General features: G+C 40.8%; 8 protein-coding genes across 12 annotated transcripts; 5 read left to right on the plus strand and 3 right to left on the minus strand.

Moving 5' to 3' along the window:
* The first annotated feature begins 2,489 nt into the window (after positions 1 to 2,489).
* On the plus strand, positions 2,490 to 10,929 carry ivd (isovaleryl-CoA dehydrogenase). Its single transcript, XM_075448262.1, has 12 exons — positions 2,490 to 2,776; positions 3,703 to 3,792; positions 3,992 to 4,043; positions 4,155 to 4,324; positions 4,434 to 4,527; positions 7,143 to 7,273; positions 7,441 to 7,537; positions 7,639 to 7,732; positions 8,290 to 8,371; positions 8,500 to 8,604; positions 8,841 to 8,913; positions 9,983 to 10,929. Exons 1-12 carry the CDS (start codon positions 2,645 to 2,647, stop codon positions 10,114 to 10,116), a joined length of 1,254 nt encoding a protein of 417 aa, XP_075304377.1. The 5' UTR covers positions 2,490 to 2,644; the 3' UTR covers positions 10,117 to 10,929.
* A 4,663-nt stretch (positions 10,930 to 15,592) lies between these two features.
* bahd1 (bromo adjacent homology domain containing 1) lies at positions 15,593 to 50,318 on the plus strand. Of its 2 annotated transcripts, none has more exons than XM_075447551.1 (7): positions 15,593 to 15,968; positions 37,077 to 38,822; positions 43,585 to 43,982; positions 44,270 to 44,429; positions 44,533 to 44,612; positions 45,247 to 45,338; positions 45,625 to 50,318. In XM_075447551.1, the coding sequence occupies exons 2-7, from the start codon at positions 37,205 to 37,207 to the stop codon at positions 45,815 to 45,817; spliced, it is 2,541 nt and encodes an 846-aa protein (XP_075303666.1). In that variant the 5' UTR covers positions 15,593 to 15,968; positions 37,077 to 37,204; the 3' UTR covers positions 45,818 to 50,318. The 2 variants fall into 2 exon arrangements, with proteins under 2 accessions (XP_075303666.1, XP_075303667.1); XM_075447552.1 differs by lacking the exon at positions 15,593 to 15,968 and adding an exon at positions 31,839 to 32,016.
* A 7,056-nt stretch (positions 50,319 to 57,374) lies between these two features.
* prlh2r (prolactin releasing hormone 2 receptor) lies at positions 57,375 to 62,308 on the minus strand. Its single transcript, XM_075448127.1, has 3 exons — positions 62,226 to 62,308; positions 58,872 to 59,767; positions 57,375 to 58,283 (listed from the first exon to the last, which is right to left on the minus strand). The coding sequence occupies exons 2-3, from the start codon at positions 59,763 to 59,765 to the stop codon at positions 57,960 to 57,962; spliced, it is 1,218 nt and encodes a 405-aa protein (XP_075304242.1). The 5' UTR covers positions 59,766 to 59,767; positions 62,226 to 62,308; the 3' UTR covers positions 57,375 to 57,959.
* A 5,916-nt stretch (positions 62,309 to 68,224) lies between these two features.
* On the minus strand, positions 68,225 to 71,630 carry ccdc32 (coiled-coil domain containing 32). 2 transcript variants are annotated; one of them, XM_075448105.1, is made up of 4 exons: positions 71,514 to 71,630; positions 70,408 to 70,669; positions 69,094 to 69,247; positions 68,225 to 68,963 (listed from the first exon to the last, which is right to left on the minus strand). In XM_075448105.1, the coding sequence occupies exons 1-4, from the start codon at positions 71,529 to 71,531 to the stop codon at positions 68,768 to 68,770; spliced, it is 630 nt and encodes a 209-aa protein (XP_075304220.1). In that variant the 5' UTR covers positions 71,532 to 71,630; the 3' UTR covers positions 68,225 to 68,767. The 2 variants fall into 2 exon arrangements, with proteins under 2 accessions (XP_075304220.1, XP_075304221.1); XM_075448106.1 differs by lacking the exon at positions 71,514 to 71,630 and adding an exon at positions 70,918 to 71,043.
* pcmtl (l-isoaspartyl protein carboxyl methyltransferase, like) lies at positions 71,123 to 74,386 on the plus strand. 3 transcript variants are annotated; one of them, XM_075448104.1, is made up of 9 exons: positions 71,123 to 71,223; positions 71,542 to 71,680; positions 71,940 to 72,044; positions 72,583 to 72,614; positions 72,731 to 72,835; positions 72,967 to 73,087; positions 73,187 to 73,272; positions 73,498 to 73,667; positions 73,751 to 74,386. In XM_075448104.1, exons 2-9 carry the CDS (start codon positions 71,563 to 71,565, stop codon positions 73,761 to 73,763), a joined length of 750 nt encoding a protein of 249 aa, XP_075304219.1. In that variant the 5' UTR covers positions 71,123 to 71,223; positions 71,542 to 71,562; the 3' UTR covers positions 73,764 to 74,386. The 3 variants fall into 3 exon arrangements, with proteins under 3 accessions (XP_075304219.1, XP_075304217.1, XP_075304218.1); XM_075448102.1 differs by having other exon boundaries at positions 73,787 to 74,386; XM_075448103.1 differs by lacking the exon at positions 71,123 to 71,223 and having other exon boundaries at positions 71,372 to 71,680; positions 73,787 to 74,386.
* Positions 74,387 to 74,711: 325 nt separating this feature from the next.
* rpusd2 (RNA pseudouridine synthase domain containing 2) lies at positions 74,712 to 78,237 on the plus strand. The gene is made up of 3 exons (XM_075448007.1): positions 74,712 to 75,342; positions 75,809 to 76,105; positions 76,210 to 78,237. The coding sequence occupies exons 1-3, from the start codon at positions 74,716 to 74,718 to the stop codon at positions 77,011 to 77,013; spliced, it is 1,728 nt and encodes a 575-aa protein (XP_075304122.1). The 5' UTR covers positions 74,712 to 74,715; the 3' UTR covers positions 77,014 to 78,237.
* On the minus strand, positions 77,317 to 98,067 carry disp2 (dispatched RND transporter family member 2). The gene is made up of 10 exons (XM_075448006.1): positions 97,825 to 98,067; positions 94,492 to 94,630; positions 94,035 to 94,312; positions 92,848 to 92,877; positions 92,619 to 92,742; positions 91,731 to 91,846; positions 90,924 to 91,033; positions 90,423 to 90,520; positions 90,007 to 90,165; positions 77,317 to 83,091 (listed from the first exon to the last, which is right to left on the minus strand). The coding sequence occupies exons 1-10, from the start codon at positions 97,917 to 97,919 to the stop codon at positions 79,768 to 79,770; spliced, it is 4,473 nt and encodes a 1,490-aa protein (XP_075304121.1). The 5' UTR covers positions 97,920 to 98,067; the 3' UTR covers positions 77,317 to 79,767.
* A 3,815-nt stretch (positions 98,068 to 101,882) lies between these two features.
* Positions 101,883 to 111,032, plus strand: pkdccb (protein kinase domain containing, cytoplasmic b). The gene is made up of 7 exons (XM_075448142.1): positions 101,883 to 102,558; positions 103,278 to 103,409; positions 104,991 to 105,262; positions 105,593 to 105,672; positions 105,961 to 106,068; positions 108,926 to 109,102; positions 109,456 to 111,032. The coding sequence occupies exons 1-7, from the start codon at positions 101,956 to 101,958 to the stop codon at positions 109,560 to 109,562; spliced, it is 1,479 nt and encodes a 492-aa protein (XP_075304257.1). The 5' UTR covers positions 101,883 to 101,955; the 3' UTR covers positions 109,563 to 111,032.
* Positions 111,033 to 112,214: the final 1,182 nt, after the last annotated feature.

The following is a 112,214-nucleotide window of genomic DNA, read 5'->3' on the forward strand; positions in this document are numbered from 1 at the left end:
TCCTGTCAGCGTTAAGAAATTCTGTTTCATCAATTTAATACGTCTGGTTTGGGTCAACACGATGTGTTAGAGTGGTTCACTATTGGGTCTCAATTTAATTGAAAGGGTTGAACAGATTTTGCATTAGATGTTGAATGAACCAGGAAATTTTTTACGGGATTTACTCCCATCAATCTTGTTGTTTCAGTTAGATCTGTTTTCATTCCTTCTACAGGACTGACACAAGTTACACAGACGAAATACGCGTTGGTACAACAGGATTCAGAATAACAGGACATAGAAGAAAGCAATGTAATAGCTTGCTTTGGCATTTACTACATGCAGTTTCCTTCTTTTCCAGACCCAACTTGACCTCAACCAATCCTGTTAACTGTAATTACCTTTATTACGTTACAAATTAAGGAAAAAAAAAATTGCCTCGTGGTTTTTTCTCCTTTGGAGCCATAGCTTGGTTTAATGTTTGCTGCTTAGAGGAGCCAACAGACGCTGATTTTGGGGGCAAAATTTACTAATGTCATGGCAAACAGCCCCTGACTTTTCATAGTGTCTAATGGAAATGGAAATGTATCCAGAGATAATTCAGTTAAATAAATGGGGACCTTCTTGTACCATATGTTAGCTCCTATCTCAACCCCACAATTTGACAAGGCCACAAGGGGGCCAAGGACAATTGAATCCCTTAGGCTTTTTACACCGTGTGTATATCCACTTACGATACATGCACAAGCCGCACAGCTTGTCATGTGAGAGGAAACCCACACAAAAACTTGGAGTAGCCCAAAAACTTCTTAATTCAGCCTTGCCAATTTCTGCTTGCAGCTACCGGGACTGTTGGATGTAGTTTACATGGTAAGTTTAAGCAATAGAGACCATTTACTTCATTCATTCCGACATTTTTACCTCATTTCAGCAATTAAAAGTAAGAGGTAAACAACATTACACTTGTAGAAAATACAGAGGTGTTGCTCATATGCGGATCCATAACATTGTGTTATTAGCTCAATTATTCAGACAGTACACAATCGAAAGCAAACAAGAATCTGTGAGGATGGGAACTGCTTCATAGCAAGACTGCTTGTCAAAAACTCCCACAGACACCTTCAAGATATACAAAATGAAGTTTCGAGAGATCACAATTATATAAAAACCACCTTGTAACTATTGCAGCCACAAGACCACAAGATATTAATGTTCAGCTGGTAGACAACACGAGATGTTAAATTGGATTCATAAGCTATCTTCTACAATAGCTACTGTGTTTGAACTGAAAATTACAAAAACCCATTAGACGTTTCCATCTGTCTGCGAGAAAAGCTGATACCCAGATTGCAGACACGTTTGGGCCAAATCTGGGCCACTTTTGGCACTTATGGCCCACATTTGGACCAACACTTCTTCTTCTTCTTCTTCTTGCTGTCTGGGGACCATATTCAGTGATAAGTTAAGAAACCAAGATTTATGCGTAGACTGCAAAATGCTTGGAATATTGTTCATTGTAATCAGCACAAAATGTGGTTGGTGGAAAAAAGAAGGCTGACAAGTCTGATCAGGTGAAATATCCATCTGTATCATAACAGCTGTATTTGGACGCAGTGAAATGTTCGTCATTACACAAGATCTTCGCATTCTTGTTGCGGCTCATTCTACCTTGCTGGCAACTTTGAATTATTCACTGTATTATAGTGTGTTTCCCTCCGTGGTTTTCTCTGGTAATTTCCTGTCAAAAAAGGGAGCTCAGAGCGTCTCAGACATTATTGCAGTTGATGTGCGGTGCCCCCCAGACTCTGGTCCCTGGTGCTCTTCCATCTACAGGGGCTCACTGCAATATGGCATCAACAGGAAATCCTCTATGGTTTCCATTCTTCACACATTCAGGTCCACAAAAAAATTGTTTAACTCACTGGATAAAAGACATTTGATTATTTTGGTCTTCATCTGAACCCTGTGTTTGTAGTAGTTTCAAGTCCCCTCTTTGTCTCTGAGGTGAAGGGCTGACGGTGGTGTGCATTGTTTGACCTATAAACATCTCTGTATGGATGAAAATCCAGATAAACGTATTTAAGGATGAATAGAAAAACATAGCTGAAAGGAGATTTCTATGCAAAACAAACAAAAAAAGAGGATTTGATGTCACCCCCTTGACAGGTAATATGTCAAGTAATTTATCAGGTATAATAATGAGTTGTAGTAATGTTTTGTTGCAGGGCAAATAAAGCAAAAATATTTACACCACTGAGTGGAGGATCAGAGCTCCAGAATCTGCTTATGCTGATTTAAATCAAAAGTTTGAGAGGAATCTTTTTCAGGTACTTAAGTGCTCAAGTAATTTTTTTTATTTTATTAAAAAAAAATGTTTTAATCTACCCTTTTCATACATTCAAATGTTACAGTTTTGGTCATTTATAGCCCTGTCCACTAGACCGCGCCAGTGCCAATACATTTGATTACGTCGCGGTAATAAAATAGAAGAAGAAGAAGAAGAAGAAGAAGGCGGAACGTCTACGTGAATTACGTGAATTACGTGATACTGCAAAATAGTACCAGAGTGAGCCTTCTTACTTTCCCTGTAGTAAAGGGCAGCCAGCGACCATCCAAACTTTAGGTGTATCTCTAACACTTTATCGAAAGTCCTGTAAGCAGCACAATGTTTGCCGTCAGAAACGCTCTGCGCCTCGGCTCCAGGCTGTCCATCCCCGCCGTGGCGAGGAGAGGATGCGCCGGATCTGCCATCCCGGTGGACGACGTGGTGAACGGACTCACAGAAGACCAGATACAGGTTAGCTATGGCTAGCTAACCAGTGCTATCAAAACAAAGTTCGCTCCTGTGTACAGATAAGCAGTTGGCAGTAATACAGCCCAAAAGTCACATGGAAACAAAGCTCGAATGTGCAGCAACATTTAGTGACTTTTACAGTAACAAAACATTGTTATTAAAGGACGTAGTCCGCGTGATGTGATGACATAACATTAGCTAACAGAAGCAGACAGACAGTCCTTGATCTTAGCAGACATTTAGCTTGTTGGTCATCTGAAGAACAGAGGTCTCACTAAGACGAGCTACCAAACTATGTTAAACGCATTTTCTGAACGCTTGTTTTCCTGAGTTTGTTATTTTTCTCCTGGTTTGATTTAAACCAGTTCAGTGGTTTGTCCTGATACATGGAAGGTTACAACCAGCTCATGGTCGTGGGAAAGTTTTATAGAGTTAAAGACTCTTCAATGAATGTTTTCCAATCTACATTTATACAGTTAAACGTGTCTGTGCGCAGATACAGTCAGTGGTACTTTGGCACAAAGTGAAGGAGACGGAGAACTGTCAGGGAAGAGAGGAGGGGGTGGAGTTCAAACAAAGCATCTGATTGGGTGAAAGGGTCTGTCCCATAACACTGCCCTTTAATGTAGTTAGATATACCTGTAATGTCAGTTATGATACCTGTGAGTTGTTGTAAAATATAAGATCGTCACATACAGTGATATGACAAATGAATGGAAGAAGTTAAACCTTTGACTTCTACAGAAATTGGTGGGTTTGTCTTATTAACATAAGACATTTGTGTCCGAGTAACAGAGTGCTTTCACTTTAACAGATTTATGAAAGAGGTTAAAGAACAACATCAGAGGACATCCTAATCAACTTGCAATTTTCTGCCTTTTTATAATCATTGATGACATTAATGTGCTTGTTTCCTGTCCTGTTCACAGCTAAGGCAAACAGTGCGTAGATTCTGTGAAGAAAAGCTTGCACCTTACGCCAACGAGATTGACAAGATGAATGACTTTCCAGGAATGCGGGTGAGATGAAAAGCTACTCTGTTAGTGTTCCCTAAAGTCCCCGATTAAGAGATGTTATTCAGAAAAATGCGGCCCATTTATTGAGCATGGTTCATTCCACACCCCTGCTGTGTTTGTGGACCATTTCTACTTCAAATTTATCACGAAATAGGGGTAATATTTCTGTTCTGGTAACTTTTTTGGATTGTTCCTTCACCAGGATTATTGGAAAGAAATGGGGGAGATGGGACTGCTTGGCATCACTGCTCCAGGTATGATTGCAGTTTTGTTTTTTTTTTTACGTGCAGATGGCGGTTCGTACAATTGCAGATTAGTTGGTATGCTGTGCAAATGTATGAATTATTGCTCTATAATCCTCTCAGTGGAAGATGGGGGCACGGGATTGGGCTACTTGGATCATGTCATTGTGATGGAGGAAATGTCACGCGTGTCAGCAGCCATTGCTCTCAGCTACGGTGCCCACTCAAATCTTTGTGTCAACCAGTTGGTGCGTCACGGCAATCCCAAACAGAAGGAGAAGTACATGCCAAAGGTCAGTGCCCAGCATTTCCCCCGCTGCATGTGATTTGAAGATGCTTAGAACTAAGCAGAGAGTCGATTTGATTTAGAATTTCGCTCATCTCTGACTTTTCTCTTGCCAGTTAATGACAGGGGAGCATATCGGAGCTTTGGCCATGAGTGAACCCAATGCTGGCTCGGATGTCGTGTCCATGAAATTGAAGGCGACGAAGAAAGGTAGCACACTAAGACAGTGAACAACTCTCCTGCTGTAGTGATACAAGCTTGTGATTTGAATAAATAAATAGCTGTTTTCAAAGGTTTGGGCAACCCTGGGGTCTGACTTATGTCTACACGGATGACAGATCTCAGATAGAATAATACATAAATGAATAGATAGATAAATAGAACTGTTCTGTAATTGCACCTTACAAAGCCTGCATTTCTGAGCCCGATTTTGGTAGCTAATGCAGCTTGCACTGTTGCTCGCTAACATGCTTTTTAACTCGGTCATGAGTTGCATGCACGTCATATTAAAAGGCTTTTATTTAGCTTGTCTTTTGAAGCCGTTCAAGAAAGACATTTCGTGGACATGGATTTCTTTTTTTTGTTTGTTTCCTGCCCCTCACAGATCGACAAATACATGCTGCGTTTAGGTGTCAGTGGAAAACTGGGGCATCTGTGCTTTACAGATACGCTCCACTGAACATCCCCTTCACTACTCACTTGACCAAGTAACAAATCACATACGTTTCTTGTAACGCTCGACAGGCTTTCAGTCTCTCGGGATCTCTTAACGTAAACTGATGCATTGGTTTGGCCGATTAATCTTTGTCGACAGGACCTTTCTACAAACTACTGGCAGAGTTTGCCTTCAGTCCTTTTTTTTAATCTATTTTTTCATTCAATTTGTTAACATTCACCAGTTTCTGCATTTGCAACACATTCCGAAAAAAAAAAGTCTGACTAATCGGGATTTAATGTAAAAGTAGTGTCCATGAAAGGCTGAGTCTTTGGTAGTTGGAGTTAAATTCACAAATGTCACTGCAAAGAAAAAAAAAAGAAGAAGCCTTATGTTCAACTCCGAGGCATCTGGGATGAAAAAGGAGTATTGAGGTCTGACCCAATCGGCACTAAAGCTCTCAAGGACACCGTGTGATGCAGTCCATGCTACATTTATATCCGCAAGCAGTCCAAAAGCCAGTCTCCGTGATGGTATGGGGTTGTACCAGTGCGTCATTACATTACAAATCGTTACAAAGGGAAGTTTGCAGAAGGCTGAGCTTATGCTGACATAGAATGTGTGGAGAATTAAAAAAATACAACGATAATACCCTGTTCTGTTGCACACATTACGATGTATTTGCTGGAAGAATGGGACGAAATAACACTGACATGCTTCATCACTTGTTAGCCTCAATACCAGAACGTCTTTAAAGTGTTATGGGAAGGAAATTCAATACTGCAAAGTGGTAAAAGCTTCTTTTGGAATGTGTTGCAGGCCTGAAATGCAAAGAAATGATATATATAAACATATTAAATGAGGCTGATGATACAAAACATGAAATATCACGAGCTAGAAAATAAAAGTTATGGGAAATATTGGAATTACTCTTTGTTTTTTCCCTCCATTTCATTCATGACTTTTTCTGTTTTCTCAGAGCACATCAGATGTTATTAGCAGCTTTTAGTGCAGGTATTTGGCCGAAGGATTCGCAATAATATGTCCGCTGAAGAGGATGCGCCGACTTATTTTTCACCAATATTAACACAACTAATTCTGTCGAGTCAAACTTGCAACAAAGCCAAATGTTCATATTTCAATGAATCCCCACGAGGCCGAGGAACTGTATCATGTGTCTATTTAAGTTAACACTGCGGGTCATGTCACTGATAAGCTTTACTGCCTGATAAGACAAGTACTTAGGCTCTTAAAAAGCCGCCTGGTACATTCCTCCAGCAGGGAAAAAAAAAACGTTTTCATGTCGTGTAAAGTGTTTTTGAAATGTCTTCTTTTATGTTTGAAGCTTTCTTTAGATGTAGTGCCTGAGTGAAGCAAATAATAAATTAATATATGTGCCTTCTAAAGTTGTATATAGAGATTTTGGAGCGTTTGTCAAGTGCATGCACAGCACGTTGCTGTATAGATAAGTACCGTCTCGTACTATGTCTGATTCTGATGAATTCATCTCTTCAGATGAAAGTGTGGGGGGGGCGTAAAAAAGCATAATGCACCTAAACTACTCAAATCCTTTGAAATCAATGTGAGCAAATATATTCAAACATGAATGCGAATTCCTTGGAGACAAAAAGATTTGAAGAGAGAGCTCACACAAACTATATCAGTAGCTAGAAGAAGCCAAAGGTTTGATCGGTGCTCTTTGTGTTTGTCAAATAAGTGACGGCAGAAAATGTGAAGTCACTAGCAGAAAGTTAAAAGAAATGGAAACGTGGCTGTGGTGTGCTTCCACAGATAAAACACCGACTGACTGAGACGTCATTGCTCGGTGGTTCCACCTCTTTACCGTTCTTGCTTTGTAAACAGCGCTCTTGTTGATTGTAGCAGAGTGATGATGGACTGGTGCTGTGCGCTTTAATCTGTGCGGGTTCAGGCACGGAGCCTGAGCTGTTTGACAGCGGGGAAGGTTTGTCATCCAGTTGTGATGGTCTAAACATTTTAATAGGTAGTTCTTACACAACTGCAATCACACCTCTCTTCTGAGCTACGAACAACTTTAAATGCACGCTCGTGTGTAATTATGCCATCGGAGGTCTTTCTTTGGATCCAACTCTGTTTTAATCTCTCAATTTTCATTACATTTCCTTTGTGTGTTTTCCTTCTTTCTTTCCAGGTGACTACTATGTTCTGAATGGCAACAAGTTCTGGATCACTAATGGGCCAGATGCAGATGTCCTTATTGTGTATGCCAAGACGGACCCTCAGGCACATCAGAAAGGCATCACAGCGTTCATTGTTGAAAAGGTAAATCCAGCTGACAGAAGAAGGGCTCTTTTGATCTACATCTTATTATGTGCATGCGAAGGGTTTACATATTGAGCTCTGTTCTGCGATCAGCATTGCGTTCTGTTACCTTTAGCACTTTGGGCATTGTTGGTATATTCCTGTGCTTGTTTGTATGCCTCCTTTAGGGCATGCCGGGCTTCTCTACCGCACAGAAGCTCGACAAACTCGGCATGAGGGGGTCCAACACCTGCGAGCTGATCTTTGAGGACTGCAAAATTCCAGGCACGAGTTGAAAGTGCATCCATTTTTAAATGTGCAATGAGGTGTAAACTGACTGCTTTATGAAGATGTTTTTTTCATTTATTTTTGCCTGTCTGTTCCAGAGAAGAACATACTGGGTCCATTGAACAAAGGCGTTTATGTGATGATGAGTGGTTTGGATCTGGAGAGGCTGGTGCTTGCATCTGGACCTATTGGGTAAGATTTTTAAAACTGTTTTAAAAAAAAAAAAACAACAGGAAAAATAGCTGGAACACAAGTATTATAGAATAAATATTGTACATAGAGTGGAGGTGTTACCATAGACGGTACATAAAAGATGGACATTGTTATCACTGTGAGCTGTTGTTTTGAAGCCTGAAGTTCAGCATTTGGCCGGGCTGGATGTTAGCAGCCTCCACGGGATCACTCACCTGTCACTCAAATGTGTGGAAGCGAATGAATAAAAATACGATTAAAAGATAAAATGAACTGTAGGAATGAGGAGCAGGCATTTAGTTTCACTACAGCTGGTGCCTCCTCACCGTTCTGCCGGATATTTTACCAATTGTCATTCGTCCTCAACATTTGTACCCCCCTGTGCTGACCTCAGAATTGGGTTTTCATGCTCATCCTGAGAACGAAGAACTGACAGCTGCCGGTGGCTTTACCATTGTATTCAACCTTTTACTGAAACATTTATGATGCTACAGTTTGGTCAGACTCGACTTGAATTGTTCTCCATTCTTTAAAGTGATGATGGATGTCATTTTCAGTATCATGCAGGGAGTCTTGGATGCTGCTATTCCCTACCTTCATATCAGAGAAGCCTTTGGACAGAAGATTGGACACTTTCAGGTTTAGCTGTCATCTTTTCCTTTTTATTAGAATTTGAAATCGCATTATTGGTACTGATTTATTCTTCAGGGTTGAAGCTGACAGATGCAGACTATAAAAGCCATTAACTGACCTGATCTGTTCCACAGCTGATGCAAGGCAAGATGGCCGACATGTACACCAGGCTGAGCTCCTGTCGGCAGTATGTGTACAATGTTGCTAGAGCCTGTGACAAAGGACACTTCAGTGCAATGGTGAGATGGTTTGATGTTTACTAAAATGAAATGTTTATAATGTTGTCAAACTCCTAAATTCAAGGCTCGGAACTTTTAAAAGGCATCTTACAGGCTCGGCAAATGCTCCAAATCGATTTCACAGTTTTGTGGTTTATAGTTTGATCTTTAAACTTTGGCAGATGCCCGTTTAGTATTATTTTGGAGCTCCGCATTCAGTTAATCCTCGGTGACTGTGATGGATTTTGTCGTTACAGGATTGTGCCGGAGTTATCCTGTATTGTGCTGAAAATGCCACTCAGGTTGCTTTGGATGGAATTCAGTGTTTGGGTAAGGGCCAAGAAAACTAAGGGAAACTTGAATGTGTGACAGTAATGGCTGACTAGATATTTTATGAGTAAAGAAAATGTATAGAAGAGGCTTTAATCCTCTTTCAGATGTCAAAAACAATCTTGTCCATTGAAACAACGTGGACTGAGGCATAAATTGGGTCTGAGGTTTATATCCATTAGCTTATTAAACTGTTAAATGTGAGAAGACTCAGCTAAGATAACACCAACACTCAGATACTAGATGGAGTCACGCTGGTGTGAAGTTTTTGAATCAGTCCTGCAATAGGGATTTAATCAATGCGAATGATTATTTTGGCACTCACACATAATCAGATATCTTGCAACCTTAAAGGGATAGTTCGCCTCTTTTGACATGAAGCTGTATGACATCCCATATTAGCAATATCATTTATTCAATTTGACTTACCCCCTGCTGCATCCTGTGAGTCGAGTTCCTCGTTTTGGTGTTGATGAAGGTAGTCCAGCTAGTTGGCTGGGGCTTAAAAAATAAAGCGTTTTGCTTCTCAAAACAATATACATTCAAAAGAGTAATACATTTGCATCATAAAATTGTTCATCCAGAAAAAGTCAGACCTCACAATCGCTTGGCGCTATTTTCTCTCCCTTCATATCAATGCGTGCAGCCACCTGCCGATAGCCGCGCCTGTTACGGTGTTTACTGCTCGGTCTGCACTTCGGTCTGCATGGTCTACACAGCCCGTAGTGATACGAAAGTAGAGAGAAAATAGCGCCAAGCGATTGTGAGGTCTGACTTTTTCTGGATGAACGATTTTGTGATGCAAATGTATTACTCTTTTGAACGCATATTGTTTTGAGAAGCAAAACGCTTTATTTTTGTGGCCCCAGCCAACTAGCCAGAATACCTTCGTCAACACCAAAACGAGGCCGGAACTCGGCTCACAGGACGCAGCAGGGGGTAAGAAAATGTTCATAAATGATATTGCTAATATGGGATCTCATACAGCTTCATGTCAAAAGAGGCGAACTATCCCTTTAACTGTCCACTGTAACATAACCGATACGTAACCTGTGCTGCTTATCCACAGGCGGGAACGGCTACATCAACGACTACCCGTTGGGGCGATTCCTACGAGATGCAAAGCTGTATGAAATCGGCGCTGGCACGAGTGAAGTCCGAAGGATCATCATTGGACGAGCGTTCAACTCCATGTATAAATAGACACCCGAAGGAAATGGCAAAGACAGACTGAGTGGTTTGTTGTGGATGAACTGTTACTAACGCCCAGGACCTTAACTGTATGAGCTGTTGCTGCCATTAAGATGGGTTTTCACATCACATGATTCACTGGCATCGTGTTCATATGCGCTACACTGAAAATGAAATAACTCAAGAGTTGACAGTAAAAACATGGCTGGCAACAGATAAAATGAATTGAATATCGATCTATGTTAAGTGGCCTTGATCATTAGTTTTTTCTTTTTTGCTTGGCTTGCTGTAGCCTCGTGTACAGTTACTGAATAACCACTGATGCCATTAATGGAGTACATTAAAATTGAACCTTATCAGTGGGAAGGATTCTGGACATTAACTTAAACACTCCTTAGCTCCAAAAACAGGTGCTGCTTAGACCAAGTGATTATCGAAAGAAAAGGTACAAATGTAGCACATTTATTGTTCCCGCCATAATCATTACGGTCAACACAAAAAGATCTGATGATTTTATTCGCATCTTCTCCTGTAAATTAATATTTTGTGTGTAAGGTAACTGTAGTTCAAAGTCTCATAAACTCCTTTTTCGTGATTTTGAATTAAAACCGAAATGATCCATAATGATTAGCAGTTGAAGTCTTTGTATTCTGTCCTGGGGTTAGAATCATTTTGTGTACTTTTGGGATCAAAACCTTGCCTGATAAAAGTCGGTCCATCTGTAGGAAACCTCTGTGTTCTGCTCACGATTTTATGTAGATGTACAGTATGGAAATGTGTAAAATATATTTGTTTTGTTTGCAATAAATAAAAGTAAAAACTATTTATTTTTTCCTTTTTTCTTCTTCTATATTTCAAATGTTCGATCGGCTGAACGGTTTAGGCTAAGCGCCACTTTAGAAAGCTCTTGAAATTCTTCATAACATAAAACACTTTCTGCGCCACCGAGAATAATCTGAAGTTGAGTTTTTGATACTTAAGATTCCTTTTATTATTTATAATAAAAGGAATATGTGGGGTTGCCAGATCTGTACAATGGAAAAGAAATAAAGAGAACTTTATTTTGGCCATGTTTCTACCAAACACCCCTTCAATTTAATCCATTAGATAAGCGTTACGGTGCAAACACCCTGGACTACAAAGTTCATTCCAGGATGACAAATTCAATACCTCAAAGGTAAACGACCACAGAAAACAAGCTTACGGTGACTTGAAGTAGCTGTAAAGCCCCTTTGGGAACTGAGGGTAGTGAATCTTTGGATCGTCACTGAAAAGCAGCTGCTCTGGTGCTGCTCTTCTATACACAGAGACAAAAGTGATCATTCTGTGCATGGTGAGTGACGAGCAAAGAAAGATGCAGGTCATTCACTCACAGTGGAAAAAACACCCTTATATTAGAAATATGAAATGTCCATGGTTGGATATTTGCAGCAAACTTCCCAAAAAATCAAAAGCACAACTCATGCCCATTAACTATATTTACAGTTGTCTTGAAATAATTTATCAGCAATGTGTTGTTGTTTTTTTAATGTTTTTGATGTTTACTTAAACCTATTGAAGTTCCAGCTATATGCTGAATCCAGGCTCTCAGCTTTGATTTTAGCATATTTACATCTCAATGGTTGAGAGAGTTTAACAACTCCATCTATTTGATATTTCGGGTTTTCTTCCTCTGTTTTGGACCAAAACCCATCAACTCCAGTTATGAATCCGCCCTTTAAGCCCACATTCATTATAAAACTAGAACAATGTTTCGGTTGAAAGCCAGAATAACTCAAATTCGGGCCAGTATCCAATTATTTTTGGACCAAAACACTGTAATATCATAATTTTCACATGTCGAGATGAAGTTTGAATACAACTTATTTTTACAGTCCATCATATTTAGAGTTCAAGAACTGCAACTATGACTATAACAGATGTAGCTGTAGTTATTTTGGCTTCTGAAATGTTGTGATATATAAAACATTACAGCCAACAACTCACTTCCTCTTAAATCTTTCATCTTTCTCAAAGTTGAATGACCTCTTTATTGGTCATTCCTGCAGCTTTCTCGTCTCTCTCTGTGACCTGCCGCTGACACTTCTCTGTCCATCAGCTGTGAAGACGGCCGCACCTTCAATCCATCTACTGCCATTTCACCTCTGTTGCACGCTCAGGCTGACTGATTTTCTTTGCGGGATGTCTTAACCCCCCCCCCCCCCCCTCGATGGAGATGAAAGAGTAATATTACACATCTGATAATGTATGAGGCTGACTGCACTTATCCCCAAATACATGAAAGAAAAAAAGTAATAGAAAAGATTTGTCAACAATACATACATGCTTCTATGGTCCCTCTGTGTCCACTGAACATAGAGCTCCTTGTTTCCAGAAAAAGCAGTGGGGGGGGGGCAGCAGTTCAGACAATGATGGACCTATCACAGTGCATCTGAATAATAAATGGGAGCTGTGTTTCAGGGTGGATTTTCCCCATAGAGGATATAAATCAGGTTCAGACAGTATTATTGCTAAAACACTGAACTTACCAGACTGGAATGAGATCATGTAAGTAAGAAAATGAGTTAGACTATATGCTCTAACAATCCTGCTCTGATATTAATTTGTTATACGTATAGGACCTGAAAAGCGATGGGACATATTCATTCAAAGGTTATTCTTTGTTACAAATTGAGGAACAAAATTATGTTAAAAAATTCCGTGAGATTACAAAGGAAAATAAAAATGAAACTCAGAATCAGGTTCCCAAAAGCAGCCGCTTTGCTACTTAACTAGTCTACCCACAAATTAAAATGTGTGCTCAAACCAACGTCCTAGAGAGTGAGCAATGCGGTGAATGAGAACTCGAACAAAAGGCAAAGTCCGTAATCATCACTTATGGCTAGCGAACAGTGCAGACTCATTCTTCTAAAGAAGAACAAGACAGGAAGTTCAGAGTTGAGAGTCACTGTTAGTGAGAGGACCTGTAGTTAATCAAGTTTCATCAAGACAACTTTTTTAACTTTTCAGAGACATACTGCACGGCTGCCCTGACAAATTTACATGTGACTAAACCAAATGCAACAAAAACATCAACCAGCTGTATCAGCACGTCCGTATTCTTGTGTATATCTTTCGTGGGCGACTTTTATTTTCTTATTCTGGGATTTTCTGTTTAGCAGTTGTACAGGTGAGGTGGAGATACTGCATTCAGGTTGGAGGTTGTTGCAGAAACCACAACCTCTTACCATTAATGGCAGAAGGTACAGGCTCGGAGCTGAACCATTTAAAGTGTTAAAAGTGAAAGAATAAGTTGATCACTTAAAGCAATTAATTGGACAGGATATTTACTGATACATTGTATAAGAATATGATTTTTTTTCTCTAATTGTAGACTGACTTACAGTAAGGGTGAAGATATTGAGTTTGGTTTAGAGTTTGCTACGGACCTGTGCCTCAAAGCAATGAGTTTATCCAACCCTATTATATTTGTATCCCCTAGGAAAACACAGTGTATACAATATCTTCTAGTTTATGGCTTCTCTGATATGTTTGTAGGCTATAGAAAAAAATAGAGAGAAAGCCCTTTACGACCACTTTTCAGCACATACAAGAAAAAAACATGGCAGCCACGTGAAAAAGAGGTATTTTCTCCAATTCTAAAGTTTGACATATCAGGACAAAATATCATCTGTTCCTTACCAGGTCTTTAAATTATGTATAGAACAACAACAAATGACACATTACCCCGTTCTCTTGAATATCAAACAAAAAACGGAGCTTAAAGTGCATGAGCAGCATGTAAATAATTACTGCCTGCACTGGAATTAAGGAGGTTAAGTGACAGCCAGGAGCTGCTAATCAAATACACTTGATTTGTGAAGTGTGAGCACCTCTATAAAAGCAGAGATTTAGGCAGTGTGCTGGCCTGGAGCATTCAGGTGTGTGTTAACGCTATGCCAATGAATGCAATGAGACAACGATTCCAAACACAGCAGCAGATCCACAACTGAATGAAACTGAAAGAGTCGAGATGTTGCGATGATCCAGTCAAAGTCAAGACCTCAACCTGCTCTTAATGCTATGTTGGGATCTTTAGACAGCTGGGCGTTAACGACACCCCAATGAACTGAAACCGCATTGCAAAGCAGAATGGAACAAAATTCCTCCGCAGACTGACGACATCATACAGAAAACAATAACTTCAAGTTACTGCTGCTGAAGATGGCTCCACAAGCTACTGAATCATGGGGTGTTCTTAGTTTTTTTCACATTTTGGCTTAGTTTTTAAAAAACTGATAATGAACTGTGTAACTGTTTGACCTAACTTTGAGACCTGGTAAGGATCAGATCTATTCCTTTTATTATTTTCTGATAACCAAAACTTTCGAAAAGAAAGCGGGGAAAACATTAGATTGAGTTTCAGCCAAAAGATCTTCTTCAGTTAAATATGTTTATGATATGCTTTTAAAGGAGGTGGTGGTGCAACCAGAGGGTGATATGAGGAGGTGTGAGAAGGATGCCATCACCCCCGCTAGCAGAGGACCTCTCTTTTCAACCTGCCTTGTCCTGTCACCGTGTGTTGTTTTGTGTTGTGGGAACATGTCGGTGTTCCCACCGGGGTAACTCTGCCTCATTAGAAAACAAACACATCACACACACTGTGTCATAGCAGCACAGCTCATCATAAAACAGAAAGGACTCCTCCTATCACAGACAAGCAAACTGAATGCATTCAGTAAAGGCCTTCCAATTTGAAATGTGCAAGTCTGACCTTTGTGCACCAGCATTATCAACACATATTTATTAGATTAAATGCATTCTTCTTTTACAACTACAAAGAGGGAAAATGAAAGTTTCCTCGGAGGAGAAACATGGCTCATTTTTTCTGGATTATAACCACTTTTTTGGAGGCATTATCCCATTTTTCCTTTAATCATAAGTCACCTGTTGGCTTCACTAACACATAATGATGCTTTTTAAAAATAAGTTGTCTTATCAATGAACTTTTCCAGCGTGCAAACAACTCAACAATCTGTCACTTCTTCACTTGTTTGAGGAAAGACACTTTAAATCACGTCACGTGTTTCTATTTTTTTTTTTTTTTAATTTTGGAGATTAAACTTCATCGTTCATCGTCACAGCTTTAACCTAAAAGCAAATTTTGCAGGAATTGAATCTTTATTCGACGTTATCCAGGACAGACTCAGAGGTTCGACTGGATGAAGTGACATTAGAGAACAGACAACAGCTTTCTGCACCACGCAGTCACATGACAGAAGAGCCAGAGGTGAACACAGATCCTTCCTTCAGTCCTCAGCGGCTCAGCTCTTCCTGACAGGTTTAATACGAAGGGGCTTTAAAAACATTAACTCGGTGAAAGCCATCTGTCAGACACAGAGGGGCCGCTGATGGGGCCGCTGACATGTGGACGACGCGTCCGTGGCCCTTTAAGAAACTCCATGTTTTCTCTACATGATGCGTCAACATAAAAAAAAAAAGCGGATGATGCTGTTATGTAAAAACATGCCGAAGTGAGCCGTAGTTTGCAGGAGCTCTGCTGAGTGTTTTGGTTCGTTCTTATTTAAAAAAAAAAGGAAAAAAGCCCTGTTGGCGTTTTAAGTTGGGTCGTGTGGAGGTTTTATTTATTCTTTATTTTTTACGCGCAGCGCGTGGAGCAGCGCAGTTTGGAGTGGAAAGAGAGAAAAAAGAAAAAGAAAAACAGGCTTCAGCTGATCAACACAACATGAGTCGCCTCGGTTTTCCTCGTACACCTGACGCATCTCTCTCTCGCCCTCTGGAACTGATCTTCCTTTTCTAAGGAAAAGGAAACAGATTAAAAAAAAATCATCTCCGCTGGGTTCAATCTTCAAGCCTGCGAAGCGGTAAGATAAAATTCTTTTAAAAAAAAAACGCTTTTCTCCTCTTATCACCACTCAGGCTAAACTGAAAGTGTCGAGCAGGACGGGATCGAGCGATGAGGCTGCTCAGGCTGGAATAATGTGTCGGCTTACGGGCGGGCACGCAGCTCCTCGCGCTTTCTGCTGATCTGGAACCCTCGAGGGCAACTTTTGGCGAGCTCCGCGGCGTCCGCTGCCACCCGTGGGCAGGTGGAAGGGTCGTGTTTTGTCGTGTTTTGTCGGTGGAGTGGAGGCACGGAGCCTCAGCTGAGACTCCGGCTCGTGGTATCAGAAAATGTCACACGAGCAGCTTCATCTTGAAGCTACGAAGCTTCGACTGCCGCGGAGTTCGGCTGTGTAGGTTTCCTCTTAGGTCAAAGCTTTGAGGAGATTAAAGAGGAATAATATTGTTTTTTTGTTAACAAGGCGTGCTTTTGTTTGGTTTGGATGTGGCGCTGACGCAGTTCAACCGTCTGAGAATGTATGCAAAAAAAAAAAAAAAAAATCCAACCCATTTCTGCTCCTCTGATGTAAATACTTGTTGATATTCTGCGCCAGTAAAGTTAATATCTGTTGGAGTTCCAGATAGTTTGAATGGAGATTTGGTTAAGTACCCCTTTTGGGTTGTAAAATCCTCATAGAAATCCATAAACTAACAGATTGTGCAGTAATAACTAACTCGGAACTCGCTTCGGGACGATTTGTTTTCACAATTCCTACTTTTGATAAAGTTAAGCTGTTTTTTGCAGGGGACACTTGCAAATAACTCATCAGACACTCCTTTAGGCATGATACAAGGGGACATTTTGACTTTAATCGGTGGGTGAAACCTGCTTTTGGAAAAAGTATTCTCTCCTGCTGTTTGTCACAGGCTGACAGGCCATCATGGTTATAATGCCTCACATACAAGTTGCCCAGTGAGTTCTTCTAAATAATGTTGTTTGTGAACAGAATACTCTTGACAATGGAGCTCTAGTTAGTTCCCCGCTGTGGGTCTTGACACGGCTGTTATAGCAGCATGCTGAGCTTTAAAAAAAAAAAAAGCACCGGCCACACATGAGCTATAAAGCTGGTTATCAATCCTGGACATAATCCCATTATTTCTGATGAACTGTTCTGCCTCGTGGCCACACAGAGAGCTGGAGGAACACGAGGCCCTCCCAGCTGTCCCAGAGGGGACAATACTTCAGATGCAGGCCACATGTGGTCAGAGGACAGGACAACAAGACCCGAACAGAATTGAACATAATAGGCGTTGAGCACTGTGGCTTATTGACGTCCTCTTTCTTATTAAATCCATTAAGCTATTTTTCACAAGAGGAATAGGTGTTCTAAATGTGAAAACGACTTGCCACCCACAGCTACGCTGGAAATACTGGCAGGCCCTTTTCCCCCGAACCATCCCACCCTGTGGGGGGCTGCTGTGTGGTCGTAATCACACAGAGGGATGTTAAATATGATCCAACAGGAATTCGCAGCACATCAGGCTTGATTTCTGAATGCTGTTCAGTTTGTTTTGTGTGTTTTTTTCCCCCCAGAATAATCGCTTTTTAACACATTGTCATTGTTTGTTGATACACGACTTCCTCAGTTCCGCAGCGGTGCGTGCATTTAGTCGCTGCTGTTTGACTATTTCCACTTCACAGAGTCCCAGAAGACCAGACTGCATGTTTTACATTTGGAAAAATAAGTCCTAAGAAGATGTAAAACTGCACAAAGTTTCAAAGTTTATAGACTAATCTGATTACATCACAGTAAGGATATTTCTGTCATTGGGAAATATCTTTTCATCCAGCTCCCTGCTGAGGACTACAGACTAGATAATCCAGGTCAGGCTGATTAAAAAAGAAAACGTTACTGCTGCACGCTGAAATCACTTCCTTGTGTTCACCTCACTGTTTAAACCAAAACGTACACCTTTTGATTCGCCGTTTTAAAACCAGACGAAAAGAATTGTACACGATCAACTGCAGTTGGTCAACAAGCGCCCTGGAGCTTCAACACTAAACCCTGAAAAGGTTTGGATTCTTGGGGCAGATGCTCTCTGCACCCTGCAGGGAATCCTTTCTTGTGATATTTGCATATATATGCAAACCAAAGGCAGACGGTACAGTAAGATTATTCTCACACACGGATGAACTGGTTGGGTTTGCCACGAGGAGCTGATGATTAACGGTTATTTGATGAGAAAAAGGGAGGGCAGACGTGTGCGGTGCATGCAGCCCTGTAAGTGTGTGGATTGCTGTTTTAAAGGAAATGAAACAGACCCATAGTTGCTCAAATAAGTGCAGTCAAAGTTGATGGAATCCGATCGTTTACGGTCAGTTCTGCTGTGTGCAGCTCTGCTGTGAAGGTGGAGTAATGAGGTTTTGCGAACAGTATGAGGATCAAATGGAAATTCAAAGTTTAGTTCAAAGCTCTTTTTTACTTTGGTTAGATATATGTGAAATCCACTCGCAGATATAAAGAGTGAACAGCATTGATTTATGAAAATTCAAAATTTCCATTGCTTGTTGTTCACTGGTGGTCCTGCTTTCTAAGTGATTGACCACTATTTCAGTCATTTGGGTTTGGTCTCCAAACTGGAGGGAGTGTTGGAAAGTGCAGAACTCCACCAAAGCCATTATCCCAGGCTCGCCTAAATAATTCTGTCCGGTTGTACGAGCGTCTCTCTGGTCTGAGAGAGCAGGATAAGGTGTGCTGCACTGTAGCCAGTAGTCCTCTAAAACAGAGGTCTTCAACAGCGGAGGTACTGCAGGGGGGTCGCGAAATCTTTGGTTGATTAGACGATTTTTAACATTTAAAAAAATAAAAATAAAAAAAAATAAAAAATTTTTTTTTTTTTTTTTCTAACAGTTTTTTCTCACAAATTGTGTGCAAACGTTTGCCATCCACAGATGGTTTGAGGATTCATTGTCCCATCTACATGCATGTTTAAAGTTAAAATCTGTGGATTATTTGAATAGCTTAGTGTTGTATGCAAGATGTTTGTTTATAAATGGCAGTGGCACGGCCACCCTGTGCCTTGCACATGTTTAAAATAAAAACATGAATATATTAACCTGTGTATTATTTGAATAGCTTAGTATTGAATGTACAATAACAGAGTAGCTATGTTTATACACAGCACTAGGCCCCGTTAAATATAAAACACAATTGTATGCCATATAAATAGTAGGGGGGTCCCTGCTCCAACTCTCCATCAGTTTGGGGGTCCCTGGCCTGAAAAACGTTGAAGACCCCTGCTCTAAAAGCCATTAGCCAGCCTGTCTCGCTCTGTCTCCGTTTCCCTGACTCACCCTGGCGTGGTGTCAAGACACAGCTGTGAAAATTACAGGTCTGTTTCATGGAAACGGAGAAGAGGAGGCAGGGCTGTTGTGGAAGGAAAGAGAAGGAGACCCGCAGACTGGCGTCAGCTGTCCACCGGTCCACAGCTGCAGTGTATGTGGAGCTTTCAGGGCCAGGGTCCTGCTCACTTCACACACACTGGGATTGTTCTCATGGGGTGGGGGTGTGTGTGTCTGCATCTGTGTGTGTTTTATGGGTCTTTTTGGCAGAGGCCAAACAGAACAGAAGCTCTCAGTGAGACTAACAAACGTCAGGCTCCTTCAGTGAAAAGCACATGGCACCAAGCGTCCTTCAGTTTGGCAGAGGCTAAAAGCATGACTGAAGCAGTGGCAGGTGGGCAGGCACGAGGCCACAACCCCCCCCCCCCCCCCCCCCACTCCTTCTTCCGCTGGGCTCAAAATCCAGCGACAGGCCTCCCCTATCAGAGTCATTGTTCATGACGATGACAAGAATCTCTTAGAGTCTCCACTCACTGTGATGCGGTGTCTTAATCCATCACTCTCTTGTCTTTTGCCCCCCTTGTCACTGTCTCTCACAGAAAGTCCATGTCTAACTTCTGTGTATCTACAAGGAGCTGTCAGGCAAAGAAAAACAGGAGGCTGAACATGGAAAAAGAAAAAAAAAGAAAAAAAAGAAGCCCCATCTGATTTTTAATGAGTTTGACTTTTCCCCCGCTCGGTGAGATGTGAGGTGTGAGATTCCTTCCCCTCTCCTCTCCGGTGCTTCCCTTTAGATTTTTCTGAATTCAGTCTTCATCGCGCTCTCTATCTGGTCCTCTTTTTCTTTTTTTCCTCTCCTCCCTCCTTTCTAGTCAGGCTGCCTGGCATCTTACCAGGTCTCTTTGAAGAGGAACAGTAGAAGTAGATAATTACACTTCCTGTCCTGGATCTGCTCTGTAGTGCTGAACTGTCATCCGTACATCTGTAGACTGCATGCTGAGGCTGGCAAACAGCTCACTGCCTGCTTTGCTGTGTTGCAGACTCGAGGCTTTAGGCTTGATGTTAGCTTCCCTGTTTTCCTGAGAACTTGGGTTTTGAAGTTGAGTTTTGATTCTACACGTGTGCAGTTAAGCGTCTTTAATAGAGTCGGTTTACAAAAACCTGGGATCATAATTAGAAAATTCCCTTTTACTTCCTTTTGAGCTGTCACTGTTTCAGACTCACTATGTGGTCTGTCTCCCCCCTCGTTTATTCCTTGTATTTTTCATTCAAGATTCAAAAGTCTTTCTTTTTGCTACCTGGCGTGGCCAAATACAGCCTCGGATTTTCTTTATTTCGTTTTTTTTCAAACTCCACATAAATCGGCATCTTTTGTGAAAGAGTTATTATCACACACACACGCAAACTGGCCACTTGTCCCCACCAGCCATGCATGACACAAACATTTCTCTCTCGCACACTACACGGAAGGCCGTCGGTGAGCAGGCAAACAGTGAGGCTGTTTACACCTGATATTAACATGCGTCCTGGGTGATGTGGTCATACAGCTGCGGGGGAGTCTTTATTCTGCAGAGCTGTGCTTTTGTGAGCTCTGAAAAGCTATTGATCTGGTGTATGTTTTACGTTTGAACATGTGCACAGTAAACAGTGTTATTGTTTAGGTCGCTGAATTTAATATGTGATTTTTACGTGAATATTACTCTGCCCAGTGTGCCCAAAATTGATGTTGAATCACACAAGACGTACATTAGAAACCAGGAGTAAGCAGCCTGATGAAATGATGATGAAGTGGTTAGAGGGGATAAGACTGCCTGAGTGACTTCACTATGTGACTCATCATACTGGAATCCTATTTTGCTTCCTTTTCTGCTGTATTCTAAAAGCAATCTGTCTTCATGTTAACACTGCTACATTGCTACGTTCCCATGAAATCACTCTTATATACTATGCAAAAGTCATTTTCTAGATTATTCTTAATGGTATTTCCTGGGAAATGACCAAAAATGATTGTGACTTATCCTGAATTCGAGGACTTGTACTGCTTTTGTATCCAGTAGGAAGCGAGTTTCCACGGCCTCTGTTTGTTCAAAGATGCGCCTAGATGCAATATGCTGATCTTTTCAAAAGATTTTTAAATCGTACATTTTCTTACTTTATTTTCTCCAATATAAAGTGTGTAAATGTGGTTTATTTCGGCCTATAGGTTAGAACTGGTTAGAAACACTTCTTTGGTCCTTTGGTGTCTTCACCAACTTCTTTATAAATGAAGACCAGCTGAGGTGCTGTTGCATCGTTTAATTATTAGGGGCTTTAATATCTGACTTTTGAATCATAACATTAACTCTTTTAAAGATGTTTTTATGCATCATTTGAAGAGTTTCACACCATTTTGTTTCCGTTTCAAACAACAGCAGTTATTGTCTTTAGCTCCTCTGGAAGATCACTCATCCCTCACCTGTAAGTGATGATCATTAGTGACAACCCCTTTTTCCAAAGCTTATGAAGTACCAGGTGGGGGATATAAACTTGAAGAACACCAGCAATGACAGACTTTGTGTGTGTATTTGTGTGTGTATTAAGTTAATTTTGCGAATTGATATGAATAAACAGGGCAATAATGTTATTTAATGCTCAGAAGTTACAGCACAACCATTCGTTTGAATTAGTATTTTTGGCTCTTTGACAAAAGTACAACAAGCCTATTATCGTCTTTTAAACTGCTGTTTGACGGTAGAAAAATGTGTTTCTCTTTTAATGTGTGGAATGAAATAGTTAACCCTTTCGTCAAAAAAGTGTAGTTTTTATTTTTAACCCATTCGGACCCGTGGCTTCGTTTACAAACAGCCTTCTGGAATCGGAGGGGTTTCCTGGAAGACTGAAAAATGTTCCCTAAAACTTTTGTCATCCGTGGAGAAAACTAGAAAATGAGTTGAAAGTAATTTTTTAATTTAATACTTGAGCTTTTATTGTACATTACTGACTTTGCTGTACTTTTTTTGTTTTTTTAAATGGTAACCGTGTGTCTTTAAAGGTGTTTATACAACATGTTCTGGGGCTTCGGGTTATAATGGATTAAGAGGAAATGAAAGCTTAACTGTAAGTTTAAAAAAGAAAAGAAAAGAAAAAGTACTTACTTTTGAGAGCAGAAATAGTTGTGGTGGCTAAATGCTAAAATGTAGGTTAAGAGTTCTTCAGTAATATCAGTTACTCAGTAACATTCAGCCTTGACACATTCGCTGGCAGAAGTTGCCTTCATGAACTGCTGGAATTCAGTTAGTTAGGGGCTAAATGCACGTATAAACAGTTGTGCTCATAACATGCTTTAAAATGATATTGTATTGAAGTTAAAAGAAAAATTCTTAAGTCTTTCTGTGTATTGAAAAGGTCCACAGAGATCCTTTTGTTTCTAATCAAACGTTTTCCTTACGCTGAGGCTGCGGAAGTCTGAAGATGTTTGTTCTGCGGTTAAAGTCTGAGCTCTGACTTTTCAGGCGGGGTCAAGCAGAGAGGGAGATCAATAAAGTATTACAATGTTATTTCACTCTCCCTGATGCCATCCCTCTTCCTTCACGATGAAAAATTCATCACTGTCAGTAAACATCTCCTGAGATAACAGCTTCTGGGGCAGGACTTTGTTAAAATACGGATGTAAGACCAAATACAGAGGAGTTTGGAGATAGCTGAGGTGGAAATGATGCGAAACACAGTGCAAAGGATCAAATCTTGAGAGGAACCATTCGTGTTTTGTTTTTTTTCAAAAGGCTACACATGATATTTTTAAACTGACAGAACATACTCTTCTGCTACTCACTCACTTCTCTGTTGCATCATGTATTGGCTGTCAAAGGGAGAAAAACTATGAAACCCCACAGAGTGGCCACAGCTCTGAAATTTTCAGGGACATTTTGTGGTGGGTCTGCATGGGAAAATGCAAATTCCCACATCAGACTGGAGTTTGGGTGAACTATTTTATGCAGCCAGCTCTCTGTTGTGATGCCCACAAAGTGTCAGGATGAGCCCACTTGTAAACCGAGCAGGTTTGAGGAATTCATTGTGAGAGAGTGTTCAGGCTGTTGTTGCTTTACGCCTTTTTCCTCTTTGCTTATTTATTGGCTCTTAATTATTTTGTCCAAATACATGAAGTGTTGATATATATGAAAAATGATAATCAATACTTGTAAGTTGTCTGCAATAATATATGTATGCAGTAAACGCAACGCTGTGATTTCAGAGGCATATTTTTGCATTGTGTTTTTGCCTCACACCAGATATTTACCAGGATCTCACAGAGACAATATCCTGCTGTGTTATACCCGTTGCCTTCTAAAATGTCTGGAACACCTTCTCTGGACATTGTTCAGAGTTTATCTGTGAAAAGGATTTATTGTCCGCACTTTTTCATCAAGCAGCAAAGTTGTAGTTAGTCCACTTGTGAACAGCTGGCAAATATCTCTCTCTGGACCAAATGAAAAAAAGAAAGAAAAAAGGGTAATTTTACCAAAAATGAAGCTCCAAATTAATTATGTTGTGCATTATATGACATATTAGTCATTATCAGTGTTGGGAGTAACGGCGTTTAAGTATAACGGCGTTACTAACGGCGTTATTTTTCCAGTAACGGAGTATTCTAATTAATTACTTTTCCCATCGTTACAACGCCGTTATCGTTACTGAGAATATAAAGTGGCGCGTTACTACAATTTGGTTGTAGGTTTTACGCTACACATCAGCTGCATGCTGCCAGGAGAGAGCAGGGGTGGGGATGATGACCATCGGCGTCGCGAGACCCTTTTCACGGGGGCACGTGCCCCCCTGTAGATCTGAGGTGCCCCGGTATCAGTGACGTGCACAGGAGAAAAAAATAATATAGGCAAATATGATTTCATATTTCAACATGATTTTCTGTATAATTCGTCATTTTGATTGAAGTTTCCAAAAATAAAGTCTTCAGAGTCAATCATTCAGATTCACCAGACACCTGGAGATTTAGGCAAAAGGGAGGGGCGCGGGCTTTGCGGGGGGCAAGCAGCACGCTTCACTAGAAAAAAAAAAAAAACAAGCGCGCACGCGACCGGGCGGCAGAGACACTGTGGGAGTAGAGCGACTGCCCTGACTGCCTGGAAAGGTGAGCTTGAAATGTGTACACAGTGCCTAGGCTACAATACATGATCACAATCAACTTCTCTCGAATCCAGTGTCGAGTTTAGGACGTTTAGTGACCATAAATAATCTGACAGCCAGCTACTGTTTAGGTAGCAAAAAAAACACCGACAGCCAGCTAGCTTGCAGTCAACGTTTTACATGGCTCAGGTTGTTTTGTGGTAGGCTACCAAACTAAGTTACAGGCAGCTGATGACATTTCGTTTTATCAAGCAAGATGAATGATGGAAATAAAGCACAATTCGAATTATTCACCTGCATGTTGTGTTAAAATGCAGACAATTCGAAATGCCCACGGAAAAGAGGGAGAGACAACTTAAGGAGGCAGCTAATTTAGCTGCCTCCTTAAGTTGTAGTCCACTGTTGCTCCACAGCAACAGTGGAGAGGTCCTTCTCAAAGCTCAAGATTGTGAAAACCAGGCTTAGAAACCAGTGTGGGCAAGAAAGGCTGTCCGACCTCCTCCAAAGAAATAACTGCAAAAAATTTTTGCATGCTCGCATCATATTTCTGTGCCCCTGTATAGTATTGGGTCAGCTGACGCCCCTGATGATGACACCGTTGCAAATGCGATGATGATTGGCTGTGTGGGCGGATGCCCTGCTCACGCCGTCTCACTGCACGCCCTGACGACTACTACTAAACACACACAAGACAGCGACAATGGCGACGAGCCAGGGAAGTTCAAAGGTAGCGTTCTCTAACTGGAAGTACCGGCACTACTTCTCACTCGTGGAGATTAAAGGCAAGGATGTGTATGTAACATGCACGCTATGCCCAGGGAAAAAAAACTTTATCCACGTCTGCCTCAAGTAACTCAAATCTAATGAAGCACCTTCCATCAACCCATGCGAATATGAAGCACTTGTTGCTTCTGCAGCTGCTAACCCAACCCCAAGCCCAAATGCAGCTAGCATGAGCCCCAGCGAAGGAGACGGAGCCACTCGAAAACAAACATCACTCGATTTTTCGGGTCAGAATTTATTTATTGATTTATTTCTATGCATCATATGGCAGGCTGCAATCTATTGAGTTCAAATAAATACCGAATGTTCTAAATTACTGTATGTAGTGTTTTTATATCTTCTATGGAGTATAGGTAAATATTCACTGAGTCTGGTCCATTTTTTTTTCCTTTAGCACAAGTTTCTTGTGTTTACCTTGAATGAATTCAATCAGTTAATATAAACATATTTTATGTTAAAGATGTTAAAGAACGTAACAGCGGTATAGAACATAAAAAATAACGCCACAGTTACTTTGCTGAGTAACTAATTACTTTTACAATGTGGTAACTGAGTTACTAACTCAATTACTTTTTGGGAGCAGTAACTAGTAACTGTAACTAATTACTTTTTAAAAGTAACTTGACCAACACTGGTCATTATAGAACTTTATAGTGAATTTACAAGAATGAAAAAGATTAAATTGTTTGAGATTAAAGTCACAAATTTACAAAGAAAAATCATCTGAAAAAAGACCTTTTATTTTCCCATGGAGAGGTTGGTTACGCTCCCTCACACTGCAGACGCTCTCAGTGAACGGAGCACCGCACAACACATTAATGAAGAGATTAAACAGTATGAACCTTTGCACTGTGTCCTCCTGTACTACAAAGCTTATTTGAACTCAACTGAGATGTAACCACTGATGTCTCCTTGTGTCTGTCCACTGTCACATTTTCTCAGTCAATCACTCGGTCCAAATCTGTTGTCTCCATCTGAATAGGCTCAGTTCAGGCTACCTCCTCTTCAGTGTCTGGATCCTCACAGAATGAGAACACTGTTGCTGTGGGTCAGGGTGTAAATCACAAGTGTTTCCTATGTGCTGAATCTCCCAGGAATGTGTGCTTTGATTAGGTGAAGGCGAAGGTGTGATGAGGCTGATCCTGACCTGCTCAGTGAAGTCAGTTAGTTCTGTGACGGTTTTTAATGTATTTTTCTCTCACATTAATGAGCCCAGTTCCACATGTTTTCCTTCAGCTATTGACATATTGTGTCTGCTGGGCCTGTGAATAAACTCTTCCCTTAAACGTTAGCCCATAACAACTTTGGAGGGTAATGTCGGTTTTGTGCTTACATAATCATAGCTGGCAGCGGTAACCCTCTCTCCACATACCGATTTGAGGAAGATTGTAGTATCATCGCGTTCTCTTTTTAAAAAAATTCATTTTCAGAATGAATTTCTACCTCATGCCTGAATTAATGCCGAGCCAGTATTAGTGCAACCCAAACGTTGCAGGAAAACATTTGGTTGTGCAGTTAGGCATTGTGCACGTCTGTGCAGTGTGTTTATTGCCGTGCAGGTCAGCTCTCAGCAGTCTGTGCTCCCCCACTTTCCCCCGGTGCTCACGCCTCATTAACTCAACACACTCAGCTCCTTTGCAGCTGTTAATTACACATCGTAAAGCTGATATTGATGAGGACAATCAGCATTTATCCCAATTAAGCTCAATTCTGACTGCACGCTAACAGCTTCCCACTCGGTGTGTTCTTTTCACTTTTTAATAGTTGACCCGCTCTTTGGCGCAGGTATTGACGCGTTCCTGTAACTTGAACACCTACCGAGTGAGTCCAGCGCCTGAACAGTCATCTTTAGTGGTGTGCATTGAGTTTGTATCATAAAAAGCGATTATTTGGGTTTGGCGAAGAAGTAATGAGGTAATGAGGTCATGATAGATGAGCATTGATCATAATTAGATTGAATGCATCATTAAGAGCAGAGGATACAGCAAACGAGCTTAATCAGGAGGGTTACGTCCCTCTATTTTCTGCTGTCACTGAAATGAGAAAAAATGACTGGAATACTCCCACAGGGGTTCATTTGATTGAAAAAAAATTCTCATTAGTGAGTTGACAGTGATCTTAATACTTAATGACATATGTTGCCGTTACACTGTGGTGATTATATCATCGTGTTTTAAATGGAGATGCTCCGGTCGATCGTCTGGTGACCGGCATTGTTTTATCTGCCTCAATCGGTGCCTGTAATGTGCGATTGTTTGTTGGTCAGATTTCCACCCATGAGCTGCGGAATGGGACATAAAAGCTTCCAATTAATAATGTGTTCAAGGCCAGAATAGGCCATGGAGGAACAAGCAGGAAAAACATTTGTAACAACAAACAGAAGACTCTAAACTCTGAGAACATCGTCAACTTGCTGATTATGTGTCCATTTTGAAGAATCTAGCAAAGGAAAAGCGGCTCCACTGAGCAGTTTATTTATTATTTGGAGAGCTCTGTCCCATTTCCTTTTGTCTTTAGATGCGTAGCCTTTACAATATACTCAAGATTGAAAAGTGAATGTCTTCCAAATTCAGACCAGACGCTTTTTTGTCATTGAATCGTTGTATCGTTCACATCGCACAGCGTGCTGGTCTCCAGATCAGCAGTTTTTAAGTCTGTGTGTGTTCACACTGCACGGCTGATCTGTGAAAGCAGGTCACACACTACAAGATTTTTAACCTCCAAACTTTGTGAATCAAGCAGTTAGAGCTGTCTTTAACGTTACACTGTGAGACAAGCAGCTCCTGTTGATTCAATCTTTTTTTTCTCACCTGGCTGTTAAAAGAGAACTGGCAGTTCCTTGGCTTCTGTTCCTCTTGCACAGAGGCAGGGAGAGACCATCCTTTTTTTCAACAATGAGATCACAAATTAATGTTGTTATCTGGAGATAACCAGGCTTGTTTTATTGAGATAATGAGGTTAATACAGTTTGTTTTCCCATTGCTGCAGACAGCGGGAACATCTGAGGGGCATCTCCTGGCTGAAGCATAGTGAGGTTGGTTAAACGCTTATCTGCGCCTGCAGATGCCACCGTATGTGCTCAGATGCAGACATTTACTAAACTCAGTGCTGCAAACAGACTTACACTCTCTGCTCCTACACTCTCAAGTGTGTTAGGGTCGAAATACCAAAGAGGCATGGGTGTTCTTGCCAGAATCCAACCAAATTCTGCTCAATTTTCAGTCCAAACAGATCACACGTTTGCTTGTTGTATTCCCGTCCTTGGTTTCCATCTCTCTTCTCTCCTCAGCCCGTCTCTTGCGCGCTCTCGTTGGCTGTAGTTCCAGTTGCCATTTTATCGAAGATGTTGTGAAATGGTGCATATTAAACCTTACCACGATCTATTTCTGAAACTAACCCAAGTAGTTGCGAAGCCTAAACCAGATCAAACAGTGGAACAACAAGTGAAAGCAAAAATAAAAGCCATCTTGAGTTGGTGTCAAACTCTGGTACCCTGTTTGTACGTCTGTTTTTTTTTTTTGTTCAATACTCAGCCGTTGCTTTGTCTCACGAGTTCAAAACGAAACACTCCAGAAAGGAGTTTCCTGTCATCATCTGTTGCTGCAGCCGTTGTTACTGTCTGCATCTCACAACCATTGAATATAAGTCCACAGTTATTTCCACAGTTGGTTGACATTTTCCATTTTTTGATCCAGTCATGGTGAGGAGTTGTTTAAATAACCAAAGCCTCAACCCTGGTGTTCAGCTCTCTGAAAATGTTCCGTTATTCAGAAAATGCAAAATATATTCGTCCAGACAACAACACACCAGGAAATTTAGTGTACAGAATATTTGAACTCTCCCTGTTTATCTAGGTTTGAATAGTCTACAGTGGGGTTGTTTTTAATCTAAACATGGACTGATGTCTAGATCTTTGAAAGACCGTAAAATGGCCATATTTTGTACTTGTCAATACAGCAGAGATTTTCTTTTCCTCCCCTGTGTTCTAAATACTTCATGGGCTCTACTTGTTTAATGAAATCCAGATTGGAGCACTGTAAATACTTCTTGGATAGACTTAATCTCAAGCAGCCTTTTCATGAAGGGCTGGTTTCAGCTTCTTCTCAGAGTTTGCCAGTTTCAGGTTGTTAATAGATGTATGCTTCTCAAATCATGTGGGGAGAAAACAATGTCAAGGCGAGGGCACAGTGGAAAAAAATGAATATTGATAAATAATTCAATGGTCCCCACAACCCCACTTCTCTCCATTTACAGTCCTCTGTACCAGGAAATTGTTCCTTGGCAACTGGTAAAACATGTCCATCCATGGTTTGTATTGGCAGACTTTGGGAGAACATATTAATGTTCATGTTTCAGTATACGTCTGTGGAAATCTAATGTGCTTTATACATGAAGAACTAAATATATTTGTATCCTTTGTGGTTTTTCTATAATTGTTGCCAAATCAAAAGCTGAAATGTGGATATTTTGGGTCTTTGCCTCGCTGTTTGCGAGATTACATAAAAGTTATCTGTCTGAATTTCATTTAGCTTGTTGGAAATGTGTATCATTGGTTAAAGAGGAGCCCTGGATCTGGATCTCTGTCATTTGAACTGGGAATTTTCAGCACAGTAGTTTCTATATTTTGCCTCCAAGGAGGCAGAGTTTCTTGTAATCTTTTAGAGTGGTCTTGAGCAGTAGTTTTCCAGGCTTTCTGAAAGTCTTTCAAAGTTTTAATTTGAACTTTGGCTGCTTTTTCACTTGTTTTCAGTACAGTCTTTGCATCTGATCATTTTCAGAGGAATGTGTTTGTTAAGCCATTTAACAATGAGGCGTGAATTTATTTGAGCACAAAAAGAAGCACCTAACTCAAGGGATGAGCCAGTAACAGAAAACTTTCAACTGTATCTTTTGGCACTTTGGTATCAGAAGCCTGTCACTATAAAATACATCACCTGTTCCAGAAGGCAGACATTAAATGTCTTACAGGCATGAAATAGTATTTCTGCACTAACAAGGTGATTACCAAAGAGCTATTAGCTGAAAACTTGGCATACCTCAGCATGGCATCCAGTGTATCTTTTAAAAATCTATTGAAATAAGTGGAGGACAAATGAAGAAGTGCAGGCCTGAGGAACTATCTACAGTGGATGAACAGTATTTGAAAGAGTTCTTTAAAAATGGAAAAGGCCAATCAAAGACCTGACACGGGACCTGAGAGCTGTATCTGGACCTTCAGTTGATTCATCTACTGTGGCCAAAGCCTCATCAGAAAGGGTCTCCATGGAAGGGTGGCTGTCAATAAGCCGTTCTTAAGGGAGGGAAACAGGGAGAAAAGGCTGAGCTGTGCCAAATGACACAAGAAGTGGACTGAAAATCAGTGGCAGCAGGTCTTATGGAGGGATGAATCCAAATGTGAAAATTCTGGTTCAGATTTTCGTCAATATATATGGAGGACGTCAGGAGAGTGGTTCAACAGTGAGTGTGCACCCATCTGTAAATCCCATGAAAATGCAGAAAAATCTCGTTGGATTTCCATCCACCATGCAGTACCATCTGGAAAGCATCTGATTGGCAACTGGCTTCATTTTTCAGTATGACAGTAATCCCAAACAGACGGCCAATGCAGTAAAAGTGAAACTGGATAGAAAAGCAGGATGGAACGGTAGCGGCCATGTACCGGCCTCCCCAGAGCCCGGACCTCAACGATCAAATTGATGGAGACAAGGCAGCCAACATCCAAAGAAGAGCTTTGAAAAGTCCTTCAAGAAGTCTGGAGAACTATTCCTGAAGACCACTTAAAGAAATAACATGAAAACCTTTCTCTGAGGGTTCAGGCTGTGTTGTCAGCTCAACATTTATCGATTCATTTTGTTCATGAATCTTTATTTTTGTCATCAGAAGATGCTAGAATTCAGTTAGAGCTCTGCCATCATTCCCTGCTGCTTTGGATCTTGTAGTGTTGCGTTATTCTTGTTTTCAGAATATCATTTCAACACCAGCTTGTTAAGGAGTCGCTGTTATTTCAGAATAACCTTGTGTGGGACCTGTGTGGTTCTTGCATAATTGTCTTTAAGGAGAAGGTCTTGATGCTTTTCCTTCTCTGTAGATGGATGAGGATGGATGGACTTTGGATGAGTTTAGAAAAAAAAAATTATGATCACATGATTGTATTTGACGTTGCGTTTTTAATTCTGAAATATTTCCACCTTGTCCTCTGAAACGTTCATTTCTAAGCAGACATGGATGAGTGGTCACAACTGGCCTGGGATCTATTTTTTCTAGAGTTTGTAGGGTTTTTTTTCTCTCTTTTGCTTGCTGTTCTTCTCTTTTGGTCTTTCACCAATCAGACAAAAAAAAAAAGGACTTATCCCTCATCCTCTCTCAGGTGATCGCGTGCTGGGGGAAGTTAGGGGACCACCGGCTCAAAAATAGAGCTAGTTTCCAGTAGTGAAATTACAAAAGAGGTGGCAGAAAACACGAGTGCGCGTCTCGCACGCGTTAAAGGCGGATGGAAATGGACTGCGAAGCGTGAAAATATCTGATGACACGGTTTAGTCCCTGTAGGAATGTTACAGTGACCGTGATTTTTTTTAATTTTTTTATTTTTTTTCGGAGGGATGTCCCGGTGCAACGGCGAATGTGAACGCAGGCAGCGCATGAATATTATCTCCAGCATGCCACTTCGGAAGTAGGTCACCGCTCACCGATTTGTTCACCATGTCTCCAGCTACTGTGGGCTGTTTGGTCCGCGGATCTCTCCCCTGCTCCACAGCCGCATCGAGTGCAAACTGACCGTCAGAAACAGGAGGGATCTGGAGGTTTTTTGTATTTTTTTTGTAATTCCCAGCGGGACGCACAAGGTAATGGTGAATCACGGCTGTAATCCAGTCACAGTTGGGGATGATGGGGTCGGTTGGTCGCCTGCTTCAAACAACTCGGCTGAAATTCGAGCTCCTGGTCGTTATTTACATCAACCATCAGCTGTTTTTGAAAGCCCTGCCGATCGAGGGGGTTCGCGTGCGTTGTACTCAGAGCTTTTTGCCTTTTTATCTTACTTCTGATATAACAGCTTTCACTCTTGCCTCGGCATGCTGTCAGATTAACACTGTCCACCACCACGGCCAACTACAAGCTCCAGTAGGCGAGTCTCTTCTCGTTCATTATTATTATTATTTCTCTTCTTCTCACACACAGTCGTATTCCAGTGCACGCACATCGCTGCCCTTAAAACGCATTTTCTGCTCCTGATCCATGTGTGGATGTGGGTGTGTTTGGAACTGTGCTCGCCTCCGTGTTGGGAGAAGCGAGGTGTTGTTGGTGGAGGGTGGCTGGTGTCGGCGGCGGAGGAGGATTGTTGAACTGCCGATTATCTCCGGCAAAGTGGACCCGGTGGCGGGCACAGTGTGAGATTCCTGCGGGAGAGCTCCAGCCTCGGGGCTTATTTTGCTGTCATGATGACAGCTCTACACCCTGTCCTTCCCCTGAATGAGTGCTTCCTCCTCCTCCTCCTCTTCCTCTTCCTCCTCTTCTATCCGACCCCTCACACGGGTGAAACTACAGCCGGCTCCTGCGCCATCAGCAGGAGTGCAAACCCGTGCCACAAACGTGTCAGCGAGTAGATTTTTGATGTGTCGGTTTTGCTCTAGTTACTTGCAGTTGCGTAATATTCAAAGAGTGCGTTTTTCCCATTTAAATGGCGACATCAGTCCTTCTCAGATTCAGGCCAAACCCTCTTAAAAAAAAAAAAAGGGGGGGGGGGGTTGCAGGGATAATTAGACTGAAGTTTACTCTTGAAACTCAAGTGTTTCAGAAATGCTTTGCTTTTTTTTATCCCACTCGTTTGGCAGCTCATTATGGTGCGAATGAGTGTTTTAGAGGAGAAAAAAGCAGGGGGGGGGGGTCTTCAGATCTTCTTCCAGAATATTTAGTGTTGTTCAGAAGTTAAAAAGCTGCCACGAGTAAATGCTGCTTCTGCCTTTCGGGATCAGCACTATAATAATTATTTTCTGTAGTTGACTTTTTTTGTAACTTCGCTGAAAATTTGCTCTGCAGGATTTTTGCCTCTGCGCAACCCTCTTTCCAAAATGATGGAAAATGGCTGGCACTTTAATAGCACCCACAGAACACTTTTATGATGTGTTACTCATTCACCAATTCACACACCCTTAGACACGCACAAGAGCTCGCTCTTCCTCCATCAGAAACAATTGTGGGTCCTGTGTCTTGCCCAAGGTCGCCTCAGTGTGTGATGGGTGGACACATGAAGATATAACGCAGAACATTCTACCCCTACTCTGTGTTTAATGGCAAACTGCAGTGACATTAGTGTCCAGTGTTGAAAGTGTAGAATTAGCTGTTATGTATACATAGGTCGTTGCCCAGAAATAGTTTTTTTTTTTTTCCCACTAATTCTGTTAGAAATCTGAAATCATGTTTTTTTTTTCTGTGCATCATTAGAAAATAATCAAACACAGAATTAAGGTTTTGTACAAAAAAAAGTGTTTTATTGACACCAGTCCAGCTAACTATTTAGGGGCCCCTTAGATTAATCTCTTAAAGTCTTAACATTTCTAAGTAACCAGATCAAACTCCAGAAAATTACACAATTTTTCAGTTTTTGTTTGCTTTCACAAACTTGTGGACGGAAAAAGTGCTTTCCATTAGAAACTGTATACGATACGTTTTAAAGTTTTTAGTGAGGGCACAAGCAACCAGTGTTCCTGCTAAATGAGGCAACAGAAACAATATGGAAAGTCCTCGGGGTGCCAGAAGTGGCCACAAACATAGAGGGATTGTTACCAGCTGGAACTCTCAATTTATATTTAATCCTCACATGTACAAGTGTCTCAATACAAATGTTGACATTTTCAGGAATCTGTCTGTGCGTGTGGGTGGCTGCGTGCACTAAAATAAAAGCCCCTTTAACCTGCACCATGTATTGAGTCGATTTTCTTATTGGCATGAAGAAACACAAGTGAAAATTCGAGACGTTGCGTCTAGTTTGACCTCCAAAAAGCTATCATTCCTCACTGTGGTCAGTGTGTGGTGACAGTCTGGCCAGAGAAAACTAGTGATCCTCCTCAATGAGCTACTGTCCTTCATCTGTGCATGCTTGTCCTATTCAAATGGAGCAACTTGATTTGATATCCACAGACAGAAACTCAATGTGAGGCTCCTTCTGTCCGCTTGTTATGTGGAAATTAAATTTCGCCCTCATGGATTGCATTTCACGGTTCACCGAGTCATTCGGCAATGAGGGCTGTAAGACCGAACGGTGATGTCGTTTCAAACTGTCCCTTCCAGAGATCTGACAAGAGTCAAAGTGGGTTTGCATTTGTTTACCCACTTACCTCTTTAGATATTTAGATATCTTGTTCTTTTTGAGTGCAGGAGATCTTGACCCAGATTAGAAACAGACGGAGAGAAAATTATAAGCAAGCTGTCAGTGTCGAATGACTGTTGTTTACGTGCAGCGGAGCAACAGTTTTAAAAATCACAACCTGACACCATTCTGTTTGATGCATGGCTCTCAGCTGCAAATGGCAAAAAGTTGTGATGCCAAATATCACACGGATAAAGCGGGGAATTTCACACCGGCAGAAAGGTTGAGAGTAAATAGAGGAGAAATGAGGGATGCATCCAAGTTGCACAACAAGTAGTGCACCGAATCCTTATCGTAGCGTTTAAAGACGCACAGATTCAGCCTGCGTGTATGCAACTGTTGGGGTTTCATGTACGTTTAATTCAAAATAGAATGAAAGGTGTCTCTGTTACATAAGCAGTCGATTAGGTTTCTGTGCTGTCTGTCTGCGTACTTCACCTGTCTATCGAGGAAAGCACAAACCTTTTCTCTCATTTCCACTTACCTGTACGTTCACTGCGTCTGTGAGGCACATGACACTTAAAACTCACAGTGGTTTGAAGTGAAGGCATCATTACGTGAATCATCTTAGAAAGTGAATGAAACCAAACACTGATAAATGTCAACATGCATGCCTGCTGATTTTTCTCTCTGTTTTTTTTTTCTACTTCCGAAATCCGTTGGCGTGCTGTTAGTGTAGAAATTTAATCTGAGTAGAAACTCTATTTCTTGATAGATGTCGTCGTGCATGTGTCTGGTTTTCATGGAACGATAATTAGAGACTTTGGCATTTCTGAACAGAGCGCGAGGGAAAGCTCAGTGGTTTTCTTGCTTAAGAGGCTCTTAATATAAAAGACTTGTGTTGACTTACTTCTTAGAGGTCAAGAAGCGTAATTGCGTTGCACTGCAGCACCAAGAAGGATGATCCATCTCTTTCTGCTGTGCACACGAGTGTCATTGCATAAAGGTCCCTGGCAGTTGACTCATCAGCAACTCTAAAGGGTTTTCCTAATATTAGATGAGTTTTCTTTGGAATGCTTAGGGAGCAAGGAGACAAGTGAATTTCATAAAGAGGTTGATAAAGTCTGCTTTACTCTAAAGTTGCCTGAGATGCCATGGTGTACTCGATACCAGCCTGTTGACATGGAAACTGAGGAGGCTGTTGTGTGACAAGTGTTTCTGCCAACAGTTTTGTGAAATGAGGATCAATTCATGTGATCAAAGTAGTGTTTTCGTGCTTCCAAACACTGGCGAGTTGTTGCTTGCTTTCACAGATCAAAGAGAATGAAAACAGTTTGATCTTGATCTTTTGACCTTGTACACAAATTAGATCGTTTTTCTTTGTGGCAGAGAGAACGAAGGATCCTTATTAATTCTGAAGGCCTCACCTGTTTCTGCTTTTTGTGTTTCAACATTGATTGGGTGAGAATATGTAATGTTGGACTCTTGGTGGATTGTGTGGGTCATTAATCCACCTCAGCCGGCATTCAAGGCTTAAAGTCCATCTTTAATGGACAAAAAGGCATCAATACTTTAATGACAGCCATGGTTGTAAGCATTATGCTTTCGGGTTATCTGCCACCTGCCTGCCCATCAGACAATCCTACTCTTACTCCTTGAGGGAATTTTTGTCAAATTTAGCGCCAACGTTTACTTGAGACATTTTCATGCATGCCCTGCAGTTGTGTGCATGTGAGAACACAAATGTCAGCAACATTTGCTCCAGGCTTCTTACTGGAGTTTATCCAGCAGGTTTCCTAGTAATCCATCATGTGTGAGTAGAGGAGATAATCTTCCAGAGCATTTAGGGCATATGAGTCTGTGTACTGATAAGAGTTGCCACCTCATTCTCTTTTCCGCTGGCCTGCAAGTTGCCTTTTGCTCAACAGCATTACACAAATATCTGAATACGTGAAGTGTTGATGTCAATTCATAAATTGTCTCCTGCTGTGCCACATGTGTAAAATTCTGCTAGCATTTGAATGCAAACTGCAGTCTGAGCGGCTGGGGCACTCGGTAACCATTTTAGTTTCAGAATGTGGAAATAATTGAAAAAGGCAATTGTAACGGGAGCTTATTTTGAACTTTAACAGGACTGAGTTAGAAAGTGACTTTGAGAGCACAGTTCTCCACCAAAGCCAACGCAGTGCATCATAGTTTTTATCATCACTGAACCAGATCTGCAACGAAATTGAATGGATTCAAAGAAACACATTTCCCTGAAAACATGCACCTGCCTTGGCTCTTGATTTCGCAGAAGAAAACTGAGAAAGTGGCAGAAATGCATTTAATCAATAGTGGACCAAAACATATTGTGTTCTTGGTCTCTTTTCCGTTTAATCCTGTGGATCAGGCGTTTTCACAACATGCCAAGGAGATGGGGTGACTAAGATGTAGAATTCTTTGGGGTCCTGGAAAGTGACAGCAAACTATGTGTAACCGTTTTAAGAATCATGTAACAGGAGATCATGCCTGGTATGTTATGTCACTTTCTGATTCTACAAAAATGACGTTTAAGTGGCTCAAGTATTAATGGTAAATATCTGTGTGTCTCCTCAGAGCGTTTATGGACCCAGGTGGTGATCCATGATGACAATCACTAAAAGCCCTCTCTGAATTGAATTCCACCATTGTAGGACCCCGTGGATGATAAAGATTCGGCAGATCTGCTCACGAATGCTGAGAGTATGGTGAAAGCTCAGCAGAGCCAGCCAGTAAAATGTGGGAAGCGTCAGAAGGAGAAGGGAGGCAAGGAAAAGGGAAGTGGTATGAAGAATGGGAGAAAGGGAAAGAATGAGCGGAGCAGAAGGAGAAAGAAAGACAAGAAAGACTTGCGTCGCCACAGAAAGAAGACTGTAATGACGGCTAATGGTGATGCTTTGGCCTGTTGCGTCCTGCTGACCCGTTTGGAGGAAAAAGGAGTTGGGAAAGAAAAGAATGCATCAAAAGCTCGGAAGCAAAAGAGTGTGAAAGTAAAAAAGAAACAGTGTGCCAGTCAAACGGTGACCAAATCTGGACCTATGGAATCATCCACAGCCAATCAGCAAACACTGGAACCAAAAAACAACCAAGCTGGCGCCTTAGTCATGTTGCCATCACCTGTCTTTGAGCCCCGAAGGAGGAGGATGGCCTCTCTCAACGCTGAGGCCGTCAACAGCTTGCTGCTTTACAGAAACAGTTCCCTCATGACAAATCTCAGAAAAAAATGGCACGCTCCCAGTGAAGATCCAGAGAAAGATCTTACTAAAACCAAAAAGGTCTCTTCGGGAGGACCCGCAGTCCTGAAGGGAAGGCCCAAAAAACAGAAGAGGTCAGCAGCTCAGGCTCAGAACATCGACTGGTTGAGTTTGTTAGCCCCAACACCGCGGCGTCAGGCAGGCCTCACTGCTGCAACACTGCTCAAACTCACCAGTTCCCAGTATGGAAGCAAGCGGCAAAAGAAGACGGAGCCCAAGCCGGGGATTGCAAGTGCAGCAGCAGCTTCCACTGAGAATGGCCTGAATGTCAAATCTGAATGTGGAGAAACAAATCGGATCAAAAACAGATCGCATCCCAAACAAGAGGAGCAACTCAAGCACAAAAAGGGAACAGGGGATCCGGTCCCCACCCAGATGAGCTCTGCCGTCCAGGGCTGCTGCAGTTTGTGTAAGACGGAGGCTTTGGATCCAGAGTGGAAGAGTGCCGCAGGGGGGCAGGGGTGTTTCAAACATGCTTTCCATTGTGGCTCCTCTTTGGGATTTTCCTTAAAAACTATCAAAGAGGAGCAGATGGAGACAGAAGTGTCTTCCTACTGCTGCTGCTCCCAGGAGAGATGTGTCGAGTACTGTCACAGACTGGCCCTCTTCCTGGAGGACAAGACCTTCAAGGAACCAGAAGACACCTCGCAGTCCGAAGTGTTCCACCACCACCACCATCATCACCACCATCACCACCACCACCACCATCTTCAGTCACCTCATTCTGTTACTCACCCAGCAGCCGTAACCATCAGCCCGCACACGTACACCTGTTACCCAGGCTACTACGTCCACTTCAGCCACTCGGATAGCTCCCCCCCTCCCATACAACCCCTCGCTTTATGCCCAAGGACCAGCAAGAGGCCGAAGCTGCTCCCCAGCACAGGTCCACAAACCTCAGGGATTAGCCATCCAGTGTACTGCTGCACCTCAGTGGAGGCGTGCTACGGAGAGCCCTGCAGGATCAACGGCTACTCTGCTTATTCCAGTGTGATTCCAGCCATCACCAGAGGAGGGCGCCCCTTCAGCCCCACAGACGGCACCAAATGTAACCAGGGCATCAAAAGAGGTAAGCGGACATCGCATTGTTTACTGTCTGTGGACGAGATCCTATGTTTTTCTTCAGTTGTTCAGGAACATCTTTTGTTAGCCTCCCACTACCTGGCCTGTTCAGTGGCCATGCGTTTGAAAAAGTACCTACTTATTTCAAACTGGCTATTCCTTTCCAAATTCATAATACTGACTTTATACTTGTAAGGCCTCCTTATGAGACAAGGCAACCTTTACAAACAGAGGAGTACATTTTTCAAATAAGTTTTAAATGTTCACGAGCATGTAATAGCTGTGGCGTGATTTTGTATTCATAGCTCTTCTTATTCTGCTGCCAAATCAGTACAATGTGCTGAGAATAGCTTTCATGTCGGACATATTTTATTCTCCCGTTATGGAATGTCACTTGAGTGGGAAGTTTGAAAAAAAATACCAGATAAAGGGCAAGACCTCCTTTGTCTCAGATTCAACGCAAGTAAGTGCACAGCGAGTACAAGGCTTATGCAGCTGAAACCCAATGAGCTGATTGTATGGGCTCACGTATCAGCAGTTAGTTGTGGTGTTCAACAGCACTGTGTGTCAGAACAGGAAGTCTGTGGTGGAGTACACCAACGGTGTGTGTACGTGAGCGTTGGTACGTTTTAAAGCACTTGAACTTCCCTTCAAAACAACAGAAATTCTTCCAAACACGCATGTTACACACTTTCTTTCTGTCTTTTTCCAGCTGGGCCGGGCTGTGACCTTTCCCTGCCGCAAAGTGCACTTAAATCTCAGTTTAAATCTTTAGTCCTATTCCCACGACACTTGTATCATTGGAAGTCCAGGCTGGAATAGTAAAGAATGAAATTAATGATGACTGAATGTAATTCAACAGCTTATCATGGTGTTGTGTGTGTTGTAACACTGACTTGACTTCCCGGTACACTTAAAATAGAGCAGAGCCATTGTTACTGTTTTTAGTAACACGTTTGCTTTTCCTATTATGACAAGTCTGCTGTGAAAATGCGCTACGGTCCGCCCACACAGGGGCTGTCGTTTTTCTGTCTGAATAGGACTCTTCTCATTACTGTTTGTGGGTTATGTGCAGATTCAGTTTGACTTGCGTCTTCTTAACTCTCCTGCTCTTTTTGTTCCACCTCTGGAGATATTCATTTTATCTCGGTAACGTGGCTCCTTGCTTCCTCTATGAATGTCTCTGGATGGAAGATTTTAGCTCCTCCGGGCGAGGATACAAGAGAGAGAAGCGATGTTTGAGTGCACGGATGGAGGAATTTATTTACCAAACTGTTTCCTCCACCCAGTATCATTTTGAAAATCAGTCACCTCAGCACACAATATATGCAGGGATGTGACTGTTGTAACTTTTTGCATCCAAAAGTGACATGACGAAACAATTTTTTTCCATTACGAGCCTGATTTTACAAGAGAATGTGAAATACCAGTGGCTACATTTCACAAAAAAGGCTCAAAACTTGTACCATTACTCTGCTTTCCCTCATCTTCTTTGTACACAAATAAGCTTCAGTTTCTATGTTGATGTTCTTCATGAGAACGTCATTGCCTACGTCTTTGTACGTGTTCCTCTGTGCTGACGCTCATGAGCCTTCACGCAAGAGATCACTGGTACAAGACGTTTGTATTTCTCTACGACTCTCCCAGTTACGATTCTTTATTTTTCTTTTGCACTCTGACCTGGGGATTGTTGGGGTTAGAGTGAACGTATGCGATTACGTCTACGTGTTTCAAAATATGTGTCAGGATCTGGGTTTTTAGTTATGTTTTGTAACTTAGTTATTGGTATTTTTATTCAGTGCTCTTTGTGTTTTCGGTATTAGATCAGTCCTTGTTTCATCCTAGTTCTGTTTTTCTCAGTATTCAGTTATGTTTTATTTCTCCTTGTGTATTCTTTGTGTTTAGTTAGATTCATTTTCAAAGTTGGCGTGCTCTCCCTCGCCTCCTGTGTTCTGCCATCTCTCTCTCTCTCTCTCTCCTCAGTCACTCTCACCTGCAACCTGTTACTAATCAGCCACCAGTTCCTGCTCCAGTAATCACCTCCCCAGTATATATGTCTTTCTAGTTCCACCACTCCTCGCCGGATCCTCGTCTGTATTCTTTGTCTTACTCGTCTGTATTTCCCGTCCTATTCCTCGTCTGAATTTCCTGTCCTATTCCTCGTCTGAATTTCCTGTCCTCTGCCCCTGATTCATGGTTTTCCTCGTCAGTCCTGTCCCGCAAGTATTCATTCTGGTTTTGTTATTTTATTAGTTTTATGTTCAGTATAGTTTTTCAGTGTTCCAGCCTTGCTGCGCCTTTTGTTTATATTTGAAAATAGATCCTTTAACTTCATTTCTGGCTCTTTTCCGTGTCTGCACCTGGGTCCTCCCTTAACGCATCATGACAATATGTGGTTGGACAGAAGAAAAAAAAAATCTGCATGGCGAAGGTTACACATTTCCATTGTTTAACTTGAACACTGCCCAAAAGAAAACGAGAGCACATTGATGTGTTACCATTCCCAAATTCACAACCACAACATATTAGAAAAGTGGACAAGTGTACCCACCAGACTGGTTGCCATGAGAGAAAGAACAGAGCAGATGTGACATGAGGAAGAGACGATGCAATAGATATTGTCAATAGAGTGTCCAGTGTGAATATTTGTTAATGATGGGCAGCATGTGTATGATGTCCTTTTAAGTCTCAGGCTGATAATAATTGAACAGAAAATATTTAGTCTCCATTTCCTGTTTCTACTAGCATTTCGCCTCCAAAAATTCTCAATTGTTTGAAACATAAACCTTTATTCAAACTCACGATACATAAAGTTTAGTTTTAACTGCAACAAGCTGTGAAAAGTTGTTTGGGGGTGATGTAAAATGCATGGTTAAGGCTGAGAGATTTTCAAAGTTACACATATCCAATTAAAAGTTTCTGTTTTTGATTGAGTTTAACATTATTACGCTTCCTCTGTTGCCCTAAAATAATTGTAGCTCATAGGTTCCCAGGCCAATTAAAGAAAATTCAAACTATGATCGTCAGATATGAATAAGAAAGAATTCCTGCAATTAGGAACATTTATTTTATATCAAAGAATTAGAACACACACACTCACACTCACAAAAAAAGCTTATGTCCATTGTCTTGCCCCAACAATAACAAAAATTCTAAATTATATTTTAGAATAAGAACATTTCTTGGAAAACAAAGAGTTGATGACATCCTTCACTTTGGGACATTTACCTACTTTGCATCCAATTCAACTTTTTCTGAGGGTGCATGGTTGTTTGTCTCGTTTGTCTCTGTGTTTGCCCGATGATGGACTGGGCGTCCATCCAGGGTGTACCCTGCCTCTCGCCCAATGGCAGCTGAGATGGGCTTCGGCCCCACTGTGACCCTGAATATGATTAAGAGGTTATATTAGCCTGGCTGACGCGTCCACATCTCGATGAGATGGTGGTCTGGGAACTAGGTGTCCATTTTCTCGTATTTGAGGCGTGGTTTATGAATGCCTAGAGGCGTGGTTTACGAATGCCTAGAGCCGTTTATTGGGCGCTACAAATGTCTATTAAATGGCGTCTGGTTCTTCCCATGCTGCTTTGCGCGATTCATAGCCAATTGTATCACTTATACCAGATGATGTATGTAGAGCGACAGAAATTCGACGAGGAAGAAGGCAATGAAATCTTTCAAAGCCAAACGTTGCTCTTTTTTAAAAGTAAACTTGCGTTCTAAGCTACTTAAAACACTTTCTAAGGCTGCATCGAACGGTAACGTTGTGTCCGCTGTCATGTTGGATTAACACTCTACAAGCTTCGGTGTCGCGCATAGACGTCGTCATCGTCTTGCTGCCCCCCCCGTTCTGTGATTGGTTCCCTAACTCAGGCAAAAATAAGGGCGGTGGTTTCCAGGCTGCCTTTGCAGTGTGAATGAAATCGCGCGCAAAGCAGCATGGGAATTCCCAGGCTAAGGTTATATGGTAATACGGCCATGACTGTAAATCCAAACAAAGCCAACAGCAGAGATGATACAGAATGGTGTGTAGTGCCTATGGGCCTCGTTAAAGGAGTAGCCTGAGATTTCTCATTTACAAGAATAATGTGAAGTCAAATATTACTCTGCTGGCTGTTTCATTACATCAACATATTTCAATGTTGCAGATGTTTTAGGATTTTTAACAACAAACATTGTCTATTGTCTTATCCATTTAATACTGGTGTTTTTACTTAAGATGGCAAATGAATCTATCTGGGATAAAGATGTATTTTCTCTCTTTGAAATGTAGTGGAGTAAAAATGTTAAGCGGCAGAACCAAAAGTGGAATGACAGTATAGCAACTAAATGTTTGTGTATTATCCACAAAGTAAGTTAAGATTTTGATGAGGTTTGTATTCAGAGAGATGAAAAGGAAATGGATCAACTCGGAATCATCAAAGCAGCTGTTGTGTGTGTGTGTGTGTGTGTGTGTGTGTGTGTGTGTGTGTGTGCAAATCACACAGAAGAGTGTTAGCGTTGCTTGTTTTAAGTGGCAGTTTCAGGTGGGTGTCTGTTGTGTCCCTGGGTGTGTCCGTGTGCAGATTTTTGTGTGTATGTCCTGTTAAAAGCTATAATTCACCTTAATTGAGGATCTGCTTGTTTGGCAGAACTAATATTTGCTGAGTTTAATGTTGTGTCTATTATGTAACCTTATTAAAGATGGTTGATCACAATGGCCGCTCTTTACAGAACTGTGCCCTCATTGCACTTTACTTTATTATCTCTTCTTTTCTTCTTTTCCTCGTTAGATGAATACCCATCAACCCTCAATGACCACCACAGCCCCTCCTTCATTCCCATTTGTCCTAGTCCCAGAGTCCTCACCGGCTGCCCCATTTCCACCGTGCCTCCGGCCGGCCAATCAGTGCCCCGCATTCAAACTCCGCTGTCCGACCCCAGCCAACCCCAGCCTCTGCTCCAGGTGGCGAAAGAGTGTCCGCAGAGTGCCAAGCCGCCCAGCGGGTCAAGGTCTGGCGTGCGTGGCAGCTCGACGGTCTCCCCTCTGAGCAGGGACAAGAAACAGAAGCTCAGCTCCGCCAACTTCGGAGGGCAAACCGTTGCCAAGCAGCCAAAGAACAGAAACCAGAAATCCACCAACGGCTGGAGGCCAGTCGGCCTGCCCTTTGAGAAGGAGGTTTTCATTGTGGTATGTAGAGAAAGTCATTTTGAAAGTCTTTTTAACACCGCCATGAAGGTGCCACTTTAATTAAATCCAGTGTAATTTAACTTTACTGTCCCAAAAGAGTTTGGAATGATTTATCACACCTGTTTCATTGTCACCTCAGGGCTTAGTTTTTTTTCTACTGTTATCCAAACACTTGCCTATCGAGGCGCAAAAGTCCTTGAACACAAACGCCTCCACCAGTGTTTTGCTCCGTAGCCTCACAGTGTCAGAGATGACTTCTGTGTATTTCCTGCTGCCTGTGTTCTCAGGGAGAAGAGAGTCTGGGGCTGCGCAAGTGTTATGATGGAATCCGCAGAGTTGGGGACCTGATTCGGGTCAGAGACACTGTTCTGTTGAAGTCTGGACCCAGAAAAAAGTCTTTGCCTTACGTGGCCAAGGTCTCATCTCTGTGGGAGGACCCAGAGTCAGGTAAACAATGATTATGTTGACCACAAGAGAAGCTGTGCTGATATGACAATAACTGCCTTGAGAACTAAAGTAAACAGGATTTTTTTTTTTTTTTGGTCTTCAGGAGAGCTGATGATGAGTTTGTTTTGGTACTACCGTCCAGAACACACACAGGGGGGGTGCAACCCCAGAGTAAATTGTGAGGTAAGAAGCTGGCATGTGTACTTAAAGTTCTTTTTTTACCATCTCTGTCATGTGTGCTTCAGGCCATGAGCTTAGATTCAATGTACTGTCACTAAACAATCATTAATTTTATGATGCGTCATTGTTTAAATATTTTTTGTTTTGTTAGCAAAAGCCAAACCCTAACCAGAAGGATTCTTTCTGTGTATGTACACTCAAAATGACTGAATCACTAAATCGCTCAATGCTGGGACATGTTGGACTTTAATGCAGCGCCCATGACCTCTGTTTCACAGAGATGTTTGTATGTTGCACACACATAAATACATTTGCAGGTAAACATGCAGAAAAACGGCCTCTTTTGTGTTTGCTTCCTGCTGTCAGCAATCTCCCAGAGAACCAAGTTCAGTCCAACGCCTGGAAACAATAAACCTTGTGAAGTCTGTCATTTCTCAGTTGAACTAACAAACACATTAGAGCAGCAGTGTGACCTAAAACATCTTTCTCCTTTGAGTATGTCTGGAAGTGAGTGTGAGGCAGATGAGATGAAGTCTTTTGAGGTCCTAACACATGCAAAATGTGAAGGTTTAAGAGGATTATGTTTGTTTGTTTGTTTGTTTGTTTGTTTGTATCTAACCTCGGTGTCTTTCTGCAGAATGAGATCTTTGCGTCTCGCCACCAGGATGTGAACAGTGTGGCCTGTATTGAAGACAAATGCTATGTCCTAACACTGGCACAGTATTGTCGGTAAGAAAGAGTTTCCCATGTGTGGTCCCTTTAGCATTTTTCTTTGAAGTGCATTTTTCTTTGTTTCAAACATGCCTCTGTTTAAAGATTTTTTTTGTTCAAAGTGATTCCTTTCAAACCCCCACTGGGTTAACTGAAACACGCATGTTGTTTAACATTAAAAGCAGGCAGCTTTACTCGGCTCTCAGCTTTTTTTGATCCACATTACAACCATAAAGAAATACAAACATTTTCTAGCTTCTCTCTGAATAATCTTGATGACAATCTGTGTCTGTGCTCTGTCCAGATTTTGTGCCTTGGTAAAACGCCGTAGGGAGGGCGTGTGCGACAGTGCTGCCTCCCTTGTGGTGCCACCCGTTGTTGGCAACACCATGCCCACCCACCACTGTGTGCCCGATGACGTCGACCCAGAGCTGGTGTTCTTCTGTCGACACGTCTATGACTTCCGCTACGGACGCCTCCTCAAGAACCTGCAGTAGTTAGTGACAGGACGTGAGATAATACCTTGGTGTCATTCTCCATTCATTTTAATTAGCCTCCTGCTGCCTAGTACAAAGGATTAAGAGCTTATTTTGCTTCAAAATCTTCTTTTCATATTTAACATACCCCACATTTATTAAGTACTAGTAATGGTTTGACGTGATGTGTAAAAGTTTGTATGGCGGTTTAAATGGTCTTTATCATCCATGGCTCTGGTGTTGTAGCAGCTGCGTGAAGAACCTGGGATGTACTCTGCTGTAGAAAATGCTACTGTAGCTCTTAGAACTGTGACATTTTATAGATCTGCAGTTGATGTTACATGTAATAATGCTACTATCTGCCAGACAGATATCAGATCCGTTAGGTGTTTAAATGATACTCTATAAGTCATGAAATTCTGAGGCATATCATGCTATTCTGGTCTTTGTGAGGAGAGGAGAGAAATAGAAGTTTCTCTGTGGTTGAAGATATCATTATCATTTCTCATGAGTTGTCTGCAGTTTTACGATTGAAACAAGAAGTTTTTCTACAGGACACTGCATAGAGAACTTTTGCTTTAAAGCACTATAGCGCACATCTAGCTGTTGTCTAGAAATGGTCTCAAAAAAAGCATTGAAGGAATCGGTGCAGTTAATATGAAGCCCCCCAGCAGCTGGTTAGCATCGCTTAGCAAAAAGACTCAAAACAGCCAGTTGCAGGCTTAGCACTGTGCTAACTTGCTGCTGGCCCCAGCTCTGTACTAAATGTATACAGACATAAGACTGATATCCGTGTTATTATATACGAGCACTTCCACAATAACAGTTTCATTTTAAAACACACATCCTCACGATTGCTTTTATTTTTTCTCCTTTTGGATCTTAAACAGATTTTTGTGAAGCATCGACCCGGTTTCAGTTAGAAAACGCTAGACAAGTGTTAGTCTCGTCTTACTTCCTCCCCTCCTCTGACAGTGGATAAGGACCTTGGTACCACTTTAAATCCCTCATTACGACCGGCAATCTGTTTTCAACAGCTTGACAAGGTAATAGTTCCACCACTGGCTCTGATTAACTAATCATTCGCCTGCATTGCTCAGTGGATTGATTATTTTTCAGGCAAGAAATCATTGTTTCATATCATGATGCCACCTGGATTCAAATTCTTGAGCTGAACCCAAGCATATCAAATATGTACAACGCAAAGACATTTGTACTTTTAATTTCGCCAATGCTGTCCTTGCTTCTGCAGATGTTTCTAATAAGCAACCAACAGTTTTAAGATGAAACCGTGTTATTGTGGACATGGCTTCTGATTTGGCTGGAGAGTGAATAACTGTTTTCTAAAAATATCTTATTGTCCTGACGTGATTGAACTGGAGGTCTCTGTCCTACACCCCAGTGATGGCAGTGAGAAAAGTTCTTGATAGCAAAGGGGTGATTAAATCCTGTTCCAATTTCAATCTCCACTGATTAAGTACAATCGCAACACATGATGAAATGTGGAAGTGCTTTGGTTACATCTCTCGTGAGTTTCTGAGATCATTTAAGGTCATATTTCATATTTCTTGCAAGGGAATTCATCTCAGTGAAGATTTCTACACCAACCTTCACGCTGCAAAGAAAGCACAGACCAATGAATTAAGCATTGGGTAGATTTTTGTTCAGCCATTTCTGAGTTGGTTTTTTTTTACTTCCCACTTAGCCAGGGGTTTGATAGGGCTATGATGTTAGCAAATTGTATATTTGCATTTAAATGTCTGGTTTAGTGTCAGATAGCATCAGAGAGATGGCATCACTTAGCCACTTTATATTCTTATTTCTTTGCTGATGAGCTGGTGAGTAATGTATTCATTGTAGCATTTAGATCTGTGATAATGACACGTTCCTATGTTTGAGAAAACTTGTGTATTTATTTCTGTACTGAGAAAATATAATTTATTTTCAAGAGATGATTTTAAAGAATAGAGTTTTCGATGAGTGGCTTTCATTCCTGATTTGAAAACAAGGTTGAAATTGTCTCTCCTCCTTAGTTGCACTAAGATGAAAAGTGTGTGAGTCATTTGCAATAGCTTTTCTATGTTTGAGTTGCCTACCCAGTACTAACCTATTTGATGTCGTGTTGAGATGTTGCAGTACGCAGTTTTGAGGACACGTATTACAATTTAAAGGAAATGTGTGACCATTTGATTAACCTGCAGGACCAAAATGTACCTTGGCTGCTCCCTGCTTCCTGTCATTCTTTCACTTCTTCTCACATGAGAAAGCTTTGCCTCTTCACCTTTAAATGCTGAATGCTATGATGATTTACCTTGCCATTAGCCTGTACCCTTGATCTTGCTGCCTTATTCCCTGCCTTTCATCTGGAAATGTTGTACTGATTGTCGCCTGGGCTTATACAGCTTGTTAGTGTGCTGATCTGGAATCCAAGATACTTTAAATGCATATTAATGTTCCTTGTGACAACATTCATTTTATACATGTTTATTTTGGACCAGTTTATCAAGTCAAATCGATAGTAATTTTAGTATAGAAATGGCCAGCAAGTAAAGACTAGGTAACTGTTCAAAGAATAGGAACATTTTGAGATGCAGCCCTCATGTCAAATCTTTCTCTAATTCGCTTAGCTTTGCATAAAGATTGAAGGCATGTGGAAATTAGAAGGGGACACTAAAAATTTTTTGGGGTTAGGTGGGGTGCAAAGGTGTTTTTGTTGTTGCTGTTAGCATTCATCCCCTGCTTCCAATCTTAATGCAAAGCTAATCTGCTGGTTAGCTTTATGCTAAGCTAACATGCTGGTTGGAGCTTTATCTTTTACAAACCGATTTGAGTTGAGCGTTATTCCCAAAATGTCAATCACTTCTTTAAATTTTAGTTTTCTTCTCTTCGTACAGCAGTAACTGTGGTTAGCTTGACTCGTATCATGACTTGTTATGAATGTTGCTTGCAACACGATTTCACAAATTATTCAGAAACTTTTCTAAACTACTACACGACAGTCCACCTCTTAGTTGTCCCACTTTATGCATATTATGTTGTGTGAACTGTTATATTTGACCAAAATATAGATAAAGACATGTTCTCAGGGGAGCTTTGAGAGTTTGATAGCAAAATATGTAAGGATATACTATATTATCAGACACTTTTGGGAACAAAGTAAGTCATCACATCTCTCGCCAACTTGTTAAATGTAATATGAATCTTTCCCTGAGCTGGCCCAAACTAAATTAACCAGTCATTTTCACACAGACATTTTTCACAAAATGTACATCTCTGCATTACTTGCTAGTTGATTTGTTTCTGTATTGTTTACCTATATAAAAAATATACTGTTAAATTATACACGTCATGCACACCACTTCCCATTACATTTTGTTGTCTTATTAACACAATAAGATTGGATTTCCCCTTCCGTGTGTTACATAGCTTTTTAAAGTATGTAATAGGAATGCGACAATAAAAGGCCCACTCGCGTCAAGTCACAAGTCAACAGCTTGACTAAAACAGTTCCTTTGTAGTCCAGGCTCATCTTTCCTGACTTAACAACTTTGGCATGAATCACATTTGCATGATGCCTGTCTAGTGGCTTGTTTGGGACACCATCAATCAGAAGCTGTCTTGCAAATCACCATTCTTGATCAATCAGCTGATGGGCACTTCAAGCTCTTCACTTGTCGTTTCACGTGTCCTAAGTTACCAACACAAAAAGAGGATCCATCTTGGTGACTGTGGCTCAGGGGGTAGATCAGGGTTGGCTCTGCAGGGCGTAATCTGTGTTCATTTAGAAAAAAGGTTATGACTAAAGTTGCACAATAGTTTAATATTCGACTTACAGATAAGGGTCCTCAGATGAATAGGTTCATTAGATTAATTAATCTAAGATGGAGAGGTTTTGTGTATAAAAATACTTTCTTTAGTTAATGGTAGTGAATCAAACAAAGCCAGATAACAAGATAGATTTAGTTGTATTTGGTTAGTTTATTATTATTTTTTTTTTCTGCATTAAGCCCCCTTTCCTTGTTCAGAGACACAGATCTGCACACCATACATATTATGGCCTTAGGAATCAGTTAGAAAACAAATTAAGTTTGATCAAAATATGTGATACTCATGTCTTAAATGGTCCTCTGTGCCTGTTCCCATAATCCCTGTACGTTTTCCAAGAGTTTTCCATGGAACAAAAGGACGAGTGGTTTGCGTAGTTTCCCAAATGCCTTTAATCTTTTTGTTTTTTTGTTTGTTTGTATTACTTGTCTGATCTTGAATCACCACAAAGAAATGTTTGCACCAAAAAGAGAGACAGAGTGTAGCGTATCAAATCATGAATTTAATTTCATTCCCAGGCGCAGAAAAACCTGAATGTTGGTTTGTCTTATGTTAATTTAATTATTATATTCTTTGCATGGCTTTTTGGAAATATCTTGGAAATATTAATCACAGCACAGATTCTTTGTATGGTTTCAAATGGACCTCTGTAATATAAGAAAATATTTAATTGTAATAAATAATATATGAGTTTGAACATGATTTTGAGACTCTTTTTGGGCATATGCACAGTTCCAATTTTCAAGTCTTACCAGGTTTACAGCTGTAGTGATAATAATTATCCACATGGTGTCTCACTCACACAATATGTTTTTATCTGATTAGATGTATGATACAAACTCTGATCAGGGCAAAGAGTTCAAAAGATCAATCACTGCATTAAGTGTATTATGTCCAATTATAATGAAATATGTCAAATGTCTCCCTCAAATGAATCTGTTTGGAAAATATATATATTTTTTCATCTTCTCTGCATTTATTGCATAATATGACCTCTTGTTTTTTTGTTTTTTTTTAATTGCCAAAAAGTTGATCAAAACATGCTGAGTTAGATATGAAACTCAAACCCCTCTACTTCAAAAGTATAAAAAAGTATACTCTGCTGATATTTGTTCTTTTTATTAATAGCAAACTTCTGTGTGTATTTGTGTAAATTCAGGGACACATGGTTTAACCTGGCTGAAACTGGTCAATAAAGATACTATTCACATACTGCTATTCACCTCATACATGAAAATGAATCCTTTTCAATCTTTAGAAGTTGTTAAGAAACAGAGGGAAAAAATATTTAAATTATGATGAGACACTACAGGTGAATGGGTTGAATCTTACCTCTGATAAAACTAACATAAGTGAACGATAGCTACACGGTATGTCTAAGGCACCTTTTTGAAGGCCTAAATTCTAATATGTATGTGAAAAGGTTGAAAACATGATCAAAATAAGATAAATCCTCCATAGCTCTAATACTATTAGGTCCATGGGGACTAAAAGCAACATAGGTTCCCCTTCCAATCGAAACAAAAAGACTCGGATAAAAAACTTTTGCAGAGATAAAGATTTTTTAGAAATATGATTAAATTGACAGTTTTTTATTCAGTCACCACTTCTCATCTGAAATGGATGTGATCCCAATTATGTTTCGTGCTGCGTAAATCATGGTGGGAAAAACGAGTGGGAGCACCTTGAAAGCCGACGCAATGACACATAAATCATCTAACTTCAATAATCAGGCTTCTGATGAATATGCATGACACCCCTGGCACTGTTCAATCAGGCTCAGAGGTTTTAAGTGGTATGAGCAGCAACCCTGCGGGTTAAGAGTCAGTGAGAGCGGCCTCAGTGCACAGACTATTTAGTGCCAATAAGCGCCTGTTTGCTCCTCTCTCTTTTTTTTTTAACTTTAGTTTTTTTTTTTGCTGTTGACTACAGTCCTGTTGGTTTTCAGTGATTGTTCGGGAAATGAGTATTTATGACTTTGCTCCTTTCTCCACTCAGTTCTTTCGTCCTGTGTCCTGCAGCCACGGGCAGAATCTGAGGTTCCCAATCGTTTCCACTCGAGAGGACACTTCTGCAGTGGGATTAAAGTAATGGATGAGTAGCTAGAACACAAGCTGATCTTAGTAATTCATGAGCAGTAGATTTAGCTTAAAGTACTGGCCTAAAACGTCCAGTCATAATGGATAGATAATCGCTTCTAGTGGTGAACTGTCCAAATTAAATGGATAAAAGTGGTAAACAGTTAAAGCAGTTCGCTCAAAGAAGTGACGATAACCAAAAAAAAAGCAGCTAAAGTTACTAACCAGTTATTAACCAACCATGGGTTGATGAATAAAATAGTTTACTAAATGTGATTTATCGAAACACAGTCTTCGTGAAGTTCAAACTTTAGCTTTGCTGAAATGAATGCATTAATGTAAACTCACTGACGATCCATAGAGCTAAGATATTCAAAAAGAGTGGTCGAGTGTCCACGTTTTGCTGTGGAAAGCAACAGTTGCCACTGATTTCTAGGCACAGAATTTTCCAAATCTTCATAGATAAATTCAAGCAAATCAGTTTTGTAAAAACAGAAGATTTTTTATATGAATTACAGAAGGTTATTGTACAATAACATAAACACAAATGTATGAACACTGAAATGAATAGTTTGAAGCAATTGAAACAAGTGGACACAGTGATTTTAGCATCTGGCTGTTGCATTTTGTATTTAGGGGAGATTTCATATCAGAGGAAAGAATTCGAATTAATTTCACATTGCAATTTCCTTAAGTTTTGTGGAAGGCAACTGACCAGTGATTTAAACCATTGTTTACCTGACATGCATATGACAACTTCTGCTAGCAGGAGGCAGTAGAGAATTTATCCACATTTGAAATGCCAGAAGAAGACATCAGAGCATACTGATTGCCAAGACAGTATTTTTTTAAACTTGATGGAGGAAATCTGTCTTTACCTGGAACCCCAACTCTTTTAATAATAAGACAATACAAGGAATGATGTTATTTATTTACTAAGCATTTTTATTCAAAACCCCTATTTGGTAAAAAATGCAGGAGTATCAGGAAGGCAATATTATTTGTTAGCCAAGACCTGGCTGCTGGAACAACTCTGAAATATCTCCACTCACTACATGGGCAGATCGCTGAAGGAGGAGGAATGACAGAGTCGATGCAGTGTACCATCAAATTCTCTGTTTTTCTGAGAGCCGTTTCACAAACTTGACCCCAAAACAAATTTGTGAAATGGCTCTAAATAAGAGAGACCTGTGACATCTCCCATTTATTTATTCATTCAATGGACAAACAAGAACTTATTTGTTGCCTTCAAGGACCTATTTTTCCCAGTCCTAGCCACCCTGCCTTTTAGTATCATTGTAGCCCAGGAAGAAATGTACTGAAAAAGAAAAACCGTCTACTGTTACAAACTAGCCAGCAAGGAATCCTGATCTAAACCGAACAGAAAAGCTGTGGGTGGAGCTGAAATCTATGATTGTTCAAAAGATCTCCTGCGAGCTCAAAAGAGATTTTACATCCAACAAAAACTACCAGCAGAAAGGTGTCAGAAGTTTCTTGATGAGTAAAAAACATTTAGGTGCCTGAGCTTTATAATACTGCAAATAAAATACCAGCTAGCACTGCAGCTAAAAAAGCTAACTTTACTAAAACACTTTGAGATAAAAAAAAAAAAACATTTTTAACTTAACAGCTGGAGTAGGCTACCCTCCTTGAACTTATGGAAATTGGAGCCAGTGATATGTACTTACTGGCATTTAGAGTTAAAAATTCTATAAATGTGCAGTAAATTCAACAGCAAAAAGCTGCCTTTCTCCTCAAAGCTTCTCCAACAAGAGATTTTCACATGTGCCAGAACTGTCTGATGTTTATGTCAAATGTTCAGTTAAATCAAACATGACGATAACATGACATGACTGATTTGATTTAGAATGTGGTTTTCAGGCTGTGCAAAAGCTGGTCTTTATGCAAGCACAGGTAAGAAGTTTTCACCCTTTCTCTCGACACTCAGTTACTATTCAGGGATTTTTACAATCCCCTCTCCATGGTGCAGCTCTGACTCCACAGCAGGGGATTATTCCTAAAAAGCGTTCAGAGCTGTGTGTTTTGTGGTGTTTCTTTCTTTTATCAGTCTTTCTCTTGTGTCTTGACGGTAAAGACGCAAACCATCCTACACACTTTGATTTCCTCAAGCCTCGACTATTGTAACATCCTCTTCTCTTGTCTCGGCCAAAAATCCTTTAATCAGCTCCAGATTGTTCAGAACTCAGCTGCCAGACTTTGAAACAAGAATTAACAAGAGCACATTTCTCCTGTTTTGGCCTACATGCACTGGTTTCTAGTGTGTTTTAGAAGGGATTTTAGGTTCTCACTATTAAATTTTAAAGCCCTTCGTGGCCTTTTGCCTTCTTATTCATCTGACCTTTCAGTAAAACGTATGACTCTGCGTCGGAAAAGATCCCCTGGCAGCGGACTTTTACTTGCTGCTTTGGTTTAAGTTGTATTTACTTGATTTGTTTGCGAAGCCCTGTGGGTCATTTCTTTGGGAAAGTGCAATATAAATAAAGTTTAACACTATTGTTTTCATTATCTTAAAACAATGAGAGCAGACATCAGAACTGGCCACTATTTTTCGTTCATATCATACAGCTCTCGTTGTGCTGCTGTTTAGTTTTTAATCCAAAATTAACAAATGCATTGAGTTAAACAATCTTAAGAGTCTCAAAGAGCATCATCATATCCCCTGAACAGCACTGCATACCAACGATGAATGTAAATCCTTCACACACTCACTCCACCATCAGATATGGAGGTAAGAGAATGAAGAGGTAGGAGTGTGATGTGCAAACTATGTATTGCATGTGGATAGTTTCATGTTCGTAGGAGATGACAATGATTCCACTTCTCTAGAACGACATTCAACAAGACGTCTTTTCTTTGGCCTTCTCTTTGTCACGCCACGGAACTTATGTTTTAAGTTTTATGTTTTAGGTCACGTTTTGGTTTTTAGTCCATGTTTAGTTTTTAGTTTTGCCATGTTTTAGTTTCCCTTCACTCATTAGTTCCTCCACTGCACCTGTTCATTCCCCACCAGCTGCACCCAGTCACTAATCTCCCAGCCCTCTATTTAGTTTCCTGTCTCCCCTGTCTGTTTGTCAGATCTTTGCTTGCCATACTTACCTGACCCGTTTGTCTTACCTTCCTGACCTCCCATGTTACCTGTGCCACCCGTGTTCTTCGTCAACCACCTGAAGTTAAGTAATTATTTATTCCATGCCAAGTTAAGTCTTTTGTTTGTTTTTCACTCTCCAGTTTTTTTTAATCCGGCTCAGCCTTTTGTTTGAACTTTGTTTTTTGTTTGTGAAATAAACCCAGTTTTCCTTTGTAAGTCCGCATCCGTGTCCTACCTTCACCACCCCCATCCCTGACACTCTTGTGAACTCTTATCTGGACTTCAGTATTTCCTTAACGTGGATGGGATTCTGTCCCAGTCATCAGCTGCTAAAATATACAGTTTGTGCTCAGTGCATTTTCATGAAAAAGTGCTTCAGAGGAGCCATTAAGAAATGTTTAAATGAGATGCATTAGGTGGTTTTTGCTTTAAAAAGTAGTCCCTTTAAAATAAATAAATAAAGGCTTTTCAGCTCGACACAGAAGAAAGAGACTTCTGTGTACACAAACAGAGAAACTGTTTCACTAAATGTTCCTTTTGCAGATACAAGTCTGGATAATTGACTGTACTACATTCTGACATAATTGCCCATTAATGGATTTAGCCAACAGACACACTCAAAAACACCACTAATGGTTTTTTGGTTTGCTTATTTATTTCTTATGTCACATCTTTGGGATTCTACAAAAAAAGACCCTCTTCAAAGGAAGATTTATTTTGAATGATCGTGATCTTTACAGATCACGGGTCTCGTAGGTGGGAAAACATGATCTAATTTGTGGGTATTTTAATTGTGTATAATGTCCCTGGTCTTGCTCCCCCTTCTGTTAAATGGATATGTTCAAATCTCTTCTACCAGAGCTGTCGTTAAAGGGAATTTAATTCAATTTAACATTTTTTCTTGTTTTACCAAACAAAAGTGACTGTGGGCTGTTCGCCTTCTCCCTGGAAGCAATACACTCCAGGAACACTAAACTAAAAACATGTTTCCCATCTCTCTAAAAAGCTATAAAACCGTAGTTATTGGTTCACCAAACACGCTGGCATAATTTCAGAATTTGGAGTAGTTGTTATGTGGCTGTACCACAACTGTGGTTAACTTCTTCATTTTTCTCCCCTTAAAAGCTTTTTACAGCAAATATCATAAAACCTGGTGATGGGAAACTTCTTGATGTGGTCCCAATTCCCCCCTCAGACCCACAAGCTTGAGGCATCGCACCCACAGGTGGTGCCGTAACAATCAAATTTCAGTTTTCACTCACTCAATCAAAAATGTGGGCTCCACAGCCAAAATGAATCTTAATCTCAGAATTCATCTGCATCTTTTTCACAGCTATGATGCCGTTACCTCAGCTTGTGGTAAACAATGCCTTGTCGGTGGTGACATCACTTCTTGAGATGCAAACATCCAGATGTCATTCTCCAACATTTGCCAACGATCGAATTTATGCATGTGGGATGTTTCTGAGTGATCACTGAGATCATTGAATGCTTGTAAGATGCATGAGCCCTGAACCATTCAGCTAAATCTTTCCTACTGAGGTTCTTTTGTGCGTTTTCTTTAATGCTTCTTAATAAACCATCGACCTGCCATAATGCAAGTAACAACAATATACTATGGCGTAATTCGGTGGACAAAGATTCTAAGTTATCTTGTGTGCACTGTCCTTTCTTAAATTAGATAAACACCATAAAATCAACTTTGGTGAAAAGTGATCAATGTGGACTTTCTTGATTTTGTTAAGACTTTCTTTTAAAGACAGCAGGATATCGACAGATATTTAGAGCTCCATTCATACTTTTGAAAGAGAATTCAAAGGGAAAATGTCTTAGCTTGTTACAACTTGAGAGCTCCCAAATGGCTTGGGTCATGGCAGCTTCACATATGAGGCCAGAGAAGCGGAGTAATTCTCCAGTCTTGCACTCACTCATCAGAAGGCTTGTTTCACTGCTTGTGTTCAATTATGTTCAGCTCCATCAGTATAGGTTGTGACTCAGTGGTGCAGTGCACGTATGAAATTCCCCACATGCAATTTAGATCCCTAAGGGAAATGTGACAGCATCAGAAGACAGAAGTACCTGATAGTTATTTCATATTTAAAATGATTTCATACAGTTTAAGCTACAGTTGGAGAATAGCTGGAGCGCTCAGCAGAATTTGAAAATGTAACTGGTGAAATATTTTATATTTGTCAGGCATTTAACATCATTTCATTCTGCATTTACTTTGCAAAGATCAAGTCTAGCGAGGCTGCAAACCCTGTGGGTTTGTTCATTCACTGAAATGTTCAGAAACTATAACATACCATCATGATCTTTTTTTTTCTTGTCACTGTCTATAAATATTGTGCACATGCTGTGTTCAACAAATGCCACAGCTGACGCATGAAGTGCATAAAGCGTTCACTGATACAAGACCAAGAATGATACAAAATATATTATTCAGTCTTTATTACAGATATGTTTCATAGTCTTATTTCATCCCTTTCCAATATAAATGACATGAGAAAGAAAGATTATTTGCAGTAACCGCTTTACTGAGTTTTACTAAACACTATCATATTATATTGTCAGGATATTGCAACTATTATCTGCATATACTTTCTCAAATGCACTATCTCTAAGGTAGAGAAAAAATGACAAGGTATATGTGGATTATCTAATAGATAACATATATTATTTTATCTGTAAGTCACAAGAATAGATGCACAACAATTAGACAAAAAACTATAAACTTTATAATGTATTCTTTAAAAGTCAAGGGTGAAAAGCCAACAACGGGGTATTATTCACTGTAAAAGAGACTATCAAACGTATACATTTGTTAGAAATATAAGGAAACCACGTTCAAATCAATTACATAGAAGCAGATGGATGTTTGTACACCTGTATTGTTTTGTGTCCATGACCAGCTGCACACATTGTGCCTGTTACACCCCCAGTTTGAGAATTTAGGTGTTTTAATGATTCTTTGAATCAACTCTCTTTTCTCTCTGGTCGCCTATCAGTATAAATGCAGACGAGACTCATATCAAATCTGGAGAAAAGAAGATGCAAGCTGCATCAAATCTGATTAAAGTGGTTTTAATGAAGCTGAGCTGAATAAACACCGGCTGGTAAAATTGTTGTGTCCGATCAACTGAAAAACAACTCAAGGGTTTTCTTGTAGAACACTGTCACTCACGGCAGCACCTGGTAAGTCTGCTACAATGGTGGAGGTGTGAAGGCGCTGCATCCTGTGCGACGCTGTCGGGATGCTTGACCCTTGACTTCTGTCTTTTCCTTTTCCTTTCCGCCGAGACAGGAAGTGGAGAAACAAGTAGGAGAGGAACTTATCGTGTAATGAGGCATAAATGAAAGGGTTGTAGCAGGTGGAGCTCATGGCGAGCAGGTGAGCCGATACTTGGATGATATTTACGTAATTCTTTCCCAAGATGGAGAAATCTGTGTCCAGGTCACGGATCAGATTCACCACCTGTGAGGTAAAGATAGTTATTTCAAACATTAATCAAAGGTAAAATATCCTGGAAATCACATACATCCTAAAAAGGAGAAGATTTATTAAATATGCTTTATTGTTCTTGCTGAGACTAAGAGGATAGTCACAATTTTCATGTCTGTTAAAAATCAAGCTATGTTAGCAGATAGTACACAAACTGGAGGGTGTGTGAAACAGCAAGCCTGCCTCTAACGACAAGTATTTTTTGTCAAGTACGTACGTAATTGTCAAGTAAGGGTTAAATGTAGGCTTCAAGCTCTAATAGAACATGCAGACAGCTGTTTCTACAGTTTTTACATAACAATAGCGTGTCTAGGTTTCAACATTTGTACTATTCTCTATTGAATCTAGAGTTTAAATGATTTTCATATCATTACATTCTGTAATGAGCACTTTAACCAGTGTCCAATGTAACTTTTAAGGAAATGGGGTTGGAAGTGGCTTTGATCTGATTTTCTAATTCGCAAGATACGTTTAAGTGATGCTATTGTTTCATTAAGAATTTATACATCTGTAATATATATCAGTTAATCAAACCATTTATTTCTTGTTTTATTCATGCACCTGTAAGGGAAGCCAGGAGAAGGCAAAACAGAGAACGGACACCAGCAGCAGGCAGAAGGTTTTCCTCCTACGTCTACTCCAGGCAGCCCGTGCAGACCTCAGCTCTGAACATGCAGTCAAACCAGACGTGGTCCTCTTCTTCAAGTGGTAGGATATAGCACAGTAGGAAATGGAGACGGCAGCCAATGGGACAAAGTAGGAGAAGAAGAGGCTGAAACAAGAGTAAATGAAGCGGCCTTGCTCCTGGCCATCCCAGAACTCCTCACATACATGCATCTCCAGGCCTGCAGCGTGCAGGTCCAAGTAGACAGTGTGCATTGCTATAGGTGTGGATAAAGCCAGGGAGGACAGCCAGATCAGGACTACCAGAGCCCCGCAGAACTGGCAGCCTGCTCTTTTTCGGATGGGATAAGCCACAACTACATAGCGATCCACTGCGATAGCCATAAGGGATAAGACTGCTGCATAGACAGCTGCAGACTGCATGACAGTGACAACATGACACATGTGGTATCCAAACACCCATCCACGCCTGTCGAAAGCATAGGATGCTGTCAAAGGGACACAGAAGAGGCACATTACCAGGTCAACGAGCGCTAGGTTGCTAATGAGAAAATTTGTAGTGTTGTGTCGTTTCTTGTTGCGCCAGATGAGAAAGAGGAGAAGCAGGTTTCCGGAGCACGCAATCAGGACCACAGCAGAGTAGAGGGGGATGAAGAGTAGCTTCAGACTGAACAGAAGGTCAACGCCAGCAAAGGAGGGGGCTGATAGCACGGTGGGCGAGAAGATGAGGTGAGTAGAGTTGGAGCAGGATGAGAAAAAAGAGGAGGAAGAATCAGAGGCTGAGTCAGTGGAGTTCACCCTGGACTGATTCAATGCCTTCTCCCAGTCCATAGCTGTGGAGGGGTGAATCAATAACAAGCTGTTAATTATGCACCAGGTATAAATTACCAGCATATTCCTCATATATAGTAGCATTTACTCATGTAGCATATGCATCACTTAATGGACAACATTATTATTTGATAACTGTCTTCATGATAAGGTATGAATGCTGATGAGTCACATCTGAACTGAATAATTAGTGACCACTTCAAACCTCTCAATCGATTTCTTTGAAAAAGCTGAAAAAAAAAGATAAATGAAAAGGCTTTTTTGTCTCTGTTAGTATTGCTAACACATCTGTTTACTTACCACCTTTTATTCATCCTGCCTCTCCAAATCTTGTATATCTCGCCTTTGCTACTTTGGTTTTCATAACCAGTCAGAAATTTGTCTACGCCATGTGAATTTCTGTGGCTTCAGTTCTTTATATTTTAAAAATCAAACTAATTGTCAAAGATTCTCACTGAATACGTGCTGAAGCATCTCTTCAGAAGTGGGACCAATCTCATCCAGTATAGATATCGGGCTCCGATACAGATGTGATTCATGGATTGGATATCGGACTGATGTCACTGAACAGTGTCCCGATCCACAAATGGATGGAAACTCCTCAGTGTCATTATATTATAAAAGGCAGAATAAGTTACTCATTAGTTATACACAAATCAAAACTATTTTTAAATCTTTTTTGTATTTGTCTCCAGGTATATTTGGATTTCTCAGAGTCTAGATATACTGTACAGGTGAAGATGGAACTTGCCTCTAAGCCAGTTGGCAGAGATAGCGGTCTACGAGCTCAAAATGTTCTTCATTTGGAGGTATTTTAGTGTATAAACAGAGAAAACATGTTATGTTTGTAAAGCAAGTATACCAAGGAATAAAAGTTGTGTAGTGTTGGTTACAACCAAAGAGGAAACTCACTGATGTTTTCCTGAGGAATGATGAGCTTCAGCGAAAAAAACAGGAAGGCTAAATGGATTACAGAAAAGTCTCTCTGTGTTAGCGATCAACCACTTTTTGTCGAGGAAGATGTTGGATTCTGCAGCCTGTTAGAAAACATCAAGCAGGGGGCAGGCTTGATTTAACATCCTGGAAATACACAGGCCGCTGTATTAGTCATTACAGTTAGCCTTCCTCAACACCATTAAAAGGATGTCAATAATGTTTAAAAGACATCATTTATTTATTTACTATCTTTATTTATGTTGTCAATGTCATGAAAAAATGTCAAATCTTGTGCTTACAGCACATTTACGTCATCTCTTAAACACACAATCGCCAAACTCTTTATACACACATCTTTGAATGGCTTGTTTCCAAAAATGCATGTTTTTATGCATAATATTAGATTATGCCCCCTAGTGTTCACCATGAGGAAATGCATTTTTGTTCATATTAATAAACTTTACTTAAGCAACGGGAGAGGATAGTTTGAGTGGCCGAATATTTGCATCGCATTATTGTGATAGGATGACAGCTACAAAACAAGGAGAGTTGTCATTTGTGTAGAAATCCTTGTTAAAAGATGTATTCCACTCATGCATGCACTCAATACATTGCACAGATTCACAACATGTGAATACCAATGTTGACTAAATATGACTGAAGTTTTTACTTAATAGTGTTCAAAACATAGTGATGCAGGACAAAATTAAAGATGATCTCATCATTTGAGTCCAAGAACTATGAAACTGTATCATATGGGCAGATATCTAAATTCAGGTATTGGAATCAGATCGGAACCCCAAGAAATGTGGACTGGTACATCTCTACATCTGTATACGAAATCAAAACTTAAGACGTGATCCAGAAAGGGCTGAGTGATTAAATAAACATACTCAACCGCTGCTACACCACTATGAAAAGGGCATGAATGATGATTCATTTTGCATTCTGTGGCTGCAGAATGAAGCTATAATTAGAAGATTTGGATGCAAATCTTTTATATTTCATTTTTCTAAATTAGATCAAGGTGAAGGGTGTCCTTTTGACAACAGAAGTGGATACAGAGCATACTCCCTTTCTTTGTATTGATAGAACACAATCAGCATCAACTATCAAAAAAATAAATACAAAACAAATCTGGTCAGATAAGCTGAAATTGAAGTTGTGCTGAAGCAAATTGGGACAGTTGCCCCACAACGTGTTCATTTCTGACCCTCCGACTACAATATTTGTCAGAATTCTATTGTATTTCTGTTCCAAAACTGTCAGAATGTTTCAGGTTAAATTTGTACATCACAGTCAGGCAGTGGAAACTGGTACTCCTACCATGCTGAATGTGCTCAGAGCCTCGACTACCTTATCAGTGACAACCTGACCACACAACAACGACATAAATATATAAAGAAGCATATACAACTGAGAAATTTCCTGATTTAAAACTTGTTGTAAAGAAACATTTGTTTCTGTAAATGGAAAGATGTATGACAATGAAAAATTTTAAGTGCATATTAACGGTAAAAGTACCTCTTTGAGATGTCAGTGAAGTGTCAGGCAGACGGCTCGGCACCTGTTTGCGTCCTCTTTCCTGGTGTTGTGCAGCCTTACCTCTTCACTGCAGAGCGCTCTGCTTCAGAATAAAGAGGTGTGCTGTTTCTCTCTCTCTGTCTCTCTATCACACACACCACACAGTAAGCATTTGTGACAGTGCGTCACCTCCCGTGGAGTAGAAATTAAATAATCATCTTTAAATACTCTTGTATTCTTTAAATGCTACTTTATAAATGTGTAGATTTCTAATTAAAGGAGGGGACTTATAATATGTCTGGGCACAATTATTCATGCCAGTAATATTGTCAAATATTGTCACGATTTAACTGGAAACAGACTCAGCAGAGGGAAAGAGCCGTGAAAATCATCTGGGTCCTTACCTACCCTAAACGATGAATGAATGATGTCACGTTTCCAGCTGTGAGGTTCTTCACAAAGCTGACAGGTAATAGACAAACACACCCAGATACCAATGTTTTAGAAATCATGTCCAAATTGAACCAATAAGACATAAGCCACGATCTTTCTCCTGGAGCACACATTAAGTATTCATAATACCAAAACCAATTTAAGAATTATGAGTCCTGTTATCAGGGCCACACAAACCCAGCGTGACACTGGGATACATTAAGTGAGTGTTAAAGGGTGATCCGGGGCACAACTCATTGACACTGGACTTCACATCAGAAGGCTGGTTGTGAACGTGCTATAGTATCAAATTGAGGTTGAGGCAATAAAGTTGTGTGGTTGTTTTGTAGCGTTAGCTTGTATTACATAATAACGATGACATTTTGAGCATAAAATGTCCATGACTTATACACGAGGTGCGGTTGTCATTTGAGTTTCATTTGCACCAAGTGCCGCGACATTTTTCCCTCTTACCTTGTATCATTTATGTTGTTGCATGATTTCCTTTTCATTCAATTTAAAGCTTAAAGTTTTGTGAGATCCTAACCAATAATTTAGACTTGTTACACTATGTGCGAATGTTTACCACGAGCTGCACATTTGTTGCATCAGGCTTCCAATGCACATGAAAAAAATCTGAAAATCTCTGTTATACAGAACACTAAAACTACCTATCTTTTTACACATTTGAGATGTTTTTTGGGGATTTGTTTTTTCATTTCTTGCAACACATATCAAAATGTTGGTGTCCTTCAGAGCTCTCTGCCTCTCCACTCCTTCCCTTGGGTGCTTTTCTATTGGATTCTGTGCACTGATGGGAACAGGACTGCGGTTATTAGGAGCAATTTTGGTCGAATTATTAGACTGCTGAGCTGTGAATTTCTCCAAGAAGGCCAGCTGGGCTATTCTTTCTCCTGTCTGATGAGTTCCTTGTGTAGAATGTAACTTTTTATTGCTGCAACATCCACACACTAATAAAACTGTATGTGGTACCACCTCAAGGTCTTATGGCGAACGCTGTTGTACGGGATAAGCTGGTTTGGTAAATGTAGACTAATGTGTGGCACGTGACAGTCACAGCAGACTTCCAGACTATTCACCTTCCTTTTATACTGTAACACTCAAGAATGCCATGGGAAGAACCAACAAACCGTCCGTCCACTGTACAAACATAAGTGGTCCCATGCGGGTCTACAAGATGGAGCCAGCTATGATCTGTTTTTTAAGGGATTGGGTGCTGAATGAGTGAGGGCAATCAGTCATTCTTAATTTCACGTTCAATTTTACAAGCCCTAAATTGCTGTTAACAAATACCTGATATTCAGGTACCAGATACCCTGGCTTTGTTATAGAGGGATTACAGAATCATAATCCAGTTAAGTTCCTAATAAAGCCAACTTTTGAGTGTGACTGCTACTACTGCTCTCCATCATAAATAGCTTCATAGAAAAACGAATCCCCCAAAATCTGAAAATCTCAGCCCAGGGACCAGCACAGTGATGTTTCAGTTTTGTTTAGAAATGTTTTTCCTTCAGCATATCCTGTTTACCAAGACTTCCTTCAGCTGGAACAGGTCAAGTAGGCTGTTTCTGCTGCTGGGACCCACTTTATTAACAGGGGGCCTTGCTTGGAGGAATATCTTTGAGCTTTCCTGATGAGGTGACAGAGACTGACCTCAACGCAGATTATGTTGTGGGTCTAGAGATTTGCGGGGTGTAGGGAACTTGTGGCCTTGGAGGGGCATCCCATTATGAAATTTAATTTGTGCCATCACAACATTAGTGGTCACGCTTTCATTCGACAATACAGCCGCTTTAAAGCATTTCTATTTGTAATTTCCTTGCTAGAGTGCAGTACCAGCACTCTTGTTTCTAGGGGTTTACTCAAAGTTATAAAAATCCACCCATGAAAACATTCGAAAACTAAAACTGGGTAGATACAAAGAGGATGGTAAAGTTCATGTTCTCATTGGACGTCACAAGTGGATGTTTTTATGAACACCTTCCTGTGATTTTATTAAAGGAGAGGTGCCAATCAAATTTGAATTTCCTGTCATTTGAGGCCCCCACACTATTATCTATCATTTTACTCTACCTATCAGCACATGGCACATTGAAGCAACCAGTCCAGTCTCACAAGAAAATGTGTAATAAGTGTGTTTGTCTGCATGTTCAGGACATAATATTGTTTTTCTTTGCCCTTTTGTTAGTTTTTAGGTTTGTTGTAAATTAAAAAAAAAAAAAAAATGGTTGGTCCCACACCAGCCATGAGGGATGGTGGAGTTGAAAAGAGAAAATTCCTTGGATAATATTGGTTTGAATTTTACTTGAACTTGGTTGTCTGCTTCTGACTTGTAACCTTCTACCCCCTCCTGGGTTGGTGGCAATGGGGCGTGTAGTATTTTTTTGGAGCCTTGAAAAAGTCATTTTGCCATTTTTGAACATTAAACCATAGTTTAATGGGATGCAAAACATTGACATGCTGTAGGCATTCTCCAAGTTTGGAGCCATTTTGTGCTGTGGACCAACATAGATATTACATATTCTGGAGTAAGACTGTGCTGCTGTGACAGAATTGTTTAGTCAATTGTTCAAACTGGAATAGCAAGAGTATGGCTTCCACTCGAGGGGGGGAAAAAGGACAGAGCTCAGTTGATTTTATGCTTTCAATCTTATGGGTCCTTGGAGATGGCTGGCTGGTCAAGGGGTTCCCAAAGGCTTTCATGTCATAGAGAGCAGCTGAATTGAGATATAATAGGGAATGAAGTCAAGCCTTTACTAACACACTAATGATTTTCCCTGGTTGAATTAATTTTGTCAGAGCTACACTCAAAAGGCAACGTCTAAGTAGCTTTAGGGGGAAGAAATATTGAGGCCTCATACATACTGTTTAGGAGAGAAGTTGATTGAACTTTGCGGTCATTTTGTAGATTTGTGTTTGCAGTGCTGTTGAGCTGAGTGTACACAATGAAATGCATAGTGCCTATGAGTAGTTTTCAGACTTGTTCAAGTCCTCCACATTTTTTGTTTTTAAACTCGCCTTGGAAAAGTTTCTGTTCATTTCTCCCTCATCACACAATTTTCCACAAGAACAAAATGAAAATAAATTGCTAAACCTGGTTTGATGGGGAGGGTCAGAGATGCTCTGCTACATTCGAGGCCGGATTCCGGACTTTCACTCCAGGACTTGGACATAGTTTACTTGAAGCCACTCCAGTGTCTTCTTGTCTTTATGCTTCAGGTTGTTTTCTTGTTGAAGTAGAGCTTCACTCACACTCAAAAGAGGTTCTGATCACTCACTCTGGCTAAAGTTTTTCTCGGTTTCTTCTTTTTTTAGGTTTGCCCACTGTCTTTATGCATCCTGCCTCCCCCTCCATCCTGACTTGTCTCCTTGATGGTAGCATCTAACTACCGGACTTATGCTGCAATCCCTTTCTTGAATTCACTTTAGGCACTTAGATTGAGTCCAGTCAAGGTTTTAAATAATTCAAGGACCACATAGAAGTACTGTAGTACACACCAGAGCTCAGTGGAATATTCATTTTAGGTTTTAATCATCAGGAAAAAGTCCCTGCTTTACCGTTGTGGAAAATTGTGTGGGTTATAATGTGTTTATATTGATGAGGAAAAATAATTATAACCACATTAAGATCTGTTAGTGAACAAATGGAAAACTTAAAGGGTCAGAAAACTTTCAAAAGGCCCTCCATATCATACATTATTTTAGAAATTCTAAGTGAGGGAGAAAAGATTCACCATAAAACTGGAGATACTGCTTATTTTCTCATTGCCATTTGTTCCAGTCTTTGGAGCGTTTAGAGCATTAAAATCCAGCTGGCTAAAGCGGGAAACTCATAAAACCTGCAGAAGATTCCAACAAATCTTTTTGAAAGCAAATGTTCTTACTCATAAAGTGTAAAGACTTCTGTAGAGTTTGGGTATATGAAAAAAAATCTTACAAAGTTACCAGCAATTATGGTCGTTAAGTTTAAAGAAGAAATAAAAATCCAGAATTTCCCATAACCAGTATCATCACCACCTGCTATAGAAACACATCTGTCTATCTGCAGCCCCAATTTCTTAAAAATATCTCTCAAAAACTTGATCTATGTGCTTGACTCTCGCTGTGCAAAAGGATATTTTTGCATAGATTAATACCAGGCGACTGATTTTACCTTTACGTGATTAGGAAATGCGTATGGAAGAAATCGTGGGTCAAGCTTTTACATGTTTTTGATGAAGATAGGAACATATCAAGAGATTCTATTATATCAGGGGTAACCATGGACCCTGGTAAAGTAAACAATACCTGTGTCCCAATTAAAGCCCTTTAATTGGTCCTTTACAGGCTACATGTGAAGGTTGATTACGTCAAAGCACTTTGACAAAGGTTGTCTCCTGACTTTACTTAAATAAATCACTACATTAAATTAGATAGATACTGATCTTAATTAGATACACTGAGCCATTAGTACTCTGCCTGCATACAATATGAAATGGACTTTTCTGGGAATAAACCATTTTGAACTGGGGAGCAAAAAGACTCAGGACAACCCCAAAATTTCGGTGGTGTCCTGATTCTTATTTCAGTTTCATTTAAGACCTTGGTTGTTGAGGATGTGTGGTGTTATAGCAGAGCTGGCAGAGTCTCTGCAGACCACTGAGATTAATGGAGCCATGCCACTGTTTAAATGTAAGACTGATGTTGGAGTAGAAATCAAAAAGCCTTTATGAAGTACTGCAATGTACAAGGCGCGGAAATTGAAAGAACTGATGAGATTTCTGTCCATCTAAACCTAAGGGTGCTTATGTGCACATGTACTCTTCAGCGTTAGATAAGTAAGCTGGGCTTGGTATATTACTTCAAATTATTACATTTCAAGCTACTTATTTTGGTTGGATAAAGGTAAAATGCTTTCATTTCACAATTCTAAAAGATTACATTTGACTACAGAAAGATAGAATACGTGTTCACACCCTGAAAAGTACTGCTGACTCCAAGAATAATGTCCATTTTGAATATATGATATACACATCTGACCTTTTTTTTTTTAAATTATTATTTATCTACCTTTCCCAGGATAAATAGTTTCTAATAATCCTCCACTACACAGAGTATTATGGTACATAGTCTTAAATGCAGCTTTTTTAGAGCCACAGGGGATGTTATGAAACCAAGTCACAGGCTGGTTTGTACTTCCTGCGACTGCTGTAAGACTTTGGCTTGTAAAATAATAGATTAATTAAATTTGGTTCCTTGCTGCCACGGTCAGAGACAGACCAGAGGAGCAAACTGCTTCACTGAGGCCGTGCTTTCCCTTTTGTGCTTTCACATACTTCTATACTTGAAGACCTTTGTTCACGTGGCATTGCCTTGTAAATAAAACAAACCAGATGAACCTTCAGACATAATTATAATCAAAACATTCCTCTAGAGATTAATTTGTTGCGCAGGCAAATCACGAATTAGGCCACACACACACACAGATTTTATTTAATTCATACCTCAGCCTTCAGACTCAATCTAAGTGTCCTTGTTTCAGGCAGCGAGCAGTAAAGTGATCAGAATCGATTTCTAATTGTTTTATTGAAACACGGCTAAGATTTTGTGTAAAATCAGCATGGTAAAAATTAAAATCTTACATATGTTACAATATTTTCTGGAATACATAGCATCAGTCTCATTCATTTCTTAACTAGTTGTCACCATCTTTCAAAAGGGAGAAATTCTGCCTCCGCGGTACAGTGCTTTGCTTACATTTACTCTGCACGTGATCCCTCATTAACAACGGCACGTTTATTTCAAGTTGAGTAACATTAATAGACTAGATGCTACAACACGAAAAAAAAATGTAAATCACTTGCAAGGTGTAATGAGACTGAACCGATGAACAACACAGAAAAAAAACACACAAATGAATGAATAAGTATTAAACACTCAGTTGCTGGGAGTCGAGAGGGTGAAGACAGGCTGTAAATGCTTCACTGACAGCAGGTAATAGAAGGTTGGCCGCAACACTGTTTTGACATAACACAGCTCCAAATAACCACGGGGGAGTCACAAGTTACCTTTACACAACAAATCAGTTCTTAAATCATTCCGTCTGTCACTCATTTCTCTGGGCTGTGGGCGTCGTCGTCTTCTTCTTCAGGTTTCTGTGTCTCACCCTCCGTCTCCTCCCCGTTTTGCGTAGGATTCGATTCCGCCGGTTCTTTGCTCTCCGATGGCCTCAGAAGGAATTCCAGCTCCTCTGCACTAATGGCCACCTTTTCTGGGATCAGCCACCTCTTGAAGTGTTCGAGAGCACTGAGGAGCGAGGCACACAAACAATCAGGGGTGTTGTGGTGAGAGAAGGTCTGTAGGGCCAAATACTGCTGAACCTTCTGCCACATACTGTCAGGTGTTTCATTCATCCCTTTCCCCTTGCAAGTCCTACCTCTCATCCATGTCACTACCCTGGAAGAGCTCTGAGGTCTGTGCATCATGCAGGAATCTATCCCAGCATTCTTTCTTAGCTTGAGACAGAGAGCGCAGCATGTCCCTGGAGGTCACATCACTGGACTGGCCCTTTATCTTCTTCAAGCGGTTTTCTGCAGCAAAATGTAGACAAAGTTTAAGTATTTTAGATCTAGCATCAAGACAGACCAGTGGGATGATCGGTGTGAGTGTACAGACACGGCACGTCACTATATCACGCTTTATTCCCCATTTATTCCAGCCAATTTCTCCCAGCTGTGTCCGACTTTAGTGCTTTGCTCACGTATCTTTTAAAATCCTTGGTGTGCAAAACAACCACGAGAGGATTTGCTCACGTCTAACATTTTAAAAGAAAATATCCCTAAAATGTTTGTTTTCATGCGCGATTTTCTGCAATTGTTTGTAACAGAGGCTAGTAGATTATTTCAATCTGAGATTAACCACATGCTTTTATAAACACTGAAAGAAAAGAGTAGCTATTTCACACAATGAGTTCCATTTGTTTGTAAAATATTGCAACTTTTAAGCCCTTCTTTAGTCGGTTACTGGTCTTGCACATCTCTTTTCCTTTATAATTGATTGTATTTTGTCCAGACTATTTTGTGTAGACTTTGTTTTCTTACTGGATAAACAGTTTTAAAGTAAACTGTTATTAATAAACTGTTTTATTTTGTATAGATTTTGAAGACCTAGCTCTCATGCAGACACCCGTACAACAACAAAAACTGGGGTTCTTATACTAAACTTGAGTGATTCTAATTTTTGATCCTTATACTTCTACTCCACTAATTTTCAGAGGTAGGTATAGTTCAATTTATTTTCACTGCGTCTCTCAGGTGGATCTCAGACTAATTTGTATAAAAGACGTTTGAAATTGTAAGAAGATCCAACTTGTATTCAACTTTAAGATAAAAAAAGGATGTTGGGTTGACTGAAAAACTGATTAGAAATCATTCTGAGAGTCATTCAAGCTTTTAAATGTCAAAATTGCAAATTGACTCTTTTTCCATTTCAAAACTAGTGCTACAGCCTGATACAGTGTTTGACACAAGCAAAGCTTTGGTGCTGATGCATTAGTAACGATGCTGGAACTTTTTTCATGTTTTTACACAAATAGCATTTCAGCCCTATAATGAGGACTCTTCATTGTGTTTTACCATGATGTTTCCTTTGTTATATAGTCCATCACAGCTTGAAAGACAGGGAGGCCTACATCAGACACCAGCCCTGCACTCAAGAAAGGGACAGAGAGAAGTTGGAAGCAGGCAAATACCTAGACTGGCTATGTAGATCTCAGAGTCCTCCATGGGTTCCCAATTCGCACCGGGCGAGTCGGTATTGGCTCCATTAGCTGGTCCGTGGAGCTGCACTCCTTGCGTGGCTGGACGGAAAGAATCTGTGAAATCCGTGCTGATCTCAGGAGCTGCCACGGCCTGCATCTCCGGCAGACAGGAGCAGATTTCGGACCACAGCTCACCGCTGGACCGGACCTCCTGACTCTCGAAGTCTTCAATCATTCTGGTGCAGTCACCGAACTAAACAGATGTCAGAGAACCGTTCAGTTATTTCAAGTAACGTTAGCCTGTTTTAAACCACCTTGCTCTTTCAACGGCGTTAAAACAGACAGCTTGGAGAAACATGTAGTTTTCCACAGATTAAAATAAATCAACGAGATTTAGTTCTACAGCTAAACTGGAAACCAATTTGCTTTATGGATTACTGATGTCCATATAAAATCCCTCTGAAGCAGCTTCTCATCATAACATCAACAAACGTAAATTACCTGTGTTACAATCTCGACAAGTTAACCGCTATTTTTGTTTATATATGAAGTTAAAGATAAAAGTCTAGCTTCTTTAGCTAACTGTATCCATGATCGGCGATCTGACTATAACAATAGACGGCCCACTACTTTTTAGGGACATATGATTGGACAATGTACCCGCCTATCAAACTTTCTTTTTAGATGTGATTGGATCAATGCCGCCCAAATGGAAAAGATCCGCATCTCATTGGCCAGCTACTGTGGCCCTTAAGACGGGAATCAGGAAGTGAGCCTTAGCTTAAAGGGACTGTGGCCAACTGCAAGGTAAACAAGCATAAATGACCTCTGTTTAATTAATCTATTTAGGAAACACTTCTTAAAGGTAATTCCATAATATTAGCGACTATTTAGTGGTATTATGCATTCATAAAATAACCGTAGCTTGCTAAGCAAGTTGTAAACCATGAAGCTGGACCAGCTCGCTGGCTAACTGTCAAGTTGATTTCACATTGATTTGCACTGATGCAGCTCTGCCTGCATATGTGACAAATGGACCTCTTACAAATGGTCTTCTTCGGTACTATACAAAGGATACAGTTAAATAATTTAGTTACCTGTGTGTTGACGATCATGTCGCTGCAGGGAGATCCAATTTAGGAGGAGATGCGAGCGGCGTTGCGCCTGGCAATTGTGGCAGTTCCTATGGGTGTGCTGCTGTCCCGGACCATGGCGTGGATGTCCAGTGGTAAAACACATCCAGAACTCATCAGCAGGCTGAGGGGTAATGGGCTGCAGTCGAGAACTTGAGTTTTGATGTCTGTGTTGTTGCTATGCAAACATGCGTGAGTGTTTGCATCATATATAGACTTTGGTTAGGCTGCAGTCAGATGCTGCAGTCAGATGCTGCAGGGGAAACTGGGTGAGACTTGTGGACAAAGTGAGATAAAGTAAAGAGAAACACAGAAAACAGACTTCGATACAGAGAAGTCATCCTATATCCTATTTATGTCAGTATCCTTTTCTTTTCTTTTCTCCTCCAGATCATGGAGTGATCCGCAGCGACAGAGTTTTTGACGCCATGCTGGCCACTGACAGAGGGCTTTACTCTAGAGACTATCCTTATGCAGACTCTCCACAGACCATAGGTATGCAGCCCCAGAAAACTTTTCAAGATCAACAAACAATATGAAAACCATCCGCTAAATATTGTATAGGTTGCCCTGGTGTCACCAACGCAGCTCTGACTCGTTGGGTTGTAGACACGGAAACTTTATTGGTATCTATGGTGTTGTCAGAATAGTCTTTGAATTCCCACGGGTTGCGGGTTCAGGCCTTCGTGGACCTGGCTTGGATCCCAATCTGATCTGCATCGGATCAAATCAACATCTTGGGACTTTTTATTGTGTACCTTGAATAGTTCTTTAGCAAGTTTCCCCGTGTGGCAGAGTACATTGTCCTGCTCGGGCAGACCACTGAACAATGTTCAGGTGGATGGTATTTTAAAAAAAAACCAAAAAAAAAACCACACACACCAATGATTTGTTTTGTGTCTGAACAGTGAACATAATTGCACTTATCAATCCGGTGCCACATACTTGGATAAACACACTGTGGTGCAGAGTAATAGCTGTTTCTTTAGCCTAGATGTCTGCAAATCAGCTTTTTGGTGTTTTCTTATTACAGGCTACAGGGCAACCATCAGTGCACCACACATGGTGAGTAACAAACTGAACTGTGTTGTCAATAACTGAGATGCATATGGAGGAAGTAAATGATTCACTTGTCTAGATGCGTACAATCCAACAACATTTTTGTTTGTCGTACCCGACAGCACGCACATGCTTTGGAGCTGTTAAGTGACAAACTAACTGAAGGGGCATCTGCACTGGATGTAGGTTCAGGGAGTGGATATCTTACTGCCTGCTTTGCTCGAATGGTAAGATTTATATGAACTTTGCAGGATTCTTTTAAAATCTTACAATTGACTTAGTATTTTTCCCCACAAGTTCCCAAGAAATATACTGCATAACGGAGTGTGGCAGCTGTATTTTTTTCTCTTATGTGTAGATGGGACCCAGTGGCAGAGTTGTTGGCATTGAACACATTGATGAACTGGTTCAAATGTCAGTCAAAAATGTGCAAGCTGATGACCCTGAGCTGCTCTCCTCTGGACGGATCAAACTCATATGTGAGTCAGGAGACAGCAGAGTCGTACCATTCTCAATAATTAATGTTCAAACCGCGCAGCTATAAATTACTGACCTGCCATGCCTCCATTTGTCTACAGTGAGAGATGGAAGACTTGGCTATCCAGATGGAGCACCATATGATGCCATTCATGTTGGTGCGGCTGCAGCTACTGTTCCCAAGGCTGTAAGGACACACACACGCTTCCACTCTTGTGAGAATAGAATAGCTCTAAGGTGTACAAACACCTTATACAGTAAGTTAAGCTTGAAAACAAGTTGAGCTATATCTGCTTTGCAGACAGTAATATGGTGAATCTACAGAAACAACGTTTTGGAATGTTTTGAGCTGTGAAGGAGCTCCTGACTACTAAATATGAAACCTGTGTTGTCTGTGTTTTCCTTATGGAAGCTGTTGGAGCAGCTGAAGCCAGGCGGGCGGTTGGTTCTCCCAGTGGGCCCCGAAGGTGGCAGTCAGGTGTTAGAACAGTATGATCGGCAGAGTGACGGCACCTTCCTCAAGAAAGCTTTGATGGGAGTGGTTTATGTCCCTCTGACTGACAAGAGGCACCAGTGGCCAGGGTGAGAAAATATCTTAAACCTTGAAGTCCCGAATCATATATTGATGAATCGCTTCCATTTGCTGTCCTCCCTTGTTTCCCCAGAGATGAGCTCTGACTGCAGTGTGGTTGCCCCTGCAGGAGGTGGCGCTGGTGCTGTGTCTCTGGGGCCTTGTAGTCCTTGCCAGGTCTCGCCGAGCTCCTCTCTTTATGACCTGCTGCTCCACTGGGTTGACACCTAGCAACGTACCAGGAGGATCGTGCTCTGTCTGCTTAAACCGATTGTCTTCCTAGAGAACTAAAACAATGAGTGACCGAATAAGTGACCACCCGTTGACTTATTACCCTGTTTCCATCAGCAAGGGAATGATGTAAATGGTTTATCACAGTTGTACACAGTGTCATTTATGGGGAAGCTCGAGAAGTTTAGCAATGACCTATTAATTCCGGGAAAGTAACAGTATTTGTTACGGATGCTTGTAGGGAATCTAGATGAGTGTTAAATTTACATATAAACACATCAAGACAAACTCGAGTATAAGCCACTGAATTTTTATAAAAATTGAGCAAGATTAACAAAGTAGATTTTTTTTTTCATGTGTAGAATTATATTATACTGTTTATGAAGAATATGTCCTGTTTAAAAGGGGAGATTTGTGCCAAAAACAGGCATTTTTAAACTATGAAAATAATGTAATTATGTGTGTAAATCGGATTTATTAATAAAAATGTTGAACCGATTGCAAGTGTCATTCTTGACTAGTTTAGGCACATAAACTTGTTTAATGCTGGACATCGGTACAAAGGAAACTATGGTCATTGGAAGCTAAAAGCAAGGTATGAGTAAGACATCTGACAAAAAAAACATAAATATTGCTAGTCGCCATGTTTTTTATACATATACAAAAATAAAGAATTCTAGATACTGTAAATGGTATAAAAGAAACTTAATTATAAACGTAGGATTAGGTGATTTCACGGTAAGAACTACAAATGGTACGTACAGGACTACGTTACAACGTCATCAGTACGGGCCTGGTCCGGCAAGGACCCCTTGTTTGGCCGCAGTAATGCACGTGCGTGTATCAGGTAGAAGTTTACTGTGTTTTCTCTTGGATCATACGGAAAATAAACGGCGTGTGGGTCGCAATTTTTTGTCCTATAGCGTTAATCGATATTTAGGTGATCCTTTTAATTATCTTAGGTGTCAACAGAGAGGCTCTAAAATGGAGCAAGTTGTCACTACAACGCAAAGACCGGCGGAGGTAAACACTCCGTTGTCAGCGGAGGAATCAACGGCGACAGAGGCAGCAAAAACCGGTAAGCGCAAAAACGACGTGCCGGACGGACTGGAGACAAGTGGCAGGGGTAAAAGGCGGAGGGGAGCGGGAGGAAAAAAGCTCCGTCCCGGTGAGAGATACATCCCACCACCGCAGAAACGCAACCCGTGCGTCAGCTTCAACCAAGAGCATTTTGATGAGACGTCCTACTACTTCGACAGCGGGTTGCGTAAAGTGTGCCCGTATTACTTTGATTTTAAAACCTATTGCAAGGGTCGGTGGATTGGGAAGAGCCTTTTGGAAGTGTTTGAGAAGGAGTTCAGAGCTGAGTCTATTGAGTATTATCAGAAGGCGGCCAAAGAGGGGCGCATTCGGCTCAACGAGATCCCCGTGGAGGACCTGTCCGTGGTGCTCAGGGTCAGTGATATCAGTTGATCTGTATGGATTTCAGTTGTTTGTAACTAGTATGCATGCTGTTTTCAGACTCGGAGCAGAATCAGCTGAGGTCGACTTTAAGATTGCATAGCTGCTCTCTATATTTTCATACTATTATATATATATATATATATATATATATATATATATATATTTTCTATCATGAATGTAAAGTATGTCAACGCTAATAGACATGTTGCTGTCCATGAAATACAGATACATTTCTTGGAAATTGTAGCTCAGCTGGATAATTTCAGTGACAGAAATTGTTGCTTGTGGCCTATGATCGTCCAAACTGCATTTAGAAATGTTGTGATGAACCTGAGGGATACAGATCTCTGAATCTTCAGCCCTCACCCTCGCCTGATGCTTGATGGACATCTGTTTTATAGGGTGTCGCCCCAGAGTAACGGCGGCAGAAGTATAATCTTTCGTTCACTCTTCGTAGAACAACGACCATATGAGGAACACCGTTCATCGCCACGAGCCGCCTGTAGTCGGCACACCGCTGGACGTTCTGGTCGATGATGGCGAAGTTCTTGTGGTGGACAAGCCTGCGTCCATCCCTGTCCACCCCTGCGGTCGCTTCCGCCACAACACGGTGATTTTCATTCTGGGTAAAGAGCGAGGCATCTCTGAGCTTCACACCGTCCACAGACTGGACAGGCTCACCTCCGGAGTCCTGCTGTTTGCCAGGACGCTCGAAACATCCCAAAAACTGGACCAGATGGTCAGAGACAGACAGGTGCGCTCAGATTTACAGTCAGTACTTTTAACCCCCAAAAAAAAGTTATACGTTGCCTCTTCAGAGATTTAGTAACTTTTTTTGTTTTTATCTCCCATTTTCAGCTTGAAAAGGAGTATGTGTGTCGAGTAGAGGGTGAGTTCCCTGAGATGGAGTTGGTATGTGAGGAGCCGATCCTGGTTGTTTCCTTCAAAATCGGCCTCTGTCGAGTGGACCCAAAAGGAAAGGAGTGCCGAACCGATTTTCAGAGGCTTAGCTTTAATGGGAGAACAAGCGTTGTCCGATGTTTGCCCCTCACTGGTCGCACCCACCAGATCAGGGTTCACCTGCAGTACTTGGGCTTTCCCATTCTCAATGATCCCATCTATGGTTCCACAGCCTGGGGTCCTCACAGAGGGAAGGGGGGGCTTGTGGGGAAGAGCAATGAGGAGTTGCTGGAGGCCTTAGTAGAAGAACATCGCTCTCAGGAAAATTTACATATGCTAGATAATATGGATGACTGCATTGGGGTCGCACAAGAGGCAGAGCAAAGCAAGTCGAATGGTTCTTCTGAACCCGACAAGACTGACAAAAGTTGTGAGGCACAAATAGATGTTTGCAGTGGTGACAACAAGCTAGATAGCACCGAGAGAGTTAACGTGAGCACTAACAACACCCCATTCGAAGGCTCTCAGAATCCTCTACCAAGCAACTCAAATGGAGATCAAACCAAAGCAGCCGACTCTTCTCAGAAAAATCCCTCAGGCACTCGAGACCACCTCTGTAGCGAATGTAAGCTGGTGCGACCAGACCCCACCGAGAAGGAACTCATCATGTATCTCCACGCTTTACGCTACAAAGGACCTGACTTTGAATATTCCACAAGTTTACCCGATTGGGCCAAAGAGGACTGGGTGGAGGCTGATTAGCGAACACCGCTCACAGCTTCAGGATTTGATGAGTCTCTGACCAGGAATCTTGTTAGCGGGTTCGTTTTAAGGCTCTCTGATATTCACTTTGATGCGTTTCTCTGAACAGTTACTCTGTCCATTCTCTTAAGGTGGTATGAAATGCTTTCGTGTTCTGTTTTGCTGCTGTAAGCTTTTTTTAATGGCCGGGATGGATTCCCATTCTGCTTTGAAGACTGTTTCATTTTAATTTCATCTTGGCAGCCTGTAATCCATCTGCTGCAAAAGCAGAGACTTGAAATGAAGTAAAAGACGGCGTGCTGGAAAATAAATATTTTATTTCAGTTTTGTGAAAAATGAACAACACTGACAGCTGTATGTAGCAGTGATGGTGCCCGTAGCTTTCTTTGTGATTATAGAAAGTCTCTGATTGACCCCCTTACGTCCGTAAGGCAGGTTAATCTGATGAGTGATCTAAGAGGACAAAACTGCTCATAGGCACATTTCTTGTAAATATTTTCCCATCAATGTATTTCAAGCTAAACCACCATCACTGCCACTTAAACACCTCTAACTTTTATATTAAACATCACCTGAAGGACTACAGATACATCTGGTTTTACTTTGCACAAAACACTCTCTTTCAGCATAAGAAACGACCCGCTGAAAGACATTTGGCACATGTTTTTAAAGTCATGAATACTGGAGGATTGGGTCCACACATTAACAGTTGCCCTTTCTCACAGGTACGAAGGGAGATAGTCCATGTGTTAAAGTTGCTGGAATATGATACAAAAACTACACAATAGTAATCAAAGGGTTTTGTTTACAGCACATAAAAGTAGGGGCAAACAGATCCACCGAGCTGTTCATAACGACTGGTTTTGTGTTGAGTATCCTTTCTACGTGTATGGCTCACCAAGACCTCCGCATTGAATTATCTTCTCACGCTCTCATTCAAACATTTTCCCGATTATAGTACTTACTGCCTGAATAAAGTAATGTGGACATATTTTTGTTCTTGCATGCAGCTCCGTGTGATGTCTATAAAGTGTCAGGGCTGCAGTACATGTGTGTGAACAACATGCAAAAAAAACTTGGTTACAATATCTCTTTCCCATGCCGTGGAATGTTACAATTACTATGTTGGAAACATGAATTAGAGCTTCGGTTTCTTTTCCAAAGCATAAGGCATACTCTTACTTTGTTAATGGAATAAAAAGCACCATAAATGTGCCAAATGTGGATGAACACAGTGTTTTATCAGTTTTAGAAACCCTTTTTGCCCTTAAAACCAGCACACAATAAGTAAACGTTACATGTTTTGGCACTGACACTAGATGAGACTGCATATCTTTTAACTCGACAGTAATGCTGCTAATTGCAAGTTTCTGATTTTCAAAGTCATGGTCGCAGAAGACAGACTGTACATATTATCACAACGTGATAGTTCAAAACAAGCAGACCGTAGTTAAATGACAGTTGTTGGCCTCTGGGTGCGATAGTCATTGATCCATGCATATAAACTCAAGGCGACTCCTTGCGAAAAAAGCGCATCTTTCTCTCCGGTCGTCATTTTTTTATTTTTCAATATTTGGTCAATTCACCCAGGAATACAATGCACCACAACAGCAATATGTTGTTCTGACTGAGCTGTTGTAGTGGACTGAGTGAGTTAAGCTAGTACAAATGCCTACCTTAGAATTAATTTAAAAAAAAAAATACAAGAAAATAGCTTTTCAGAAATGATTTAGTGGTGATATGAAATAACAAGTGTACTTTTTTTAATATCTTTTTTGTATCTTCAATGAATAAAACAGTTGATTTCGAGTTTTGAAGCTATATCTATAAACATCTGTTGTATTTAGCTTTTTATGCAGGACCGAGTAACTTCTAGAGTCAAATGTGTTAATATTATATGGAGCCAAAATTTGGCAGCAAGGAGGGGAAAAGTAGTGGAAATTCAAGATTATTTTAGACGTAGAAAATACATAATAACAGGTTTAACAGCAATGCATTCTTAGATGCACATTTTCAATTAAATCCTTTGAAAAATGAGGTGTTGGTGAAGTGAAATTAAAAGATATTCACAAGCAGATTCTATTGCAAAACTTAAATATCGTATATCTTAAGAAATATTTGGAGAAGAGCTTTAGGATTCTTGTAGGATTTGGCTAACTCCCGCGAACCGGATAAAACTTGTCACATGACTTTTTTTTTTTTTTTTTAAATAGACATGGAATGCCCCAACTCCGTGGGTGAATATGGCTTAAATGAGTTCATTCCAGCATGAGGCGCACAGCTCACACTGTATCTGTTAAAACTCAGTCTGCGCAGAGTGTACAGGTCAAGAGGTCGAAAAGTCCCAGGCACAAAGTAAATTCTGCAGGCAGCAGGTGCAGTTGATGATGGTTTCTGTGTTGATGACATACAACAGCTTTGATCTGAAGTGGTCTAAAGTTGTGGCTGACGTGAACCTTTCGGGGTTCTCTGGGGTGAACAAGTCATGCTTTGATTTGGCCTTTTTCCGATGAAGCACACATGCTCTGACCTAAATTCGTAACAGATACTGAGGCAACTTCAACAGCCATAAACCGCGACAAACATGCTGTCGCGCGTTACATTTGCAGCTGGCTTGAATTTCCTTGGAGTTTACATAACAGTGTATGCTTCTTTTGTAGTTTATATTTGCTTTAATAAATACAGTGATTTGTTTTCCTTTATAAATTAGGAGCAATTATCCACAGTGATTGCAAAAAGTTGCTCCAACGTTGCTCAACATGTGTCCTCCCGCTGTCCACCTCGCTTGATCCAAACATCTGGTAAGTCTGGCTTACTGTTGGGCAAAATGACCACTTCTTCGCTCCGGCTGGTGCGGTCCTTAGCACAAGTCTCGTAAACCGTTTCTTTGAGGGAGAGCCGCAGCGTATCCCTCTTCCCGTTGAGGTGTCCTGGTTGTAGCTGAACCTCTGCCTCTCCCTCCTGTCGCTGCAGGTTTGAAGGCCCCGCCTCGATGTCACTGAGACATGTTTCACAGGAGTCCTCCACACCCTCCCCGGAGCTCTGAGAGTAGGAGGAGATGTGTCCTTTGTTGTCACAGTGACCCTCCTTTGCGATATTTTCATCTTTGTAGCGAGGCGGCTCGTCAGTGGTCTCCAGTGTGTGGCTGATGACGGTCTCCTCAATGCTTGATGATGAGGAGCAGAACGAATTGCTCCATTGCTTTACCCTTACCGACTGTCCCCTGCAGGTTTTACATAGTAGTTTGTCTGTAGCTCCATCTTTTTGCGCCAGGACGACTGGCTGTAGGGTGTTTTCTCTGTAAGGAGATGAGGTCTGGAGGGCTGGTGTTGGTTGGCAGATCTGATGGCTGCATATCTCTTCACTCTCCATATCCATGTTGTTTTTGCCCCCATCTTCTCCACAGTATTCAATCTCATCTGAGAGCACAGAGGGCCGGTTGGACAGTTTACTGGTGCAGGTGCTGTTCTCAAAGCTGTCGCTTAGGCGATAAGCCAGCGGCTGCAGCTCATACTGCTCTGCCCCTCGGCCCAAACCACCTCCTCCCCCTCCAGTCTGTTTCTGCCTGTGAGGATGCTGGTGGTTGGGATAGAGAAAACCACCTGCCTCTTTGTCATAACTCCTCCTCAGTCTAGATCTGCCGAAGGCCCCGTTAGCAGCCGAGGCTGACGAGGAGCCAGGCTCAGAGCAAGAGGTCAGCATGCCATCTGTCTGCCCTGAAAAACATGGCAGAGTGATCGCTCCACAATTTTTCTGTGGCCCAAAAAAACAGCATAGGGATTGGAAGAAAAAGGTTGCGAATCCACATGCAACAGACTTCACCAAAAACAAAAAAATTCCAAGCCTTCTGAAATGCAGGGCAGTGGCAGGTAGCATGACAACTCCCATGAAGAAAAATGCACCAGAAACTATTGCTACAGGACATCCCATCCTTTTAGTGGAGTGTGCAACTTTTCCAATTTTGTCTGAATGAGGAGCTAAAGTGTAGGAAATGCAATAGTTAGCAATGAAGTCAACAGACAACCCTGCAGCTGATGATATGAACAGGGCCTCAATGCCGTTCAGCTGCCATTCAAGGAGAACAAGGAGGCCTACAGTCACAAACACACTCCCTCCCACAGCAACAGTCGCATATATGCTCAGTGGAATATTCCAGGTGGTTAAGAGAAACAAAACTAAAGTGAGAGCTACAGAGAAGCCTGCCACAACCAAAGTTTCAGAACTTAAAGACTGTTGTAGGTCAAAAAGTGAGAGTTGACTGATGAACCAGCCATTCTCCAGCCCACGAGGGGCTCCCAATATTTCTTTGTTAAACCATTCCAGGATTTCTCTGTAAAAAACACTAGTCCTGCTGAAGTTGAAGCTGTAGAGGTATGTGGTTTTCAATGCCAACACCAGGGCAGCAACCCTGCCATCTGGCTGGAAGTACAGGCCTCCACTGTGTGCCAGATGGCCCTCGGCATACTTCTCCGCCAGCATCATACTAAGGCAGTTCTCAAAAATGCTTGGAGGGTAAGGGAATGGGATGTCGTTACAGCAGAAATGAAGAGCGTCATCACTCTCCGAGCACCGTCTGACAGATACCCAGCGCACCAGCTGCTCCACAAGACAGATGTTATCTGTCATTACATCTTTATCCTCAGATGATGGAGGGGAATAAAAGCTTTGGTTCTGGACTCGTCCACATAGATCCCTCAACCAAATTTGAGCTTCAGGTCGGCTAATGTTAAAGTCAGGGTCAAGAACCAAAGAGCCATTACTTCTTGGGTTAAAGTGATCACCATTATCAGTTGGTTTGACTCCCCAAACAAGCGTTATTGTAACGGGCTTATCTTCTCCATTTCTCTGTCTCTCAAACATAAACATGTGACGGTATTCTGCATCATATCTCTCAAATGGGTGGCTGGAGCGGAAAAGCTGGGTAACCTGGCTGTCCAGAGTGGGCAGCTTCATACCCGGGTCGACGCAGGTCATGTAGGTACCCCCTGCTGCGAGCACAGCAAACCAGCACACCCAGATGTACCGAAACTTCACCACTCCGCAAGGCAGGATTTTCAGAAATAATAAATTGGAGGTGTCGGAGAGACCCCGTTTTAATTCTCTCAGCTTCTGCATGAAACCGAAAAGGCATCTCTTGCGTGAGCTCGTATCCCAGAAGCCACCAGTGTTTTTGGAGCAGCAGGGCTGCCATCCTTGCACTGCTACAGAGGCAGAGGGCGTCTTTCTGTAGCGCTCGCACAAGATGAAAGAGCACGGCAGCCACACTAAGGCAAACAGAGAGCTGATGAAAGAAGCAGTTCCGAGATAAACGGAGAAACATCTGATTGCTGTGATGCTGCTGAGATAACCAGAGAAAAAGACTGCACTGGAAGTCAACCCCGAGGCTAAAATCAAATAGCCGACTTCCTGCATAGCTCTGTTTACTCTCTTCTCCAGGGAGGCTGAGGGGTTCTGTGTTAGCTGCAGATGCCAGAAGTCAGCAAAGATGAAAACCTGATTGGAGCAACTTCCTAAGAGAATGAGAGTTGCCGAGAGGTTAACCATGGGGAAGAAAGTGAAGCGAAATGCTACTTTGTAGAAGAAGTAGGAGGTTAGGAGTGAACCTGTGACTGCAAGTACAGATAATGCTACTGTGAAGAAAGAGTGGAGATAAAGGGCCATAGTAAAAAGAAGAGACACAACAGACAGGACAGGGAACACTGAATCTCTGGTAATATAATATTTGAAAAGAGTTTTCTTGATCCCAAAGTCAATTCCAGTAATAGTCGTATTATTGTGGGTCAGATCCCTGCCTTCAAGACTATTCATGTATATCTCCATCATTTGCTCTCCTTTGTCGACAGGTAGGAAGAGAAGGCTATATTTCAGTGTTGGAATTTGGTATTCGACTGTCTGCGGGCCAAGAAAGTCTTTGTCAACTAGGAAGTGCAGGATTTGGAAAACCACACGGGATTGTTTGCAGCGTGTGGGAACAGAGGAACAGCTGCCATGTTTGGGTCTCTCGACACAGGCCTCAACTAGATGTCCTTCGTGATAGTAGAGAGCACATTTCCGGAGAAGATTCAAAGACTCAGAAACCTGATGAGAAAGAAAGATAATAGAAATTAAACACTACAACAGAGTTTAATTCGAATGAAATTTCAGCTTTGATTATTCCCCCCAGTTTTCCTTAATGACGTGTGTGTCATAAATATTCTGACATTTTCTAAGGACCCCTTACATAACTTGACAAAGTAGAAGAAAACAATTTGTGTCACATTTCAGTGCAGCATTTAAACATGCAGTGAATTGATCCATCATATCCATTGAGTAGGATTAACCTTGTTAAGAAGTGTTTTTAACCCCAACGACAACCTATTCCTAAACCTAACCAAAAAGTTTTACTTCCTAAACTTAACCAAGTACTTTAAAGCGATACTCCGGAGTAGATTCAACCTGGGGTCATTTGAACCGTGATATCCAGCCAAGTAGCCCACCCGCAGTTTTTTCGATATTGGCTGAACATCAGCTGAGTTACTGAGTTATCCCGAATAGCTTCGTAAAAGCGCTAACGGACCACGACGCTGAAGTTGGCATCCGATTCGCCAGCCTCCGATTCGCGCATTAAAGGGGTGGGCATAAAGGGCCATTTCACTGCTTTTTTGCATTTTGATCGACCAAAACAAGGTCCTGAATGGAAACTACAAAAGTTACACTGCTCAAATCTGGATGGAATTATTCTAAAGAGGTTGTAGATTCATTAAAATCTTGTTTGGGATTTGTGAAACCTTTTTCTGGTTTGTGAAAATACAGAACAGGGCCATTTCACTGCTTTTTTGGTATTCTGATCACCCTGAACTGGGTCCTGTATGGAAACTACATTACTTAGACTGCTCAAATCTGGATGGAATTATTCTAAAGAGGCTATAGATTCATTAAAACCTTGTTTGGGATTTGTGAAACCTTTTTCTGATTTGTGAAAATACAGAACAGGGCCATTCACTGCTTTTTTGGTATTCTGATCACCCTGAACTAGGTCCTGTATGGAAACTACATTACTTAGACTGCTCAAATCTGGATGGAATTATTCTAAAGAGGCTATAGATTCATTAAAACCTTGTTTGGGATTTGTGAAACCTTTTTCTGATTTGTGAAAATGCAGAATAGGGCCATTTCACTGCTTTTTTGGAATTCTGATCACCCTGAACTGGGTCCTGTATGGAAACTACATTACTTAGACTGCTCAAATCTGGATGGAATTATTCCAAAGAGGCTATAGATTCATTAAAACCTTGTTTGGGATTTGTGAAACCTTTTTCTGATTTGTGAAAATACAGAACAGGGCCATTCACTGCTTTTTTGGTATTCTGATCACCCTGAACTAGGTCCTGTATGGAAACTACATTACTTAGACTGCTCAAATCTGGATGGAATTATTCTAAAGAGGCTATAGATTCATTAAAACCTTGTTTGGGATTTGTGAAACCTTTTTCTGATTTGTGAAAATACAGAACAGGGCCATTTCACTGCTTTTTTGTTATTCTGATCACCCTGAACTAGGTCCTGTATGGAAACTACATTACTTAGACAGCTCAAATCTGGATATAATTATTCTAAAGAGGCTATAGATTCATTAAAACCATTGTTTGGGATTTGGTCCTGTATGGAAACTACAGTTTCAGTTTTGGAAACACCCAGTTCAGGGTGATCAGAATTCCAAAAAAGCAGTGAAATGGCCCTATTCTGCATTTTCACAAATCAGAAAAAGGTTTCACAAATCCCAAACAAGGTTTTAATGAATCTATAGCCTCTTTAGAATAATTCCATCCAGATTTGAGCTGTCTAAGTAATGTAGTTTCCATACAGGACCCAGTTCAGGGTGATCAGAATTCCAAAAAGCAGTGAAATGGCCCTGTTCTGTATTTTCACAAATCAGAAAAAGGTTTCACAAATCCCAAACAAGGTTTTAATGAATCTATAGCCTCTTTGGAATAATTCCATCCAGATTTGAGCTGTCTAAGTAATGTAGTTTCCATATAGGACCCAGTTCAGGGTGATCAGAATACCAAAAAAGCAGTGAATGGCCCTGTTCTGTATTTTCACAAATCAGAAAAAGGTTTCACAAATCCCAAACAAGGTTTTAATGAATCTATAGCCTCTTTAGAATAATTCCATCCAGATTTGAGCAGTCTAAGTAATGTAGTTTCCATACAGGACCCAGTTCAGGGTGATCAGAATTCCAAAAAAAGCAGTGAAATGGCCCTATTCTGCATTTTCACAAATCAGAAAAAGGTTTCACAAATCCCAAACAAGGTTTTAATGAATCTGTAGCATCTTTAGAATAATTCCATCCAGATTTGAGCTGTCTAAGTATGTAGTTTCCATACAGGACCCAGTTCAGGGTGATCAGAATACCAAAAAAGCAGTGAAATGGCCCTGTTCTGTATTTTCACAAATCAGAAAAAGGTTTCACAAATCCCAAACAAGGTTTTAATGAATCTATAGCCTCTTTAGAATAATTCCATCCAGATTTGAGCAGTCTAAGTAATGTAGTTTCCATACAGGACCCAGTTCAGGGTGATCAGAATTCCAAAAAAGCAGTGAAATGGCCCTGTTCTGTATTTTCACAAATCAGAAAAAGGTTTCACAAATCCCAAACAAGGTTTTAATGAATCTATAGCCTCTTTAGAATAATTCCATCCAGATTTCAGCTGTCTAAGTAATGTAGTTTCCATACAGGACCCAGTTCAGGGTGATCAGAATACCAAAAAAGCAGTGAAATGGCCCTGTTCTGTATTTTCACAAATCAGAAAAAGGTTTCACAAATCCCAAACAAGGTTTTAATGAATCTATAGCCTCTTTGGAATAATTCCATCCAGATTTGAGCTGTCTAAGTAATGTAGTTTCCATACAGGACCCAGTTCAGGGTGATCAGAATACCAAAAAAGCAGTGAATGGCCCTGTTCTGTATTTTCACAAATCAGAAAAAGGTTTCACAAATCCCAAACAAGGTTTTAATGAATCTATAGCCTCTTTAGAATAATTCCATCCAGATTTGAGCAGTCTAAGTAATGTAGTTTCCATACAGGACCCAGTTCAGGGTGATCAGAATACCAAAAAAGCAGTGAAATGGCCCTGTTCTGTATTTTCACAAATCAGAAAAAGGTTTCACAAATCCCAAAAAGGTTTTAATGAATCTATAGCCTCTTTAGAATAATTCCATCCAGATTTGAGCTGTCTAAGTAATGTAGTTTCCATACAGGACCCAGTTCAGGGTGATCAGAATACCAAAAAAGCAGTGAAATGGCCCTGTTCTGTATTTTCACAAATCAGAAAAAGGTTTCACAAATCCCAAACAAGGTTTTAATGAATCTATAGCCTCTTTGGAATAATTCCATCCAGATTTGAGCTGTCTAAGTAATGTAGTTTCCATACAGGACCCAGTTCAGGGTGATCAGAATACCAAAAAAGCAGTGAAATGGCCCTGTTCTGTATTTTCACAAATCAGAAAAAGGTTTCACAAATCCCAAACAAGGTTTTAATGAATCTATAGCCTCTTTGGAATAATTCCATCCAGATTTGAGCTGTCTAAGTAATGTAGTTTCCATATAGGACCTAGTTCAGGGTGATCAGAATACCAAAAAAGCAGTGAATGGCCCTGTTCTGTATTTTCACAAATCAGAAAAAGGTTTCACAAATCCCAAACAAGGTTTTAATGAATCTATAGCCTCTTTAGAATAATTCCATCCAGATTTGAGCAGTCTAAGTAATGTAGTTTCCATACAGGACCCAGTTCAGGGTGATCAGAATTCCAAAAAAAAGCAGTGAAATGGCCCTATTCTGCATTTTCACAAATCAGAAAAAGGTTTCACAAATCCCAAACAAGGTTTTAATGAATCTGTAGCATCTTTAGAATAATTCCATCCAGATTTGAGCTGTCTAAGTATGTAGTTTCCATACAGGACCCAGTTCAGGGTGATCAGAATACCAAAAAAGCAGTGAAATGGCCCTGTTCTGTATTTTCACAAATCAGAAAAAGGTTTCACAAATCCCAAACAAGGTTTTAATGAATCTATAGCCTCTTTAGAATAATTCCATCCAGATTTGAGCAGTCTAAGTAATGTAGTTTCCATACAGGACCCAGTTCAGGGTGATCAGAATTCCAAAAAAGCAGTGAAATGGCCCTGTTCTGTATTTTCACAAATCAGAAAAAGGTTTCACAAATCCCAAACAAGGTTTTAATTAATCTATAGCCTCTTTAGAATAATTCCATCCAGATTTCAGCTGTCTAAGTAATGTAGTTTCCATACAGGACCCAGTTCAGGGTGATCAGAATACCAAAAAAGCAGTGAAATGGCCCTGTTCTGTATTTTCACAAATCAGAAAAAGGTTTCACAAATCCCAAACAAGGTTTTAATGAATCTATAGCCTCTTTGGAATAATTCCATCCAGATTTGAGCTGTCTAAGTAATGTAGTTTCCATACAGGACCCAGTTCAGGGTGATCAGAATACCAAAAAAGCAGTGAATGGCCCTGTTCTGTATTTTCACAAATCAGAAAAAGGTTTCACAAATCCCAAACAAGGTTTTAATGAATCTATAGCCTCTTTAGAATAATTCCATCCAGATTTGAGCAGTCTAAGTAATGTAGTTTCCATACAGGACCCAGTTCAGGGTGATCAGAATACCAAAAAAGCAGTAAAATGGCCCTGTTCTGTATTTTCACAAATCAGAAAAAGGTTTCACAAATCCCAAACAAGGTTTTAATGAATCTATAGCCTCTTTAGAATAATTATATCAAGATTTGAGCTGTCTAAGTAATGTAATTTCCATACAGGACCTAGTTCAGGGTGATCAGAATACCAAAAAAGCAGTGAATGGCCCTGTTCTGTATTTTCACAAATCAGAAAAAGGTTTCACAAATCCCAAACAAGGTTTTAATGAATCTATAGCCTCTTTAGAATAATTCCATCCAGATTTGAGCAGTCTAAGTAATGTAGTTTCCATACAGGACCCAGTTCAGGGTGATCAGAATACCAAAAAAGCAGTGAAATGGCCCTGTTCTGTATTTTCACAAATCAGAAAAAGGTTTCACAAATCCCAAACAAGGTTTTAATGAATCTATAGCCTCTTTAGAATAATTCCATCCAGATTTGAGCTGTCTAAGTAATGTAGTTTCCATACAGGACCCAGTTCAGGGTGATCAGAATACCAAAAAAGCAGTGAAATGGCCCTGTTCTGTATTTTCACAAACCAGAAAAAGGTTTCACAAATCCCAAACAAGATTTTAATGAATCTACAACCTCTTTAGAATAATTCCATCCAGATTTGAGCAGTCTAAGTAATGTAGTTTCCATACAGGACCCAGTTCAGGGTGATCAGAATACCAAAAAAGCAGTAAAATGGCCCTGTTCTGTATTTTCACAAATCAGAAAAAGGTTTCACAAATCCCAAACAAGGTTTTAATGAATCTATAGCCTCTTTAGAATAATTCCATCCAGATTTGAGCAGTCTAAGTAATGTAGTTTCCATACAGGACCCAGTTCAGGGTGATCAGAATACCAAAAAAGCAGTAAAATGGCCCTGTTCTGTATTTTCACAAATCAGAAAAAGGTTTCACAAATCCCAAACAAGGTTTTAATGAATCTATAGCCTCTTTAGAATAATTATATCAAGATTTGAGCTGTCTAAGTAATGTAATTTCCATACAGGACCTAGTTCAGGGTGATCAGAATACCAAAAAAGCAGTGAATGGCCCTGTTCTGTATTTTCACAAATCAGAAAAAGGTTTCACAAATCCCAAACAAGGTTTTAATGAATCTATAGCCTCTTTAGAATAATTCCATCCAGATTTGAGCTGTCTAAGTAATGTAGTTTCCATACAGGACCCAGTTCAGGGTGATCAGAATACCAAAAAAGCAGTGAAATGGCCCTGTTCTGTATTTTCACAAATCAGAAAAAGGTTTCACAAATCCCAAACAAGATTTTAATGAATCTACAACCTCTTTAGAATAATTCCATCCAGATTTGAGCAGTGTAACTTTTGTAGTTTCCATACAGGACCTTGTTTTGGTCGATCAAAATGCAAAAAAAGCAGTGAAATGGCCCTTTATGCCCACCCCTTTAATGCGCGAATCGGAGGCTGGCGAATCGGATGCCAACTTCAGCGTCGTGGTCCGTTAGCGCTTGTACGAAGCTATTCGGGATAACTCAGTAACTCAGCTGATGTTCAGCCAATATCGAAAAAACTGCAGGTGGGCTACTTGGCTGGATATCACGGTTCAAATGACCCCAGGTTGAATCTACTCCGGAGTATCGCTTTAACCAAAACTAAAACAATGAATAAACCATGGGGGAAAAAATTGGTTCCAAATTGTTTTCAAACTCTTGCTTGATGTTATAGGTGAGGACTTGTCCTCACGTTCAGTCTAAGCCTCAAGGACTTTCGCTTGTTCTTTAGTAAACACTCTAGAATCGTGTTTGCTGACGCGGCCTTATAACACTGTAGCTGGGTTTGCACAAGCTGCCTTTAGGTATTCACGCTGGGATTTACCAGCCTCTGCAATATTTGATATCACAAGGAAATATCACCTTCGCAAAATATGGCAAAATCTACACTATGAAGTACGAAAAGTGGTGTTGGACAAAGCCATGAGACAGTCTTAGCAGTTTTAGCCTCTTGGTTAGGCAATAAACCAGATAGGTTAAGACACAACTACATAGTTAAGATTAGGAGAAGGGGCCCAAGTACATTACAATCTGATGTCAATGGGTCCTGACACGCTGGCATTGAGACCAGGTTCCCAAAAAGTGCAGCTGTACTTTATTGACAAGGATTATAACAATATATATTTAAACTTTAAAAACAGGCTAATATTTCCAAGGTCAATAATGAATTTTTCTGCTCGAACATTATCCATTCTGGAGCATGATAAAATGACCCAACTGTTCATAACTACAACCCGATCTTATTTGCCTATAGTTCATTTTTAAGCTGAGCAGAAAACATCTGTACCTGTTGTGAGGTGAGGCTGAGGCAGCAGGAGGCATTAGAGAGGACAGCCAAGTAATTTCCCAGAGACCAGCTCGGACAACAGCCACTTCTGGACATTCCCTCAGCTTCCACCCTCACATGCTGCTGGCACAGCTCCTGGAACCTGGCCTGGGAGTGAATCTGATTCACACAAGGGAAAGGTTTTTTGAACATGTGCCCAGTTTTGAAACCATTTCACAAAAAAATTATTCATATTCATGAATATTCTATTCATATCACACAAGATAGTGTACAGTGTTTTTGTTGGAGAACTGGTTTAACATATCGGGTGCAGTCACTGTATCAAACGGTAAGGCAAGAGTGAGACAGACTGAAGATGTCTAAAAATACAAAGAAAGTAGCAAAAGTGAGTGACGAGTGAGTGGATCAGTGCGAACCCTGGATTGCTCCATCTCACACATGGCGTGGATCGCCTTCAGGCTCCAGAGACTGGCTGAATTTTCTGATCGAAACACCAGCTGGGCCAAATGCTCGCCTGCATGGAGAGAGGCAGATGGATTCAGCATACAGGAACAAGAGGACAAGTACTGAATCATTAGATCAATGGGATGGTCAAAAATGTTCAACTCCTATCAAAAGTTCTGAGGTATGATGGTGTAAAGATTAAAGCAGTTTTTTGTTGAATAGAAATAAGGCTTCCTCAGTTAAATACTCTCTTCTAAGCTTGAAATGTTTTAAAATCTATTTAGCAGGCTTTGTGTATTTTATAAGTTGCCTTCCAGTATTTACAACATGTAATAGGTAAGTTGCTTAACTGCTGAATGCGTTTTAGAATATTTTCCTGGTATCGGTTTCAAATAGGTTTGAGGAATTTCTTTGCCTTCAGTGACTAAACACTCTGTTTATTAAAAGAGTTGAAATGATCAGGACTAACTCACCTGGAGCATCACAAAGGAAAGTGTCGAGAGAGGAATCTGTAGCCAGCATCCTCTTAATACGACCTCTGGAGGCATCTCGGCTGCCATTATTGTCTCTAATGTTAGCAGATCTAGCACAGGTAAAACCACATATGCAAAACTTGATGCAACTGTACAGCTTTATAAAACACATGTATTTTATTGAAAAACAAATATAAAGCAGAAGCCCTACGGTTTTTTTAATTGGACAAATAGAAGGTATCATTTGTTTGGCCACTTGAGGGCAGTACAACAAGATGTAAACTCAACTGTGACAGATTTTTTGCTAATTTTGCAAACCCGCTGTAACATGAGCTGCTGTGATGTTTCCCGTCTGGCTTTGGTGTCTGGTAATGAAACCTCGGACTATAATGACATCGGGTGATGATTCCATACATGACAGAATATAATCCAATAAAGCTGAAAAAGGTTAAATTTTGAATTGACCAATGAGCATGTTTGGCTGTTTGTTTTGATTATCACTGTGTTGGCCCTACAAAGGACTGACAAGTCCTTTCCAGGTATACCCCACCCCTCGCTGGATGGCAGCTGGAATATGCTCCAAACCCCCACGACCCTAAATAGAATTAAGTGGGTTTGGAAAACGGATGGACGTTTGCCACAAAATTGTTTAGCCATTGCTGTCTTGTATTTTAGGTAATTTAAATGGTGAAGGGGACATATCCCTGCCTGGAATCTATGCCCATGCCTTTGCAGCATCTGTTTGCAGGGGTCAGAGATGCATTCTTCTCGTGTAAACGCTCTTCATTATACTGAAACACTGCTGACCTTTTACTGAGCTGCTGTGGTAAATGAGACAGAGTTTTCCCCGGGCCAGTGTTCTCCTGCAGCTTGAACAGGCTGGACAGCCGAACTCCAATGTATGTTCCCCGCGGCTCAAAACCCTGAGGAAGGAGAGCACACATACATTGATTCACACACAAAAAGACATCAAAGAAAATTACACAGAGTGGACATTGATCCTGAGCCAAACACAGCTTACTGAATTAATCAGCATCACAAGCACTGTATAATGTTGTCTGAACTGCCTTAATAAGTCAGCATTTTCTTGTATTTGATGTTGCTCTTAAAGACAGAAAGCTATTCCATAAAGGCAAAACTGTTTTCTCGTGTAAATCCATTTAGTTTAGTCTTTAATGATGCATTGTCGTTTTTTGAGTGTGGTGTTTTTCTGAATAATTTCTCATACAGACTTTACATGGAACCATGCATCTCAAAGGTGAGGGGGCTCATCTGATTAGGATGACAGTGATTGTGATCCAATTCAGCGTGGTTAATTGAATCTGAGATGAGATTGAAGTAAATGGATGTAGCTGAGTTCAATAGTCATTAAGAAAACAGTAATTAAGGCACCGCCTGAAGGGGGTGACAGAGGTTTGAACTGTAGATTTTACCGAAAGTGACAGGAGGGAAACAACAAGCAATGTTGGGATTACTTCTTGGATTGCTTTTGCCAATTCATGCTGTGTAGACAGTAATCTCTTCACTCACACTGTGAGAATCTGTCTCCATTGTAAGAGCAAAAATAAACCCAAAAACATCTGCATAATTCATATGATCACATTTAAGCAGAACCACTTAGTTTAAGACTAAGATTACCTCTCTGATTCAGGCTGGGGACTCAAGCACCACCCTCTGTGTGTGTTTGTTACTCACCAGCAGGGGATCAGAGAAGTCTGGAAGAGGACCAATGAACAATCCAGCCAGTGAGCAACCCAGCAACAGAAGAGCGCCACTCAGCAGGACCACTAATGGATAGTCCACTATCATCTGGGAGTAACTGCCAAGCAGAAAACCACAGAAAAAGAAGCAGTCAGTGACGTGTTATACAGATCAATTAGAATTATTATAAAAAGATGAATAAATAGTTGGTTTTATTACTTACTTTCTAAGGATGCAGTAAAGACCCCCATTTCTGTCAAAAATAGAAAACTATTATGATTATAAAGGATAATAAATAAAAAAGGACACTGCTGATTGTGTCTAAAGAGATAGTTTGACATTTTGGTAAAACTTCCTGATTAACTGTCCTGTCATGATGTAGATGAGATGATTGATGCACTTAAACACGAAATTACATATCGCCGACAGACTATTAGCCTAAGTTAGTGCAAGCAGCTGGAGGACACAGCTGGTTTGACATTAGTAGAATGCCTCAAAATCCACCTGCCAGCATCACTAAAGCTCACATCACATCTTGTTTGATGAGCCCACAACTGAACGGCAGGCTGTTGTTCGCTCTATAAGAAAAAGTCAATGACAAACACTCCTGTTTTACAAACCTTTTTCAAGAAACGTTAGGACGTTGTTTTTAAATGCAGTAAAACTTTTAATCTGTGTTATGATAATTTGTTTGAACCTTCATTTAACACGCAAAAGTACAGAGGACATCATTTTCAGTGTCTTCCACCAACCAACTTCATTGTATTTGAAAAATACAAACTAATTTCAAATTTGATGCCAGCAACACAATAAAAAAAAAAGTCAGGAGAGTCAGGATTGGATATTAAAAGGAGCATCCACCAGATTTCCAAGCAACAATGGGTCATGGCTCACCACTCGGTGCCAAAATTGGTCAGAGAATGATCATATACGTTCCAAAAAATATTGTGGCTGTAAAATTGCTGAGAACTTTGGTCTTTCAACAGCTACAGAACATAATTTTATGAAACGATTCAAGGAGTCCAAGGAAATCTTGGTGCGCAAAGGAACAGGAACCATTGTTGGATATGTGCAACCTTCACGCCATCAGGCGGCACTGCATGAGAAACTGTCATCCCACTGTGATCAGAGTAGCCACATGGGCTCACGATTACTTTAGAAAACCATCTTCACTCAGTAGAGCCAGCTGCTGCATCCAGATATATCACCTGAAACTGCATGGATATGTCGTGTTTACAGGAGCTGGGCAGACTCATGAGGCATTTCCCCCTGTTTTCAGTCTGTGCTAAGCTGCGCTAGCTGGCTTTGCTGTTATATTTGATAACCAAACAGACATAGTCGTGTGGGAATTCTCTGATCCAACTCCCGTTAATCTGCCAAGATAAATAGTGTGTATTCTCTAAAACACACCTTACTGTCACCACATGTTGCTGCTTTGGTTTCTGCGTCCCGCTTTCATTGGAGCCGTGCAGCCAGTGACATCTCACCGCCCCGTGACAGGATGGCTGATGGGCAGAGCTACAGCTGTGTCCCACTTTCACCACCACACCTCCTTCGGCATGGGGACCGGTTGTGTTCGAATGACAGTTGTGGCAGGCGTGGGGTTTGACTGGCCTCTGATGGCTGCAGTGGGGACATTTTCGGAGCTGTGGCGAATCATAGGCTCCAGCCTCAAGACACTGGGGCACCTAGAGGAGAAAAGAAGATACACACGTATATTACTCTCTATTCACAGATGATTCTATATAATTGGAGTCTTATGGGCAACATAATGACTACATGGCACTGCCTCCCAAATCTAGCACCTATTTTAATGGGTCCACATATATCTATGCTGAACAGCAGTGTAGTCAGCGCAAACACATACTTGGTGATAAAGCTGGAAGGAGGAAGAGGGTTTGCCAAGGCTGCTGCAGCTGTCACATAGCTCTCCTCCAGACTGGATTACTGTCAACTGGGCCTCTGCAGAGCTGTCAGGAGGGCACAGAGAAACCACCGGGATCTCACTGGGAAGAGAAGGATAGAAATATGTAAATCTTACAACAGTTGAGAATATATGAATGGCAAGGGGCAACAGTGTCAGAAAGATCAAGGATGCTAAAGTTTTAGCTGTGAGCATTGACTGACATCACATTTTTTGACTATTATTCTTGGCTCAGCTTCATCTCATGTTCAGGCGAGAATTGAACAGCTCAGCAGAACTAATGAGGCTAGGAATGGATTTCTGGGGAACACACTGTGTCTCCTGATGCTAATAGAGGCAATTAGAACAGAAGGGAGGATCAAAACAAAGAGGAAGAGGCAGATTTGGGGACCATTTTCACATCGTGGAACCATGTCATAAAGTTGTAGAAGAGCAGCTGGCTGTCACGGATAGATAGCACAAGAATGTGATGTGGTGACTCGTGGGTAATTGCCACAGTCAGGGTAACCCACAGTTCCACCATTTATTTTGCAAGATCTCTTGATCTCTTCAAACCTGGTAGATGTTAACAGTGTGGCTCTATAAAAGGCAGTGTTGGTTGGTCAGTTTGTTGGCCCACAACTGTGGTCCAGAGTTGAATAACGCAACAACTAGATATGAACTGTAGTAGGTATTTATAGTTCCTGGAAGATGAATGATACTGGCTGGGATGATTTCCCTGATTTTTTTGGGATCCTAGGCTCAACCCTACTCAAGCTGACATTCAGGGAGAGGCGGGGTACATCCTGGTGACATTAACAGCTCATTACATGGGCCTCCGCGCATGCTCATAGCCAATACACGATTGCAAATGAACCTAGCATGCATGCCTGTGGACTGTGGGAGGAAAATGGAGCGCCACAAGAAAACCAGGGCAGGCAAAGCAGGAAAACACTAAATCCACTCAGAGGTCCAACTGTTCCATCCCTTTTCTCTCATGTTCAAACACTTCAAAGAACTCATATAAAGCATCTTGTTAATGTACCACTTGGTCCTACATCAAAACCACTTCACTGACCTGCTTTTCATGGTGAGTATCCACATGTTGCCCCGAAAATTACAAGTAAAGTGTCTGCCTGAACGACTTTCTAATGCTCTCATTGCACTTCAGTAAAAGGGGTCTGTGTTGTCTACCACATGTCTGTTTTTCCACAGTAGTCTGGATGCAGCTGCACTCTCTGGCTTGTCGCCATGACAACAGGGTAAGTCAACAGAGCCTAATTGACCTCACGCAGTTTTATTTGCATCCTGTAATAAGGGGTACAGATGATGAGCGGTGTGCCGAATTGCAAGCATACTGAGTAATGGTGGCACTCGGTGAAGACCTAAACCACAGACTTTTGTCTTCATGCTACCATAAAACTATAATAAGATGTAAATAATAAATAGCCCTTAACATGCTCAGAAGCTCTGCGTCACAAAGCAAGTGAACTAGTTAAGCCTCTTGGGGGCTAAAGTAAGTGAATAAACACACAGAAAGTATCAGGGAGTTACGACTGCCGAATAATTTAAGGGCATTTGTCCTGATGATCTCCATCTTCCCATGGCTCCGTTGGTGGCTGAAAACATTATTGTTTGCCCATAATAAGTTGTCTTCTGACCACAGGGATTTCGTGTTCAAGCCGAAGTTCATCAAGTTCACAGTTCATCAATATTTCAGTGACGCATACAAAAATACATCCAGGAAGGTGTCACCGGGCAGCTCCTGTTACCAAAAGGCAAAACGGTACACAGAGTGCAGTAACATGAAATGGCTGTAGCGACTGCAGCAGCTCAGTTGGTCGAGCACGTTGTCCACTAATCACTCATGCCAGTGTAACTTGGGTAACTGTACCAGAGGTCGCTCCAAGTGGCAGCTTGGCACTTTTTTTCTGTGTTTATCAAGAGGTAAGTAAAAAAGAACTGGCTAAGGTTGTAAGGTTCATAATGTATGATTCCATAAAGTGGGTAAAGCAAAGTTCCTTTTTTTTTCTTCTTTGCTCCCAGTTTTAATTGTTTCACTGATTATATGGCTGTAAAAAGTCAACAAAAATTAAAAAAAAAATGTGGACAATTTAATCCTACCACAGGATGCAACCTGAGACCTACAATACATTCATAACTGCTTTTATATGGTAGTTTAAATGAAAATGAGGGATATTTATGTGCTCCAAATGTAGTATGGAAAATTATAGTTTGTAAAGTGAGAAAAAGTTGTTTGACAAGAACAATATTTTCTGTGAGTTATGGAGAAGTAGACTATGGCTACACCAAATGTGCGCCTCCTACCTGCTTGTTGTATTTTATTCATCAAAACTGTGTCCGTAGTCAACGAATATTCAAAGGACTCATGAAAGAGTGTTTATCTGTGAGGCTTTCAATGTCATGTCTTCAAAGATTTCCAAAACTGGCAATCACACACAATGAAGAACAGCACAAAAGCTCACTCTGTATTCACAAGGCCAACTGTTAACCTTACATAAAAAACAAAGCTGTGAGTCTAAAATAAAAAGACTCGAGATTCTGCCTGCAAGGTAGAAAACCCAAGAGAAGATTCTTCTTAGAGAGAAAAAAATGCCCCCTGTTGCTATGTAAAGGAGGGACACCTCTCAGCCTTTCTTAGTCCTGCTTTCATCACTGAATCCTCTTTGTCATTTGATCATGTTTTTTCAATATTTTTTTCGCACTCTGGGCTGCCAGTGGAGAACAAAGTGAGGGACATCAGCAACCCAGACACCAAAGCAAGGGGATGACATTGAACATATCTCAGACAAGTGATGAGTTTGTGTGCTGCCTGCTGCATATACAGTCTGTCAAACACAGACAGAGGACAGCACAAAGCACTGACCCTGTTGTCTTCTTAAAATATTGCTTTATATGCAGTATCATATACTGTTACATTTAACCTCAAAATGCGTTGATTTCAAAACATGAATTTATAAAAGTAAACTGACAACACCTTGTGGGTAATCTGTGATTTTATCAGCAGTACAAATAAAGTAGCCTGACATAATCAATAATTAATGCAGCCATAGTCTTGAGATAAGAATGAATTCAAACAACAATAGCAGAGGTAATACATTGTATATAAAGATATCCACAGCATCATCAGCTCGACAGAGTGCTGCTGATTGCTAGTCAGCAACCAGGAGGATAAAACATATTCACACCAGCCAGAGTAGATATCGTTCATTTTTCTCCCCTAGTTAGATGTCAGGGTAAGCTTTTGAAAAATCCAGTCAAAAAAAAACAACCCACCTTTGACCAGCCGGCTGAATGTTCCTTTCCTCTTCGGGAGAATCATCCATCATGATCGCATCCGTGCTTTCTCTTATTATCGAGCAAGCATCCATCTTCCTCTTGTTTTGCCTTTGATGTTTGATATTTTCTAAACGCACATATCATTTTCCCGTCATTTTGGCTAATCAGCTAATCTCCCATCTGCGTAGAGTGAGTCCACGAGGATCAGCGGTACGGGCTTGTTTCTGTGTCCGCTACTACACAGCAGCACCAGTGCTGTGTGGGTTAATCTGCCCTGGGTTAATCTGCGCCCTGATTGGCGGAGCCGCGGTGATGCTGAGGACGCTGCACGGTCGCTGTCCAACCGGCCGCGGTGCTGGAGCTGGAAGCCGCGGATGCTTCGCATCAGTGCTTAAATTGGCTCGGACAGGAGCTACAGCTGTTGTTCAGTTATCTTCATCAGGTTTCAGTGACAGGACACGGAAGCTGCGCTCAATTAAAACAACTTAATCAAGTCTTCTTGCTGCTGATAACAGGGAGGGATATTACTCAAGTGACAAGGTCGAATCTGGCAAAAATCCACTATTCTCATGATCAATTTTAAGGCTCTACCAATCAATAAGGAGAGTGAAATTAGGATGTAAAAGAAAACTGAAGTCTGTTCTCTTCATCTTTTAGCTGCGTTTCATTGACTAAAATAGGTGCATTTTAATGTTGTTGCCAAGTAGTGACCTGCAACTTGCAACAGCATTTATAGAGAGAACTGAATAGTAACTACACTTTGGTTATGTTGATGTTAATCAGATACAGACCCATCATTAAACTTCATACGAGCAAACTTGGAGTTTTTGTCTAAAACTGCAAATTTGTTAAAACTTCTACCTGCAAACTATTCGGATACTGTTGTCATAAATTACTTGCAGACAATAATACCACATTATCTGGTTTACAAAAGGAAAAAATACTTAGGCAAAAAGGATCATTCAAAATCTGAGAATCCTTTCTTTTCAGAATCAGGTCATAACTGATCTGCAAAGCAAGGTAACTGATGTGCCGAGTTACTAAAGTCACAACTTCTAAATGTGCTATGGATGTTTTCTTTTTTCTAAAAAACATAATTCAGTGGTATTCTGTGAAAACACTGTAAAAATATATTTGGAAAGGTGTAAAATTTGTAGGATAAGACATTGTGCAAACAGGGTATACCTGATCATTATAGCATCATTGAAACAAGCCTAAAAGGTTTCCTGGGGCCCTTTTTCTGTGAGTTGCAAGATAGTTGATGTTTTTTTCCCCCAATGTTCTGATCATAAATTAGATATCTTGAGTGTTGTGTATTGGCACAAAAGCTCATGCATTAAAAGGGATGGTTAAAAACTTGAAGGATAACTGTAAAGCAAAAATAAATTAATGTATAAATAAATAAAGCAACAAATGACCATAGCTCAGGAGACAGATTACTCATCTACCAATTGGAAGGTTGGTGGTGGAAATGTCTTTAGGCAAGACGCTGAGCCCCACATTACCCCCAAGACACTAACAAACATGTAAGTATGTGTATGATAGACCAAAGGAAAAAAAACCTGCATAAGATAAAAAATGTGTAAACTATGAGGTGTGTATGGGAATAGTTGAATTTGGCTTACAGTTTAAAAGCACTTAGAGTGGTCAGCAAAACTAGGAAAGTACTGTGCACATGTATGCACACACGTTTTTATTTATTTATCTATATATGATGCAGTCAATTTTTCATTTACAGTGTTGTTTCCTTGGAGGGGTTAGTACGGTAATACTTCACAGCCATCCGTCTCAAACCACTCTCAGGATATCAAACAAGTATATTTGCACCTTTGCAGTAACCATTTAAAAAGTCTGTCAACATCTGAATCATAATTAGTGTTATATTAAAAGTATAGCATGTATAGTTTAGTGACTCATCACATTCATTAGATTTGATTATGCTTTGTATCTGAAAACGCCTCACTTGGACTGGTTTAACAAAGTGAGAAATTAGAGTATGGTGAAGCTTGCAGTATTATTACGGTTATTAGTATCCCTCTGAGACACAAATCCTGTTTAATAAGTGCACTGAGTTCATTTTCTCTGACTCAGAAAAAGAATGTTCAAGCTTTGAGCTGGTTAAGATGGATAAGATCAAAGAGAAGAGAAGAAAAGAGAAAAGAAGAGGCTACTTATTAACAAGTGAAAGACTGTCAAACTGAGCAGACTTAGAGGAAAGGAGAAACTGTGACACAGCAAACCTGTGTGAGTCGCTACTAATGAGGCGACCGCTGGTCTGGCCTCGGTTATAAATATGAATCATGACTCCAGGCCCTTGTCTCTGAGGGGCCACCACTGAGAGGGTAAGAAGAAATGATTTATCAGAAGGAAGACGCACATAAAAAAAAATTAGGTGTGAGGAAGAGAAGAAGTGGAGATCAGTCATGTTTCATGGTTTGAAATTATAAACATAGACAGAGGAGGTAAGTCTATGTCGTTTTCCACTCCAACACTGTAGCCTAGTTTCTCTCTATTAGTGCTTCAGTGCAATCATTATGTTCCACAGTGATTCATTCATGGCAGAATGGGTTGAGCGAGCATCTAAGCTCAAAGTAGCAGATGAAAGGGAATCTCTCAAAACTGCAAGTCTTTGGGGTGTTTTTGTGAAATGCAGTCCTCAAAGTCACAAGAAGCTGCTGTGTTGGTGGTTGGCATGGAGTTTTCTGAACAGCCAGTGTGGCAGCTGACACAGCTAATGCCTTGTTGACTTCAAACACTGGTTATTTTACACTAAGCCTGCAACACACACATACACCAAGAACGCATGCACATACACACTTATCCAGAACCTTACAGACACGCACTGGAAACCAGACACACATGTACATGCATACATGTAGCCTACACACATAATGAGAAGCTGAGGAGAGGGCTTGGCTTGTGGTGGGTGCTGAGGTGACAGCCATGGTAATTTCCTGTGGTAGTTTTCTGCCTGGGAATGGTGATCCGGAGGAAAACGCTTCATTAAAGCTCAAGTGGTGGGCCACAAAAACGCTCGAATAAGCAGAGATACAAGAGGAGAACTGCGTGGAAACAAAGAGGGGAGATTATGCGTAGGCCTACCTCTGAACGTGAAAAGATTGAGCCATGTGTCGCGGAAATAAAAAAAAAACAACAACACGTTTCTCTCGAAAAGTGTTTTGTAACATGATTTTTTTTTTCTAAATTTGTTTCGTTCTGGTGCATTTTGTGTTCCAGTTGTGTCGCATTCTTCTTAGCTCATTTGTACTTTCTATTTGTCGTCGTTGTGTTTTCTGAAATTATTCTCTTTCTAAATTGTTGTTTTGCCGTCTGTTTCATATATTTTGTTAAATAATGTTGTGTTTTTTGTGTTTTCAAGGCAGCTGTTGTGTTTCTTGTTGAGTGATTTGCGTTTTCTGAAAGGTTTTTATATTTTCTTTGCATGTTGGTGTGTACTTGTGTATATGTGTGTTTAACAATTATTATGGAGTTTTCAGTTTTCACTCTGAGGCCGCCATGCCGTTTTTACTGAAATTCGGTAAATGTGAAACATCTTTTTGTTTCTGTCAGCAAAACCAAAAGGTATTTTGCTACCACCTGGTGGACAGAGACTGGAAGTGACACCAGTCCCCTACCTCTTTCTGTATTTTCCTTATTAAACATATAAAATATTCAGACACACACAATCACAGGGCTAACACAGTAATTTCCTATGTCAAACTGAGCTTTTATTTAAAAGTATTTCAGGGTCAGATCATGTGGTTATAAATGTAGATATTAAAGTATGCACTTATCATTTGTCTGTTATTATGAGTTAGTTGTTTAAGGAAGAGGTTTAGATTGGCCAGATGTATTTCTCTATGCAAAAAATGTTATTGCTGCTCTTCTAAATTGATAGTCGGATATCGGCATTGAGTGACAACATGAGGTCGGGCTCTCCTGCAAAATTGTCCTGCGGGTGTAAAGTTACGAGCGGACAGGACACACCTCTAGAGGGAGTTCCCTGGGAGGTGGAAACAAGGAGGCGAACGTCTCTCCTGCAGAAATCCCTTTCACTTGGAGCGATCGGTCGTCTCTGACCGCGACTGTGCGTCTTTTCTACAGCGGTGGCCGTGCCAAGAAGGGGAAATGCCCGGGATGGGCAACTCTTTACGCGCGGCTGCCCTTCTGGCTTTCGTAGTTCTTTCTATTCTGGTGTCACTTCTGATTAGCAGCGTGCAGCAGTTTGGAGCAAGGATATCGCGCCTTTCCAATGCAACTATTTCTGGTGATGAGGAGTTGGCGTCGCTCCGCGGGGCGTTGATTTACCAGCTCAAAGAGAGGCGAAAAGAAATTATTCCATTGCTTTTACCTGATGATGATGAAAATGGACTGTCAGGGGAAAGTCGACATTACTCTCAGCATGATCAAGACTCTATTTTGGATTATAGTTTGTGGAATGAGATCACACTTGGCTCCAGGAAAGCGCATCTGGATCAAATGAGTTGTGATTCTCTGGTTGGCATGCAGGCTGTGGAGGTTCTCGGTTCTGGATACACCAAACTGGTTGTCAAAGTCAATCTATCCGAAGGACATCCTGTGGCGTTAAAGCTCGTCAACGAGAAAGGCATAGACATGAGCAAGTGTTTGGAGGACTTTAAAGATCCACAAGGCTGCCGCGAGCTCGTTTCTTACAAGTTGAAAAAGGAAATGGTCCTGTTGCAAAGGCTGCAGCATCCAAATGTCATAAAGGTAAAGTGTCCCACCTCAGTGTCTGCTGAAAGCTCCTTTAAAACTTTTGATGCATTCAACACGTACAGTTACAGACCTGCTTCAACAAACGTTACATTCAGAACAGTCTACTGCAGATTTATGGAAGACAGCGTTGATTTCTTAACTGTGGAACTACTGCAGGATATTATCAAGACTTTCCATAATCCACGCACTGCTGCTAAAATTTTCCTTTGTCTCATCCACAGTGAGCATGATGAAAGGTTTCACTGGCTCTCCAGGGCCTTCCCATGTAATTAAATTAAATTCACTGACCCTCCCCTGACCTTTGGGTCCAGTTTGGCAGGAGCACACAATGTGCCTCTGTCCTCTCTGCTATCCCTGGTTTCATCTGAAACCCTGAACGCTTATTCACTCAAACCATTACAGCCCAATTTGGAGCTGGTTTGAACTACACCGATACGTTTGTTTCTCAGATCCAGCAGTTATGTGACAGCTCAATCAATTCATTTCACAAGTGCACGATCCCCTGTAGCCTGTAATGTGATTTTTACCGTCACATGGCAGAGCGTCATAGGGCTGGACTGGCAGAACATCTTGTTCTTTCAGTTCACAAGTTTTGGACGTGTTAACCTGTTTTTTATGCTCATGTTTGCTGCCAGAAAGTGCAAAAACAAACCGTAGTATGGTGAGATATCTCTGGTTTTACTGTGACTAACCCTGGTTATTCACCTCTGTAGCTCAAGGGTCACTGTGCAGGATTCCAGGGAGGAAGAGGAGTAGAAGGGGGAAGAGCGGCAGTCATTTTGGAGCAGGGGAATCCTCTCCAGATGATCCAGCTGCTCCAGAGTCCTTGGGAGGACAGATTCAGGGTAAGTACGTTATTTGCTGCTCTTCAGCTCTGTCATTTATCCACTTCTCTACACTTTGGGAGAATGGAGGTCGCTGTCGCATGTGCAAACAGATGCTCTTTTTGGCAGAGCATACGAGTGTTGAAAGATGAGGCCAGCAGACATTTGAAACTTTTGCAGCCTGACATCTGCCCTTCAGTGTATTTGATCAGGCCCTGGCTGGAATGGAGATGGGCCCTCGAGTTAATCCACTCTTGGCTGGGGATGTCATCCCATGTCAAAACACACACGTAAATACTCGCAGTTTTCAGTGCAGCCCACTGCTCACAGTTGAGGTCAACAGAAGCCGAATTTACACTCCAGTGCTCCAAATATGTGCACGTCTTTGCGCATGGATGTGTTTGAAAGCGAGAATTGGTGGGAAGAGTTAAGGGAGAAAAATGTCTGAGCATGCACATTTTTTGCTTTTTGGATTAACAGAAGCAACCATCTCATCTCAGCTGTGGGTCTCATTTAGCTGCATCACTCAAATAGCCCCACTCTAGCTGCTCGGGCCCCCTTCAGCAACGTTGCATCTGCGCAGGCTACATTAATCCAAGGGTGTTTGGTTTCATCCGGCACCCTTTTTTTTTTTACTGTGCTTCGAACCCACCAAGTGACGTCCAAGAGACTCGAAGCATTACCTAACACTGCAGCTATGTTTGCAGTGTAACAGAGGCATTTCATGCTTTGTCAGCATGTGGCTAATGCCTTGATTTGGTCTTTTATTTTAAGAGAGGATTGAAATGAAATGACAGCACAAAATCATTCTCTGAAAATTGCATGAAAGTTGGGCAAATGTGAGATTTAGAATTTGGCCTCAGTTGTCTAATAAGTGGCCTGTTCAAGACAAAAACAAGTCAGGTTTTAGCTTGAAGACTCCTTTTTTTAGGGTCCACAAACATTTTAAAAATCATTTTCATAGGACAAAAACTGTAAATGTTGAGCTAGATTATCTTAAAACAAAAATGTACCCAACTTTGCAGCTACAACAGGCATATTGACTTAATGTTATTACTTCATAAATTAATTTAATCAGCCACAATTTTTATTTAATTTTGAATATGCTTTAAAGGTAACTTAAAGATAGCTTCGGCCTCCACAAAAGGAACTTTTTTTTAACTTTTCTTTGTCTCCAGTGATTTACTATCCAGAAAATTACTATATTTTTATAACCAATAAAGCAATTTTAACATGTCAACTTTGGTTTTTGAAACTATGACTGATGTTTCATTTGTTTTATGGCCCAAATGAAATAATTTGTTTGGTAATATCCTTATAAAATCATTCTTCATTAAAAAAATATATGTATCTGTGATGTAAATCTTCCATGGCAAAAGCTTCTAAACCAAAGGTGATCAACATGTAACATTACAAATGATAAATTCTTAATTTAAAATGACTACATTACAGAGCTGTAATCTATGAGTATAAATAATTAATTAATGTTTCAGCCTTTAAGTCCTCTTTTGTTTTGTTTTTTTTTAGAGTTTCCAGGACAATTTGTGCCACCTCGTTTGTGTTCCTGTCAGCTGATCAGGTTTTGACATGTTTGTTCTCCAGGTGTGTCTGGACATGGTCAGGCTTCTACACTTCCTCTCGCAGTCTCCTCTGGGCTCCGTGGGGCTCCTGGACTTCCAGCCACGGCAGTTTGTCACCGTGTCCGGTGAGCTGAAGCTCACAGACTTGGACGATGCCAGCGCGGAAGAGGCGGTCTGTCAGAGGGACGCGGACTGCACTCTCCAGTTTCCACACAGAAATTTTACTCTGCCCTGCTCGTCTCGGGGGGTGTGTGAGGGATTGAATGAGAAGAGGAACATTTACAATGCCTACAGGTAAAAAAAAAAAAAAAAGTGACAGTTTTATTGCATGATAGATGTGCGATGAATGGATGGGGCTAATATATAGACTAAGCTGACAGCTAAAATGGTGATAGTAAAGACAGACAGCTGGAAATGTTCTGTTTGATGGAAGTGTGATGATTGCATTGTTACTTTCAGTGGAAAAAGGAGTATTTTCCCTTTAAACTGCTTCACATTTTTGACAGCTTTATGGACTGTTTGTTCTAACAGCAGAGTGAGAAAAGTCATGTTCTGTGGGAACTATGTGATGGGGCTTGTCTGGCTTTCTGTCTCACTGATTTGGCTGTCTTTGCGTGGCCCCAGGTATTTTTTCACCTACCTGCTGCCGCACCAGGCCCCGCCCGGCCTCACACACCTGGTAGACCACATCATGAACACCACAGGTGAGGACAAGATCCACGCTGGCATGATTAACGATCGAAGATCAGAAAGCAAATTGTTTCATCACAGCCATCGAGTAATGACATGCCTTTAAGTGCTTCATTAAATGAGTTCGACAAGATGCTTCTTGCGATATGACACTGTAATGAACACATATTGTTTCTGTTGAAATCACTTGACTGGGATTGAACGCCACGGTGCAAAAATGAAATAAAAATCATGCATTTGACTGACTTTCTGCGTGCAGTCCTTCAATCTTCTGCCTGACTTAATGCATTATGTGTTTTCAGGGGAGCTGAAAGCTGACATCAATCAGACGCTGGAAGCCTTTGAACACATCCTCCTCCTGTACAAGTCAGGCCTACACCTGGATAACCTTCCTCCATCAATAATCAAAGGTAGGAGCAGATGGAATGAAGACTGCCTTCTGTGAAGCACAGTGAGCTCTCTTGTAGTCACTTTTTTCCTCACAGAGAAGCCTTGGCTTTTTCGATCCACTTTTAGAGATAAGCAGACAATCTGCAGCTCTGTTTTCATTTAATATCTTGGAAAAAAATGAAGAGGAGGGGGGTTGTTTCTTCTGCTCAGGATGTTTTGACAGGTTTATTAGGCAGCTGGAATGAGAGGACAAGACCAACAAAGTGGGATTAATCCTACAAGTCTCTGGCTCAGGAAGCACAGTCAGCGTTCATTTAGAGGGGAAAAAAAACAGTGATGGGGTTTAAGTTATCCATTAGCTCCTTTTGCCTTTTTTGGTTTTTCTTTTCTTTCCTTTATTCTATTAATTATTTATTGCATTTGACTCTCAGAACATTCAGAAAAACTGAACTTTAACCAGCTTTTTGCCTGGTTTCTGCATTCTCACTATATAAGTACTGAAAGCCCTTCACTTTTCTTCTCTCCAACTCACTTCCACTCATTGCGCTGCTCCCCCTCTCACTCTCCCGCCGTTCCTCTCAGCAGTATGAAATATTAATAACAGAATGACTGGCTGCGTTCCTGTGGGGAGATTTTTTCCGTCCCCCAGATGCTGGACTGTTTATATAGCAGCGCTTTGTGAATTTAATCACAGGTTCAGAGTAAAGAGGCCTGGTTACTGAGGCTGACACTGGGAGGGAATGTTTCAGCTTAACAAGGAGGTGCCAGGAGTCGAATGCTGCTGCAGCTGACTGTGTGTGTGATAAGACTTAAAAATATGTCTATTATTTCAACATACTGTGGATTTAGCTTAAACAGAGGTACCTCAGGGGGTAGAGGACAAGCCTGGTTGGTTTTAGTTTAGTTGTTGCTTTGGATCAGCCAGCCTTTCTGTCCTTTTCCAATCACTAAGCTAATGTAAGGAGCTAGCTGCTATCTTCATATGATATGATGTGATATCATCAGAGTAGTATTTATGGGCAAATATAGGAGTACCTTGCCCAATGTTTAAATCCGAGATGCACCAAGTGCAATATTCTGGGTAGATACCCCTACCAATGTCTGCTGACAGGCGATACAAAATATTCTTTGTTATTTATTCGTCCCAGTCAGTTGATGTTGCAGTCAACAGAGTGAATATTGGACAATACTGATGTTAGGCTGGTTGATCTGTGCATCCCAAGTTTAGAACTGATATTTTAAATTACTGAGAAAACAGAGGGGGTGAGAAACACAGGTGAGATTAGGTTAAGATAAAGTTGGGCTTAGCCACGACTTGATTATGGTTACGGTTAAGGTTTGGGTTGATGCAGCGTCCCACACAAGCCTGTGTGTGTGTTTATGAAAGAACAATACTCATGAGGCCTCAAGACTTAATTTGAAATTGCTGACAGATGGAGAGTCATCAGTGATGTGGATGTAATTTTTCCAGAGCTGAGATCATCTGTGATGTGATGCAGGAAGCCTGAATGATGTTAAGATGTAGCTTCGTAAGTCGTGTACATTAAGGCGAAAACTGGTTTTATTTAGAATCTAAGTGCTGTCGTGAACTCTGTATTTTAATGTAAAAAGGAAATCCCATTTATCATCTGGCACACAGAAAGTTATCAGTCTTTGTCTAAACAGCTGAGTTCTACCACCCCTCAGCTCCCCAACAGGCCTCGTTTTTTTCTCCCCCGAGACTGATCCTCTGAACACCCCCTCTCCTTGTTCCCTTTTCACGGACCCAGAAGGCAGATCTTCATGTCCTTTTCCTCCTAACAATGCTCCCCCACATACACACACTCATGCCGCCTCCTGCCATTTAGGAAGGTTAACAGTTTGTAACCGTGTGCCTCCTCCGTACGGGCTTACAGGCGAAGCTTTTGTCCATTTCTGGAGCGCGTGTGTGCGTGCAGACATATGTGTGCGTGCTTCCCTCTCATGGCTCCCGCTAATGTGTAGCAGATGATTTAAGACCAGATCCACCAGACGTCTGACTGAAAGAGTTATAATGATGAATGCAACGCAAATGTTTGGATGGAGGGAAGTGAAACAATGTGGGTTTTTTTTCCTCTTCATTGTGGAGCAACAGTTTGCTTAAACTTGTGTTAGTTTTTTACATAATTATATGATGCAGTGGGTTGTATTCCAACAGTTTAAATAATAACAGCTGAAACAATTAATTGGTCAATTCGCTCAAGAATGAGCTGCTGCTTTTTTTTCCTTTTCTTTTCTTTTCTTTTCTTTCGCGTGTGTTTGTCAAAAATCTAATAATTATCTGGGGTATTTGCCCACAACATTTTTTTTTTTTTTTTCAAACTAATTATTTAGTCATTTAGAAAGTAATACAGTAGCACATTCGTTGTTGAAAAGAAATCAGAGATTGAAAGCACAGAAAGTGACAGTTAGAATAAAGCTAAAGCTAAATGTTAATGTTGAGCTACTAGTTTTTGGTAGATTGTGAACGTGTCATATCAAATATTATTTTTGCTGGTAACGAATTCAAGGTATTTTAGGAACATTTCAAGGCTGCTGTTATTCTTAATCCCAATAAGAACATTTTATTGTTAAATATCTTCACATCAGAAACTTTATAAGCCTTTTTCCACTAGACATTATAATCAGTGTGAAATAATATGATTTTTTTTTCACTGTAGCTTTAATTCTATTAAATATAGCATTTCACGTTGAGTCTGCTTTCTTTCAGTTTAGCCCTTATCTGTAGTCCCTTTTCAGTCTGAGCTGTATTAGTTTCCCCCTCAGGGATTATTAAACTTTCATCTTATCCTCAGAGAGTGCTTCAAAAATCTCTCAATAGCCTTTATATTGAAGTGGCATCTCCTCCTCTGTTGTTAGATTACACTGTGATGCAAGGTATGGGGACATCCGGGAACGTGGAGTACCGCTGCTGGCCGTCCTACAGCCAGCAGGGCTGCGTGCTGTCGGTCCACAGTGCCAGAGAGGCAGCGTACATCTGTAACTCCCACTCTCAGTGCAACAGCTTCACTCTGATGGGCCAGAAAACATGGACGGGTGTGTAAATCTTCCACTAAACTCCTAAATGTGACTTTTTTACACTCTTGATTTGGATTGGTCATTATTATCAGGATGCTTAGTTGTAAACATACCTCCTCGTCTCACCCTACTGTCGTCTGAAAACAACTCATTGCATAGGAATTTGTGGACGAATGCAGCACAATAAGCCTGTATAAGCACACCTGCAACATGACTATGACTGCTAAGTCAACCTACTTAGCTTCTTTTTATCCTTTGATTTGGCTTTTTAAAGTTGAAATAGACACAGATGCTGAGCATGTCAAGTCTGAACATGTTCCAGGGACGTTGTCAATGTGTTCAACATGGCTCTTTTTTTTTGTTCTTTGCAGGCCGCCTCCTAGCATCTTTCAGAAGCAGTTTCAGTCATTTGGTGCCTGACAGAACCTCTGAGGTCTATGTGAAGAAATCCAAAGTTCCTGAAGTTCCTTCATTGTGACACATGGCAGAAACAGAACAGTTTCATTGGGGCTGGAGTTGCTGTGGAGTGGGACAGCTCGGCACTTGGAAGTAAAGCAGAAATGTAATGTTTAAGAAGACAACTGCTCTCTCCTGGTGAACATGTTGAACGCAGCTTGGCCGTTTGGATGAGGTGCAGCATGTAAAGGCTGGGCAGCTTGAAGTGAGCAAGTGAATGTGATATATTTATAAGGCTTCTGCTCGGTGACCGTTTGATCTGCCTGCCAGCTCACTGCCTCTGCCAGCTACTATTTAAAGGGATTTCCCTTCAGGTACAATTAAGGAGGGAGAGCCTTGTGCCCGTGACAATTTTTTCTTTTTTTTTTCTTTTCCTACTTTGCCTTTATTTGCCATGTGTGTTGGCTTTCGTTATGAGACCGTGTCCCCGTAGTCAGTTTTTTAAACCAAGATGGTAATAAGAGCAGCAGCTGCAGCTCAGCATTTGAAGCCTAAGGACGAGAAAAGAATACAAGCTCTTATACAAATACACTTTGATGTATTATGCTCTGAGGTTGAAGCTGGGTTTTTTCATGGTTGTCTGGTTAAGTTGCGCTGTGCAATGAGATGGCAACAACCATGTAAGCATTTACACATCAACAATGAGCATAGAAGATTAAAACCATTCCAGAACAGTCTGTTTTTACATGCTTTTGTAAACTTAGTATTTAGTTCATGAATATTTATACGAGCAAATGAAATGTAATTATTCTTACATGTTTGTGCATTATAGTTTATGTGCACCTTGTGGGTGAAAGTTTTATTTTCAATGAAAAATTATTCACTTCAGTGTTTTTTTATACTTCACTTGTAACTGTACAATTTGTACTTATATAAATCAAATGTCTCTACTTTTTACAGTTTTGGTCATTTGCATTTTTATTGTATAAAGTTTAACTGCAGCTAACAGCCTGTTTATTTCTCATTAGCACCTTTGTGTGTGTTTCAGTGGGGGAGGGGGGACTTGCATGGTATACTGACCAGCTTCTCTGTGTTTTTATTTCTTTATCTGCTTGCATGCCCCCACATCTACATTCTGCACCCCATCTGAATGACTGAGATGGTAAAACCTTCGGAGCTCCGCAGAGTTTGCACAATACAGAGGAATGCATTCAAATGCCCCATCATGCTGAGCTCATTATGAGCTTTAATTAATACATGTAAATTAGCTTACTTACCAGCCCTTTCTCATGGTGAGGTTGGGGGCATTACTGTAAGACAAAGGCAGACATCAGAACAATCAGTGCTCAGTTTGCGGTTTGCACACGAATGGGCCACCATCTGTGCCTGCCAGGAGGAACCTGATGGGGCTGAGATAAGAGCAGGTCTGCAGGGTGGCGGGCTGAAGTGTTTGTAAAGTCAGGATTTTAAGCAGTAAGATTCAACTGCCACAGAGTTTATGCTGAGAGGAGAAAAGCAGATAAAATACCTGTGATGCCGTGTTGAGGCATAGATCTTGTCATATTTGTTGCTCCTGATAAAAAAGGAAATCAAAACAGGAAATTCTCAAGAAATGACTTAATCACGTCACAGGCACGCAATATATTCTCCACGGAATATTCTGCACTCAGAATAACGAGCATAAAGATAAGTGCTAAATTTCTGATATCTATGTGCTGAGGCCTTAACTTTTCAGCCATACTTCTACCACTGACTTGAAAAGGCATGGCCCTTTCTTCAAATTACAGTTTTATGGTAGAGGCAGCAGAGAGGCCCCAGGGTCCTCTTTACCTTATGTTGGCCCCTTGTTGTCTGAACAAAGCTGGCTGATTAGAGTCTTGATCATACAGATAAGAAGCCTGCTTGAGATTAGATAAAACCGGCTTACTGAACCAACACAGCCAGACTTGCCAGAGGAACTGGTTGCTTTATGTTTCATTTTACGAAAAATACACTTATAGTCTAACTGAAAATTACAGCCACAAGATCAATAACATATTGGCAAAGGAGCTCTCCTCATACCAGATGTAAGCTAGCTGATTAGCTTAGCAAGACTGCAAAAACCTACTTAGTTTATCACTGACAACATTAATGTGTATATCTTTGGGCAGGTTGGTGTGTACAGTTTTTTGCAAAAGAATTAGATGATAAGATTAATACCGAACTGATTAAAATGAAAACCAGGGTCCTACTAACAGAGGACAACAACTAGCTTAGCTCTGTCCACAACTGACACTGAAAATATTTCTGTCCCTGTCAAGAAAAATATTTTGGCATTAAAACCTCTCTAAAGTAGTAAACTAGCAATATAATTTGGGCATTTCTTTAGGTTTTAGAGACAAGATTTATCATAGTAAGTCTGTAGTAAAGCTATTGGTTTCCCCTGTTTGTGTTCAGCTAGGCTAACTCACTGGTAGGTTATCCATATTTGCCGTTTTAATTTTAGTGTTGTATTAGTCTTCTCATCTTACTCTCAGATGCATGTTACAACATATGAAGTAATATCTTAAAAATATTGAGGAACTAAGACGGATGACTAACTCAGTACACAAAGAATAATCCCAAACAGGGAATTTAAGCAAAAATCCTTCAAGAGTCCCATTGAGATAAACAGTAATGTATGGAAACTACAGCTGTGGTTCATCGTTTTCCACATCATTTTGTAGGAAAAACTGTCTCACATTGGACTTGTTTC

This window comes from Odontesthes bonariensis, chromosome 17, assembly GCF_027942865.1.
Source record: "Odontesthes bonariensis isolate fOdoBon6 chromosome 17, fOdoBon6.hap1, whole genome shotgun sequence".
Lineage (NCBI taxonomy): Eukaryota > Metazoa > Chordata > Actinopteri > Atheriniformes > Atherinopsidae > Odontesthes > Odontesthes bonariensis.

Coding starts and splice junctions, on each gene's coding strand:
- ivd (XM_075448262.1), top strand. CDS start 2,645: ATGTTTGCCGTCAGAAACGCTCTGCGCCTCGGCTCCAGGCTGTCCATC. Junction 4,044..4,154: donor GCTTGGCATCACTGCTCCAG/GTATGATTGCAG, acceptor TAATCCTCTCAG/TGGAAGATGGGGGCACGGGA. Junction 8,605..8,840: donor AAGGACACTTCAGTGCAATG/GTGAGATGGTTT, acceptor TTGTCGTTACAG/GATTGTGCCGGAGTTATCCT.
- bahd1 (XM_075447551.1), top strand. CDS start 37,205: ATGGTGAAAGCTCAGCAGAGCCAGCCAGTAAAATGTGGGAAGCGTCAG. Junction 38,823..43,584: donor TAACCAGGGCATCAAAAGAG/GTAAGCGGACAT, acceptor TTTCCTCGTTAG/ATGAATACCCATCAACCCTC. Junction 43,983..44,269: donor AGAAGGAGGTTTTCATTGTG/GTATGTAGAGAA, acceptor CTGTGTTCTCAG/GGAGAAGAGAGTCTGGGGCT.
- prlh2r (XM_075448127.1), bottom strand. CDS start 59,765: ATGGACTGGGAGAAGGCATTGAATCAGTCCAGGGTGAACTCCACTGAC. Junction 58,284..58,871: donor TCTCCTGGCTTCCCTTACAG/GTGCATGAATAA, acceptor TTTACCTCACAG/GTGGTGAATCTGATCCGTGA.
- ccdc32 (XM_075448105.1), bottom strand. Junction 69,248..70,407: donor GATCTACATAGCCAGTCTAG/GTATTTGCCTGC, acceptor ATTTTGCTGCAG/AAAACCGCTTGAAGAAGATA. Junction 68,964..69,093: donor GGTAGTGACATGGATGAGAG/GTAGGACTTGCA, acceptor CTCGCTCCTCAG/TGCTCTCGAACACTTCAAGA.
- pcmtl (XM_075448102.1), top strand. CDS start 71,563: ATGCGAGCGGCGTTGCGCCTGGCAATTGTGGCAGTTCCTATGGGTGTG. Junction 71,681..71,939: donor ACTCATCAGCAGGCTGAGGG/GTAATGGGCTGC, acceptor TTTCTCCTCCAG/ATCATGGAGTGATCCGCAGC. Junction 73,668..73,786: donor AAGAGGCACCAGTGGCCAGG/GTGAGAAAATAT, acceptor TTGCCCCTGCAG/GAGGTGGCGCTGGTGCTGTG.
- rpusd2 (XM_075448007.1), top strand. CDS start 74,716: ATGCACGTGCGTGTATCAGGTAGAAGTTTACTGTGTTTTCTCTTGGAT. Junction 75,343..75,808: donor ACCTGTCCGTGGTGCTCAGG/GTCAGTGATATC, acceptor CACTCTTCGTAG/AACAACGACCATATGAGGAA. Junction 76,106..76,209: donor AGATGGTCAGAGACAGACAG/GTGCGCTCAGAT, acceptor TCCCATTTTCAG/CTTGAAAAGGAGTATGTGTG.
- disp2 (XM_075448006.1), bottom strand. CDS start 97,919: ATGGATGCTTGCTCGATAATAAGAGAAAGCACGGATGCGATCATGATG. Junction 91,034..91,730: donor CCACAGCAGCTCAGTAAAAG/GTCAGCAGTGTT, acceptor TACCTGTGCTAG/ATCTGCTAACATTAGAGACA. Junction 83,092..90,006: donor TCAGCCTCACCTCACAACAG/GTACAGATGTTT, acceptor CTTTCTCATCAG/GTTTCTGAGTCTTTGAATCT.
- pkdccb (XM_075448142.1), top strand. CDS start 101,956: ATGCCCGGGATGGGCAACTCTTTACGCGCGGCTGCCCTTCTGGCTTTC. Junction 102,559..103,277: donor AGCATCCAAATGTCATAAAG/GTAAAGTGTCCC, acceptor TCACCTCTGTAG/CTCAAGGGTCACTGTGCAGG. Junction 109,103..109,455: donor GGGCCAGAAAACATGGACGG/GTGTGTAAATCT, acceptor TGTTCTTTGCAG/GCCGCCTCCTAGCATCTTTC.